The sequence below is a fragment of the Budorcas taxicolor genome, chromosome 6 (assembly GCF_023091745.1).
Source record: "Budorcas taxicolor isolate Tak-1 chromosome 6, Takin1.1, whole genome shotgun sequence".
Lineage (NCBI taxonomy): Eukaryota > Metazoa > Chordata > Mammalia > Artiodactyla > Bovidae > Budorcas > Budorcas taxicolor.
The window spans coordinates 22837508-22981686 of NC_068915.1; the positions used below are offsets into that span (position 1 = coordinate 22837508).

The window sequence follows — 144179 nt, forward strand, 5'->3', positions numbered from 1 at the left end:
GCGGGAGTCCAGGCCGGTGAGCGTGTCACCACGTGCTGCGGGGAGGCGGGGACAGGGCCCTCCTCCTCCGGTTATTTGTAAAGAGCGCGGGGCCGGAGCTCAGAGTTTTTACATCGGACTCGCCAGGGATAGTCTTGAGAGAGGGGGAGGGAGGGTGTGGAGGAAAGAAAGAAGGTGAGAGACAGGGACTGACTTACGTGGACAAAAACAGACGCCGAAATACGCAGGCGAGGTGAGAGGTTAGCAGGTCAGCTCACCTACTTCTCTGCTTGCCAAAGATCTGGGAGATCTGGGAGAGGGAGGGTCCCGTTTAGACGGTCAAACCCCGGGACTCCGAAGGGGCCATTTCCTGCAGCTGCCCGGGGACTGCACGCCTCACCCCTTCTAAGTCTGCAGATGGAATTAATCAGAAAGAAAGGAAGGGGAGGTGGGGTTCTGTAGCCACTGTAGTTTTCTTCCTAAAAAGTGACGGGCTTTAGATCCGGAAGGAGCATGTGGCATCACACTACAAGCTAATCCTGGAATGTCTGCAAACTCCGCTCCGGAGCAGTTGGCCCCAAGCCCGGCGGGGCGTCCGAGGGCTCCGGCCTCGCAGTGCCCCCGAGGCCGACCGGCGGGTAGCCAGGTGGCCTTTATCTCTGTCCCCCTTTGTCCTTTTTATCTCAGGCTCTCCAGGAGGCCCGGGGGCCCGCTCTGTCTATCGCTCCCACCCCCCGGGCTGCACCGCCACTTCAATGCCCGGCAGGTCGCGGGCTGCTGCTATTTCGAAGGCGCCGGAGGACCAGGGGCGCCCCGCGCCACCGCTGACCCGGACCGGCGCCGACGCCTGACCGGCGTCCTTGGGCACCGACGCGGCTGCGCCCGGCACGTCCCTGTGCGCTCCAGTCCGTTTTGGGCCCGTGAGGGGCAACCGCGGCCAGGATGGCCCCGGGTCGAGCGGTGGCTGGGCTCCTGCTGTTGGCGGCCGCTGGCCTCGGAGGGGAGGCGGAGGTGCCCGGGCTCGCCTTCAGCGAGGATGTGCTGAGCGTGTTCGGCGCCAACAGGAGCCTGTCGGCGGCGCAGCTCGGGCGCCTGTTGGAGCGGCTGGGAACCGCCCCCGTGGAGGGCGCCCCCGAGCCGGGACAGCTGCACTTCAACCAGGTAGGGCCGGGCCGCCCTTCCCCAAACGCCGGGGTGTCCGGAGACGTCCATTTGTACTTGAACGTTGATTAAAGGGGACGAGCGCAGGAGAAAGAACTTGGTTTTGTCTCTCAAGTGTGAGGCGGGTCCTGATTTTTTTTTACTGAATCTGACTTTCTAGCCGAGGTCAAAGGGCTGGCGGTGACAAGGCAACCAGAAACTGCAGTTTTATGCCTGATGAGTTGAGCCGTCGGACGCTTGTGGTTATAAGATTTCATGCACAAGTTTATGAAGTAGTTGAGTGCGGGAAGCACCTTGAGAGATGCGTTTGAGATAGGAATGGAGTACTGAAGTCTTCCTGGCAGAGATAGTGGCTTACAGGCAGCCCCGTTAACAGCTGCTTGGTGGGTAACAGCTGCTAGCAAGGTATAATGTAGTTCTGTCTTTCCCCTGTAAGTTACAGGAGGCACTTAGGGCTGAAGGGCTTATTGTATAGAGACCAGGAGGCCGAGGGGGCCCTGAGACCAAGATCACACATCAACTGGTGATGGAACTGGGTTTAAAGCCATAGTTTTTATTCATCTATCAGGTCAAAGGTTTGGTTCTAATATTCATTCATTCATTCAAATAAAAAGAAAAAAAAACCAAAACCTATCTGAGTACAGATACACAGCATTGTTTAGGCGTTTGGTAATTCCTAAGATTTAAGGATCACCCTAAGTTACCTAGGCACAGTTAAGACCATACCTGTCAGTAAACTTCAAAAAGGGTATTAGAGAGTCTTCGATATTTCCATAATAAATAGCTTATGATTATTTCTTAAAATTGTGAAATAAGCAAAGTGTGCTTTTAGCATCCTTCCCAAAAATCCCCTCTCCTTTTTAAAACCCTGTTAACTCAGTGCTTTGATTGTTCCCTACCCCCCCCCCCCCCCCCCCCTTCTGCTGTGGTTCCAGTGATAACTGATGATGAATGGCAGTATTCAGTACTTTCGGTACTGTTTGTCACTTCTGGGTGATGTTAGTTTGAGTTACAAAAAGTTTTGTGGTCCAAAATGTTTGGGAATGTTATACTGTTACTCTACTCTTGATAATCTAGAGTTTCCCAATGTATCTGGCCTTCGATTACGATTAGGGAAGTATTAATCAGATAGTGAAGTGAAAGTCGCTCAGTCGTGTCTTTGTGACCCCATGGACTATACAGTTCATGGAATTCTCCAGGCCAGAATACTGGAGTGGGTGGTGGTGGTGGTTTAGTTGCTAAGTCGTGTCCGAGTCTTGTGACCCTATGGACTGTAGCCCGCCAGGCTTCTCTGTCCATGGGATTCTCCAGGCAAGAATAAATACAGGAGTGGGTAGCCCTTCCCTTCTCCAGGGGATCTTCCCACGCAGGGATCGAACCTAGGTCTCCCACATTGCAGGCAGATTCTTTACCACCAGGGAGGCCCCTTTAACCAGATAAATTTTTTGTTGATAACCTTATAGTTTGGCATTCATTTTGTTAGAAATATCTTACCTCAATTAAAACATGCAGTACCTAAGAAGTATAAGATTCTGATGCCATGAGGTATCAGAGTGCATGTCCTTTGATCTAGAAGGGTTTTATGGTCCTCTTATACAAGTTCTTTAGTAAACTCTCTATCCGATTCTTGCATGGCATTACATGCCAGAATGTAATGGCTAAGAAATGATACATTGGAAAAGCTGAAATGACTTCATATTATATTGGTGTTTTAGAAAATAAGGCTAACAACTAACTTCATAGGTATTTTCCATCTAGTTGCAGCCTCTTCAATCAAGGGAAACAGCTGAGCTGACTAAAGTATTTCTAGATAGGAGCAGGAGTGGTCGGTCATCTGCTTGGAAAGATGCCTGGGGACTTGACTTGCAGCTGCATATCTGTAGCCTACACATTGTTTTGACTTAAATTATCTCCTTATCTTGCAGTGTTTGGAGGTGTTGATGAATTATAAAGGGACAAAAGACCCCTGAGCCACACCTTGGCAAAGACAGTGGAAAATATACCTAAATAATTTAGGAAGTTGCTTAAGTTTGTTAGCAATATGATTCCCAGTTTATGAGTAAGTAGGTACCTCAATAGGTAAATTATAATATAGGTAAATTATACAACAACATGATGTATGTTGACACCTTGTTTTTCATTCTTCTGTTTGCATATTTAACTACACTCATTATGGCCTCTGTGGACATCAAAAAGAGATGAGAAAAAGCCCCTAATTACTTTGGAAACAAAGGGAAGCCAAGGAAAATTTATCACTTGATCAGACCTAGCAAACATCTGTTTGATATTCTAAAAAAGTTCTGCTGATAACAACCATCATCAGTTAATGGTCAGTTAAATGAAATGCCATTCCAGAAGAATCTGTTAATTTGCTGTCATTTACGTCTGCTCCAGCAGGAGACTATCCAGTTTGGAGCAAAATTTAGGGCTGTTAATATCTCCATACCGTAAAGAAGGTAACTTCAGTTTCCTCACCTGCAACAAAGTAGAATAATAATATATGGGAAAAACATGATTTTCTGACTTTGAAGACAGTTGAAAAGATAGAGTTTATTTCTTTGGACCAGGGATTTATTGAATCTTGTATGAGGTCTATTTACAAATGACATTGTTCCTTTGGATGAGAGCTTAAGCCAGTTTTTCTGCAGACTGCTAAAAATTTAAACAGTTCCGGTTTTCTAATATTTTTTCAGTATCCCTAAATACTATTAGGAGAAGAAAATGGCACCCCACTCCAGTACTCTTGCCTGGAAAATCCCATGGATGGAGGAGCGTGGTAGGCTACAGTCTACGGGGTCTCGAAGTCAGACACGACTGAGCGACTTCACTTTCACGTTTCACTTTCATGCATTGGAGAAGGAAATGGTAACCCTACTCCAGTGTTTTTGCCTGGAGAATCCCAGGGACATCGGAGCCTGGCGGGCTGCCGTCTATGGGGTTGCACAGAGTCGGACACAACTAAAGCGACTTAGCAGCAGCAGCAGCAAGTACTATTAAATTAGCTTGTTGCTCTGGGAGATCAAAGTGACCTGAGTTCAAACTGGAGACAATAGAATGATTGAGTTTACTGTTTTGCTTCTCATGGTTTTTGAGGGTACAAAGAGCAGGTAGAAGAAGTAGGCCAAACTATTGAGAGGAAGGAGCTCTTTTATCTAAATGGGTCTCTGGGGCCTAAGACAAAGTGTAGGTCTGCTCTATCTGAGGGAGTTTCCAGAATACAAAGGGATAGCTTCTTGGCCTTTTGGTTAAGAAGTGTAGAATACAAAGGGAAGCCCAAACTGAGTGAATACCCTGGGTGATTAATTGAGGGGATTTAAGAATGGGCTCAGTGCCACCTTTTGTTTGTTCTGATAGTCCTTTCTCATTCTCCAAGTGGTCTTTCTCTTTATTTCTCCTTCAAAACCCCTCATTTCTAAATTATCACACTCAGCTGCAGGAAATGTTTCTGTTTAAATCAGTCTCCTGGGGAGGGTTAGTGGGGGTGATGGGGGTGTGGGTGTGGGTGTGGCAGGTTGGCCTTTGAGGCAGCCTTTGTTTCCCACCATCTCTCTGCCTTTGACTTTTGCTTCTCTCTCCTAACCAGTTTTTCATTTGATACAAATCTTGCAGCATAGCTCCTGCATCTTTTTTTTTTTTCATTCACAGGTTGTTTTAAAACATCTTTCAATTCATAGTCAATCTTCATAAAGCAATACTTGGAGTATGCCTCTCTTCTTTCAGTTCTCCTCCATGATTTCTCTTGGCTGGTGAAGTCTAAATCTGGAGTCTGGCATTTGAGGCTCTGCACAGCAAGGTTAACCCTGAGATATCAACCTAACCTGCCCAGACCTAGCACTTCCTACATTAAACTAGTTACTCTTCTACAACTTCACCATATATTTTTATTCAAGCACTTTTGACCTCATTATCTTCCTTGCACCCTTTCCTGTTCCCAGCTGGGTTGTCCTTCATTTCCTTGAATTACCCTCTCGAAATCTTACACTTTTAAAAACCCAGCTACACTCTTCCATAAAATATTTCTAGGACTGCACAGCCACTGTTGATTTGCCGATTTCTCTTTTTTTGAATTCTTGAAATTTTTTCATGATGCTGATGAGACAGCTATTCATGTGTTGTAGAAATATTTTGAATAACTACTATGCTCTAATTAGAGTGGTCTTTAAAAGTACAAACCTAACCATACTGCTCAGTTAAATACCTTCAAGACAAACTTTGAACACTTAAAAGTGGCTGAAGTCTTTTTATGATCTGGTTCTTGTATATTTCCCAAGTCTTGTCCTTTGCTACTACTCCAGTCTTCATAGACTGCCAGTAGTTCCTGGTTCTGCATACACATTTGCTTATGTTTTAGGTATCAGTTTAGATATTACTTCTTCCAAGAAGCCTTTTGTAGCCTGTTTCAGGGGTTTAGTAGAAGCCCCTATATTAATTGGTACCTCTGCAATCATAACATATATTGAAATTGTAGTATAATATGTAAATAATTTATATATATTTTAATTTTCTGTTCACATGGTTGAATGTCCTCCCCTCCTCTGATATGATTTTGAATAAATTGAAGGGAATGATCTGACTCATCTCTTCAGAGGCTAGTGTAATGCCTGGTACACAACACATATTCATTATATGTGTATATATATATTTTTTTATATATATATATAATATATATGTATATTATATATATATATATATACCTATTTTTTTTTTAGCTGAGCCAGGTGGGGTCTTAGTTCCCTAACCAGGGATTGAACCTGGGCCCTCAGCAGTGAAAGCTCCATGTCCTAAACACTGGACCGCCATGGAATTTCCCATTATATATATTTTTGAATGAATGAGTGAAGATTGCTTAATATGAGTAAGGCAGTTTGAGCCTGCCGGAGAAGGCAATGGCACCCCACTCCAGCACTCTTGCCTAGAAAATCCCATGGACGGAGGAGCCTGGTGGGCTGCAGTGCCTGGGGTCGCTAAGAGTCTGGCACGACTGAACGACTTCACTTTGACTTTTCACTCTCATGCATTGGAGAAGGAAATGGCAACCCACTCCAGTGTTCTTGCCTGGAGAAGCCCAGGGATGGGGGAGCCTAGTGAGCTAGTTTCTAGGTAGATGTATGACATAGTGCACGTATGACTATAATGTATAATAGAATGATATATTTGATTAAAGAATTTTAAACAAAAGTGGAATGGGATCGGACTTGTGTTTTTAGAAAATTCTTCTGCATGAATGTGTGGAATGTGTCAGAGTGGGTCGAGACAGGAGCTAAGGAGGAAACTGCAGTGGTTTGTAGGAGCTGTAATGATCGCTTGAACCTGGAGAGGCCGTCAGGAGGTAGCATAAAGGCTCTGCCTTCTCTTAGGAGAACAGCCATGACTGAGGAGTAGGAAAAAAGTCCCAACGACAGTTATTTTCTACTGCAGCCTTTTGTCTGTACTGGTCATGCAACTATTATTAGACCTTTCCTTTCATTAATTTATGGCCCAAGGATGCCAGAGGAAGAGACAGGGAGGTAACTGTTGGCTTATTTCAGTGGGGACAGGCTGGTGGTTTGTAGCAAACACAGGAGTGTGTGTGTGGTTATTACATGCATGCTGTATGCATAACTTGTTGTCATTTATTGTACTTTTTCCTGGTATGCGAGCGGGTAACAGTGCATTAGATGAAGGACATGCTGGGAAGCACCAATTGTAGATGAATGAGAGAAAGCATCTGTTGTTGCCCTTTTTTTTCTTTCTTTCTTTTATGTTCTGAAAAATGATGGGATCAATGTCCTAGGAATGACTTTCAGGTGAAAAACTGTTTGGAATGGCAGGATGGAAGGGTGTGGTTGTACTTACGTCTTTGGTGTCTTTTCCTTTAAGACAATGGATTTACTCTGATTTATTATATCATTCTATTTAACTTGACTGTGTACCGTGTGATCATTGTTTCCAAAAGGTTTTGAGAAAGTGAGAGACATTCATAGCTCACTTGACCATGATGTCAAGAGCTTTAGTTTGCTCCCTTGCCAGGGATGATGGTAATCCATATGAGGAAATATCCTTCATTCTTTCCATATCTAACTCCCAAATTTGCATGTTTACCCACTACCCTAGGAGTCACACAGACTCTTGTGTACATAACATAAATAATTATATCTAAGGATTTATTGGTTTTTTTTTTCTTTTTCTGTATGACATACTCCTAACCAATTTATTTGTATTAACACATTTCAAGATCACAACAATCCTATGATAACGATACCATTATTAACTTTACACAGGAGAAATATGTGGTTCCGAGAGACTATGTAACTCAACGAAAATCAAACAGTAAGTGGTAGAACCGCAGACAATCCTAAATCCTGTCGACTAAAAAAGATGTACAACTTGAGAGCTGCGAGTTAAGTTTTATTTGGAGCAAAATGAGGACTGCAACCACGGAGAGAGCACCTCAGTTAGTTCTGGGAGACTGCTCCAAAGAGGCAGTGTGGGAAGGTCAATAGATAATATTTTGGTGAAGGAGGAGTTCAATGCAATTATGCGCTCGTTTTACAAAAGGTTTTCTGCTAGTTATTAGGAGCTGATGTCATCATGAAGGGATTTAGTACTTTTTTAGATAGGAGGAGATGCAAAGATTGGCTTATGAAATCAGTTTCTGAAAATATTTGACTATATTCCAGCAGAGTGCCTGGAGCACAGAGTGCCCCACTCCAGCCTGAGCTTCCTCAGGGGGTGCTGAAGGTCAGCAGCTGCAGCAGCGCAGGGTTCAACCTCTGCAGATGCAGGTGGCAAAAGTCCTTGTTGTTCAGCCGCTGGCAATGCCCTTGGCAAGTGTCAGTTTGTAGTTGACAACACATAAAATAGTGGGTTTTTTGAATTTTACTTTAGAAAATCATACTGTCTCTAGCCAGGGCAACTGTTACCTCAGATTTTGGTCTAACCATCAATTACTTATCTAGCTATATTGCTTAGTCACTTTAAGGGCAAAAAAATTATAATGATGATGATGGGTCCTTGTCCTCAGAGAGCTTTTAATCTAAGAAATAGGTGGGAAGTTGTGGGGAATATGTAAGGCAAAACTGCAGTAGTTAAATAATCACTGAAAGAAATATTACCAAGCATATCACAAGACTGTGTGTGATTAATTGCCAAATGAACACTTTTGGTAGCATGCTCTAATTGCTGAAAAGAGTGAGGGAGCCTTTTGGGAAACACCTCGTGAAGGAGTTACTACTCAGTCAGTTCTCTTTTTTTTTGGAGAATTTTGCTTGTTTGGTTTGGCTTTTAAAATACTTATTTGATGAACATCCGCTAGTACAAAATGTCTGTGCTATTAATCACAAGATGGATTTTCCAGTGGGTTCCTAATAGAAGGAAAATTCTCTAATAGAAGGAAAATTTATTTTATTTCTTTCTTATATGTTGAATTTTTCTTGGAGAAAATATTTTGGCAATAATAGTTCTCCTTATTCTGAGTTTCAAAGTTTTCCTGGAGAACAGCATATTAATCAACTTCTTTCTTCTGTGGATAGACTGTGGGTATGGGAGGAATACTCATGTCTAGTGTTAATTTTTTCAGTCTTGTTCTCACTTTTACTCCAGAAGAATTCTACCAATGAATTTACTCTCTCTTCTGGCAGTTTAGAGTATATGTTCTTTTTTAAAAAAAATTGTGCCATATTCTCTCTGGCAGATATTTCTTTTTTATGCTTATTAATTAATCATCTTTTTTCTTTTTTTATTGATGTACAATGCTATATGTTACTGGTGTACAATATAGTGATTCACAGCTTTTAAAAATTATACTTCATTTATAGTTATAAAATATTGGTTATGTTCCATACATTGTACAATACATCCTGATAACATATTATACATTGTAGTTTGCTCCTCTTAATCCTGCAAGTCCTCCTTTTTCATGCTTGTGGAGCAGCTGTGTTGCTGACTGCATAATACTGGAGAAAGAGGATGGTGCGTCCGTGCTAGGGAATGAGTTGAAGCAATGAGGGAAGAGCAGAGTATTTTAACAGAATTCCTAACTCTTGGACTCTCGTTGCCGCTAAGGTGAGAGTTTGAACTCTAACACAGTTATGAAGAGAGGGCTAGTAAACTTTCCCCCTTAATGAGGTAGATCTTCATCTCCCTTTAGAGATGTTCAAAGTGGAGTAGCTGAGTGGGAGATTTTGAGTTTTTGTGCTTTCCATGGTTCACACCATATTTCTGTTTCTTGAGGATGCCCACCTTGGGAAATGTTGAGGGGCAAAGTCTTCATTTCCCCATCATAAAAACCCATGGCTTTTCAACTATGACTGCAGCTTAAGAATTTTTTCTTTACATTCAGTATACATTTGAATCCTCGAGGTTCTATTTCTTTTGCTGGTAGTAGGGGCTTGAGGAAGAAGACTCTTGAAAGAGTCCCTTGGACAGCAAGGATATCAAACCAGTCAATACTAAAGGAAATCAACCTTGAATATTCATTGGAAGGACTGATGCTGAAGCTGAAACTCCAATGCTTTGGCCACCTGATGCAGAAAGCAGACTCACTGGAAAAGACCCTGCTGCCAGAAAAGATTGAAGGCAGGAGAAGGGGACGACAGAGGATGAGATGGTTGGATGGCATCACTGACTCAATGGATATGAGTTTGAGCAAACTCCAGGAGATTGTGAAGAACAGGAAAGGCTGGCGTGCTGCAATCCATGGGGTCGTAAAGAGTCAGACACGAGTAAGCAACTGAACGACAACAATCAATGGGGTTGGGGGAGAAAATAGGAATATAAATAGGCATGGGAAATAGGCCTGAAGTTAAGAAGGATTGACGTTTCTTAGGGAAAAGCAAAGCAACTTGCAGTGAGGGTTAGTCTAATGCGGTTGGTAATAAGAGTTTGCCAGTTACTTGGATTCAGAGTGGCATTTCCTCAAGGGACTGTCCATATTACTAAGTGCGCACAGTTAATATTAGGATCATTTACAATGCAATTTGTTAAAAAAAAAAAGATTGTTACTAAACTCTATAAAACCTAAGAAACTTGTAGGTTTCAGACAGTGTTCCCATCTCCAGTTCCAGGTGATGGTAGATTCTTGTTTGTAATTGAATATTGAAACTAATTTATTCTCCAACTGTTCCCAGTGTCTGTCTCAGGAGCCAAATGGATTTGCCGAGTCTTGAGATTTATTTTATAAAGAAATGAAACTATCACTGAATTACCTTTGTGATGATGGAATTTCGGAACATAGAAAATCTTCAGAATGGAGCCTTGTTTAATTTGGTTTTCATATCCTTCCAAAGATCCTCTGTTGTTTTTCTTGGCCTGAGGTTTAAGGAGAACAAAAACAAAAATCTGTGAATTCTAGATCAAAGGTGTTAACCTGAAAAGTAGTATTATGCCTTCCAAGTCCAAATATTTAGTACCTTACTTTATTTATACTTAACTGAATAGAGTAAAAAACTCAGGCAAACCTTGATAAGGCCTCTAAGGCTTTATTTCTGTGAACCTAGTTCAAAAATAATACACTTGTCATCGATACATTCAGTGGGTTTCTTAGGTCTCTAACTATAGAATAGAGTACAACAAAATGGTTAACAATTTAGTCTTGGTAGTTAAACCAGGCCTGGGCTGAAATTCTAATTCTGTCACTTATTAGCTGGGGAATCACAGCCAAGTGACTTAACCTCGTTAATCTTCAGTTTTCACATCTGTGACCTGAAAGAATGAAAACTTATAATAGGGTAGTTGTGAACTAAGATATACGAACAATAATAATAATTACTGAGCATTCATGATATTTTAGGCACTTCTATATTTAGTGTATTATGTGTAGTAAATCAAATAAAGAAGCTGTATTTTCCTGTATTACTTCAAATAGCAAGTAAAAAGACAATGCATGTGAAATACTTAGCCTGGCTCAAATTATGTGCTCAATGTATAGTTATTTTCATTATAATACTATGTTAGTTGATATACTATGTTACTATGTTAGGCTTTTTAATAGCTTAAAGATGATGCTGTGAAAGTGCTACACTCAATATGCCAGCAAATTTGGAAAACTCAGCAGTGGCTGCAGGACTGGAAAAGGTCAGTTTTCATTCCAACGCCAAAGAAAGGCAATGCCAAAGAATGCTCAAACGACCGCACAATTGCATTCATCTCACACGCTAGTAAAGTAATGCTCAATCTTCTCCAAGCCAGGCTTCAGCAATACGTGAACCGTGAACTTCCAGATGTTCAAGCTGGTTTTCGAAAAGGCAGAGGAACCAGAGATCCAATTGCCAACATCCGCTGGATCATGGAAAAAGCAAGAGAGTTCCAGAAAAACATCTATTTCTGCTTTATTGACTATGCCAAAGCCTTTGACTATGTGGATCACAAGAAACTGTGGAAAATTCTGAAAGAGATGGGAATACCAGACCACCTGACCTGCCTCTTGCGAAACCTATTTGCAGGTCAGGAAGCAACAGTTAGAACTGGACATGGAACAAGACTGGTTGCAAGTAGGAGAAAGAGTATGTCAAGGCTGTATATTGTCACCCTGCTTATTTAACTTATATGCAGAGCACATCATGAGAAACACTGGGCTGGAAGAAGCACAAGCTGGAATCAAGATTACCGGAAGAAATATCAATAACCTCAGATATGCAGATGACACCACCCTTATGGCAGAAAGTGAAGAGGAACTAAAAAGCCTCTTGATGAAAGTGAAAGCGGAGAGTGAAAAAGTTGGCTTAAAGCTCAACATTCAGAAAACGAAGATCATGGCATCTGGTCCCAACACTTCATTAGAAATAGATGGGGAAACAGTGGAAACAGTGTCAGACTTTATTTTTGGGGGCTCCAGAATCACTGCAGATGGTGATTACAGCCATGAAATTAAAAGATGCTTACTCCTTGGAAGGAAAGTTATGACCAACCTAGACAGCATATTCAAAAGCAGAGACATTACTTTGCCAACAAAGGTCCATCTAGTCAGGGCTGTGGTTTTTCTAGGGATCATGTATGGATGTGAGAGTTGGACTGTGAAGAAAGCTGAGCATTGAAGAATTGATGGTTTTGAACTGTGGTGTTGGAGAAGACTCTTGAGAGTCCCTTGGACTGCAAGGAGATCCAACCAGTCCATCCTAAAGGAGATCAGTCCTGGGTGTTCTTTGGAAGGAATGATGCTAAAGCTGAAACTCCAGTACTTTGGCCACCTCATGCGAAGAGTTGACTCATTGGAAACGACTCTGATGCTGGGAGGGATTAGGGGCAGGAGAAGAAGGGGAGGGCAGAGGATGAGATGGCTGGATGGCATCACCAACTCGATGGACGTGAGTTTGAGTGAACTCCGGCTCTGGGAGATGGTGATGGACAGGGAGGCCTGGCATGCTGCAATTCATGGGGTTGCAAAGAGTTGGACACGAGTGAGCGACTGAACTGAACTGAACTATCTTTAACAAAATTGTCTTTCACTGGAGGCCGGGGCACCTTAGGATCAGTCAACTTAGAAGAAAGCACTGCTATAAGAAGAGGGCAGGGATTAATGAAATAAAAAGTTCAGTGAGAACTACATCAGTCCAGTGAATTTGGTGTTAGTTTCCATGGTGATTCTCCTCTTGAGAAAGACTTTACTATTTGCCTCGTCTTCCTTGTCATCAAACAGTGGTAATAAACTCCTGAAACTGTAAACATTAGAGACTAATGACATAATTTGAGTATTTCAATAGACATTGAAATTGTAAACATTCCCTCTTTTCCAGGGGGCTTCAGAGGCTTTATTTAGGGGTTTTATAATTTATTTTTGTAATTTTTGTTTTATAATTTTTGTCCAAAGTTTACATCAGTACTGAAATGTGAATGATTGGAAGTCCACGTTATACTTGTAGAAATGGATGTAATTGTGTTTTTAAGTTCAAGACCTCCATATGGGTTTTGCAAGCCAGAAGTATCCGGGGTTCTCCAGACTCAGTTGACCTTTTCAGTTGGAAAGTAGGTAAGAGAATAGGAGCCATTGTGGTCTCACAGTGATAAGTGCGGGACATTTCTCTTCAGGGACAGGGAAAGAGAAGTTAGGCCAAACTTCAAAGGAGAGGTAAAATTAGGAGTGTGATTCTGATTTGGGTCACACACCCCGCTATAAATGACTATTGAACATATATGCTAGAAAACACATGGACCCTTCTATTAAGGGAGGCATCCTATTGATGATATCAGGTACTTGAGTTTGAGTAGCAAATCATGATGCTCTGCAGTTTTCTTTAGGAAAAAGGATCTCAGAATTCAGGTATATCCTTTGGTTACTTTTCTTACACATATTAGTGAGAAAGTCTAGACACTGGACTAGAAAGTCTCTAATCTTGGGATGAATGCCATTTAAGTAAATGTTCAGTTAGGGCCTTCACTCTAGCAGAGGAAGCAAGTCCTGGTAGTAGAGGTAGTTAACACTTACGGAGTACTTGTCATGTGTCAGGCATTATACCTTCTTATGTACTGTCCCAATAAGCCTCTTAATCTCACCAGGTAAGTACTCTAGGTATTCCATAAAGAAACCCAGTCTCGCTGAGACACCTCCCTCAGCCTCACAGTTCAGAAATGGCAGAGTGAGGATTCCACTCCAGAGTGACTCAACTTCAAAACCCATGCTCTCTCCACTGTTGCTTCTGATACGGAAGAGTATAATCCAGGTTTGTTTTCCAAAATCCTTAGTGCCTCATATATTATCCAAGTACCTAGGTGTCAAGGTAGAACTGATGCCGGTTTTTTGAAGCCACTGGAAACAGTGTGATTTTTTTTTTTTTTTCAGTAAAGCAAGAAAAATATTATTATTATTGTTTTCCCCTGCTGAACTGCTTGCAGTAGTCAGGTCTAGTGCTAAAACGTGATTGTTAATTCCTTCACAAGCTATTTTTCAACCTGACCTTTGAATATTATTTCGTGATCATTGACATTTGATATTCCAAGCAGTATTGTGAAAGAATTAGAACATAGCAGTTTCCCCAGAAACTGAGGCACAAATAAGTCATCTGGTAGACATTGCCACGTGCCCAGATTTGTCTGGGAGAACAGAGGCGCCAATTTTGAATCCTCAGTTCTTCTCCATTGTTCTGGTTTTAGGCAGGTGTTGCTGTAGTGTGGCTCTTATGCTATAAATCCCCTGAATATCCCATGGTCCTCGTGCCTTAGTTTCTATATGTAACTTGGGCAGTGGTAATATAGGGAGCCTACTCCATTTTCTTACCTTCCAGACACTCCTCAGCACATTGTAGGCTGCTTCCCCAACACTTGCTTAAAATTGCTCTAAAGGATGTCACCCAGAATGTCTTATTACTAAATACAATGGGAGGGTCTCAGGCTTTACCTCTGTTAATGTTGATGATGTTGAACACTTCCTCCTTGAAACCCACACTCTCCTTGCCCGCAGCTGTGCCTTCCTTGGTTTGAATGTTTTACCTCTTTGGCTGTTTCTTTTCAGTTTATGTCATCTGCTCATCCTTTAAATATTGATGTACCTCAGGGCTCTGTCGCAAGGCCTCTTCCTTTTGCTTTTGCACACTCCTCTGGGCAACCTCAGTCGCTCCTCTGGCTGCAGTTATCACCTCTCTGTGGATGCTTTTTGCATAGGTTGGCTTGGTCCACATTTCTCTCTTGATGTTCAGCTTGTACATCCTGTTGCCAATTAATATCTAACTCTCTCCCCTCCCCAACTCAGCAGGTCTAAACCTGTCCCAAATGGAACTCATCAACTCCATCCTTTCTCCACCCACACCTTCTGGTAATCCGTCTCAGTGATCAGCACCACCGTCCACTCCACTGACTAAGATGAAAAAACTGGATGTTATTCTTGATGCCTCTCTCTCCCTACTTCCCATGTTAAATGCACATAAGTCCTGTCACAGTAACTTAAACATTGCTTATTTAATATCTCTAAATTCCAGTGTGCTCTTTTGTATAAAGAGAAGAGTTTTACCTGCTTAATGGGATTGTTGTGAGATGAAATTAGATACTGTATCTTGCATTGTGTTTGTGCCCGGCAGGCTGCTGCCCACTGCGTTCCGTGCTGCGCCATGTCCTATCTTTCATATTGCTACCAGATTTATATCTCAAGTATGCAGATTGGATCATTTCACCATCCTTAGATGGCTTATAATTACTGTAAGAATAAATCTAAGCTCCTTGCCTGATATTTAAGGCCCTATAGTACCTACACTTACCTCTTGTATGTCTCCAACCTTATTTCTTTTTTCTTCACATCTCATCTTAGATGTTGTTTTCTCCAGGAAGACTTGGACAGTCCTGTTACTTTAGGGGAGGTTAGTTATTCTGTCTCCTTCTCACAAATAGATCTACCTTAATACTTATCAGGCCATACAGTAATAACTTATTACTATTTTTAAAATCTGAACCTGTACTAGTTTTTGAGATCTATTGTGAGGCTGGGGACTGGGTTTATCTCAGTCATTTTCTTTTTTTAAAAGATTTTGTTGTTGTTGTTGATGTGGACCAATTTTAAAGTCTTTATTGAATTCGTTGCAACACTGCTTCTTCTTTATGTCATTTTTTTTTTTTTTGGCTGCAAGGATGTGGGGTCTTAGCTCCTCCCATCGACTGGCCCTGCACCCCCTGCATTGGAAGGTGAAGTCTTAACCATTTGACTGCCAGGGAAATCCTTCAGTTACTTTCTGTATTCCTGTAATTAGCATCAGTTCAGTTCAGTTCAGTCGCTCATTCATGTCCAACTCTTTGCGACCTCTTTGGACTATAACACGCCAGGCTTCCCTGTCCATCATTGACTCCCAGAGCTTGCTCAAACTCATGTCCATAGAGTCGGTGATGCCATCCAACCATCTCATCCTCTGTCATCCCCTTCTGGGACCCTTCAATCTTTCCCAGCATAGGGGTCTTTTCCAGTGAGTCAGTTCTTTGCATCAGGTGGTCAAAGCATTGGAGCTTCAGCTTCAGCATCAGTCCTTCCAATGAATATTCAGGACTGATTTCCTTTAGGATGGACTGGTTTGATCTTCTTGCAGCCCAAGGGACTCTCAAGAGTCTTCCCCAACACCACAGTTCAAAAGCATCAGTTCTTCAGCACTCAGCTTTCTTGATAGTCCAGCTCTCACATCCATACATGACTACTGGAAAAACCATATCCTTGGCTAGACAGACCTTTGTTGGCAAGTAATGTCTCTGCTTTTTAATATGCTGTCTAGGTTGGCCATAAATTTTCTTCCAATGAGCAAGCGTCTTTTAATTTCATGGCTGCAGTCACCATGTGCAGTGATTTTGGAGCCCAGGAAAATATAATCTATCACTGTTTCCATTGTTTCCCCATCTATTTGCCAAGAAGTGATGGGACCGGATGCCATGATTTTAGTTTTTGAAGGTTGAATTTTAAGCTAGCTTTTTCACTGTCTTTCACTTTCATCAAGAGGCTTTTCGGTTCCTCTTCACTTTCTGCCATATGGGTAGTGTCATCTGTGTATATGAGGTTATTGATATCTAACCTAGTTACTAGCATAACCTAGTAACAACCATAATGTCTAGCATATAGTTGGTATTCAGGTAATATTTATTAAATGAATGGATAACTTCAGCTTTTTACAATAAATTTTCTGCCAATATAGTTTTTAAAATTATTTCAGTCAACCTAGATGTCTCATTTAGTTAAACATAAACCAGCAATCCATTTATTTGATGCAGACAAATTGATAAAAAATAGTAGAAAAGAAACTAGGTTAAAATTCACTCATGTGCCGTATCAGTAGAAGGAAATAATAAAGTCTTTATTCCTTCCAATTTTCAAAATTTCTAGAGTTTTTGGGTCATAATTTAGACTCAGATTTTCTCCATAGCCCATAGCTATAATTTTTAGGACAACCTATAAACTCTGGTGTCAATATTAGTTTACTTGTGGTTATCAAGTCCCTACGGAGATGATGCTGGGAAAGTTTCAAAGAATGAGCAAAGCAACTTATGTCTAGAAAAATCTAAGTCTTCAGAATTCCTGGTAAATGTCTCAGGTTATCACTTTGTATTTCTCAGAATTAATATTCAGACACTATGTATTAGTCTCTGATCTTTCATTCACTTCACTTTCTTAGTCTATCATGTCAGTGATTGTTACAAGCTGAGTGTCTTCTGTGTCTGAAGCTTTGCTAGAAGTTGAGGAAGATAAGAAATAACACATCCGTCCTCTCTAGATGTTCATGATCTTATTAAAGAGATATTCATTTTCATGAACAGATGGTAATACAAGGAAGCACGCAATAAGCACTGAAGGTGTAAATTCTATGAGTGGAGGAGTCTGGAGAGCATAGAGATGTTAAGCAGAGGCAGTGGGGGGGTCGAATGTAGAACAGCTAGAAGCTGGATCCTTTGAGAGCAGGTATCTCAGAATTCTAAGTAGGGATCTTAGGGCAGGCAAAGTCACAGTGAAAGTGAGACGCATGACATTAGAACTGCTTGGTTAAAACAGAGAGTTTAAGTATGCTTTTGGAGGAGGGCAAAGGGAGCAAGGAAGGTTGGAGACAGATAATTCTTCAGTCTTAGCTCTTTAGACTCTTGGCAGAAGGAAAAGTGTTTGTTTGGTTGGTTTTGGTGTGTATGAAGGGGCTTAGTTTGAGCAGAAGAGTGATAATGCCAACATTTCAGTAGAGATAGTCTTGTGTGTGGGAGAGGGGTAAAGATAAACAGGATAAGAGACTGATGGAGTAAGATTGGTTTGAAATTCCCAACTTGTCAGTTAAGTGGCATGTAAAGGCCTGTCTGTTGTTCTTATGCCCAAGACCAAAACGTTTGGTCTCAGGATCCTTTATGGTCTTAAAAATTCATGAAGACGCCAATATACTAAAGTATGTGTAGTTTATAGCTATTGATATTTGCCATCATAGAAGTTAATGTTAAGAAAAATTAAATATTTATTTAATATATCAAGATTGATGGGAGAAATATCAATAACCTCAGATATGCAGATGACACCACCCTTATGGCAGAAAGTGAAGGAGAACTAAAGAGCCTCTTGATGAAAGTCAAAGAAGAGAGTGAAAAAGTTGACTTAAAGCTCAGCATTCAGAAAACTAAGATGATGGCATCTGGTCTCATTACTTTGTGGCAAATAGATGGGGAAACAGTGGAAACAGTGGCTGACTTTATTTTTTGGGGCTCCAAAATCACTGCAAATGGTGACTGCAGCCATGAAATTAAAAGATGCTTGCTCTTTGGAAGAAAAGTTATGACCAACCTAGACAGCATATTAAAAAGCAGAGACATTAATTACTTTGCCAACAAAGCTCCGTCTAGTCAAAGCTGTGGTTTTTCCAGTGGTCATGTATGGATGTGAGAGTTGAGTGCTAAAGAATTGATCCTTTTCAACTGTGGTGTTAGAGAAGACTCTTGAGAGTCCCTTGGGCTGCAAGAAGATCAAACCAGTTCATCCTAAAGGAAATCAGTCCTGAATATTCATTGGAAGGACTGATGCTGAAGCTGAAACTCTAATACTTTGGCCACTTCATGCGAAGAATTGAGTCACTGGAAAAGACCCTGATGCGGGGAAAGATTGAAGGTGGGAGGAGAAGGGGACGACAGAGGATGAGATGGTTGGATGGCATCACTGACTCAGTGGACATGAGTTTGAGTGAACTCTGGGAGTTGGTGATGGACAGGGAGGCCTGGCATGCAATAGTCCAGGGGGTCGCAAAGAGTTGGACATGACTGAGCAACTGAACTGAGCTGAACTGAACTGAAAAGACCTTTTATTCCTAACAACAAACAGGAGGAGGCCTAGGGAACCACCTCCTTACCCCTGGAGGCAGGTCAGGATTAGAAAGTCAAGAATCCAGGTTATTTGTGCTCTGACACTACACTGGGCTTTTAGGTGAGAGAACCTTGAGAAACTCCATGGAGAGTGGGGCATGGCTGAGAAACTTGTAGGTAGCCGTGGTCAAGTCAGAAAATTTTGTAAGCCTCTTTTAAAGAGTGTATCAAAGCTTTTAAAATTTCTTTTGCTTTAGTAAAAATTAAAAGAAAGAAAGGAAAAAATATCAGCATGTCTTAACTGTATTTGGAGGAATCTGGAAAAAGATTAAAAAACCCCAATGATTTGACTTTATTTTCCTCATTGAAATTGGAATACGTGCATGTTGTCTAAAACGTTGGCAAACATAGAGAAGCAGAAAGGAAAAACAAAAAAATCGCCCATAATTTCAGCACCCAGAGATAAAAAATGTTAACATTTTGAGGCATGTATCTCTGGATTTTATTTAACTTGGTTTATAGCAGTGGTATTACTATTATTATTATTTTTTTTGCAGTGGTATCATTTTATACACATTGTTTTGTAGTAATCTGTTTTTTCCCCTTGAAGTGAAAAGTGACAGTGTTAGTCACTCAATCGTGTCTGACTCTTTGCTGATCCATGGACTGTAGCCCACCAGGCTGCTCTGTCCATGGGGTTCTCCAGGCAAGAGTGCTGGAAAGGATTGCCATTTCCTTCTTCAGGGCATCTTCCCCAGGGATTGAACCTGCATTGAACCTTCCCCAGGGTATCCTGCATTGAAGGCGGATTCTTTACTGCCTCTTTCTCCTTTAAATAATACATCCAGGAAAGGGTCTTTTTGTCTTCTCTTAAGGAAGAGCTTTGAGAGTGCCACTGAGCGTGCACACACATGTGTACATCATGGGAGGGGAGTGCTCCAGTACCATCATGGCTTCAGTAGGAAAACCAACAGGGAAAAATAGAAGAACAAATCTTGGGGCAACAGAGCTGGGATCACTTGATTAGCCACTTAACACCTTAGAAGATCACCCTTCCAGAACGTTCTCCTCTCAAAATGTAGACAACTCTTTTATCATGGTGAAATAATCGTGACTCAACTTTAAAGAGGAAATTAAGAGAGGGAAAAAGTTCAAGAGAAGATTGGTAGAGGGTGACTGAGCACATACACACGTTGGGCAATATCACGGCGGCTTGGAAGTGATAGGAGCTCCTTGTAACTGCGGTTGGGCAGATCCACTGTTGCGTCATAAGCAAACCTGGAAGTGACGCCTGCAGTTGCCCCCACTTTAGAGCCTCCACTACCAGCATGGAGCATTTGAATCACCAGTTCCCGGCTCTTGTGCGGGCACCCCTGAAGGGGAAAGTTAATTGAACCGTTCACTGTTTTCAAGGTCAGAAATGGCCTCCCAATTGTTCAACTCAAATCACCTTTTTAAACTTGACATGTTTACATTGTCCGCTTGGGATCTTTGGCCAGTTGCCATAATATTCGAAACATTGTTGTGTGTACTTCATCTTCTATACTTCTTTTGCTTTTTGTATAATTTTGTTTAAGTTACTATGAAAAACCAGTTTGGCAATTGGTTTTAAAAACTGCTGTGAAGACAGGTGAGGGGTTAATTCATTCATTTACTACATTTATTCAACAAGTGTTTGCTGATCCTTGCTGTGTGTCAGTCACACGGTATTAATATTGTTAGTAATAGCAATAGTTAATACAGTACTAAGATAGATATGTGCTCAAGGATTCCAGAGGTTTCTTTCCCATTAAATATTTATTTTAGATCTTCATCTTTTCTTCTTCCTGATACATTCCTAACAATCTGAGACCAGTGTTCCTGGTCTTCCCGTCTTATGTCATACGATGGTAGCTTAGGTGGGTGAATCAATAAGCTGACTTCTCTGCTTGAACTGTAAGAATACTGGGTTTAAAGCAGTGATAGGGAAGCAAAGCAAAGAACATCCACTTCTGGATATTCTAGGTTTGACGATCGTGTCGCAGGGGTGTGTCATGACTGCGTCAGCAGCCGCGGGCAGGTGGTGGAGGGTGCTGTGCCCGGTCAGGGCTGGCTGCCTCTTCAGTGTGGCTGCTGCACCTGCCCAGCCGCACTTGGTGTTTGGGGTGATGAGCTTCTTGGAGGCTGATGGACAATAAGGAAGGCTTATTGGAAGGGCAAAAGTCATGACCCGCTCCCATTTCCCTCTTAATTCTCATCATGGTAAGAAAACTTGACTGATGTTTGAATTTGGCTGATGTTTATTTTTGAGGTCTCTCTTTCCGACTCTGTGACCCCATGGACTGCAGCCCACCAGGCTCCTCCGTCCATGGGATTTTCCAGGCAAGAGTACTGGAGTGGGTTGCCATTTCCTTCTCCAGGGGATCTTCCCGACCCAGGAATCGAACCTGGGTCTCCCACATTGTAGGCAGACGCTTTTACCGTCTGAGCCACCAGGGAAGTCCTTCTTTTGGGATAGGATGCTAAATATGGTCTAAGAGTAATTTAGCTTGATGATTCAAGTCACTGTAAGTCACATTTATACACTATTGATAAGTGTGTAAATACATTCCTTGATGGGTCTAAATAGTTCTTTCTTTCATTGTTTGTGTTCGTTCAGCCCACCTAAACATAGGAGACACAGGAAGGCGTTGGCTTGAATTTTAGGTTGTTTAATCTTGGACAATTTACCTTTCTAAGACATGATTTCTATATCCCAGATTTCTCTTAAAATCTACTTTACTATGATAGTTGATGTGGGGATTAAAATAGATTATACATTTATCTTAAGCATATAGCTTTTATGTACTGGCCAGAATTCCTATAATAACTATTCTTTATGAAATTCGTTTGTCAAGTAATCACATAGTTACTTATATTACTGAGTTCTGCTTTAGGTGAGTTTTTTTGACCCAGGTCTTATCTTCCAGCCATCAGAAGCATTGAGCTAACATTTCAGATACAGCACATGTATCTGCTCCTCCAAGAAGCCTTCCCTGACCTCCTCCCTCACAAGACTTTGCATGTGTCTTTATTATTATATCAATTTAGAGCAATTAATTGTTATAGTTATCTGTGAAAGTGAAAGTGTTAGTCACTCAGTCGTCTCCGACTTTTTGCGATCCCATGGACTGTAGCCTGTCAGGCTCCTCTGTCCATGGAATTCTCCAGGCAAGAATACTGGAGTGGGTTGCCATTCCCTTCTCCAGGGATCTTCCCGACCTAGGGATCGAACACAGCTCTCCTACACTGCAGGCATTTTCTTTACTCTCTGAGCCACCAGGGAAGCCCATAGTTTTGTTTACTGAATGGTGAGCTTATTGAAGATGGAACCATGTCTTATTCTCAGCACCTACCAGAATGCTTGGCCCAGAGGAATTTGATCAACCTGTGACTGATAAATGAATAAATGAAAGTGAGGGAGAAGTGGAAGTGGCTTTTATGAGAGCAGAATAGATTCAGAGTTTGCATGGATTCTTATTCAGCCTCTTACCTGTGGCATCTCTTCAAACAAGAGATCTGTCATTCATCTGGGGAATGGGGAGAGAGATTACACGACTTTCCTCTCAGCTGTATATGTGGCAAATTCCAGAAGGCTAGCTGTAGTTTTTACTGAAAAACGACAGCTGTCACAGAGCAGGGCAGGGTGGAGAAGTTGGTAAGAAAAGAAGGTGGATAGGGCTCTTTCAGACTTGAATTCTAACCCCAGTTCTACCTCTGGGTCCCTTTGGGACTTTGTAATGAAATTTAAAGTTTGTGTGGCTCAGTTACTTGACAGCCTGGAATAACTGACTGAACTTGATGTTGCATTCTAGTTTTGATCATCACTGAGTCTAAATGTGTTAGGAGGCCCTGACTCTCCTTGATTTGAGAGCTCAGCTACGCCCATAGCACAGTCCTTGTTCAGAATGTGAGCTGCTCAGCTTCCACAGAATCACAGTCTGTGCAAAAACAGAATCTGAAACCACCTCTGGGGTGACTCCTGAATGGGATGATGTTTCATTTTTGGTGTAACGTGAAAGCCTAGGCTTAATGTGTGCAGGATCAGATGGTCCTATTGCTTTGTATTATTTAGTGGATGCCGTTTGACTAAACAGCCAAGTAGAGAAGAGAACCCATGTGTTGGGAAAAGGAAGAAGAAAGGAGAAGCTTATTTTTTAATTTTTTTTTGCTTTCAGTCAGGTTCTGATGTACCAGGAGTTTTCCTTTGCTAGCTTTAAAAGTATCTTATGTTTTTGATTTTTTTTGTTTATCATGGATTTTTTTTTTTTTTTTTGGCATTGATTTTTATCTATTTTTTTGGCCACATCCTAAAGTACATGGGATCTTAGTTCCCCAACCAGGGATCAAACCTGTGCCCCCTGCAGTGGAAGTTGAGTGTCTTAACAGCTGGACCACCAGGGAAGTCCCCAAAGTGTCTTTTAAATAATTACTTTGAGTATCAATTAGGAGTCTTTAATTTGTAAGTAAAAGAAACTTAAGTGAAATTAGTTTAAGTCAAAAAAGAAATTCTTTGACTTAGGTAACCAAGAAGTCAAGGGAGGCAGAACCAGCTTTAGGCGCAGATGTATCCAGGAGACTAGTGCTTGTATTGGATACCTACCTTTCTCTGCTTATTAGTTCACCTTCATTCACATGATGGGAAAATGGCCAAAGGGACCCATAGGCAGTCCCTTTGGCCACTTTGCCACCATAGCAATCCTAGTGGAAGAAAATTTCTTCAGTGGCTCCACCAGAGAGTGGACAAGTCTGGGTCCTATGTTTCCTGGTCAGTCACAGCTACATCACGTAGAGGGAGGCTCCCATCCCAGGCAGGTGAGCTGTTCCTTGCTAATGGAGAAGGAATCTCAGACAGGCAAAAGCAATTCACTGGCCTTAATTATTTCTTGTGTTTTGGGCTTATCTTGCTCTGTCTGCCACTTCCATTGTTTCCACTGTGGGAACAGTGGAAAAACAGTGACAGGCTTTACTGTTTGGGGCCCCAAAATCACTATAGATAGTGACTGCAGCCGTGAAATTAAAAGATGCTTGCTCCTTGGAAGAAAAGTTATGACCAACCTAGACAGCATATTAAAAAGCAGAGACATTACTTTGCCAACAAAGGTCCAGCTAGTCAAAGCTATGGTTTTTCCAGTAGTCATGTATGGATGTGAGAATTGGACTATAAAGAAAGATGAGCATCGAAGAATTGATGCTTTTGAACTGTGTTGTTGGAGAAGACTCTTGAGAGTCTCTTGGACTGCAAGGAGATCCAACCAGTCCATCCTAAAGAAATCAGTCCTGAATAATCATTGGAAGGACTGATGCTGAAGCTGAAACTCCAATACTTCGGCCACCTGATGCGAAGAACAGACTCATTTGAAAAGATCCTGATGCTGGGAAAGATTGAAGGCAGGAGGAGAAGGGGACTACAGAGAATGAATGGTTGGATGGCATCACCAATTCAGTGGACAAGAGTTTGAGTAAACTCCAGGAGTTGGTGATGGACAGGGAGGCCTGGTATGCTGCAGTCCATGGGGTTGCAAAGAGTTGGACACGACTGAGGGACTGAACTGAACTGAACTGCTCTATCTTATTCATGGACTTCCTTTCCTGCTTTTGCACAAACCATATATGTATTCTCAAAGCTTTTCTCTCCTTTCTGTACTCTCTCTGTGACGATCTCCTCTAGTCCCACTTAGCTGTTACCTCTTTACAGAAGACAGTCACATCTTGATCTCTGGCCTCTATCTTTCCCAGAGAAAGCTCATTCATCATTTCCATGTGGTGTCCCACAAACAGGCATTGCAACTTTAAATGTCTAAAATGAAACTTGCCACCACCCTTCTGATACCTTTCTGTTCCTAGGTTCTCTAATCCCACAAGTAGCAACATTCTATTTCTACTTCCTGGAGTTCTGACCTCAGGGTTGTTTTTGACTATTTCCTCTGCATATTATTTCTGCTTTGTATGAACTCTCATAGTTCTTTATCATTAATCATTTTCTCTCTGGTTTTAGAGATACTGGTGTATCTGAATTATTGCTGCCGAAATTATTTAAGTTTCCTGATGGAAAGTATGATGACTTATTTTTCTTTGTACCATTTCTTTCTTGTCACCCTCCAGTGTCCCTCCACCTTCAGCTTCTCCCATCACTGTAATACCCAGAATTTATGAAGCAATAAATGCTTGTTGATTGAAGGAAAGAAATTTCTGTGATGTGTAGTACAGTTATTATATATAGTTTGGTATTGTTAAAAAAAAAGTCTGATAGTAAGGTAATAAAAACAGATTTTATTCAAGAACTATTGCAATAGGGGAAAAGTACCTTGGTATAGAACAGTGTTCTTCTCAGTTCTGAATACATCATAGACAAGTGGGGATTTATAGCCAAGAGCAGCATGGGGATCAATGGATGGGAAACTACTGAGAGGAAACAGCAGAGGCAGAGAGGGGTTTTGACTAAACAGACCCAACAGGGTTTCTGCTAAAGCCAGGTTAATCAGATATTAGGGTGAGGAAGGAGGAATTTCACCAGATATTGAGGATATTCGGATAATGTTACATGGTAAGGACAGGGGGTTCTCTGTAAACATATTTAGCAGCATTCTTGCTAAAACTGGGCAGCGCCAGCCATACAAGGATGGATGCAAAGCTGCAGCCTAGAGGACTTAGACTGGGCGGACTGTGTGAGTCGCTCAGTCATGTCCGACTCTCTGCCACCCCACAGATTGTAGCCCACCAGGCTTCTCTGTCCGTGGAATTTTCTAGGCAAGAATACTGGAGTAGATTGCCATTCCCTTCTCCAGAGGAACTTCCCAATGCTGGTCTCCTGCCTCACAGGCAGATTCTTTACCGTTTGAGCTACAGGGAAGTCCAGAGGACTTAGAAGAACCTGACTGAAGTTTAGTCAAGGAGGAGTCTGTTTATTTATCTGAGCTGTGTAATCTCAAGTCTTGCCTAACTCCTTGGCACCTTAGTATAAGCAGATTTCCACTGTGTGAAATGTTGAGAGAGGAACTTGCCCTAATCATTCACCCTTCCCCTGTCCTCTCTTTGGACCGGTCCCCAGAATCCCTACGAAGATAGGTCTAGAAGAGAAACAAAGCAACTTCTCACTAGTCAGCACTGGTGGAAGGTGGAGTGGAGGAAGCAGAAGGAGAAATGTATGGAACTATCTGCTAAAATGATTTTGAATATAATTTGGGGTCTCATTAAGGAGATGCATCTAAGTCCCTTGACCTCTACCAGGTATTTGGTACTTTGTGTGTATAAGACCTCTTTGAGATTGCCTTAACGCAGGTAGGAGTTTAACTCAACATGTAGAAAACGCCTTTAGGAAAAAGTCAGCCCAGCCCACTGTGCCTTAGCACGGCTGCTGGTTGCAGTCTGCAGCTTTTTTTGCACAAAGCTCAAAGGGCCACAGCAGACCTCAGAGTGGCAGTCTTGAGAATAGCAGTGTTGTAAGAGCAAATGGGTGGAAAGAACAGCCAGTACGGAAATGTGAAGGAGCCCGTGAAAGCACACGGAAGCAGATACTCTTCAGGTTAATCACCCTGAGCTGTTTTCTGAGGAGCCCCTGTTGGTCACACCAGTTTTATAGTTCATTGTTTATTTTGGAGGAGAAGGGGTGTGTTTGAGAGGATGTTTGAACTTCCTCAGTGGTTCTGCCGGTTCTGTTGTCACTCTGTTCTGCCCAGGCGCTGGGCGCTCATCCTGTTTATCTCTCCTCTGGAAAGCACTGCCCTTTCTTAGACAACTGCTTTCTTTGTGTCAGGTTCAACTTTGTTATTTCAGAGCACCATAAAAATCCGTATTGTTTAAAACCAAATAAGGTGCAGTATAAAGCGGTTTGCATTCCACTTGCTGGTAGCTATTAGATTGGTGCAAACGTAATTGTGGTTTTGGACTGTGAATTCTAAATCGCTATAACTAATCTCAAACACATCTTTATTAATCAAAGTAAGAATCATTCAATCAACACATTTTTGCCAATGAGAAATAAGTTTGTTTATTCCTGTAGCATAAAAATCCATGCTCTGGGATTTGACTGACTCTGGGAAAACATATTCTGCCTCTTGCTGTTTGTGGAAGCATTTTCTCTGCAAAAAGTTGTAGAGATGCTGGAAGAAGTGGTAGTCAGTTGGCCAGAGGTCAGGTGAATACGGTAGATGAGGCAAAACTTTGTAGCCCAATTCGTTCAACTTTTGAAGTGTTGGTTGCCCAATGTACGGTCAGATGTTGTCATGGAGAAGAATTGGGCCCTTTCTGTTGATCAGTGCTGAATGCATGCGTTACAGTTTTTGGTGCATCTCATTTACTTGCTGAGCATACGTCTCAGATGTAATGGTTTTTTACCAGTGTTCAGAAAGCTGTGGTGGATCAGACGGGTAGCAGACCACCACAGTGACCATGACCTTCTTTTGGTGCAAGTTTGGCTTTGGGAAGTGCTTTGGAGCTGCTTCTTGTCCAACCACTGAGCTGGTGGTCACTGGTTATCACATACAATCCACTTTTCATTGCATGTCACAGTCTGATCGAGAAATGATTTGCTGTTGTTGCATAGAATATGAGAAGATGACACTTCAAAAATGATGATTTTTTTGATTTTCAGACAGCTCGTGAGGCATCCACTTATCGAGCTTTTTCATCTTTCCAGTTTGCTTCAAATGTCAAACGACTATAGAATGGTCAACATTGAGTTCTTTGGCAGCTTCTTGTATAGTTGTGAGAGGATCAGCTTTAATGATTGCTTTCAGTTGGTGGTTGTCAACTTCTGACGGCCAGCTGCTGTGGTCCTCATCTTCCAGGCTCTCATCTCATTTGCAAAACTTCTTGAACCACCACTGCACTGTCTGTTCATTAGCAGTCCTTGGGCCAAAGGCTTTGGTAATGTTGCGAGTTGTCTCTGCTGCTTTATTACCCATTTCTGAACTCGAATAAGAAAATGACCTGAATTTGTTTTTTGTCTAACATCATTTCCATAGTCTAAAATAAATACAAAATGAACAGCAAGCCATAAGTCATTGGCAAAAAAACATAAAGTGAGAAATGTGCATTAAAATGTTATATAACATAACCATATTTATTTAAGAATGTATTCCAGTATCAAATGTCAAATTTCAACAGTGCAAAAATTGCAATTACTTTTGCACCAACCTAATATTTAATTAAACTAAATCAATTAATTTTCACTCATAACTCCTTTATTTTTATTTTTGAAAGTTAAAATATAGTTGACATACAATATTATGTTAGTTTTAGGTGATTATATGATGTTAGATTATATTAGATTATGTTAGTTTTGGTGATAAGAAATTTGCAGGCGTTATGAAGTGATAAGTAGTAACCATCTATCCCCACATAAAATTATGACAATATTATTGATCATGTTCCTTATGCTGTATATTACAACTCTATGGCTTATTTATTTTATAACTGGAGGTTTGTATCTCTTAATCCCCTACACCTACTCCCCCCACCCCGCCCCCCACCTTTTCTGGCAGTCACTGTTTTCTGAAATAGATAGCCACTTTAAATGAAGCAGGCCTGCCATTAATTCAGTTTTGTCACACTGTTAGTAGTCCTCATTCTAAAATCATAAAGCAAAGCTTGAGTTTTGTTGTCTCACTACCTTTTTGTTCTTTCAGCACAGATCAAGACTCTCAGCTGTCTTACAATATTGATTTATATTCTTGACTGCATTTTTTAAAAAACTGTATGTAGGAGAGTGTCTTTAATGATTTACAATGGACAGTCTGGCATCCATAAGGACAGTGACTTTAAAACTCTTGACTGCCATTTATAGTAAGAAATGAACTTTATATTGTGGTCCAGTATCCATGTGTCTGGTATGTAGAAAGTGTAGCTGAAGGGAAAGTTTGACTAAGCAATACTTATTCTTGTTTTATGTGATACACTCCACAGTTTCTATGATATTGTGTTTTCTTACTTACAAAATGCTGACTCTGATATTGTAAGTGGATTTCCTGATCCATGAATGCGTCACAGTTGAGTCTAAAAGGAACTGTTTAGCAGTCATCAAGTTTTAGGAAGTCTTAGACTGTGAATTCTGAGAAGACTTTGCACATTATCTATGCACAACTTCCCCTTTTCCTCCTATTTTGGAGGCATTTCCTTGCAGGGAAACAGTGCAGCTTTGTGTTTCTACTTCTACACCTATTTATTTCTGGAATCATGCAATGGGGCAACTGAGTCACATGGACTCTGTATTTTTTTTTGGGCCACGCCTTGTAGCTTGCCAAATCTTAGTTCCCTAAAGAGGGATTGAAACCAGGCCCTAGACAATTGAAAGTGTGGAATCCTAACCACAGGCCTGCCAGGGAGTTCCCTGGACTCTGTAATGTTTGAGCCTTGCAATTATACTGCTAGATGTCTTCATGGTAATGAATAAACTATACCTGCTTTCTCTCCCCCGGTTGGCCATCAAGCTGTTTTTCTCCCTCCATTAGTTCGTTATTCCCTATTCTTGACCTTAGGAAAGACTATTAACAGAGCATTGAGTGTGTTATCACCTCTTCTAGGGATGGCACACCGTTCTCACTGTTATGAACCAAAGGAGAGTTTGGCTTGAATGAAGAACAACTTTAGGTACATATTTCAGCATTAAAAGTTGTCTGAGTGTGCATTTTTAAGGCAATTGGAGTCTTAGCATTTGGCAACTTCATACATTTTGTAGAGGGTTAGGACTTTAGCAGGACTTCCCCAGCGGCTCAGTGGTAATGAATTCACCTGCAGTGCAGGAGACCCTGAGAGACTGGTTCGATCCTTGGGTCGGGAAGAACCCCACTCCAGTAATTTTGCCTGGAAAATCCCATGGACAGAGGAGCCTGGTGGGTTGCAGGCCATAGGGTTGCAAAGAGTCGACACGACTGAGCGACTAAACAGCAACGAAGGGCTTCAATGTATATATCTGGGGAGGACACAATCCAGTCCAGAGAACGAAGCTAAAGTCTTAGTGGGGCTGAAATATTGGCTGAAGTATGTGAAGAAATGTTCTTTGCACTTATTAGAGATATAATTTTTTTATTTGAGTGAATGGGTATTTTTAATGCTCTGTAATTCTTACAACATTTATTAGCAGTAGTAACACATTTAATTTCTTTTATATTCATCTTAATAATGCAAGTATATAGAAGAAAGTTTAGAGTTAAAACTATACCTGAGTAAACTGATACTTTAAAAAGTTATTTCTGAAGAGAATTTTTTTGTAATGCAGGTTCTATTCCTTATTAATAGTTAAATGAATTTATCAACAGCCTCGCACCATTTTCAAAACTTTCTATGATATAGCAAAGCTACCCACCATCACTGAGAATAATATTTTAGCAAACAATAATTTGTTCTAAAGACATGTTTTAAAACAACTTTTACGTATTAAGATTCTTATTATTTTAGTCTAGGGTGCATGAATTTCTTAATCATGAAATTATAAGGGAACCAGGTGTGTTTGTCTATAAGAAATGCTGTACTGAGCCACTTCAATAGCCTCTATGAAATACCTATTTGAACTAAAGAAAAACAGAGATGGAAGACTGAGGATATAAAGTTGTTTTAGAGCTCTTTGTGTGAATTGGTTCACTGTTAACATTTTTTAAATCCTGGAAATCCCCAAACTTCTTATATTTTGGCTGCTATAGATAGACAGTTGATCACGAAAAAATTTTTTGGCCATTTTTCTAGTTTCTAGCATTAAAGAGGTGTGATTTGCTTCACAATTATAGAAATCTATACATTTTTACAGTAGGCTTGTTTTGAACTGTGGTGTTGGAGAAGACTCTTGAGAGTCCCTTGGACTGCAAGGAGATCCAACCAGTCCATTCTGAAGATCAGCCCTGGGTTTTCTTTGGAAGGAATGATGCTAAAGCTGAAACTCCAGTACTTTGGCCAACTCATGCGAAGAGTTGACTCATTGGAAAAGACTCTGATGCTGGGAGGGATTGGGGGCAGGAGGAGAAGGGAACAACAGAGGATGAGATGGCTGGATGGCACCACCGACTCGATGGACGTGAGTCTGAGTGAACTCCGGGAGTTGGTGATGGACAGGGAGGCCTGGCGAGCTGTGATTCATGGGGTTGCAAAGAGTCGACACGACTGAGCGGCTGAACTGAACCGAACTGAACTGTGTATAGAAAGTAATGTTGAGTGTCTGGAGAAGATAGTTTGTGTCTCTTTATGGTGTTTTTGTTTGCAGACTTGGCTGTGTTGACATGTATATGTGTACTTTGTTTCTTCTGTTTCAGTGTTTATCAGCTGAAGAGATCTTTTCCCTTCATGGGTTTTCAAATGCTACACAGATCACCAGCTCAAACTTCTCTGTCATCTGTCCAGCAGTCTTACAGCAACTGAACTTTCACCCTTGCAAGGAAAGGCTCAAACACAAAACCAAACCAAGTCTTTCAGAGGGTATGTTGGAAGTTTTTTTTTCTCATTTGTTGGAAAATTCTGTGGGCTAGTCTGAAATGAAATCAAGATACTTCTGCTTTATTGCTCTGAATCAATCTGCACAGAATCCCTTGGTTAAAAAAGAAAAACCCAACAAACAAAAACCAATTTATATTCTGGAAATCTTTCAGAGTAAGCATAGCTAGAACTCATTTATGCCTCAAAAGTTATGCTGTTCTATTTATGGAGTCAACATTTTACTTGGTACCAGTTGAAAATTTTATAAAATTTAGTCTAGTTTTAAACAATGTACGTTTTATGCTGTGTACATTGGATGGCACATTACACTATTTGCATTCACTATTTGGGTCGTAACTGATCCTTTTCTATTACCTTGTGCTTATCATATTATTTTAAAACTTGTCAATTTATCTATCACTGTCAGTAAGGGGAAAAGGGAGCTAGTATGATTCTAAATTAAATCTTAAGGTACTGAGTTATTGCTGCTTTGATTTGCAAAAATGAGAGAATATGCCACTGACTATTTTAAGTGCCTATACTAGTGTTGCCATAGATTATTGCAGTAAAAAACAATTGTAAAGAAAATTTAAAATATAAGCGAGTATATTCTTACTATATAGTTCACATACTTAATTAAATGTGTGGAAGAATTCTTTCATGAGTGAGATAAACCAACTGTTGAGGGGCTGTTTGCCAACCCTACAATTTCATGGTATTCTCCGATTGTTACCTGGCCCATGTGAGTATTTTAATTCTCTTTTGTTTTGTTCCTTTATTTTCTGTTTATTAAGGATTACTGAGGGGAGGGAGAGGGCTATGGCTAGATCTTCTCTGGGGGGCAGAATTCTTGGTCCAGGAAATACCAGCATAAGCTTGGGGATGATCTTGGCATGTGCTTATACATCAGTGAGAAAGCATGCGTGTCTGGGTACAGTGAGCAGGAAGCAGAATAGAAGGAGATGGTAGCCAGGGGCCAGATAGGGAGGGCTTGTAGGGTGTGGTAAATTGAATTTTGTTCTGAATGTAGTATGAAGACACTTTAGGGTTCTAAACAAGAGGGTGATATGATTTTATTTGGATTTGTAAAAGATTATTCTACTTGCAGTTTGAAGAATAAGTTGTTATGGGGCAAGAGTAGAAGCAAGGAAATGGATCGGGGGTGGGGGGCTTAGCCTGATGAGGGCTTGGTCTAAGGTGGGAGAGGAGAAGTGAGGAGATATGGTCAGATTCAGGATGGATTTCAGTGAGGCTTCCCCAATGCCTCGATGGCTCAGCAGTAAATAATTGGCCTGCAATGCAGGGATGCAGGAGACGTGGGTTTGATCCCTAGGTCGTCAAGCTCCCCTGGAGGAGGAAATGGCAGCCCACTCCAGTATTCTCACCAGGAAAACATCCCAGTCCATGAGGTCACAAAGAGTCAGATGACTGATCGTCAAAGCATGTGGGCACTCAGGGTGGACTTTGGAGATGGTACTAATGTGGTTTGCCCTCTGCATTGGATGTGTGAGAGGGAAAGATGAATGAAATTTGAGCCAGAGAAACTGTATAAATGGTTGCACCTGTATCCTGGGGTGGACAAGACTGGGGAGCATTTTGTTGTGGAGGAAGCGAGTGGTGAGTGTATTTTTGATGTGATTAGTGTGAGCTGTGGATGTAGACCCACAAGGCATGATGTCCAGTAGACAGTGGATTCACACATCCAGAGACTAGGTTGAGGCTGGAGATGTCATCCTAGTGGTCTTTGGAGCCACTGGTCTGAGTGAGCACATCTAATGTGGATATAGATAGAGGACATAAAGAGATAGGGAACATAGAGTTAAAATGGAGAAGAAAAGGGAAGCCTCAACAAAGGAAGTACCTATTTTTAGCAACTTTTGGATTCCTTTGTGTATATATGAGTAACAGGGATAACAAGGCAAAAATAATGATCATAGCCAACTTTTATGAAGTGCTTACTGTAACAGCTACTTTTCCAAATTCTTTTATGTGTTAACTCAGTTCATCTTTGGGCAACTAAATGATGAAGGAACAGCTATTCCCATTCTACAGCCTAGGAAACTGAGATACAGTTCAGAATCATTTGCTCAAGATTACACAGCCTGTCTCTGTGCTTCATCTGTAAAATGGAGATAGTAATAGTACTTTCCTTATAGAATTGTTAGAAATAGTAAGTGAGTTAACATATGCAAGTACCTAGAACAGTGCCTGGCAGAAAGTAGGAAGAGTGTGCCTTCGCTCTTCTTATACACGTGCTCAGAGGTTGACTCCATTCCTTGGCCTCCATGTAAGACTATTCTTTTCTAACAAAGAAATGATTTTTTAAATAATGAAATGCCCTGGATTCTTTATATAACAGTTTACTTAATGTAGAGACAATTTTAAGCTCATTCAAGGGAATGAAAAACCAAAATAAAAGCAAGCCAAAGAGTCATGACTCATTTGTAAAGACTCTGATGCTGGGAAAGATTGAAGGTGGGAGGAGAAGGGGATGGAAGAGGATGAGATGGTTGGATGGCATCACTGACTCTATGGACATGAGTTTGAGTGAACTCCAGGAGTTGATGATGGACAGGGAAGCCTGATGTGCTGCAGTCCATGGGTTCTCAGAGAGTTGGACACGACTGAGCGACTGAACTGAACTGAACTGAACTGAAAGAGTCATGATACCAGGATTTTATGAGTGTATTTACTCTGATATTTCAGTGAACAGATAAAAGAGTTTCGTGTAATCTGAGACCTCATATTTTGTGATTTTGCAATTGCCTTTCATGTGCTTTATAAACTCATATTGATGAGTGCCATAAACTGATGGTGAATTAAATTCTCTAGGAGATTAATTACATTTTAGCAGTAAGTTAATGGTCCAAAGTTGCCTCATTTTTTTTTTTTTTAGTTACAGAATGCCATTCAATTCAAATAACAGATAAGAATAATAGTATCTTACCCTTAATAGTATCCCTGAAAATCACATTGTCCAACTCTGTAATACAACTGGTGACATAAGTGTGTGCTCCAGTGGGGTTAAATGGCTTCCTTCAGGTACAATACCTAAGGTGGGATGAGAGCCCAGGGCTCCTGACTCCTGTTTTGTTGTAGAACAGTGAGCCAGGTGAACTAAAATTTATATCATGTCTACTTACTAAATTAAAAAAAAAAACTACATTTATTTAAGACGTTAAGGACTGGGTTAAATGGTTTAATTTTATCCTTTTAAAAACTCTATGAAATAAAAGAATTAGATGAGTTTGAAAAGGTGACATTCTTAGAACAGTCTTAACACATCGTGGGCATTTGTAAATGTTAGCTGTTGTTACTAATATTCCTTGAAAATGTATTAATAATCCTTCAGAGTTCACTGAGAAGCAGAGAGAAAGGATTTTCTCTGAAACAGACCATTAAAGGGAGTCCCATGTGTAGACGGAGAGGTTCAAGGAATATTTTGATATTAATTCGTTCTTTGGTGCTCAAGTTGAGTGGATGAACAGATCTCTTTCCGCTTGAGTAATGCCCTAACAACATGAAGGGAAAGCTATGCCGTGTGCCAGGAGTGTAATGGTTCACACTCCCACCGTTCCCCAGGTGGTTCAATAAATGTGCACAGTGATAGTAAGGAAGGTTAGAAACATTGGACCAGCAAATGAACTGGTGTTTTTTGGCAGAGGTCTAGGCTGTGCCTTGAAAATATGGCGTTCATTAATTCATCGAGGTATGTGTGCTATTTGCTGGGCAACATTCTAGGCTCTGAGGATGAATAAAACGTAGCCCCTGTCCTTGAAAATCTTATAATTGGTAGACAAATATGCATACATGTGTGCTAAGTTGCTTCAGTCGTGTCCGACTCTTTGTGACCCCATGGACTGTAGTCCTCCACGCTCCTCTGTCCGCGGGATTCTCCAGGCAAGGATACGGGAGTGGGTTGCCATGTCCTCCTCCAGGGGATCTTCCTGACCCAGGGATCGATCCTGTGTCTCTTAGGTCTCCTGCATTGGCAGGTGGGTTCTTTACCACTAGTGCCACCTGGGAAGCAGACAAATATATAAGTGATAAAATGATAGTGGCACGCAAGAAATGGCAAATGACCCAGATATCTTCAGAGAGCTCTGGGAAACTTGATGAGCAAGAGATTGCTGCCTGGAGGAGCCAGAAAGGCTTCATGGAGGAGAGGAGGTCTTGTCATTGATTTGGAGAGCCGTGTGTGAGTTTGTCAGGCAATGAAGACAGAAAGGTGTTTCTAGGTAAAGAACCACAGTGCAAAGATATTCTGTATATGGAAAACATTGTGTCTGCATGAAAGCCACGTTGATAAAGGGGAAATAAACAAGACTGTCGAGGTTGTGTTGCAGTTTATATGAAGGGCAGTTGCAAATAGGAACACAAGGTGATCGGAATCTGTTTTCAGATCACGAGTTTGGTGGCTGTGTCAAGTAGGGAGAGGAAGACTAGACGGAAGGCTCTCATAAGGCAGCCCATGAAGACTGGGAGATGACAAGAGCCGGAACTCAAGGCACAGGCAATGCGATGGAGAAATGAGTGAAATATCTCAAGCAGAACTGATTGAGTTTGGCTGCTGATTGTGTTTGGAATTGACTGTAGGGAGTGAGAAATTGAAATCGATCCTGATGCTTCTGCTGTTTATAGAAACAGTGGACAAGGGTAGTGAAATAGGATATCTCAGGGGGAAGCTGATGAGTTTAATGCGTGTAGTGGCTTTGCCTCTATTTGATACTCCAAAAATTCTCTACATTTTGATTTTTTGAGTTTAGTTTCAATGTGTATATATCTTGTCTACCTGATTAGATTGTAAATATTTATCGAAAGAATGAACACATGTAGGCGAGTGATGGGATAGAAGGATGTTTGTGCTAAGGGCTACCCACACAGATTATACTCTGGAGGAAGAGGTGGGGTTGAGAACTTTCTCTAAGTGGAAGTGCTGAGGGGCGTGGGTAGTATTGCATTAGGCGATAAGGTAACAAATGGGAACAAGGTGGATCTTTGGAGTCTGGTGAGATAACTCTGCAGGGATGGTCAGGAGTCTGGGACTGATAGGAAAGTATCTGTAGAAGATAAAGGCATGGTGGGTGCTGTGATGATCTTTGTGGTAACATTGTAGCATTTATTATCTGTCCTTTTCATATGGTGCTCAGCACAAGCTACCTTGTTTTGCTTTGTGTATATGTGTTCCTGCTAGCCTCCCCAAGCCAATGGTTCAAGCCCCTTGTTGGCAGAAACCACCTTTTGGTCTACATTCTAGGCTCTGTTTGCTAGGACTGTTTATTTGTAGTTAGAGTCATTAGATTAATGGTGAGCAATCCTGTATGCAGGAAGCACAATATAAAACATTCACTGTTTTGTTGAGTCTCTTGAGCTTTTTAAAAATTAGATCACCTCCAAGGAGTAATAAAGCATATTGCTAAGGAATGTGGGTCCTGGGACTGGGCTGGGTTTGAAATCTCATTCTATTCACATGACTCAGGCAATTTAAATAAATTCAAATAAACTCCACATGCCTTGGTTTTTCCAACTGCATGAAGGAGGTAATAGGACTAACCTCACAGGGATTTGTGAGGATAAAATGAGTTAATACAGGCTAGTCAGTTAGCATGGTACATGGCACATGACAAACACTCGCCAACATGTACCCCAACGATAGTGTCAACAAAAAAAAAACACCCCAACATTTAAAAATGTTTTCTGGACATTTTAAAGAAGTGACAATTCAGAGGCAGCTTTCTAATCTTTCACACTGTCCTTTGCACGCCGGGAGTGAGGCCATGGGCAAAGCCAGTGTCAGACACTTCCAGGGGCTAACTTCTATCTCAGCTTGTCCTCACACAGGCTGTTCCTCACATTCCCATTTTGTCTTCCATCTCCTCTAAGATAACCGAGGAGATATTGAGGCCCAAAGGTCATGCATACCATTGGCTAAAGACCTTAGGATGCCATCCAATCATTTCATTCTAAGTAATATTTATTAAGCATCACTAGGGTGTCTTGCCCTGGGGATGGAGATATGAAGAATGCACCCCCATCTATGTGTATAGCATATTTTCACCTTTGTCTGAGCCCAGTGGGGGGAGTTGTGCAAGGTATCCACTCTCCCCCGCTGCCATATGCTCCCTTCCTGAGTGCTCACTACCCTGGGGCTCCCTGGAGGCCTGGGCAGGGGGCTGAGGTGCCACCTCCCGCAAGGAGGTGCTGTCCACAGGTGCCTGCAGATGAGTGATTATGACCAGCTCAGTGTCAGCAACTATGGTCATCTTGAAGCTAACCACTCCCACCCATCTCCACCCCTATCTTGCACTCATTCCCCCATACCTTCTCCTTGAAAAGCCTTTAAAGAAGAAATACATTTCAGGCTTAATGTACAGTAAGATGTCGTTTGCTCCTTTGCGCTGATTATTTTCCACTCTTTCCCTCTCACCCACAGTTTGGGGATACGGATTCCTGTCAGTGACAATTATTAATCTGGCTTCTCTCCTCGGATTGGTTTTGACTCCATTGATAAAGAAATCTTATTTCCCTAAGATTCTGACCTATTTTGTGGGGCTGGCCATCGGGACTCTATTTTCAAATGCAATTTTCCAACTTATACCAGAGGTAAGGAGGTTGGGCTGTTTCTTTCTGTGAATAATTGTTGCTTTTAAATGTTTCAGCACTTTGTACATTTTAAGCCTCCATAATTCTTGCAGCAGTTTATGGTCTGGTTTATAGTGTTTTGGATAAGAAAAAGCTGAATCACAGCAAATGGAAAAGCTTGTCCCAAACTCTGGGGAAGTCAGTGTCAGGGAGAAAATTGATCTTCTGAGTGGCTAGCCACCAGGACGTGCTCAGACAGGCCTGGGACACCTTGGAGGGCCTTAACAACTCCATTCTGTCGCACATTCAGCAAATTTGATTTTCTGTACTTATTATTTATTTATTTCTGGAGAGCACACAGTATCTGATTTACTAAACATATACAACAAAATTCCTTCATATGTTTATGACCGCTGTAGATCAGAGGACATATTAGAAAAAGGTTGACAAACCTTTTCATTTCTTTTTTTTTTTTTGACTGTGGATAAAAATCAATTGAGGGCCGATAAATAAATAGCAGCTTATTTTTCCCTTTAATGAAAATGTGTTACAGATGCCATTGCCCAGAGATGACCAGCACATGATATATGCATTTTACTTCAAATCTATAATGTGGTCATATAGGGAAGCGAGGCAGAGGGAGGAGAATGAATCGAGGAAGAGAGATGGGAAGGAGAGAAAGACATGAATAGGAAGGAGCCACAGAGGAGAACTAGAGAATCCATACCCACGTGGATGATATTACTCCAGCCCATGTACACACAAAGGTGGAGCTCCAAACAGAGAGAAAATGGCACCACCTTCAGCTCATAACTTTTAGAAAATTACAACTCTATGAAAGTGGGGATGTAACTTCTTAAAGTCGTAGTATTATTATTATATCTAGAAGGGACCTAGGAGAACAGGTACCTCAAACCCTCAATTGCAAAAATTAAAGTCCAAGGAGATTAAATCACTTACAATCAGTAACAAAGCAAGGATTAGAGTTCAGACTTTCTGAATAAAAACATTACATGTAATATTATTCATGGGCCATATTTAATATAGCATATATATTAACTCATCTGATTTGTGGGTCAAATTAAATTAAACTGATATTGTTTGTGAACTGAGGATTGTACCTTTATGATTTTGAAGTTTTCTCTTTTATTGAAAATGTAATAATACATAAAAATGTCTACTGGGAAAATAAGACACTTCTTCAGTAGCACTTAAAGATTTTTTTTTTGCCTTTCTGTGATAATTAGGGAATTATGGATGGATGTGCTCAGATAATTATGTAAACACTAAAGAATCTATCTGTTTAATAATAACCCCAATTTACATAATTATTCCTTTTGTGGCAAAATTACTTCCCCTTTGTTATTTTAGTTTCATACCCTCTGTGTTAGGTATATGGAGCAGGTATTTTATGTCATTTTTGCACTGTATAAATAGGTCCAGAGAAGCTACTGAAATGAAAATGTGACATGAGGTCTCCCCCGCAGAGACAAATGTAGAACAAGAACCCAGGTGTCTTCGAAGTTTGTAATTCTTATCTGCTTAGAACTTCTTGGCTCTATAATTTCAAACTCTAGCTCTTGCTCTATGTTCTTTAAATGATGCATTATTTCATTATCATTGTGTGTGTGTATGTGTGTCTGTGTGTCTGTGTGCCTGGTATCTTAAATTTTTTCTTCTTTATTCTGGAGCTCAGTTGTTAATTTATCTCTGTAGGACTTACTAGGATCCTCTACATTCAAGAAGATCTCTTGTGAAAACAGTAATCCAAATGAGCTGCCATATTTGCTTTAAAAATTCGACTCTGGATATGAGGGAAAAATATATCACTTTTAGGAAAAGTGGGTAATCAATGTCTCATGTGTCTTTATGACCTATAGCTAATGTTATCTTATAAATATAGGAATCAGTACTGCTTTTTCACTATGAAAAGTTTACTTTTGGGGGGCAAATATTGCTGAAGATTTTATAGCTAGGAAACTATAAGGTACTCTGGGGGCTTTATAGAGATTCCTCTGGTTATAAGACTTCGATGCCATCTTTTATAGCTTGATTATCCAAATTTCAGATTTTTGGCAGGTAAATTTTCCAGTATTACTTGGATGTGAAGGATGGACTTAGAACTGTGGTGAAAATTATACACTGAATTAAATTAAATTATTTGATCTTAACCGTAAGCCTTTTTTTCTCCCGTAGGCATTTGGATTCAATCCTAAAGTTAACAACTATGTTGAGAAGGCAGTTGCTGTGTTTGGCGGATTTTACATACTTTTCTTTTTTGAAAGAACACTAAAGATGTTATTGAAGACGTATGGTCAGGTAAATGGACTTTATTTTAAATGTTTGATGTTTTACCCTCTAAAGTTACTTTATATAGGCATGTAAAGGCAGGAATTTTATTCTTACAATTATGTGAACAGTTCAGTTATTAGACTTGTGAATATGAGTAGAAAGAAAAGAATCAATATATTGATAAGTATAAGAGGAACACTTAATTCTTATTGTAGAATTTGGAGTAAATACTAACCATTTAATGTCTAATGACAGCTGCACATAATTTGTTTCCTCTCATATTCATGAACATGAGAAGGTATATGTACTCTAAAACATGAAAAAAAAAAAAAAAAACAACCCACAACAGAATCTAATAAATGAGGATACATTTAAAGGGAGAGAAATTTTTTTTAATCTGAAAAGATTATACTACATTTTTCTCTTATAGATAAAAACCATTTAATTCTCTTGCCTGCATGAACAATCTTTGTTTCTTCTTATAACATTTTCCTCTCTTGTTTTTCCATGTAGAATGATCACACCCACTTTGGAAATAATGACTTTGGCCCTCCTCAAGAAAAAACTCATCAACCTAAAACATTACCTGCCATCAATGGTGTGACATGTTATGCAAATCCAGCTGTCACAGAGCCCAATGGACACATCCATTTTGATAATGTCAGTGTGGTATCTCTGCAGGTATTGCCATTCTCTCTACGGCGTCACTTACACTCTGAGAAGCCTGCAGTGCATTAGTATTTTGCCCATTTAAATGTGTCAGGCTTTTTCCTGTATGTGTGGGAAACGTAGAGTGCAAGTCTGTTACTTTTCCTACTTTCCCTCCATGTATTTACTACAAACACATGAATTAAGCATGAAATTGTGAGTTTCTGGGTCAGAGGCTTTCCTATTCTCTAAGACTGTTTAACTGTGTAAGAACTACTTAGATGTACACAATAATGTGTAGCAAAATTAATTTAGAGCATTTCTCTTATTTTGCAATTCTTTCAAGATCCCAAACCAAAGAATCCTTCAGAGTGATTTTGAAATTGAAAGAAGACTTGCAAGCTAAGAAAATTGTGTTTAGGGACTTCCTTTGTGGCCCAGTGGCTAAGACTCTGCCCTTCCAATGCAGGGGCCATGGGTTCAATCCCTGATCAGAGACCTCAGGTCTCACATGCCACATGGTGCGGCCAAAAAATTAAAAAAAAATTTCTGTGTTTATTAATTGACTTAGAATTTGTATTTCAATTTTCTAAATAATGTTAATAAGTTTCATTTCTTGAGCAAGAATTATATGCCGGGTAATAGGCCAGGTGGAGCTAGTGGTAAAGATTTCTCCTGCCAGTGCAAGAGACACAAGAGATGTAGGTTCGATCCCTGGGTTGGGAAGATCCCCTGGAGTAGGCAGTGGCAACCCTTTCCAGTATTCTTGCCTGGAAAATTGCATGGACAGAGGATCTTGGTAGGCTACGGTCCATAGGGTCTCAAAGAGTCATGCTCTACCGAGGACACACACATACACAATAGACCAGGCACTTACTATATCTCATTCATTTTCCTTAATACCTATTAAAAGTAGGATTATTTTCTATGTATTAGGACTGCATGTTGTAACTATTAGAACTAAAAGGAGAGTTTATTTTCTCTGTGTTAGAACTATTTGGACCTCATACCCAAATGATGTGTGCAAAAAGGAGAATTTATTGGGAAGATAGTGGGACAGCCAAGCTACATCCCTGGAACCATTAGAATCATTAGGACTCCCTCTCCTTCTCCTCTCTCCTGAGAGTCATTCTTCTTTTTCATGGTGGACCAGCTCCTTCATAAATGGGAAACATAGCCACTAGCAACTCCTGAGATTTATGTTTTATAATTTCAGCTACTGGATGGAATTGACCTGCCTCTTTCAGTCCTGAATACGAAATCTCTGGCAGGTGTCTCCTTGGTCCATCTTGAATTAATGTTCGCTTTTAGACTCATCTCCGTGCTTAGAGGATTGGGCCCTTTGTATGACCCCAAGGGAGTATGAATGCAGCAGACGAGAGGTTATTATAAAAGGAGACTGGGATGCTGGTGTCGTCGGTGTCTATTTCATTTGACAAATTAAGAAAGTAGAGCATTAGAGGCTAAATAACCTCTCCAGGGTCTCTCAGTTCATAAATGGCAGATCCACAAGCTACAAAGTTAAACACAATATTAAAAGAGACAATTAAAAACAAAATCAAAAGGAAGTCAGCTGAGAAAAATAAGCAGGAAAAAAGATATTTGGAAGAGGTTTTATTAGTGCAGATGACCTGAATTTCCTTCCGGAAAGAAAGCATGATTGGTCTTATACTTCTTCCCACCTGATTAAGGAAAATCTCAAGTGTGTTTCAAGAGGCAGTTTTGTGTGAACACTAAGCTAAGAGAGGAAATTATTTCATGCAACTTAATGAATGATGCTTTCAGGCAAGACTTTGCAAAGAATATGTAAATGTTCAAATAGATAATTTCTTATAATAATTTAAGCTAACATTTACTAAATGTTCAAGGACTATGCCTAGAACTTTAGATAAATGATCTTATTTGATCCTCATAACAGCCCAGGAGACAAGCACTCTTATAATTAGGAGACTGTGGCTCAGAGAGGTTAAATAAACCCAAGGACACATAGCTCCTGAGGATGAAGCTTCTATCAGAACTGAGGCCGTCTGATGCTGAAGCTTGCTCTCTTATATGCCTTGCTGGATTACCTTCATCTTGTCCCTGCTCTGCTAGAATCAAGACGATAACATTAATTCTTAATAAATATTAATTTTTGTAGGGGGAAGAAGGTAATTTGGCCCAAGGTCACTGCTTTCTGAGGGCAAATAAAATTGAACTGCTCAAAGTTTTACTTTAGTTTTAAAGTCCTAGGGCTCCTAATTTATAATTCACAATGGTCAGAAGACACGTTTGCGGTCAGCACAAGCATTGTGACAGGTGTGGTCCTAGACATGATCCTGTTTTACATAACTTAGAAATACCAATCAAAAGTCCATACTTTCTCTACTTCTGGTGCCAGTGCTAATATATAGGCTTTCATTCATTTATCCAGTAAATGCTGATTAAGTACCTGTTCACTATCCTAGGCACTGGGGATTTAGAAGCAGACAAATTCTTGTGAAACTTATATTCAGCAGAAATAGACAATATAGAAAAGAATAAACAAGAAAATATGAGGGGGACTTCCCTGGTGGTTAAGAATCTGCCTGCCAATGCAGGAGACTTGCGTTTGATCCCTGGTAGCGAAGATCCCACGTGCTGGGGAGCAACTAAGCCCCTGAGCCACAACTACTGAGCCCATGGTCTAAAAGCTCATGAGCCTTGATTACTGAAGCTCACGCACTCCAGAGCCAATGCTCTGCAACAAGAGACGCCACCTCAGTGAACAGCCCGACCACAGCAACTGAGAGCAGCCGCTGCTTGCTGCAACTGGAGGAAGCCCACGCCCAGCGACAAACATCCAGCACTGCCATAAATAAATAGAAGAGAGTATCAGGTGGCACTAACTATTTTGATGAAAATGAAATAGTTTTCATCAAATTTGCATGGATTTGATGAAAATCGTGGGTGATGTGGGCGTGGCATGTGGAGGCTTCTTTGATCAGGAACAGTCCCTTAAGAGGTCAGCAGAGAATTGGATGAGAAAGAAGAAACAGCCATGCAAATATCTGGGAAAAGAATGTTCCAAAAGCTTTGATAAGAACCAAATCGGTCCCATACAAGGGAGCTGGAAGCTGAATGGCGCCGAGTTTCCCAACATCAATTCTGGAGACCAGTGGCACAGTTCTTTGAGTACTCTGAACAGAAACAACTGTGGACTTGTCAGCCTGGGTAAGCTACGTCTTGTGAGAGAGCAGAATAAATTTGGGTGTCTGGAAATCTACTTCTAGAAATGAAAAGTGCACGTCAAGCAGAGAAGGAACATGCCAGATGACTGCCATGAACCAGGCCTCGACGTGAGCCCATAAAAAGTCCCGAAGCTCGTTTCCTCTGGGGACTACTTTCTGGCCATTTTGGTTGTAGGTATAAACTCTAGTGAAGAGAGATTCAAACAAATTGAGCTGCATACTGTTATTTTCAGTTTTCCCTTCACATTGCATTAAAAAATGGAAAGAAGCAAAATTTAAAAATACTATCAGGGTCCAGATATTGCTTTAAGAGACAACAGATAAAGATATGTGAGTCATACTTATTTTGATAATAAAGTTAGGCTATTTTCTAATCTTTTATATGATAAGAATATATTCAATGTAGGTGACCCCCACCTCAGTGATTGAACATGGCGTGTAAAATTCATCGTTTATTTCGATGTCCAAGTATTGTCCCAAGAATTTTGTTGATGATTCCTGTTTTTACTGTTTTGATGGAGTGAAGTTATTCCAAATTGAAGATAATAAGCACGAGTTAAGAAAAGTAGTTTAATTTGACATTATTATCCAAAGAACACAGGTTATGTAACAATCTGGATTATAACGACATGATTCATGTTTTTTATGGAATATAGGAAGAGCAAATGAAATGTTAAAGAATAATTAAAATGCATGACTTAGGGATATCTTTATCAATACTCATCTGGACAATTTTGATTCATCACAGAATACTCAGAAATACTATCATGTTTAAGTTTGGTTGCCTTTGCTATTTTTTCTATCTTCACTCATATGAAAACTATAGCTTTACATGTATTTTTAAAAAATTTTGTTGCCATGGAGACTATTTATCACAGTTGGAGGGTACAAGATATTTAACAGTTTGTTAGCTTGATAATAACTTTTGAATATGTAGACAAATGGTGTGAAACTTCCTTAGTACCCTTGCTTCAGTCTCGGTAAATGTTAGCTCTGTAGCGTGTGTGGTGTGTGTGTGTGCTGCTGTGGGTGTGTAGGAGCGTTTGTGTTCTGGGGGAACTATAGAGACATAATAAGGGGGCAGTTACGAGGGAAGAAGAGGAGAGCAGGAGGCCATTTCTCGTTGTTGAGTTACTGCCCCTAAGTACCATTTCCCATTTCACTCCCTGACACTTGCTCTGTTCCTCTCTCTGACTACTGCACAAAGGTGGGGAGAAGTCACTGCTGTATGTTTGCAGCCAGGTGGGTCTTTTCCCCCTGACTCTACAGCTTTGGAAGGACTGTGTTTACCAGATTGCTCAAGCATGTCAGGCACTTTGGGGAGTGTTAGCGCTTCAAGCCACTAGGGGGCGCACCTAGTCCATTCCTACAGTGGTCTGTCATCACTCTTTTCTAAATGAAACCTCCTGTGCTTTCGTTTAAGAAGAGATGCTATTAAATAGGAGATGCTATTAAATATAAATGCTAGAAGCCATTTATTCTTCCCGCAGAAGAAAAATTAATATCAGCCATTTAAAAAAGTTGACTATTGTGAGTTTTATGTTGAAAATTGAAGTGTAATGATGTAGAATTTAGCTGCAAAGTGTGGTGATAATTAGGGACTTTGTCAGTGATGGATAGGACATGATACTCTACAAATACAACATTTTTGAGGTGCTTGGGTCTCCATGAAAATCCAACAGATTTTAAATATAGTTCATTCATTCAAGTATTTATTAATGTATACTTGGCCTTATTCTGAGTACTGAGATACATCAATGGGACAGAACAGACACACTTTCTGCCCTTCCATCAGTTCAGTCGCTCAGTCGTGTCCGACTCCTTGCGACCCCATGAATCGCAGCACGCCAGGCCTCCCTGTCCATCACCAACTCCCGGAGTTCACTCAGACTCACGTCCATCGAGTCCGTGATGCCATCCAGCCATCTCATCCTCTGTCGTCCCCTTCTCCTCCTGCCCCCAATCCCTCCCAGCATCAGAGTCTTTTCCAATGAGTCAACTCTTTGCATGAGGTAGCCAAAGTACTGCTTTAGCATCAGCTTTAGCATCAGTCCTTCCAAAGAAATCCCAGGGCTGATCTCCTTTAGGATGGACTGGTTGGATCTCCTTGCAGTCCAAGGGACTCTCAAGAGTCTTCTCCAACACCACAGTTCAAAAGTATCAATTCTTCGGTGCTCAGCCTTCTTCACAGTCCAACTCTAACATAACTGAAATATTCTGTAGTATACAGAAATATTTTACACAAAAGTGGAACGCATCCTTTTTTAAGTACAAAAATCAGAAGCTCTGTATGTATGTGTGGGGCTTGCTTCCTGCTCTTTTTCCTCTAGTATGGGGGGTGTTTCTTTGTTCTTACCTGGAGATAGGAGGATGGTGTCTATTCCTGGCTGACCAGGAATATTGGGAAGGAGGGTGGGTGAGGAAAGGGGGCTGAGACCCTGTGAATATCTGACCTGATACCCTTGATTCAGTCCCATACTTCACTCCAGCCTTCAGTTTGCTTTGTGTCCTAGAACTGAGGGCTTTTCTGGTTCAGTTTTCCCAGAGGGTAAATCTCTAGTCTTCATTTGAAGTGGTTTCCTTGCTGAATTGACTTGGGAGCAGTCATCTGATGCTTTAAGTGCTCCCTAAATTAACAACAAATTTCTTTTTTTAAAACTGATTTTTATTGGAGTATAGTTGCCTTACAATGTTGTGTTTCTGCTGTGCAGCAAAGTGAATTTATACGTTTACTTATATACCCTCTTTTTTTTTTGGATTTCCTTCCCGTTTAGGTCACCACAGAGCTTTGAGTAGAGTTTCATGTGCTATAAAGTCAGTTCTTATCAGTTATCTATTTTATGCATAGTAGCAATAGTGTATATATGTCAGTCCCAGTCTCCCAGTGCACCCCATCTTTCCCCCTTGTTTTTACTTCCATCCTTCCTCTGCCGCCTTCAGAGGTGCTTGCTTGGTGCCTCAGTTCCCCAATGCTTCTGAGGTTTGGGGCCCTGTCTCAATTTGTTTCTTTCGACTTTTCTCCTCTGTAGAGTCAGATCTTGTCCTCCTCTTTTTCATCCTCCAAAATAAATATCTCTGTGCTCTCATCTTCCATTCTTTCATTCCTTGTGACTTTATGTCTTTTTTTAGTCTTTAATTTTAGGAAATCTTAAGAGGGACTATTGGAGAAGGCAATAGCAACCCACTCCAGTACTCTTGCCTGGCAAATCCCATGGACGGAGGAGCCTGATGGGCTGCAGTCCATGAGGTTGCTAGGAGTCGGACACAACTGAGCGACTTCATTTTCACTTTTCACTTTCATGCATTGGAGAAGGAAATGGCAACCCACTCCAGTGTTCTTGCCTGGAGAATCCCAGGGGTGGCAGAGCCTGGTGGGCTGCCCTCTCTGGGGTCGCACAGAGTCGGACACGACTGAAGCGACTTAGCAGCAGCAGAGAAAAATATGTGTCTAGTTTGTCATACTGCACCGGAGACCTGTTTACTATATTATATCATATATTTTTGAGCATCATTAAAAACAGAAATCAGTTATTTTCTTTTATGGGGTTATACTAGCAGTTAGTTAGAATGGAAAATGATAAGTGTATGAAATTATGTAAGAACTGGTTCTCGTTGGTCTTGGTTGACAGATTCTTACAAAAGAGTTGGTTGAATTAGACACAAATGATGTCCTTACACAACCGTGAGGAGGAATTCTGAGTGCACCTTGGTTGTTCGTGGCTTTAGTTTCCTCATTGGATCCATCTCCATGCTTCCTTGCTCCTTGCAGACTTTTATCAGGCGGTAGCTAGACAGTGTCTTTTCAAAGTCATGAAAATTTGTACCTGAATCCACTCTGAGTGTAGCCCATGTTTGACTAATACTAACTTGCTTTCATTCATCTTTAGGGAACGCTTTCTCACATTTTCAGAAATAACTGTTGCAAAAAAGTTTTCATTACTTCACAGAATTCTCAACCCAAACTTTTCTTCCTTTAGTGATCAGACTGTGAAAATTATTTGGAAACTCTGTGAACTTTGCTGTCTCACTTCATCTGTTACTTCCTGGCTCTGTGTCCTCGTCCATATCCTCATACACTCTCCACCTTCCTTTTTGTGTCAGAACTTGTATCCTTTCTCTTTTTTAAGCCTGTGTACATGCTAAGTTGCTCAGTCATGTCTGACTCTTTGTGACTCCATGGACTGTAGCCGCCAGGCTCCTCTGTCCATGGAATTCTCCAGGCAAGAATACTGCAGTGGGTTTCCATTCCTTTCTCCAAGGGATCTTCCCAACCTGAGGATCGAACCCACATCTCCTGCTTGGCAGGTGGATTCTTTACCGCTGAGCCACCTGGGAAGCCCCCTCAAATATTTGTGTACAGTTTACTCCATAATCTCTGAAATTTCTCTCTGGAATGATACAAGTGATTTTTCTAGGCAACAGACTATATTCTTCACATTCCTTCATGTCTTTTCTGAAGCATTCCTGTAGTTCAGCATGCATTTGAGTACCCTTTATTGGCTAAATGTTAGGAACAGAAAGGCAGATTTTTCACAGGATTTCCTTCCTCTTGGAATTACTCATTAAATGGTTTCTGTGACATGATACTTTTCTTCTTGTCCCATTTTAGCTACTACTTTCTTGATGTTTTCTCAGAATCTCCTTTTCTCTGCAGGACAACTTGGGGGAGGAAGCAAGGGCTTTGGAGTTGCACGAGGCCAGTCTTGTGTGATTTGGGGAAAGTTAGTTAACATCTTGGAAGAAGGCAATGGCAACGCACTCCAGTACTCTTGCCTGGAAAATCCCATGGGCGGAGGAGCCTGGTGGGCTGTAGTCTATGGGGTCGCTAAGAGTTGGACACGACTGAGCGACTTCCCTTTCACTTTTCACTTTCATGCACTGGAGAAGGAAATGGCAACCCACTCCAGTGTTCTTGCCTGGAGAATCCCAGGGACAGGGGAGCCTGATGGGCTGCCGTCTATGGGGTCACACAGAGTCGGACACGACTGAAGCGACTTAGCAGCAGCAGCAGCAGCAGCAGCAGCAGTTAACATCTCTGAGTCTGTGTTAACTCATCTGTTAAATGAGGAGCAAAATTCTTCATAATTTTTTGTGAAAATTATTTATTATGGGCCAACTATGTAACAATGTGTCTGATGTTACACACACATAATCAGTATATATTTCTCTCTCTCTTTCATTCACCAAGTTTTTTTTCTTTTCTTTCCTTACTTTTTAATCATAGTGATCTTATTAAATCTTTTCACTTCAATTTACATTCCTCTGGGATTAACTTTTGAAGCTATGTGCATAATTATTAATATTTACAGATCATAGTTTAGAAGAGGGCTTCGTATATTAAGCTATGAAGGCTTTTGAATCTGTCTGTAGTTTTTTAGTGGGACAGAGAAGGTAAAAACATATAAAACTCCATGCTTTGTCATCTTGATTATTTACTGTTTTAAAAATTTGAGTGACTTTCCTGGAAATTAAATTTTGACTTTTAAAACTTGAAGGCTTTTTGTTAAGAATGACAGCTTTCTGAATATATGCTGTTGACTTCTGTCTGATAGACTAAGAAAACTTGAAACATTCAAGTTTATTTATTCATTCACTGGAATAAAACTTTAAAGTCCAACATACCATGCCCCTTGAATCATATTACCAGTTTTTGCACTGCATATTCTTTCAGAGTTGTTCAGCTACACACTTATTTGTCCAGTTATATCTGTCATACTCTGACACATTCAGTTCATTTGAAAGGACATTAAAATGACACCTTAATTATGTAGGGAAGACATTTGGTTGTCATGTTATTGAAATAGTTGTGGTGCATAAAATCTTTAAAGATTGAATTGAGTTGAAGTTAAGTGCTGTTAACTTTTAAAATCTGATACAGACATTTTATACAGATAAATTCTAAAGATGAAAAATTTAGTGATATAAAATGTAAAATTTGTCATTCAAAAGATAAGATAGAGTGCCAGTGAATAAGGTCACAAGATTAGAGGTAGTACATAGAATCTAAGCTAAATCAGAGCTAAAATAGAGAGGTTTGAAATGTCAACTGAAGCGACTTTCCAGAAAGGCAAACTATCCATGAAGGACCATTCTTGCTCTTTAGATAAAACAATATCTCAGATACAAAAATTTGGCAGAAGCATTTTAGTTGATGTCCAGTGTGGGGAGGGCCGTAGGGTTATCTGTTGTTCCTTAAATTAGCCAGTCATTTGGCCAGCTAAGACATCCCTGTTCTTACACAGGGAGAGATAGTATCACCATTGACACAGAACATTCATAAAGAATGAGTTGGTCCTGCCAACTCTGAGGCCAGCTGGGAGAATCAAATAATAATGTATATGAAAGTGTCTTGTAATGTGCCCACAGTGAAAGTATTAGTCGCTCAGTTGTATCGGACTCTGCGACCCCACGGACTGTAGCCTGCCAGGCTCCTCTGTCCGTGGGATTCTCCAGGCAGGAATACTAGAGGGGGTGCTATTCCCTTCTCCATAGGACCTTCCTAACCCAGGGATAGCACCTGCGTCTCCCACATTGCAGGCAGATTTTTTACTATCTGAGCAACCAGGGAAACTCCAATGTACCCAAATCCACACTGTGTAATCTGTTTGAAGGACAAGCAGTTGCTCAAGGGTCTCAGTCAGGGACTGCTATTATAGTCAAATAAAAAGGTAATGTTTTAGTTAATCATGTGATAAACATTTATATATTAATGGTTAATATTTTTGTAGAGTTTTTAATTTTAATCCATTTGTGTGTACTTTCAGGTCCATGCAAACATGATTAAAATGTTTTGATTTCTGGGTATAATTTACAGACCTTTAGGCTTTCTTTTGCCTTTGTAAATAGATACACACAATTTAATTTCTGTTGAATAATTCATATTATAAAATATTTAACATTTTTTTAATCTAAAAAAGGAAAAGACAGAAAAGATATTAAAAAATAAGACATTCCCAGAGAAGACTTCTCAACTGCCCTAGAAATTGTCAGAGAAATCCTGACTAATTTCTATCCCATATACTTTTTGCCAAAGAATCTTTAAAAATTCACTGAAATGAGTGAGTACTCCTCATAGTGGACAGAAACCTTTTGTGAGTTATCAGGATAAGATGCCAAAAATTGCTTGGTTTCCAGTTCGATTTATAAAGTGCAGAGCAAAAGAGAAAACAGAAGATCTGTTTGATGTTGGTGGGAAGGAGGGAAAGACATTTGATAAGAGTTCTGGTTAGCGTTGTTCTGTCTTCGCAAGAGTTGGTCTCCTGGGGCTGAAAGATCAAAAGTGAGTACATAAGCCTGTGCTTCAGGGAAAAATTATAGTGTGATTAACAGAAATGAAACAGTCAGAAAGAATGATGGAGGAAGGAGGGGAGGAGGAAAGATGATTCAATTTTCTCTAAATGAAAACATTTTTACTGAGGCAAAACATCAGTTCAGTCGCTCAGTCGTGTCCGACTGTTTGCGACCCCATGAATCGCAGCACGCCAGGCCTCCCTGTCCATCACCATCTCCTGGAGTTCACTCAGACTCACGTCCATCGAGTTGGTGATGCCATCCAGCCATCTCATCCTCTGTCGTCCACTTCTCCTCCTGTCCTCAATCCCTCCCAGCATCAGAGTCTTTTCCAATGAGTCAACCCTTCACATGAGGTGGCCAAAGTACTGGAGTTTCAGCTTTAGCATCATTCCTTCCAAAGAACACCCAGGGCTGATTTCCTTTAGAATGTACTGGTTGGATCTCCTTGCAGTCCAAGGGACTCTCAAGAGTCTTCTCCAACACCACAGTTCAAAAGCATCAATTCTTTGGTGCTCAGCCTTCTTCACAGTCCAACTCTCAACATCCGTACATGACCACAGGAAAAACCATAGCCTTGACTAGGTGGACCTTAGTCAGCAAAGTAATGTCTCTGCTTTTGAATATGCTATCTAGGTTGGTCATAACTTTTCTTCCAAGGAGTAAGCGTCTTTTAATTTCATGGCTGCAGTCACCAACTGCAGTGATTTTGGAGCCCCCCCAAAATAAAGTCTGACACTGTTTCCACTGTTTCCCCATCTATTTCCCATGAAGTGATGGGACCAGATGCCATGATCTTCATTTTCTGAATGTTGAGCTTTAAGCCAATGTTTTCACTCTCCTCTTTCACTTTCATCAAGAGGCAAAACATATATATATATATATATATATATATATATATATATATGGAAAAGTGTACAGCAAACAAAATAATTTACTTATATACTATGGATGCCTTAAGGTACTAGGGCTTGTCTCATAGAACTTCTGTGAGAAAGGTTGGGGTATATAGCTGGACTTGTAAGAAATGGGTCATCGGGTATGTCCATATGTAATTTTACTGAATAACAACAAATCACTCTCCAGACTGTTATACTTATTTACACTCTCATCAGCATCAGAGGAGAATTCACATTTTCTCCACAATTGGAGAATTGCTTTCTTTAGTGATTGTTGGACATTTCAGACTTTAAAAAAATACCTATTGCTTATTTAATGACTTTGTAATGGTGTCTTTCTGTGATTAGCCTCTGTTTATTTCTGATCACTAGCGAAGTTGAGCATCTCTTTATATGCTTATTGGTCATAAGTTTCCTTTTGTGTTTCTTGTTCATCTGTCTCACATTTTTAGTTGAGTTGCTTATCATCTTTTCTTATTGATTTGTCTTGCAGAAATATTATTCTCAGACTTGTTAAAATGGCAAGGAATGCTTTAAGATTATAGAAGTAGGGGTCAACTCTTGCTATAGAGTAGAGAGGTGGGGCTCAACTTGGAATATAACAGAGACAGCTGAGGATTTATGTCTAACAAGCAGAGTGAGGCAGTCAGTGGATAGAGAATTACTAAGTGGAGACATTCAGAGTAGGAGGGATCCTTTTTCTTTTTTTTGGCTGCACTGAGCTGCAGGAAGAACTTCCCTGACCAGAGATGGAACCCATGTGCCCTATAGTGGAAGTACAGAGTTTTAATCATTGGACCACTGGAGAGTTCCAAGAAGGATCCTTGTTAAACCAATTTGACAGAATCTTGCTAAAGGCAGACCAAGATGATCAGATATCAAGAATACAGAGATTCTTACTAAACTGACTTAGCATGATCCCTGCTACAACTGGACTCTGTACACTGGGGCAAAGAAGCCTGAGAGTGAGGTCTAGTTGAGAACTGGGCTCAGAGGATCCTGGCTAAAGCTTAGTCAAGGATAGTCTTTGTCATTTGGAGGAGTTTTGTATATATTTTGGATGCTAATCTTCATTGATTAAATGGATTACAAATATATTCTCAAAGTCTATGACTTCTTTTTTCATGTCATTTAAATTGAATTTTTTCAAGTTTTAACTTAAATGTAGTAAAATATATCAAGACTTTCATTCAAGATTTTTACTTTCTGTATTTTGTTTAAAACAGGTTCCCTTTGCCAAAGTAAAGAAGATAGTCTTCTGTATTTTTTTTTCAAAAAGTTTTAAGTTTAATATTCCATGTGGAATTTATTTTTGTGTATAAGTAAAGGACCCAGTTTTTTTCTTTCTGGATAGATAAGCAGTTAATCTAGCTTCTGTTATTGAAGAGCACATCTTATTGCTGCCATATGTCAAGTTTCTGTATATCAATGTGCTTATATCTAGACTTTGATTTGTCTTTCATCTGTCTATTAACAAACTTCAACCTTATTATCTCAATGCATTATTATAATTCATAGTGAACATTGAATGTCCTAAGACAAGGCTCTTTACCTTCTTGTTTTCAGTGAAAATTATTTTTGTTCTTTCATGTCAATATCATTTTGGGGATTTTCATTGACATTGCATTGGACTTAGAGATAAGTTGAAGGACAGCTAACATTTTTGTGAGATTTCAGATTTTCTTTGTGTTGTAATATTCTGTAGAAATGTCTTTAAAGTGTTCTGTTAGATTTATCCCTAATTACTTTGTAGCTCTGTGAGCATTATAAATGGTATCGTTTCCTACTCTATTTTCTAATTATTATGTAGAAGTAAATTGAATTCAGTGTATTGATTTTAATCCTGCAGTATTGCTGAAGTCTTCTATAATTCTTTGTGTTTTATTTGTTTGCTCTTTTGGATTTCCTATGTAGATGTCAGTGAGTAAATAAGCAAGTTTTTTTCTTTATAATTGTTATAACTCTTTTTCTTGTTACATTGGCAAGGATTCACAGGATACTATTGAGTAGAAGTAGTGATAGCTGGTGTTTTGTCTTGTTTCTGACTTTGATGGGCACACTTTTAAGTTTGGAAGGTGGCTGGCTCTGTTTTTTTTCTTTTAATAGATACCATTAATTCGATCAAGAAAGTTCTCTCATATTCAGAATTTACTAAGTATTTTTCTCAATGTTGAATTTTATTGGAATTTTTTTTCTTTTTCTGTACTATAAACAAGTATGGATAATCTATACTTAATTTTTTTTCTTCTAAAATTGAGACGTCTTAAAGTGCAGTGGGTAGATAATATTTTCTGGCAAAAATGGCGTCATTTACGAACTCTACAGTATTATTCTCTAGGTATCATTGATTAGTAACATGAAAATTAGAGCAACTTTGCTTTGTCAAAAGAACTTGAGCCAAAATAATGCCATGTGCAGCAGCGTGGATGAACCTGGAGATTATCATTCTAAGGGAAGTAAGTCAGAGAGAGAAAGACAAATAGCGTTCAATATCACTTATATGTGAAATCTAAAAAAGTGATGTAAATGAACTTATTTACAAAGCAGAAATAGACTCAGAGACGTAGAAAACAAATTTATGGTTGCCAAAGGAGAGGGATAAATTGGGAATTTGGGGTTGACAGGTATACACTACTATATATAAAATAGATAAACAGCAAGGACCTACTGTATATAGCATGGAGGACCATATTCAATATCTTGTAATAACCTATAGTGGAAAAGATTCTGAAAAAGAATATCTATATGTATATAATATGTAGCTGAATTACTTTGCTATATACCTAAAATGAATACATCACTGTAAATCAACTATATTTTCATAAAAACGTTTTTTAAAAAAGAACTTGAGCCAGATAGATCGGAGTTGAAATTTTGACTCACAACTAGTTGGGTTACTGTACTTTCCTAAAACTAATTTTCTTTTCATCTTTAAATTGGCCAGTGTCTCTCCCAATAAGGATTATGGTGAGAACTAAATCAAATATTTAAAAAGTAATGAAGAAGCGTAGCTGTGAAGTAACATTTTATTACTAGCACTACCATGCTACCATCTTGCTGAGAAGGTGTGGGGATGGAGAGCAACAGCAGCCAGCCTTGTGTGTGGCCTCAAAGCCACAAAGTTCTCTATTTCAATCGCAGAATAATTAGGCAACTTTTGATTTCGAGTAGGAGCGTTGGTATAAAGTTTGTGGGCTCTGGTCAGGTTTATAAGCACAAATCAGCGGGAAGGAGGAAAGCATTTTATGCCGTGGGTTTTCTGTGAAGTTATGGTGGGGTACATTGTGAAGGTTCAGAATTGATGGATTGCTTTAGTATAGGAACAATTTACAGTCAAGAGTTACGTTTATGAAGTTTTCCAGAATAGTTGAGAACAAGGTTTTCATGGATGTTTGCAGAAAACAAAACCAAATAGCAGGTCTGAATAAAGGATATGAAGGCAGTTGAACTCAGAGGTTATTTGTTTTCCCTTTAGACCAAACTTCTCAGTGTCCAGGTACATTAGAAGAGACTTTGGTGCACAAAGTCCCACTTAGTAGGCAATTCTGTCCTCAGCGGCACTGCAGAGGAATACAGAAGGAAACAGCCGGGGGCTGGGGTGAGATGGAGCTAGGTTTCCAGGTGTAAATAGAAGACGTCTCATAGGTCTTCAGGATATCGTACTCTCCTTGATAAAGTCTTTGTTTGCACTGCCCTAGCACAGAGTAATGATTGAGAATACTTGATAAAGAAAATAAATGCCCAGGGGTGAAAGTAGAGAGTGCTGTAGTAGGTACCTTAACAGCTATTATGTTTAATCCCTACAACAATCCTGTGAAATAGGTGTTAAGTCTGTTTACAGATTTAATTAAGACTCAGTTAAATAAGTCACACAGACAATAAATGGCAAAGTTATGATGAGATCCCCTCCTGGAGTCTTGATCTGTAACCTCCTGTTCCTTCTGTATATATGCATGACATGACCTTCCTAATGGGAACATTGCTCTAGTCCATTCTGATTTCTAACAATGAACTTACAAGGGAACTTCTGCAGTACAACTTGAGGATTGCCGGCAGAGTGAAACCTCATTAATTTCGATTCTACTTATATATCATAACTAATAACGTATGATTTGTTGTATTTTCCTTTTAGACTGGGTTGGAGAGTACTTGAAGGTGAAAGTGAAAGTCCCTCAGTTGTGTCCGACTCTTTGCGACCCAATGGACTGACATACAGTCCATGGAATTCTCCACTCCAGAATACTGGAGTGGGTAGTCATTCCCTTCCCCATAGAGTACTTTGGGTATCCTCTATCAAAATTGCTTTTGAAATAATTTGTTAGGAAGATGCACCTAAAGTTTTCAAGTTCTTTAAAGAAACACCAAGTTGTTATTATGGAATTGAGATGCCCTGTTAATCTTACCCATACAACATGGTGGGTTTTCTGAAGGCCTTCTGCCACACCTCATGCTGGCTGTGGATTTTGTTTGTTAGTGTGAATTCTTGGAAGCAATAGAAGTGTACTTATCTAAACATGTCCTATACTAAATTGCTTTCACTAATCAAGCAGGACTTGTCCTTATTGAGAAGAATTAGTGACATTTTACTCAATTAGGCTTGATGTCAAGTTAATGTTTCCCCCATTAGTATAATGAAGAATTGCCGTGTTGCTTTGTCGTGCACCCTGATTGATTAAAAAATTGAGAATGAATGCCAATACATTTTTCTTTTGAAAAATGAGAAAAAAATAAGAGGTTCAAGTAAATTATTCTGGGCATCAGAAAGAGTTGCTTAGTTTTATTGTGTCCTTGCTTAATTTTATTATGCAAGGCAGCATAAGCAATGGAAAAAATGTAAATATATATTCTGTTGCCAGTGTGTCTTTAATATCAGCTTTTTCAAATTTTTTTAAGGTTGAGTTATAAAAGATATCCATATCATAAACACTGAACTTGCCAAAATAGGCCTCTTTATATCTCCTGTTTGCTCATTTAAAAATATTTATGTGGTGCTGTGTTCTTTACATGCTACATCTTGCAGTTTGGGAATACTGGATCAAGACCTGGTGAGTAAGTTTTACTCAGTGGATTGCATGATGGAAAATTTGCCAAAGTATGGGATGTTTTAGTGTAATGAGTAAAAGTCATGTCCTGAGTAGAAGCTCTTGGGGAGGTAAAATTTATTCTATATTCTATTATTCCGTGTTATATTTATTCTGTATATTTCAAAAACAAGAATTCTAAATTAGAAAGATCACAAGGCTGAAGTATCTTGCAAATGAACTGTGGTCTTGCGAAGATGTTTTTTGAGTTTGATACTGCTACAGTCCGCAGCAGAACATCAGCAGATTGTTACACACGCGCACGCGCGCGCACACACACACACATACACACACACATCCCTTTAGGTATTTATCTGCTTATCTTTTCCTATCCAGTTTTATGTCTGAGGCAAATGTCCTGATCACACATAGCACTTTTATAGCTATCAATACTTCACTGGTTATCTTAGTGAATAAAAATAATTGAAGGTATTTAAGACCAAATTAAGTATTTGCTGTTAGTAAATGTACCATCAGGTTACAGTCAGACCGTTGATGGGAGGTTAGATTTGATTTTCCGGTGTACTTGCTTTTTAGATAGGGGATTTTAGTCCCTTTTTGAGCATTTCAGTGCAATTAGGTTAATAACTCATTTCTGTTAGTTAAGTTGTGACTTTCTCCTATCTAACTTTGCTTGCTATGTTGATCAGTGGCCCAACATATCCAGATCTGTTATAAGTTTGAGTTTTTATCAATCAAAAGGAGAGATCTTAATGTGTAAGCCTCCATTTCTTTCTTTTTTTAATATTAAAACTTGATTATTCCATTGGTATTTTTTTTCAAGCCTTAAACTTTTTATTTTGTGTTGGGGTATCACTGATTAACAATGTTGTGGTCAGGGGGACAGTGAAGAGACTCAGCCATACATATACATGTATCCATTCTCCCCCAAACCTCACTCCCATCCAGACTGCCTCACAACACTGAGTAGAGTTTCATGTGCTATACAGTAGGTCCTTGTTGATTCTCCATTTTAATATAGCAGAGTGTACATGACCCCATTTCTTTTTAAAATTATTCTGTTTGCTTTTTATTTCTGACATCAAGTATCAGAGCATTAAAAGTAAAAAAAAAAAAAAAGAACAAACTTTACTGACACTTTTACTTAAGATTATCAAATTGCTAATGAGCATGACTTTATTAAACCTTTACAGCAACTCAGTGAAGTCAGATTAAAAAAAAGAATTCAATAGCTCAGAAGGCACCAGGAAAGATTACTTTTGAAGTGTTAGTAAGCCATGCGTCTGGCTTGATGCTTTCTAGTTCATCTCTTATTATTAGGTTGTAAAATACATATCAGAAAAACTGAAGTGAGGGATCATCAGTAGTTTTCTAGGTTGTAAAAAAAGCAAATCGAGAGACCGTTTTACATTTGGAAAGTAAAACTGCAAAAATTCTTTACTGGGAGGGTGTCATTTTTGCAGAAAATTTCTCTTGATTCTTTGTAGTTTTTGTGACTTTGACCAAACTTTCAGTCACTTAACTTATATCTTAAAATAATAAAGGCAGTCTTAAAATGAGCCTTCTTTTGGGGTAACGTTTCATGTTCTGAATGATATCCTGGTCTATAGGCCAAATCAGTGAGGCTGTGTTAATGGGCAGGAGGATGGGATTCAGTTTTTCGTTCTGTCATTCACTCATGTATCCTGTGATCACACGCCCAGTGCCGCTCTCTGTTCCATACCCTGGAGATATTGTGGCAAATTAGAAAATGTGTCTGATCTCTGGCACTCTGTGTGCACACAGCCTAACCTTATAGGATTATAGATGCTGTGCAGGGAATTAAAATGTGGTGATGTGATGATGTCTGCATGCAGTTTGAGTGGTCAGGGACATATTTAAGCTAAAATACAGACTATAGGAAGCAGCTATGCATGCAAAGATCAGGGAGAAGAAGCTCAGGGCTGTGGAAACAGAAAGTGCAAAATCTCCAGGGTGGGAAAGAGTTTGGTTGGTTTTAGGAATTGGAAGAAGGTCAGAAGTGTTACTGTGTTCTATTTAAATAAGTATTGACCATCTCAAATAAGCACCTAGATCTAAAATTACATTTTACTAAATGTAACAAATTCAGGAAGGGGCAGTCAGAAAACTGTATCTTTCTCCCCGTATCTTTCTCCCCTCTGTACTTCAGTCTGTAAACAAAAGATTATATGGAGTAGATTTGAAAGCTGGAGGATGGTGTTTTATCCCCTCAATGATTGGAGGTATTATTTTTAAGTGTTCTGAAGTGTTAGCAAGCCTCAGCACATCAGCTTAGTGTATTCTACTCAGAACCAGAGGTACTTGAATCTGGTACCTTTCAGGATGGAAACTGGCAATAGCAATAAAATAACCCATTATTGTAGCAATAAATTACTGAACTCAAAGTTTCTTATCTGGAAAAACTCAGTCCTTCTGAGCAGCCTTTTCTGCCTTCTATTGCGTGGGCTTAAGAGTCAGATCATCTTGGTTCAGTGGCTTTTCCATCTCCAGTGAGGTGGATCTTGGTCCTGGCCTTACCTCTGCCGCCCACATGATTTCATCTGTGATTGGATGTTAGAGGGACTCTTCTCAAGGCATTTAGAAGAGTACCTTTCAAATGGTAAGCACTCGGTGGTGTTGGTTGCTTTTGTTGCTACTATGATTTCCAGGCTCCTTTCCTCCAACATTCTGACCACTCAGGGTACTCAGGGGCCAGCTTGCCTGCCAATGGACCAGACCCAGCAGCCGCAACTGGGACCCTTTTGTCCCTGGTCTCCTGACGCAGACAACTGGCCAGAGTGCCCCGATCTGTAAGGAACAAAAGACTTTATTGACCTCTCTCCCCTTCCCTCTCTCTTTCCTCTCCTTAACCCTTCCTATCCTTCCCTGTTTTTCTAGTCCCCCAGTAGGAATCTGGTCGAAGGGCCCTCAGCCTGAGCTGAGGATTGGAGACTGATCACCTCCTCTTGGCAGAGAACTCAAATTCTGGTTCTGGTCTGGTCTGATTTCTGGTAGGGCCGAGTTCCAGGCCTCCCTTCTCTGGAGGCCCAGGGAAAAGTCCCATAACGCCTGGGCATCTGTAGGTGGCAGGAGACGTCTGTAAGGCCACCCCTTTCGCCCCCCTCTCCCACCTCCTCCCCCTTCTTTCAACCTGGCTTCCTTTCCTCCCTTGAAATCTTTGATATTAGTACTTGGATCTGAAGTTCTGTGTCTCTATAGGAGGTTTTCTGAGAGACTGTATTCTTGTATTTAAGGGCTTCCCTGGTGGTGCAGAGGTTAAAGCGTCTGCCTGCAATGTGGGAGACCTGAGTTCGATCCCTGGGTCGAGAAGATCCCCTGGAGAAGGAAATGGCAACTCACTCCAGTATTCTTGCCTGGAGAATCCCATGGACGGAGGAGCTTGGTGGGCTACAGTCCACGGGTCGCAAAGAGTCGGACACGACTGAGCGACTTCACTTTCACTTTCCTCCAACAATCTTCTTAAAACCGTGTAACTATCCTTGAATTAGATGCAAAATAGCTGCTAATTAAAGCCTTCAGTCCTCTGGTGGCCACTGGAATGGCTATAGAGGTGCTGACATCTGCTGACTAAAGTGTGATTTTGGCATTCTGTCAGTCCATTCAGTTGAGCAAAACAAGTCCCCTCTCCCCCTGATTTATTTTTAAAAATTTATTGAACACCTCCATATATATATTCAATTAATTTTTGGATGCACAGTGCAACAGGCATGTGGGATCTTATCTTAGTTCCCTGACCAGGGATCAAATCCGGGCCCCCTACAGTGGAAGTGCAGATTCCTAACCGTTGGACCACCAGGGAAGTCTCAGCTGTGTTACATTTGGGGCTGAAATGCAGACAACATCCTTGTCTGCCAGGAGCTTTTGATCTGGCTCCATGACATTAAAGAATTGGTAAGAAAACAAAGAACAACAAAAACACTTCTGCACTTTCTGAGTTTTTTTTTCTTTTTAATGTAGATGAACCAGTTCGGAATTGATTAAGGAGCATTTTGCTATGCAAACCTTTCCCACATTGTATAAATGCCCATTATGTTTGCTCTTTGGAGAGACTGGAATAGATGCTGCATATGGCAATGGTCTGTGAATTTGTCGTGAGAAGAAATGTACTTTTACTATTACTTCACCTTCATCTATTCAGACACTAAGTGTTCAGAATGCTTGTAGTGCTGCCTACTGGATGAACAGGCATGACTAAGAGGAAGTAAAACCCCACCTTTCCTGGAGATCATAGGCATAGCTTGTTTGGCATAGAAGTTTAAATACTGTCTCTGCTCTTTTCTAGAGGTATGACTCTGAGCATTACTTAATCTCTTTATGCTTCACTTTCCTCATTTATAAAGTGGGACCAATAACCTCTTAAGGTTATTGTGATGATTAAATGACTTGTACTACTACTACTGGGCTTCCCTGAGAGCTCAGTTGGTAAAGAATGTGCCTGCAATGCAGGAGACCCCAGTTTGATACCCGGGTCAGGAAGATCCGCTGGAGAAAGGATAGGCTGCCCACTCCCGTGTTCTTGGGCTTCCCTGGTGGCTCAGCTGGTAAAGAATCTGCCTACAGTGCAGGAGGCCTGGGTTCGATCCCTGAGTTGAGAAGATGCCCTGGAGAAGGAAAAGGCTACCCACTCCAGCATTCTGGCCTGGAGAATCCCATGGACCGTTCAGTCAATGAGGTCGCAGAGAGTTGGACATGACTGAGTGACTTTCACTTCCACTACTGCTATATCGTTATTACTCTTCTGTGCTCCCTGAGTACACCCTATGTCTTTCATGCTCAGTTCCTCAGTAGGAAATTTCTTTTCTTGACTATAAAGAAATATTGTATATGGGACTTCCCTAGTGGTCCAGTGGTTAAGATTCTGAGCTTTTAATGGAGTGGGTGTGGGTTTCATCCCACATGACAAGTGGCACAGCCAGAAAATAAAAAATAAAAACAATGAAACCCAACAACAAAAAGCAAACAAACAACGAGTGGAAACAAAGCCAATAAAATTACATCTTTGTTTTTAAAAAAAGACTATACATGTATATATGACAGAGTCACTTTCCCATACAGCGGAAATTAACACAACATTGTAAATCAACTGTATGTCAATAAAATTCTTCTTTTCTTTAACTGGTAAGCGAATCCTCAGAGAATCATATTTATATCTTTAAGAGGAAAGGAGGTCCTGGTACCCCATCCCCTGTGTACTGTGTAATTCTCACCCCTCACTCTCCACATACTAAGTGACGATGCTCCGTTTTACTAGAGACCAGGGACTGGTTGCTGTCTCAGAGGACAGGGTTGACCCTTTGTTGCTCACTGGCTTCACTACTGGCAGGCTGCCTGTCTCTTAACACCTCCACTATGCTCATCACCGCTCCTTCTGTTGCAGTGACTGCAGCTGGCGCTTGCTCTTGTCCTCGTCGTCAGCTGTCATCCCTGGCCTCTTACCACTGTCCTGAGCTTCTTGCCCTAAGGAACTTGCGCTTCTAGTTCTCTGCAGATCAGACAGCCCACCCTCATCTTTTGCAGGCCTGGGCAGTCAGTCACTTGCAGTGCACTGGGTGGGATCTTCTGTATTTCAGTTCATTTCACATAGTTCATGTCAGATGGTAATTACACCACAGGCAGCTGCTGCGTGGTGGTGGTTCCCCTACCACATCCCACCCCTCCCATGTCTCCTCATCTGAACTATTCTGTAGGACTTCATACTGAGCAATGTCGGTATCCCTGCCTTTGGGGAACTTCATTTTTCAAGAGCGCAGCAACAAATTTCTCCAGCTTACATGAAAACTTAACCAATTTCCTAGTGCCTTCTGAGTCCCTTTAAGACTTCTCAGTAATAATGAGGGTTGTGTGGGATGGGGAGTACATTATGCCGGCTTTTTATAAGAAATGGTGTTCTGCTTCCCGAATGTATCAGAGTATTAATGCCCTCCTGGTCTGTAGAAACAGTAGGCTTCCTTTCAGAGTGGCGTAAGTGGTCCATTAGGAAACTGTAAATACTTAATTACTATATACTTTAAGTTTCATTGGCAAAATAGGAGCATAATTTCTTGAAAACCCCTCAGATTTCTCTTAAATTATTTTTGTAGGATAGTAAAGTGATATATGGTCCCCAGCTGAAAATGAGAAACTATTATTTCAACTCCTAAGGAGCTAAACAACTTCAGTCTAATTTCACAGAAGAGGCAGAGGGAAAGGAAACCATTTTCAAGGTTTCTGGAAATTGTTATTTTCTTGTTAATGGTTATTTTCATTGCAAGGAGAGTTTTGAAAATGGTTATGGAGGTTTTTCCTGAAACCAAAGGACTAGAGACTAAGTACATTTGAATTATATTTGGTTATAGGCATTAAAGAATAAAAATAATTTCTCCTTTCTTCTGTGAAGTTTGATTTTGGTTTTTGTGAGCCGAGACTGACTTTTTAGGGCTAGAGGAAGGATAAAGGAACCATCAGCTATAAAGTCCATTGAAATCACTTGAAAATATAGTTATAAAGACAAAATCTATTGAAATTTTTTATTGTATATTGCCTTTAGGGCTTCACTGGTGCCTCAGTGGTAAAGAATCTGTCTGCAATGCAGGGGACCCAAGTTCGATCCCTGGGTGGGGAAGATCCCCTGAAGGAGGGCATGGTAACCCTCCCCAGTATTCTTGCCTGGAGAATCCCATGGACAGAGGAGCCTGGTGGGCTACAGTCCATAGGGCCACACAGAGTCTGACATGACTGATGTGACTAAGCAGCAGCAGCAGAATAGTGCCTTTAACTCTTTATATCTTTGTGTCTATTTAATCCTTTTTGCAAGTTTTTCTGTTGAAATATATTTAATAGTATATACAGAGTCAGGGATTGCTGTATGGGGAATGAGCAGATGAGTTTGAATCAATCATCCTTTCCAGAAGAGATGGTATTTTCAAGGAAAGATACAAAATAGAAAATGGGCAATTTAAAAATTCGGGGCAAGGTGTGGGTTAACCACAGGGGAAAGTGCAATAAACTTGGAACTTGAAATGGTGGAACTGTTAGCAATCTTATGTCCAAAGGGAAGGGGGAGGAAGAAGTTTACTAGAACTTGGAGGGAACTAGTGTTGTACAGAAAGCCACTGTTCAGTGGACCAGGGATCTTTCATTAGGGTCATAGCCAGCCTAAGTTACCCCCCCAAGGAGGGAGCCCAGGGAATAAATACCCTGGTCCCCCTCTCCTCTTTCTCTCCAAATTTGTGTTAGAGCATTTTGAAATCCCCCATGAATGGTCTCCATCCCCACTAATCTGACTTTTTTGTGTATAGGCCATAAAGCAGACACTGGGATGGCTGATGAAAGATGCCCAAAATGATATTTACAGTCTTCTTTTGTGCTTATTATTGAGACCATCCTCAGTGGTAGCCTCTTATGAGATTCAACAGAAAAGAATGGTCTTCACATTCTGTAACTTTTACAAGTGGTCCGTCTATATGTTTTTCCCCAGATCTCTGCCACCAGTTTCCAGTTTTGTCTTTTGAAAGTCTCTGTTCACCTGGCCCACTCTTTGAGCTCTCCCTCATGAGTTAGTGTAGACCTATATCTCAGGCCATTACTTCTACGTGAAGTTCAACATCACACTTAAAAGTTCTGCCCACTTGGAGGATTTATCTTTATCTATATTTTAAGTTCATTGTGAGTAAGATTCTATAGCTGGTTGGTGCTGGAACACTATTCACAGTTAACTGGCCATAGGAAACGCCCCATGTAGCCTTACTGTTGTTGAGGAAAAAGAGATGCAGTATTAGGCTTAGGTTATGAAGGTCTGAATCAACTGCCATTGTAATTTGCTTGTATCTTCAAGGCTGGTATGGGCTTGTTTTTGTTTATAAATTTGATAATGGAATGCTGGTGTGGGCAACTGAATTTATGGCTTGTTGGATCAGATAACTTCTGGTTCATGTTGCGTATGACCTCTCACTCACTTGATGTCCCATGGGTACGAGGTAAGTGTCTCCAAGGACGTAGGAGCAAGCAAGTCACAGCTTTTGCGATAAAAATTGTGTGTGTGCATGCTCAGTTGCTTCAGTTGTGTCCGACTCTTTGTGACTCTGTGAACTGTAGCCCGCCAGGCTCCTCTGTCCATGAGGATTCTCCAGACAAGAATACTGAAATGGGTTGCCACGCCCTCCTCCAGGGGATCTTCCCAACCGAAGGATAGAACCTGCATCTCTTATGTCTCCTGCACTGACAGGTGGTTTCCTTACCACTAGTGCCACCTGGGAAGCCTTGAGATAAAGAATGGAAAGGAAGTGAAAGTGAAGTCGCTCAGTCATGTCCGACTCTTTGCGACTCCATCGACTGTAGCCTACCAGACTCCTCCATCCATGGGATTTTCCAGGCAAGAGTACTGGAGTGGGTTGCCATTTCCTTCTCCAGGGGATCTTCCCAAACCAGGGATCGAACCCAGGGCTCCCGCATTGTAGGCAGACGCTTTACCATCTGAGCCACCAGGGATAGATAAAGAATAGTTAATGGCAAAAGAGGGCATGGCTTTACCCTAACATCTTAGGGACCTGTGCTGTGAATTCTCTGACCAGGGCTTGCCAGAAGGCTCCTTTCAGCATCTCTCTCTGCCACAGACTTTTCTAATAACACTTAGTCTGCTGGGTCGTAAGAACCAAATGGCAGGAAAACTTAGAGCACAGCCCAGATCTTGCAGAGCCCTTTCATGTCCTGGGTTTCAGCGAAAAATGCAGCCTACCCGTGGGTGACCACTGTTCCATTTCCCATACTTTGAATATATGAAAACCCCAATTATATTCCATTTTGAGGCCTGTTTTTTTATGGCCATTTCCAGCACCAGTGATTCTATCAGGATCCAATAGGAAACAGACCACTCAAAGTAGAATAATTTCAGGAAGATTGATTTATAAGGTGCGAGTTGGGTAGTAGAGTAGTGCCTGAACCAGGGACCAGTAATGGCTAAATTATTACCACCCCTGGACCCAAAGGAGGGAGAGGAAGGAGCTTCTAGGAATAGAGTTGTCTTGAGACGAGCTGTGTTCTCCATTTGACGGTCATTGATGGCTTGAGTCGACCGCACAAAGGGGTATCAAAGGAATAAAGATCTTGATTTCTCCTTTCTTTCTCCCCCTGAATTCCCTGTAAGGCTTCCTAGTTGTCCATCTTAAATGGAAACCAGAGGACAGGAAGCCTGTAGCAATGGCCCAAAAGCCAAAAGCAACAGCTTCAGGACAGAGAGCAGGGTGAGAGGGTGGGAAGTCATTCTGAAAGGGCTAATGGCAATTAATCATCACAGCCCTGAAGTTTGAATCTTGGATGTTCCTTTGGGGACTATGAATTCCAACAACATGCAGGTTCTTTTTATTTATGTTTCAGTTCTCGGTTCCTTGCAGGGTTCCTGCCTGCTCTAAAATAGGTGTTCGGTAAATAATTAAGGAACTTAATCCCAACACCTTCTGTGTGATGTTGAGCAAGTAATTTATATTCTTGGATTGTCATTCTCCTTGTCTCTAAAATTAGGATGCTATATTTGTTCTGTTTTACTCATGAGGATGTGGTAAAGGTCAAAAGAAAACAAAGACACTAATATATGAAAGCGCTTTGTAAACTGAAACGCTAACTATGCAAGATACTGCTTTACATCTTAGAGATGCCTTTCTTCCTATTGGCAGTCAGTTGTCTGATTTAGATAAACTTGTTAACTCAGACTGCAGACTTTTTACAGTGGATTTTACCTTCTGGCTAATTAACCTCCTGACTCTTAGTAGTTGAAAGTTCAGTAGAGTATATTTATGTCCAAGCTCACACTTCCTTGTTAATTTTTCTTTTTTCCTTTTTTGTTTTTTAGTATTTATTTGTTTGTCTGTGTTGGGTCTTAGTTGCCATAAGTGGATCTTTTGTGCACAGGCTCAGTAGCTCCGAGGCGTGTGAGATCTTGGTTCCCTGACCAGAGATTAAACCTGAGTCCCCTGCATTGCAAGGCAGACTCTTAACCACTGGAGCCCTGGGGGAGTCGCTCCTTGTTTCTTTTTAATATGTCGCTGCACCCGCTCACTTTTCCAAAGCTCCTTTTTTGCATAGATTTACTTTTTCTCCCATTTTCTCCAATCATCTTGATCAGTATGCAGGAGAATTTATTTAAGGATCATATGTGAGCAGTTTTTTGTCATGCACACTTTTCTCAGGCAGTTTTTGTTTCTCTTCCTTTTAGTAATGCTTAATTCCTCTGTACTTTGTTAGATAAAATGATCTATGTGGCAATAATACCCATTTGTGGCATACTTAGTTTACAGACATGTCATTTAATCATCATTTAATCCTATGGAGTGGGTAGTATTATTTTCTCTATTCTACAGATAAGGAATCTAAAATCAATTCCAAGTTTTTTGTTTTTTTTTTTTAAGAGCAGTTTTAGGTTCATAGCAAAGTTGAGAGGAAAGTACAGAGATTTCCCATATATTCCCTGTCTCCACACTTGTGTAACCTCCCCCATTATCAACATCCCCCACCAGATCAGTACATTTGTTACAACTGGTGAACATCCATGGACATGATCATAATCACCAAAGTCCATTGTTTCCATTTCACTCTTGGTTTTCCACATTCCTTGGGTTTGAACAAATGTGTAATGTATCCATCATTGTAGCATCATATAAAGCATGTCCACTGCCCTAAAGTTCTCTGTGCTTCACATATCCATCTCTTTTTTCCCCCAACTGGCAACCACTAATCTTTTTATTGTCTCCATATATAGTTTTGCCTTTTTCAGAAAGTCATATAGTTACAATCATACACTATGTAGCCTTTTCAGATTTGGCTTCTTGTATTTAGTAATGTACATTTAAGAGTCATCCATGTCTTTTCATGGCTTGAGAGCTCATTTGGAGGCTGGGGGACTTTAATAAGATTCTGTTGTCTGGATGTTTCATAGTTTATTTATCCATTCACTTAATTAAGGATATCTTAGTTGCTTCCAAGTTTTCGCAATTAGGAAAAAAAATACTGTAAACATCTGTGTACAGGTCTTTATGTGGACATAAGTTTCCAGCTTCTCTGGGTGAATATCAAGGAGCATCATTGCTGAATTGTATGGGAAGAATATGTTTAGTTTTGTAAGAAATTGCCAAACTGTCTTCCAAAGTGTCTGTACCATTTTACATTCCCACTGGCAATGAATGAGTGTTCCTGCTGCTCCAAATCCTTGCCTGTATTTGGTGGTGTCAGTGTTAATGAGTTTGGCCATTCTAATAGGTGTGTAGTGTTATCTTGTTTCAATTTGCTTTTCCCTGATGACATATGATATGGAGCATCTTTTCATACCCTTATTTGCCATCTGTAAGTCTTCTTTGATGAAGTGTCTGTAAAGGTCTTTAGCTCATTTTTTAATTGATTGTTTTCTTATTGTATATTTTGCTTAAGTCTTTATCAGATACCAGATATTTGTCTTTGGCAAATGTTTTCTCACATTCTGTGGCTTGTCTTTTCATTCTATTGGCATTGTCTTTTGCAAGAAGGTTTAAATTTTAATAAAGTCCAGGCTACCAATTCTTTCTTTCATGGATTATGCTTTTGGTGTTGTATCTAAAAAGCCATGGCCGTACTCAGGGTCATCTAGGTTTTCTCCCATCTTATCATCTAGGAGTTTTAGAGTTTGGCATTTATAGTTAGGTCTATGATCCCTTTTGAGTTCATTTTTTTGTGAAGGGTGTCAAGTCTGTGTCTAGACTCTTTTTTTTTTTTTTTAATATGGATATCCACTTATTTCAGTACCATTTAAACCTTCTTGCAAAACACAATGCCAACAGAATGAGAAGACAAGCCAAAGAATATAAGAAAAGACTTCCTCCATTGTATTGCTTTTGCTTCTTGGTCCAAGATAAGTAGACCATGTTTATATGTTTCTATTTCTAGGCTCTCTATTCTGTTCCATTGATCTATTTATGTATTATTTCATCAATACTGCACCATCTTGATTACTGTAGCTTCATAGTAAGTCTTGAAGTCAGATAGTGTCAGTTATCTAACTTCTTTCTTTCCTTCAATGTTGTGTTAGCTATTCTAGGAATTTTTCATTTTCATATAGATTTAGAATAAAAAAAATGTCGACAAAATAACATTCTGAGATTTTGATTGGGATTGCACTGAGTCTGTTGTTCAACTTGGAAAGGACTAACATTTTGACAACTATTCATTGTCTTCTAATGCATGAATGGAATAATTCTTCTTTGATTTCTTTCATCATAGTTTTGTGCCTTTCCTCATATAGGTCTTCCACCTATTTTGTTAGATTTATATCTGAGTAGTTAATTTTAGGGGGTACTAATATACATGCTATTATGATTTTAATTTCAAATTCTACTTGTTCATTGCTGGCATATTGGAAAGCAACTGATTTTTATATGTTAACCCGCATCCTGTAACCTTGCCAGACTTGCTTATTATGTTTTAGGAGCTTTTTTGTTGATCCTTTAGCATTTTCTACATAGACAGTCATGTCCATTTGCCAACAAAGACAGTTTTATTTATTTCTTCCCAATATGTATATACCTTTTATTTACTTTTCTTGCCTTACTGCATTAGCTAAGATCCAAGTAACTTTCCAAAGGACATGGATCTATTAAGTAGCAGAGCCATTACTTAAACTCACACCCATTTTGTGCCAAAGCCCATTCCCTTGAATCATTAAGCTAGCTTGCATTCAGTGCCTCTTCTTTAACTCTCACCTCTCTTTATTTGTGGCCTCTTAAAATAATATTTTATAGTTTTTATGTTATGTCAGTTTCTCTTTTATGGGTATAGATTTTATGTTTAGCTTTGCATATAATTTTCAGCTTTTGTTTATTTGTACTTCCTTTTGCCATCTTAATTATGGTGTTTGGAGCGTTTCTACTTTCCTTTTTGACTTGGTGCTTTTTTTTTAATAACCAGAATTCTTGCTCTGTAAAATTCTTTCAGCATGGTATATGGAATTTGAAATTTAACTTTAACTGCAGTGGTTGCTTGCTTTTACCTTCTTATCAGTAAAATAGAAGATAACAAACCATAAAAAACATTTTTATTAATCATGGCTCACATTGCCTCCCCCAATGCAGAGTGAATTCTGATAGTGTTCATGCTGATCTTTGCAGCCATTAATTTAACAAAAAAGGATTTCACTCAGTGGGACCATACACCCTCTTAAATGCAGACTAAACCTGGAAGGCAGCCTGCTTCTCCAGCTTTACCTTGTTTGCTGGTGATAACTCCTGAGTCATTACAGGTTCACTTTTGCCTCTTGCTGGTTCTCATCCCATGGCTTTAATGTTTTGTTTTCTGAGTATTGTAATAACATAATGCAAAAAATCCAGAACACCCATAAAAGACAAAAGAAGAAACCCAAGGATTACCTATAGTACTGTCCTCAAGGAAGAACCATGATTAGCATTTTTATATGTATCTTTTCAAGTTGCACTCAAACCATCATGAGATTATAATACTAATTTTTTACAAAAGGTGCCTACTAGGCATGTTGTTATGTGTAAATATAAATATACTTTACCTCAATGCTATGTTTTGGAAAAATACAGATATTCATCATCTCTGCTACTCTGCATAGTGTTTCATTGCAGGTATAAGCCATATTTATATGATCCATGTCCTATGCAGGATAACCAAGTTCTTTCTTTTTTTGCCTAATCTTCCTCCTCCTCTCTGCCCTCCTTCTTGTTCTTCTCCACCCTCTCCTTTTTCTTCTCCTTTTCCTCATCCTACTTATCTTCCTCTTTTGAAAGCTCTTCCTGCTCCTCCCATGGAGAAGGCGATGGCACCCCACTCCAGTACTCTTGCCTGGAAAATCCCATGGACGGAGGAGCCTGGTGGGCTGCAGTCCATGGGGTTGCTAGGAGTCGGACACGACTGAGTGACTTCACTTTCACTGTTCACTTTCCTGCATTGGAGAAGGAAATGGCAACCCACTCCAGTGTTCTTGCCTGGAGAATCCCAGGGACGGGGGAGCCTGGTGCGCTGCCGTCTGTGGGGTCGCACAGAGTCGGACACGACTGAAGCGACTTAGCAGCAGCAGCAGCAGCTCCTCCCAACATATGCCACTCCTTCTTCTTCCTGTCTTTCTCTTCCTCCTCCTCTCACACCCGCCTCTTTGTCTCTTTTTTTGGTCTTCATTAACTTTCTTTAACTGCCTTATTTAACTTCAAACTGTTCTGCAATAAGCCCAGTTGCTTTCTTCATTATGATTTCTTAGTGCTTTTTTATTTTACTTTTTCTTCTTCCCCTCCATACTTAAGTTGGGATTGTACTCAGTCTCCCTTCCCCCTCATAACTTTGTTCATGCTATTATTTCTCCCCTCCTTCTGATTAGTCTGTGCTTTGCTTTGACTTCATTTTCATTAACAATTTAGGTGAGCAATTTTATGCACCTTGCTGGTGATGACACTATAATTCTTGTCAGAGCCAAGCAAGACCTTAGTTCTCTTGGATTTCAGACCAGTGGTCTTTTCACTAGATTGCATTGCCTTATCATGACTGAGGTTAGAAATAACCTCGTATTTAGTGTACAAGTCAAACAAGGAAGAAAGCAAACAAGCAACAAGACCAAAGAAAGACAAAAAAATAACGGGAAAGAGAATATTCCTAATTTAACAAAGACTTGACTCTAGTGTTCTCTCTGCTCAGTGACTTTGTTCAGGTGAATTAAAAAAGAACTGTTTGCGAATGTTTGCCTGCTTTCATTTCTTCTAAGACTTTTAAAAACGTATAAGAGTTAATCTAGCCAACAGTGTTATTTGAGACCTAAGATTATAAGATTAAAGGAAGTATAATAAACATAGCAATATCTGTATTCAGAGGTAAAAGAACTATGCCTGATATATTAATTTGTTTTTCAGAATTAAAGGAATTTGTATACAGGCTGTGTACAAAATGTCAGGTAGTCAAGACTTGGTCTAGCTAGCTTTTCCCTAAGTCATCACAAGTAAATAAGGAAATTATAAATATGTGATTAGGTAAACCAAGTTGGAAAAGAAAAACAACTAGTCTTTTGAAGTGTATCTTGGTAGTAAGTTTTTGCAAAGCCAAGGTCACTTTTTCTATGGCTTTTCTCGTGATTGCCTTTGTTTCTCTTTGTCAGTAATTGTTTCCTAATCTGGGACTTTTCACCCAAGCCACCCATTTGACATGTACTAAGTCATTGTCAGAACTCTCCACAATGACCTGTCCGTCTTGGGTGGCCCTACATGGCATGGCTCATAGCTTCATTGAGTTAGACAAGGGTGTGGTCCATGTGATCAGATTGGTTAGTTTTCTGTGATTGTGGTTTTCATTCTGTCTGCCCTCTGATGGAGAAGGATAAGAGGCCTATGGAAACTTCCTGATGGGAGAGACTGACTGAGGGGGAAACTGGGTCTTGTTCTGATGGGCGGGGCCATGCTCAGTTCAATTCAGTTCAGTCGCTCAGTCATGTCTGACTCTTTGCGATCCCATGGATTGCGGCATGCCAGCCCTCCCTGTCCATCACCAACTCCCGGAGTTTACTCAAACTCATGTCTATCGAGTCAATGATACCATCCAACCATCTCATCCTCTGTTGTCCCCTGCTCCTCCCTCCTTCAGTCTTTCCCAGCATCAAGGTCTTTTCCAATGAGTCAATTCTTCACATCAGGTGGCCAAAGTATTGGAGTTTCAGCTTCAACATCAGTCCTTCCAATGAATATTCAGGACTGATTTCCTTTGGGATGGACTGGTTGGATCTCCTTGTAGTCCAAGGGACTCTCAAGAGTCTTCTCAAACACCACAGTTCAAAAGCATCAATTCTTCTGCCCTCAGTTTTCTTTATAGTCCAACTCTCACATCCATACATGATTACAGGAAAAACCATAGCCTTGACTAGAGAGACCTTTGTTGGCAAAGTAATGTCTCTGCTTTTTAATATGCTGTCTAGGTTGGTCATAACTTTTCTTCCAAGAAGTAAGCGTCTTTTAATTTCATGGCTACAGTCACCATCTGCAGTGATTTTGAATCCCCCCAAAATAATTTGCTATGAAATGATGGGACCAGATGCTATGATCTTAGTTTTCTCAACATTGAGTTTTAAGCCAACTTTTTCACTCTCTTCTTTCACTTTCATCAAGAGGCTCTTCAAGTTCTTCTTCACTTTCTGCCATAAGGGTGGTGTCATCTGCATATCTGAGGTTATTGACATTTCTCCCTGCTATCTTGATTCCAGCTTGTGCTTCATCTAGCCCAGTGTTTCTCATGATATAAGTTAAATAAGCAGGGAGACAGTATACAGCCTTGACACATGCCTTTCTCTGTTGTAATTAATACAATACAATAGAATGGGGCCATGCTCAGTAAATCTTTAATCCAATTTTCTGTTGATGGGTAGAGCTGTTGTTCCCTCCCTGCTATTTACCTGGGGTCAAACTATGTTGAAGGTAATGAAGATAATGGTGACCTCCTTCAAAAGATCCCATGCATGCACTGCTACAGTCAGTGCCTCCAACCCTGCAGCAAACCACCACTTATCCACGCCTCCACTGGAGACTCCTGGACATTCACGGGCAAGTCTGGGTCAGTCTCTTCTGGGGTCATTGCCCCTTTCTCCTGGGTCCTGGTGCACACAAGATTCTGTTTGTGCCCTCCAAGATTCTATTTCCCAGTCCTGTGTAAGTTCTGGCAGCTCTGTGGTGGGGTAATGACGACCTCCTCCAAGAGGGCTTATGCCATTCCCAGGTCTGCTGCACCCAGAGCCCCTGCCCCTGAAGCACTCCACTGCTGACCCCTGTCTCCTCAGGAGACACTCAAACACAGTTCTGTCTCAGTCTCTGTGGGGTTCCTGGGTCCTGGCACGCACAAGATTTGTTTGTGCCCTCTGAGTGTCTCTGGTGGGAATGGGGTTTGATTCTAAACATGAATTCACCCCTCCTACCATCCTTCTGGAGCTTCTCCTTTGCCCTTGGACATGGGGTATCTCCTCGGCTGCTCCAGTGCTGTGCAGCCGCCAATCCCAAAGAAAGGCAAGGCCAAAGAATGCTCAAACTACTGCACAATTGCACTCATCTCACGCTAGTAAAGTAATGCTCAAAATTCTCCAAGCCAGGCTTCAACAGTACACGAACCATGAACTTCCAGATGTTCAAGCTGGATTTAGAAAAGGCAGAGGAACCAGAGATCAAATTGGTAACATCCATTGGATTATTGAAAAAGTGAGAGAGTTCAAGAAAAACATCTACTACTGCTTTATTGACTAAACCAAAGCCTGTGGCTGTGTGGATCACAATAAACTGTGGAAAATTCTGAAAGAGATGGGAATACCAGAGCACCTGACTTGCCTCCTGAGAAATCTGTATGCAGGTCAGGAAGCAACAGTTAGAACTGGACATGGAACAACAGACTGGTTCCAGATAGGGAAAGGAGTACGTCAAGGCTGTATATTGTCACCCTACTTATTTAACTTATATGCAGAGTACATCATGAGAAATGCTGGGCTGGATGGAGCACAAGCTGGAATGAAGACTACCAGAAGAAATATCAATAACCTCAGATATGCAGATGACACCACCCTTATGGCAGAAAGTGAAGAGGAACTAAAGAGCTTCTTGATGAAAGAAGAGAGTGAAAAAGTTGGCTTAAAACTCAGCGTTCATAAAACTAAGATCATGGCATCTGGTCCCATCATTTCATGTCAAATAGATGGGGAAACAGTGGAAACAATGACAGACTTTATTTGGGGGGATTCAAAATCACTGCAGATGGTGATTGCAGCCATGAAATTAAAAGACGCTTACTCCTTGGAAGAAAGTTATGACCAACCTAGACAGCATATTAAAGAGCAGAGACATTACTTTGCCAACAAAGGTCTCTCTAGTCAAGGCTATGGTTTTTCCTGTGGTCATATATGGATGTGAGAGTTGGACTATAAAGAAAGCTGAGCACCGAAGAATTGATGCTTTTGAATTGTGATGTTTGAGAAAACTCTTGAGAGTCCCTTGGACTGCAAGGGAGATACAACCAGTCCAACCTAAAGGAAATCAGTCCTGAATATTCATTGGAAGGACTGATGTTGAAGCTGAAACTCCAATACTTTGGCCACCTGATGTGAAGAACTGACTCACTGGAAAAGACCCTGAATCTGGAAAAGACTGAAGAAGGGAGGAGAAGGGGACGACAGAGGATGAGATGGTTGGATGGCATCACCAACTCAATGGACATGAGTTTGTGTAAACTCCAGGTGTTGATGATTGACAGGGAGGCCTGGTGGGCTGCAATCCATGGCGTCGCAAAAAGTCAGACATGACTGAGCAACTGGACTGAACTGAACTGAACTGAAGTCATTGTTGTTTATTACATGGTGCATTTAAGATATATCAACTATTGAATTAATTAAATAAGGACACAAGCTGAGGTGGCTCAAATGTCATATGTAAGCAATCCAAAAGCAAAGCCTGTAAATGCCTCAAAGTTATAAAATCAAAACCTAAGGACAGTCAGTTCCTAACATCCAACTAGGCATTGAGCTGTAGTCAACCAATAATTTCCTTGCTTTGCTTCCATCTTTTCTCCATAAATGTGTCTCCCTGAGCTTCCCATCCCCAGAGTGCTCCTAACTACTCCCGGTTTGACACTGCTAGCTTGGAATCCATTCTCGCTTGAATGAACTCTTAAATTATTTAATTTGCTTCAGTTTATGTTTTAACACTGTACAGTGAAAAGACCACATTTTAAAACCAGAAGGAATTCTTTTTATGCTGATAAGAACTGCCTTTTAAAGTAAAAGGAGATTAATGTTGCTTCCTGTGTTTTTGAGAGAAGGGGATGTTCGTTCCCCTTGCACATTGCTGGTAGCTCAGTGGTAAAGAATCCACCTGCAATGCAGGACCCACAGGAGACATGGGTTAGATCCCTGGGCCTGGAAAACCCCCTGGAGGAGGGCATGGCAACCCACTCCAGTGTTCTTGCCTGCAGAATCCCATGGACAGAGGAGCCTGGCGGGCTACAGTCCGTGGGGTCACGAAGAGTCGGACATGACTGAAGCAGCTGAGCAGGCAGGCGTGCACAAACAAAACATCCCTCAAAGATGAAGACTTGCCACTAATGAAACAGTGAAAATTACGGGGCAAGACTGGAAGTCAGCTTTGAAAGAACAGTCCCCAAAGTGTTTTGAGCAGTTAAGTGACATCAGAGAAAAAGCACCACCTCTGAGATGATCGCTCTGAAGGAAGCCCTTTGCAGCTGATATATGTTGCCCAATTTTTAGAGTCAGTCATATACTTTACATCTTGTTTCTCCAAGGTAAATAGGCTTCTTGGAGATACAACCTGTGTTTTCCACTTCTGTGCACTTCCCATTGCATTCAACAGACTGTTATATAAATTGCAGATGTTCAATAAATATGTTGATTAGTTGCTGAGGTAGAGTTGAGGGGAGGAGAATTAGGAATAGAATGGTCTCCAGTTAATTGCAAATTGCTTCCCTACTTAAAAATGAATTTGCATTTTATTATCTTTTCCCACAGTTTCTGGAATAGGCTTCAGTTGGCATCTGTCATTTGATTTTATACAATTTTGTAAATTTTATGGAAATTTAAATTCTGTTTGAAAAAATTTGTTATGGAAATTAAAATTCTTACAAAGAATCTGCTCTAGGATTTTCTGTTGTTTCATGGTGGAAAGAAGTGTTGTGTAAAGACAAGCCTGTTTTAATCATACTTCATGTAATTTGTTAAGAGAATCATTGAAATTTAGAGCTTGTAGGGACCACGTTATTATAGCCTAAACACCCAGAACTCTACCTGGAACACAGTGGAAACTTACTAAGTCATTGAAAAATAAATGAATAACTTAGTGCATTCTCTTCACTTCATGGTCAAAGACACTAAAGCTCAGATTACTTGCTCACAGTTGAAGGGTTGGCACAGGATAGATTAGAATACATACTCCTTGATGTTATCATGCTTTAAATGTGGATTTCACATTCAAATTATAACATGAAAAATAATTTAAATTCAGTCTTTGAAAAACTTCTTTTACTTTAAAGTGTATGAATAAATCAAATTCTTAGGTTAATGTCTATTAATATTACATTTTAGGAAGGGAGTAGGAAGAATTTGTTCATACAAGTCAAAAGGATTGTTCGAAGGGAAACTAGAGTAAAATGTCTTTTAAGTGGTTTGTTCAAGGCCTGTCAGTCTCTTCCTTTCCTTTCTCCAAGTTTTTTGCCTCCATTTTTTATGATTAGTGGTTCCTATCCACTATGAAAGACTTTCTGTTGGAAACATTTGTCTCTCTCTACACATAATACATCTACTTCTCTGTATTGCTTGGACTTTCAAGACGTGTCGGTTATCCTGTGGATTGATTTTCTGTTATTTTACAGGATGGAAAAAAAGAGTCAAGCTCGTGTACTTGTTTGAAGGGGCCGAAGCTCTCAGAAATAGGGACGATCGCCTGGATGATAACGCTCAGTGATGCCCTCCACAATTTCATCGATGGCCTGGCCATCGGGGCCTCCTGCACCTTGTCTCTTCTGCAGGGACTCAGCACCTCCATAGCCATCCTGTGCGAGGAGTTCCCTCATGAGTTAGGTAAGGAGTTCTACTCACGTCCTCCAAGTCTGTTAACTTCTTGGTTTAAGGGGAGGGAGATGTTTCAGATGACACACTCTTAAAATTCCTGCTGATGTCTTGAAGTGAAGGAGCCTTTTTAGACATTGGTTATTATCTTTTATTTCATTCAAAAAGAGAAAAAAGTATTTAAGTAGAAAACAAATCTACTCAAACTATTTAAGTAGAGAATAAATGTGTGAACACCAGTGACGGGGGAAGAGGTGGGGTGGAATGAATTGGGAGATTTATATATATATATAGATACATATATATATATATATTCTATTGATTGTTGTTGTTCAATAGCTGTCATGACTGACTGTTTGCAACCCCATGGACTGCAGCACGCCAGGCCTTCCTGTCCATCACCAACTCCCGGAATTTACCCAAACTCATGTCCATTGAGTCGGTGATGGCATCCAACCATCTCATCGTCCTCTGTCGTCCCCTTCTCCGCTCACCTTCAGTCTTTCCCAGCATCAGGGTATTTTCCAATGAGTCAGTTCTGGTGATGCCATCCAACCATCTCATCTTCTGCCACCCTCTCCACCTTTTGCTTTCACTACTATTGACACTGTGTATAAAACAGATAACTAGTGAGAACCTGCTGTGTAGCTCAGGGAACTCTGCTTGGTGCTCTGTGGTGACCAAAATGGGAAGGAAATCTAAAAGAGAGAATGGCTGTTTGCTGCACAGTAGAAACTAACACAACATTGTAAAGCAGCTATACTCCAGTAAAAAGTAATTTTAAAAAAAGAAAGACTATTGACTTAATGTGTTCTTCTTCTTCTAGGGGACTTTGTGATCCTTCTCAATGCAGGAATGAGCACTCGACAAGCCTTGTTATTCAATTTCCTTTCTGCGTGTTCCTGCTATGTTGGGCTAGCTTTTGGCATCTTGGTGGGCAATAATTTTGCTCCAAATATTATCTTTGCCCTTGCTGGAGGCATGTTCCTCTATATTTCTCTGGCAGACATGGTAAGAAATTTAAAGATTTTGTTGTATTTTAAACTTGGAAATAAACATCTGGGTTATGAATTGACTGCTGCTGCTGCTAAGTCACTTCAGTTGTGTCCGACTCTGCGTGACTCCATAGAGGGCAGCCCTCCAGGCTTCCCCGTCCCTGGGATTCTCCAGGCAAGAACACTGGAGTGGGTTGCCATTTCCTTCTCTAAGGGTGACCTTTTGCTTTCCTCAGTGTGGATGGCCTTTCTGTTGTCATTTAAAATATTCCAGGTCCACTCTTTTTGAGTGGTTTGTACTAATAGTGATTTGACAGTGATTCTCCTCAATTCTTTGATCTAGGTAGGATCTCATTGCTAGAGGACAACCTGACTTATTTTTGCTGAAGTAGAGATATCTTCCCAGTGTTTTTCCTTGTGGGTAAAGCTTGTATACTGCTATGGTATGGCTCCGAAGGACTTTTCACCCCCTTTTCAAGAAGATGTCATATTTGAAAGGAGATGACTTGTTGAATAAAGTAAATAGCTTTCTGTTACTTCGAAGTTCTAAACAGTGAGAATTTTTTGAGTTAAAGTAAATTTGATAAGTTAAAGTTGAACGATAGTTACTTGGGTCAGTATATATTTATATCTGTGTTTATGTTTATGCTGTTTCTGTGTGTGTCTTTGTGTGTGTGTAAGGGAGAGAATATCAGTGGTTCCGTGCATTTTCAAATAAATCATGGATGGCTTTCTAGAAAATGAAAATGTGCTAAATGGATGCAAATCAAGGAATGTTTCCTTTGCATTTGGAACTGAATGTGTTTTTACATATATAATTTACTAATTTAATTTCCTCCATCTGCATTCTTAACTCTGTTCATTGTTCTGTGCAGACCCTTATAAGCACAAGGATTTCATCTCTTAGAACCATCACTGCATTTATGTTTTCCTTCACAGAATTTAGTGCCTCATAATGTATTTAGGTCATCACTTCTTTTCTTTTAAAATATAAGAACAGAATCTATTAGAGTTATTCAGTTTAAAGAAATAATATGAATAAATGATGCTATATATACTTATGGCAGCTTTGCTTTTTTCGGAATGGCTTTACAAATTTCATCCATTGTATCCTTGTAACAGTTTTCTCAAATCAGCAAATGGAGTGACCGCAGACTCTGGAGGTCTCCTGAATGCTTTGGCACATTGTACCACTGTGTACATAGCAAATCACTTGGAAATGTGTTTCGAAAAGATGCCATTTACAGATCTCTTCATGAGCCTTTTCAGTAGAATTTTTGTGTTGAGAAAGAGTGGATTTTAAGTACAGAACTTGGGGTTTTAATTGCTTTCACCGCCATGAGATTGTTATAGTCTTCAATTCAAAGACAGCACCATTTATTTAAAAAACCTTATGATTTTGTGAGGGATAGAACAAGCAAGTGGAAACAAATGGAAGAGAACCAGAATTAACTATATAGTGGTTTCTAAAAGCATATTTAATCAGCTATTATCGATTGATATTTTTATATCAGGCTTGGAAATTGGGAAGGCATTGTAGATGGTGGAGGGAGCAGAAAGGCACGGTTTTTTGTCTACAGAGAGGGGAACCTGTAATTCAACAAACAAAACCACACACATGATTACATAAATACAAATAAAAACTGAAATGAACGGAAAAACAGTATATGTGATGCAAGATGATAATAGGGGTGTCTAAGTTAGGAAGGCCTAAGAGAAGCCTTCCTATGAAAGTAAGAAAGTGGAAACCTCAAAGATTTAGCTCGTTGAAAGACCAGGGAAAAGAGGTTTTGGTAGGCGTGAAGATTTTGAGGATGGAAAGAGGCTGGATACATTTGAGGTCCGAATGATGTGGTTGGAGCAGGGAGAGCAAGGAAGAGAGGGAGAGGAGGCATAAAATGAGGTTAATCTCAAGCCGCTGATTGACTAACCCGGGGAACACAGTTTTCCTACTCTTGTTGATATCTGATTACGCTGCCTTTTGCTGTTATGCTGTCTGTACTAAAACATTTAAACCACGGACAGAAACGCTCACCCCCTCCCACCCCCGCAGGAATCTGTGATAACTGTTTTATGTTTGACCACAAGATGGCAACAGTTATCTAACAATATATCTTTCCTCTAGTTTCCAGAGATGAACGATATGCTGAGAGAAAAGGTAACTGGAAGAAAAACCGATTTCACCTTCTTCATGATTCAGAATGCTGGGATGTTAACTGGATTCACAGCCATCCTGCTCATTACTTTGTATGCAGGAGAAATCGAATTGGAGTAATAAGAAGTGAAAGATGGTGGTGTTAATGAAAGCATTTAATAAATAAAAACAGCTCCAGAGGGATTTTTAAGCTGATCCTATTTAGTTAAAAGATAATTTTGTTTTTAGCTGTATGTCAGGAAAACTGATTATTGGTGTCAGGATCTGTGAAACAGACCATCATTTGTTGTTAAAAATGCTTTAAAAAGCTTTTGGTTCCAGTCTGAAAACCCTGATACATGAGATCTTTGGTAAATGCTGACTTTTTTAAATGTTTCACGCATATTAAAAAACCATCACAAAGCAAGAAACATACATTCTATAATCATTTCGACACCAAAATCCAGAGGAAAATATAAACTAGGCTGTATAAGCCTTTAAATCTCTATGGTCAGATCAAATGTTCAAGTAGTTTCAGAGTGGTTTCTTTCAATTAATTTGTTCTGGTGCTTTCACAAGCAAGTACATAAAAATGTGAAAGAGAATCAAAATGTACAAAACACAGATATAAATGATTCCAAGGCCTTAATGAATCCAGGAGAGAAAGATTGCTCGTAGCTTTGGTTTTGTTTTTATGTTACAGATAGGGACTTGTAGGATGGCTTTGAAACCCATCTTGAAATAATAGGAAATCAGTAAAATTTTGTTAACTCTAATTTCAGACTCAGATTTTTTTTTCCCTCTAAGTGTAATGTAAAGCTGATGACAGCTCATCGGCAGTATCCAGTGTATTTCCTTTGTCAAGGTGAAGAAATGTTGGTTTACAGAAAGAAATTGAATGTAATTTTAAGCAATTTACTTTTAAAAATGAACATAACTATTTAGCAGAGGATGTTTTAAGTAAATGCAAAATAACAGCTGAATGGCTGCATGTCAGAGACTAAGATATATGTTTTTTATGGGTGTCCAAGAGACAGAAAATATTTCTTTTGTATTCAGCCTGTGTTTTTCCTATATGGTATATTTTGCAAAAAAAAAAAAAATCCCACGCAGCATGATTATTTTTCTACCTTTTATAAAAGATAGAGCCTGTTTATTCATTTAGTAGATATAGAAGTTTGGTCTATAATTGAACATCCTAGCCCTAATCTCACTCCCAAATCACTTAAGGGAAGACCATTTAACTGAGAAAAATATTTGACAGAAGCCAACAATGACCTCGGGAATCACACTGTCCCACAGGCTGTAAAATTGTGTCACATAGCGATAGTGCAGGAGTGATGAATGTTTAGCACGTATGTTAATGTACATTTTCCTCTGACAATTTAAAAATATTGTTTGACCAAATAGTAAACACCTTTGAAACCTTGTATTGTGTCATTCATTATTCATTTTAATGGATAGTTTTTGAGTGATTTTCATGTACCTGGTATTACAAGGAGGAGAAATAGGTATGTTTATTTCAAAGCTATTCAGCAAATAAATACTATAAAGATTAATCATTGTTCATTGAAATCAGTATACATAGAGTCTATGTTTATCATTTCACCTGTTTACATTCAATCTTAGGAAATAATCTTTACCTTTTCAAAGCACAGCTGTATGTCTGGGTTGAGACACTGTTTAAGAAGCTACAACATGGTAGTATGTATGTGTCCTCTATGTCTTTGTCTCTATTCCTGCTCTACAAATAGATTTATCAGTATTATTTTTCTAGATTTCCTTATATATGTGTTAATATGCAATATCTGTTTTTCTCTTTCTGACTTACTTCACTCGGTATGACAGACTCTAAGTTCATCCGCATCACCAAAATGACCCAATGTCATTCCTTTTTCTGGCTGAGTAATATTCCATTGTGTGTACATACCACATCTTCTTTACCCATTCATCTGTCAGTGGACATCTAGGTTGCTTCCATGTCTTCCATTGTAAATAATGCTGCAGTGAACCTTGGGGTACATGTGTCTTTTTGAATCATGGTTTTCTCAGGGTATATGCCCACGAGTGGGATTGCTGGGTCACTGGCTTCCCAGGTGTCTCACTGGTAAAGAATCCACTTGCCAAGTGGGAGACATGGATCAGGAAGATCTCCTGGAGAAGAAAATGGCAATCCGCCCCCGTATTCTTGCTTTGGAAATCCTATGGACAGAGGAGCCTGGTGGGCTACGGTCCATGGGGTCACAAAGAATTGGACACAACTCCGCAACTAAACAACAAATAACAAAATGGTATCTATACACTGCATGCGTGCATGCTCAGTTGCTTTAGTTGTGTCCAGCCCTTTGTGACCCCATGGGCTGTAGCCCGTCAGTTTCCTCTGTCCACGGGACTCTCCAGGCAAGAATACTGGAGTGAGTTGCCATATCCTGTTCCAGGGGATCTTCCTGACCCAGGAATTGAACCTCTGTTCTTGCATGTCTGGCAGGTGGGTTCTTTACGACTAGCACTACCTGAGAAGCCCATATATACACTAGCACGTGCGGAGTAGATAGCTAGTGGGAAGGTGCTGTATATATATATAGCCCAGGGAGCTCATCTCAGTGCTGTGATAATGTAGAGAGGTGGGACGGTGAGTGGGGAGGGAGGTCTTAGAGGAGGGGTTTTATGTATACTTATGGCTGATTCACGTTATTGTAGAGCAGAAACTAACAACATTGTAAAGCAATTATACTCCAATTAAAAAAAATTTTTTTAAGCTGCAACATGTTATTAAAACAAGATAGTTTAACAAACTCATCTGGTGTTGATCCAAATGTATGTGGACTGTTTGGGTACTCTGTGTTTGTCTCTCTATGTATTGGTCTTTTGGCCATTTTTCTCAAATATTAGGAGAACAGAGGTGATAGGGTATGACAACCCTCAAAATAGAAATTGCTACTTATTAGAGGCTATGGTTCCAGGTAGAAGGGAGGATAGGGGAAACCATGATTAAATTTAAATTATCCTAGATAACAAAATATAAACCTGTCAGTCAACATACCTTATACTGAGACATTCATTATGCAAATTGAATGTTCTATAATTTCAGGCTTTAAAGATGCTATTATGACAAACCAAAAATGATTTCAATGCATTGTATGGGCGTGTATACTTTTATTTTTATATTATTGAACTTTATAACAATTGATTACTAATTTGGCATTTTTTGAGTCCTGAATCAGCCCCTGTCTTAGTCTGTTTAGACTTGCTATAGCAAATACCACACACTGAATAGGTTATAACCAGCAAAAATCTATTTCTTACAGTTCTGGAGGCTGGAAGTCCAAGATCAATGCTCAGGCATGTGTGGTGTCTGCTTTATAGATGGCACCTGCTTGCTGTGTCCCCAGATGGCGGAGGGCCAAAGTATCTCTCTGGAGCCTCCTTTATGAGTGTGCTATTCCCATCCATGCTCCCCCGACCTTATGATCTAAGTATTTTCCCACACCCTTACTTTCCATATCATCATCATTGGGGATTAGAATGTCAACATGTGTGTTTTGGGGGAAACATAAACATTCAGGCCATATTCAGACCTCTATCACTTCCACTGGTAAGGGAAGGAAAATAACATTCTCATGGAAGGTAGAGAGGAGCCTAACCCTGCCAGGTCCATAGCTACAGCATTGCTCAGCAGAGCCAACGGGAGGCTCCAGCCTAGGTAGCGTTTCATTAAGTCCTCCAGATGCTCAGTGTTTCCAGCCTACCAACCCAACATCTAAAGGGGTTTCTTTACCTAAGAGCTTAAGGTCTTAAAAAATGAATAAATTGGGAAGAATCAAAACCACTCTATGAGTTTACCAGAAAATTAGTGTAGGTGTAGTAACAGAACTAATTATTGATGGTCCGTGCCAGGGGAACATTAACTGCAAATCTGTCCTCCAGGCTCTGATTGGCATTGTCTTCCTTTGGGGCTTATGTTGTCTTTTAGCAATAGGTTGGTTTTTTACCATGATTTCCAGATTCCTTTGTATTTATTTAAGGTCCATCACCCAGAGGAGCCTGGTGGGCTACAGTCCGTGGGGTCACAAGAGTCAGACATGACTTAGCAACTAAACCACTACCACCACGCACAGTACAAGAGGTTCTAACTGTGATAAATTCCTTAATATCGATGTTGCTACAGCTGCTTTCTCACTGACACTCTGCCTTCCCGCAGTTGTGGGCTGCCATACTCATGTAAGATTGCATTGCCCTTAGCTTGCTTTCTGTGCCGAGTGTGCACAAAGCGTTCTCTCACGGTCAGTCTGTGTACCAAAGGCTCCCAACTTCCGTATCTCATAATCAGCATCTTTACTAGTAAAATTTCAGGCGAGCTAAGGCAGCTGGGCTTCCCAGGTGGTGCCAGAGGTGAAGAACCTGCCTGTCAATGCAGGACACATAAGAGACGGGTTTGATCCCTGGGTCAGGAAGATCCCCTGGAGGAGGAAGTGGTAACCCACTCCAGCATTCTTGCCTGGAGAATCCCATGGACAGAGAAGCCTGGCAGGCTACAGTCCACGGGGTTGCAAAGAATCAGACACGACAGAAGCAACTAAGCACGCAAGGCAGTTGGGTAAACTGAAAATTCCTAATACCTATTTCACTAATCCTAAGACAGGCATTGCTTCCTCCCCTCACTCCCCCACCCTCTCCCCCCCGCCCCACCACCTCCCTCGCCTTGTCTGAACACTTCTGAAGGATGTGCTGAAATCACTAGCCACCAGGTGCATTGTTGAGGAACTTACAGCTGCGTGAAAAGGAAACATGGGAATCTGTATAGCACTGGGAACTCAGTTCGGTGCCCTGTGGTGACCTAGATGGGTGGGATGGCTGGGGGGAGGGAGACCCAAGAGGGAGGGGCTATATGTATGCATACAGCCGATTTACGTCCTAGTACAGCAGAGACTAACATCATTGTAAAGCAACTATATCCCCATAGATTAAAAAAATAATCATAAAACAAGGGAAAAAAGAGGAAAATCATCAGTTGGCATCTGGGGTAAGGCCAAGAAAATGCCACCACTGTTGTGTTTAAGATTTGATGGTGTAGAATAATGGCTGTGCTAACATGTTAGCTTGTCTTTTTTTTTTTTTTTTTTTTCTATAAAGACAGAGTGGAAGAAGTGGTGCAGGGCTGGCATGGCTGGTCCATGGTCTTTGGGAACCTGGGCTCCTTTGATTTGTAATCTTTGGCTTCTGACTAAGATTACTTCATGTTTTAAAGTGTTTGCAAGAGAGATCCCACTTTAAAGTCTAAATCCCACATAGCAGAAAGGAGGGAAGGGTAGAAGGCAAAATATCCACAACCAGCTCTTTATCTTCCTTAAAGGTGCTTTCTCAGAAGTAATATACAATCATCGCCACTTACATTCATGTACCGGATTTAGTTGCAGGCTGCGCCAACTTGCCCGGGCAGCTGGGAAAGGGTGCTTTTTCAGCTGGGTATACCAACACAGGCTTCTGTTTCTAAGAAGAAGCAAAGAATGAATATTGGGTAGACCAGTGGTTGTGTCAGGTAAAGACAGGCTTGCATCTGGTTCACTGGGGGAACTTACTCAAGACGGTCCTGACACAGCCAGTTCAGGGAACTGCTTCTTTTAAGAATTCTCGTGACTTCTTTCAGGTTAATTCCTTGACACTGTAACCATTTTAATTATACTGGGCCACCTGACCAATCTTATGTATTCTTTTTTCATATGTTTTTCCATTATGGTTTATTATCGAATATTGAATGTAGGCCCTTGTGCTATACAAACATTCTAATACAGCAGTTAAACATTGATATATTTAGTTTAAGCATGATTTCTACCTCTTAAATTTAGTATAGTTGATAGGTTACTTTTTGGACAGCCATCCCACATCTGCCACCTCCCTTGTCAAGATTTGGAGACAACTTCCTATTTGGGATATGCTCAGTCGTGTCCAGCTCTGAGACCCCACGGACTGTAGCCCACCAGGCTCCTCTATCTATGGAATTTTCCAGGCAAGAATAATGGAATGGGGTGTCATTTCCTGTTCCAGGGGATCTTACTGACCCAGTAAGGGGTCGGTAAGTCGCGGGTCAAACCTGCGACTCCTGCGTCTCTGCATTGGCAGGTGGGTTCTTTTCCACTGCATCATCTGGGAAGCCCTCCTATTTGGGGTAGAGTATAGCAAAATCTCCCGATGTTCCACTAGTAGTGAACACAAGTCCCATAAAACTTGCAGATAAACTCCAACTCGTTTCACTTTGGAATACAAAAACATTGTAGATGTTTAATTTTTGAAGTGATGGTTGGTCCTCAGCGGTGACTTGAGGGTCCCATCTGATGCTACTGAAATGCTTTGAGTTGAAGAGGGCCTCAGTCTGTAACCTAACAACTTGGGGTCCGGAACAGATCATGGTGCTGAAATAATACTCTATGTATAGAACCATGATTTTTAATAGCAGGAGAGCAGAAAGAATAACTTACATGCCTTGACAAGCCATGCAAAATCAGACTTTTTAGATAACTCCAAGGAAGATGTTTTATGTAGGATATGAATCTAGGCCATACTTCATACACCATGTGTTCACAGAACAATACAGTTTCTTAGCAACCATCACCTGGTTGTCAAATTAGTACTTGATTTTTATAGACACCTGGCTTTTTTAGGCACATGCATCACTAATACTTAAGCATAATATCCAGGTTAGTGCTGGAATAATTACATTTCACTTTTTTCCAAATAAAACTTCAAAAATTAAGCATTCAAACTATAACTCCTTTAAAAGGCAGACCACTGCAGGGAACGAGAAAAATTCTGAGCTTGTTCTCCTGTGAATGAATGAACTCATTTATTTGTTTAGTACAACATACATGTGAAGCCCAGAAGTTACAAAGATGAGTCAACTCATGTCTGCTCTCAGAAGGATCATAAGGGAATAGTCATGTAAAAACCAGTGATACCACACTTGTAGGTGTTATGATAGAGGACACAGACAGACAAATATGCAGGCAAATAGTAACTGAGCACAAGTGGGAGAATTCTCTTTAGGTTGGAGTGGGAATCGGTCAGACAAATCTTCACAGAGGAGGTTGTGTTTGACTATTTGACTTTGGTTTTAGTGACTAAATCTAATTCCTTTCTACTTTTAGTGAATAAGTCTAATCCCTTTCTGACTTTACCTTTTCTCCATTCTCATCACTTGAATCACGATCTTCCATCTGTGACTTGAGATGGATCAGTGTTGCAATTAAATTTACTAAATGATGCTTTGGGGATCACCAGGATGATATTCTTGGTATCAATACACTGCTATCATTTACACTGTATCTAGTTAATGGATTTCCCTTGACCCAAGTAAATATGTTTTGGTATCATTTACACCACTGTGGGCTTCACAGGTGGCTCAGTGGTAAAGAATCTGCCTGTCAGTGCAGGAGACATGGGAGATTTGGGTTCGAATCCTAGGTCAGACAGTCTCCTGGAGAAGGAAATGGCCACCCACTCCAGTGTTCTTGCCTGGGAAATCCCTTGGAGAGAGGACCGTGGCAGGGTCCACGGGGTTGCAACGTGTCAGACACAACTTAGCAACTGAGAAGGCATACAGTATACCCCTGCATAGTGTGAGTATATTGGAGGTGGAAGGTTTTTAGATAACATGATAGTTACTGATATAGAGAAAGACCTGCAAACAAGTAAATTAATACTAACTGAAAAAAATCAGGCTACTCAGCAGTATTCCCTCTGTAGTCCCAATTTTTCTTTATGAATGTGTGTATAGCATACACACACATATAGTATATCTATATATGTATACAGGGTTCCCAGCTGGCACTGATGGTAAAGAGCTCGCTTGCCAATGCAGGAGCTGCAAGAGATAAACCTTTGATCCCTGGGTAAAGAAGCTCCCCTGGAGTAGGGACAAAGCAATCCACTCCAGTATTCTTGCCTGGAAAGTTCCATGGGCAGAGGAGCCTGGCGGGCTACCGTCTGCAAAGAGTCGGACACGACTGAGTGACTGAACACAGCATATACAGATGGGAACATGCTTTCCATCGTATTAGTAGCAAGTGCCTCTGTGGGATTATGAGCTGTTTTAAATTGGTTCTTGGTAAAATATTAACATTTTCTCAATTTTCTGTGATAAACATGCATATATATATATATATATATATACTAGTGTTTTAGAAGAAGAAATCTCAGCTGGTGGGATATGAATTATTCAAGACTTATTTTTTTAAAACTTTCTCAGTTTTCTTCAGTGAACATTTATTTTAAAAAAAAACAGCTAATAAATGCGAGTAGAAAAAAAGAAAAGCTCACAATTTAGAGGACAGAAAATTTTAGGAGAGCATAATAACTGAGATGCTTGAGACCTTGTGATGTTTCTTCCCTTGTCTATCAGTCAAGTTAGTGGTTGTATTCTCTGTATTCTCCAAACCCCCATAATTCAAACCCCCCTCACCAGTGATTGGTCAGGCGTATGACACTGTTTCTGATACCTGAGTTAGGATAGCATGTGCTGGGAAGTCATAGAAAGAAGAGATACCCTTTACTTCCCTGAGACATTACAGGTAGATGTGATGTCTGCAGCAGCCGTTTTGGCTAGTTACAAGTCAAATTGTGTCCTTCCTCTCCTCCAGCAAAAAAAGACCCGTTGGAGTCCTAATCCCCAGTACCTCAGAATGTGATCTTATTTTAAAACAGGATCATTGCAAATGAAATTAGTTAAAATGAGGTCATACTGGAGAAGAGTGGGTTCCTAATTTAGTATGACTAGTATTCTTATGAAAAGGGGGAATATGGGCACAGATGTACACGCAGGAAGAATGCCATGAAAAGATGAATGCAGAGATTGTGGTGAAGCTTCCACAAGACAAGGAATGCTAAAGATTGTCATCAAACCACCAGAAGCTAGGAAAGAGACATGAAACAGATTTTCCCCACAGCCCTTAGAAAGAACTAGTGCTGCACACACCTAGATCTTGCGCTTGTAGCCTTGAGAACTGGGAGACCATACATTCTTATTGTTTCAGCCCCCTAGCGGGTGGTACTTTGTTATGACAGCCCCAGCCAAGTGAAAACAGTTACCTTGAGAGGAAATAACATGAAGACCAAGGTGATGTGCTGAGGATACAAGGTAGAAAGTGGAACCATTATATAAGATAACATTCTCAGTAGCTGAACTAGCAAACCTCCTCCTTAGAGTCCCACTTCCTTGGACTTCCTGATATGCATAGTAATCACTTTTTCTAGTTATGCAAACTCTTCGAGTTGCTTTCGATACCAACTCTCCCTGTGTTCCCTTCTGTAATCCAAATACCAGTGTCCAACTCTGCATGAAGGCCACCCTCCTTCACAGTCTCCTGGATGTCTCTCTATATGCCTAAGCTCAAGAGGAATCATGTAGCATTTGTCATCTCTGACAGGATTATTTCACTTAGCAGTGTCCTCCAGAAGCTCATCTAAGATATCACAGATTGCAGAGTTTCCTTCATTTTTCAATGCTGAATAATATTTCATTGTAAAAAATGCAGTGCATTTTCTTTATCCATTCACTCATTGATGGATATTTAGGTTGCTTTCATATCTTGGCTATTATGAACAATGTTACTAAGAACAAGATCTTGATTTCAGTTCTTTTAGATAAATATCTAGAAGTGGGATTGCTAGATCACAGTAGTTCTATTTTTAATTTTTTTGAAGGAATTTCTTGTTTTCCTTACCTTTCCTTCCTTACCGGCACCATTGCATTCCCAAAAATAGTGTACAAAAGCCCAAATTTCTCCAAGCGCTTACTGTTATCTATTTCTGCATGATTTCATTTATCTAAAAGCTTCCCAGTGCAGGAGATGCAAGAAATGCAGTTTCAGTCCCTGGGTCAGGAAGATCCCCTGGAGAAGGAAATGTTGCAAATGGGAACACTCCAGTATTCTTGCCTGGAAAATCCCATGGACAGAGGAGCCTGGTGGGCTGCAGTCCATAGTATTGCAGGGTCAGACATGACTGAGCAACTGAGTGCACACACACACACACACACACACACATGCATTTAATCTAGAAGCATGTAAACAGAGTCAAAATTGTAGAATCAGACTGGAGTGGTGGTTGCCAGGGCCCAGAGGGAGAGAAGATATGTAGCTCATCAGAGGGCATAAAGTTTCAGTTAAGCAAGAGGAATAAGCTTTAAAAATCTGCCATGCAACATTGTATCTACTGTTAACAATATTGTGTTGTACACTTAAACATTTGTTGAGAGGATGGAGCTCATGATATTCATGGTTCTCACCACACATAACACACACAAAAGGTTCAAGAGAAAAAGAAGGCTAAATCATTTTTTTTCTACCAAGATTTCCTGCTTCTGTGAAAACCAGAAGGAAGGGTGTCATCCAACTCTTGTCACCAGTGAGAGCCCAGCCCAGACATGACTCTTGTCATGGAATTTAAATAGCTAAATTTTATGAGAAAAGCCATACAGATCGGTTGGTTAGTTTTTCATTGTTTTATGATTTTGAGGTATGGTGCTTCAGAGGGTGCCTGATTGTTGCAGGGCAGAAGGAGAAGAAGGTGTTTCCGACTGATGCTCTGGACTTGACTCTTGGGGACTGGAACCTCTAAAACTGAGGAAATGTTGCCGTTTGCAGTCTCTGCTTTGGAGGGGGAGAAGCTTCCATGAGGTTGAGAAGACAGGAGTAGTTTCTAAGAGGAAGAGAGGAAAGGAAGATGCTTAATGCCAGTGGGGCTGGAAATGGAAGAGGGTGGGGTTTCCTGGACTTGGAGGTGGGTGGTGGGTGGGAAAGCTGGCCCTCTGGAACTGCTTGTCCTTGGCCAGCCCTGTTTCCCATGCCAGCTGTTTCTGCATTGGCACTGGGTCTCCCTGCCTTCTGCTGACTGGGTTAAGATTCCTGGAACCGCCCCTCCAACTCCACATCCCCCCTCCAACTCCACAACCCCTCATCCCCACCCACGCTGCACCTTCATGGGGCTTCCCTATATCTTTAAGCTGCTCAACTGACACCTCTTCCGGGGAATGGGATATGGACTTGGGGGAGGAGGATAATTCTTAACACTCACAGAAGCTATCCAGTCCTTGATTTCCAGGTGGAAATCCAAATTGGCTGCACCGCTTCCATTTGCACTGTGGGTCATGGGCTTGTATGAGCCCCTGACAACACCTTGGAGTTTCTACTCCAGGATGCTGGTATGGAATCTCATTTACTCATTCATCCAAGAAATGATGGTGGGTGGATATTCAGGGAAAGGTATTTTCGAAGGTGGTATTTCTCTGCTGATGAATAGAGAATGGGAAGTGTCTTCCCTGAATGGGTTATTTATTGAACTGAAATGATCTCTGAGTTATCCTCACAGAACTAGTGAAGGTAAAAACTTTCTTAAAAGGACTCAGAGGGGGCAAAAAAACTAGATCATTCTTCAACCTGGTTTTAAAATATAGAACTTGCCATTGCTATTTCAAGATCAGTATAAAAATAGGTAATGCTGAGCAAGGGGTATTTTATTAAATATAACACGTATTTTTTCAGTGCTGGTCCATTGTCAGTCAATCAATAAATATTAGCCATTAAATGCTTCTGCTATTTTAAATTATAGGTTATATTATTTATTTTACTTACATCGCCACTTACAAAGTGGTACTTCTGTTAAAATGATTTTTCCTTTTGAAGGAAATTTTCCTATGGGTATGGGAATAATTATTAAAAAAACCTTTCTGGGATAACTATAGAAATATTTTGTGATGAAAAATTGCTATGAGCTTATTTCCTACTTAAACTTTTAGATTTGATCTTATATCGCTAAAAACATTTCTCTATAGTTGTTTTTTAGTTTATCAATTTTTAATTATTTAGTTTTTTTAAATTGTAGAAATAGATGTGTTGAAGGAGAACAGATTTTGGAATCAGAGAGACCAGACTTTTAATCCTACCTCTAATATCTATTTGCTCTAAGAGCTTGGTTATACCTCTCTGAACCTCAGTTTCCTTATCTATAAAACAGGTATAATAATTTCTAGCTCACAGGGTTAAAAGCAGCCTGCATGAAATATGTCAGGTAAGTAGCAGATATTCAACTTGTACCTTTTTACCTCTTTCATTCTCTGAATATCTCCTAGGGATAATGAATAGTTTCTATTTCATGGTAACAAGACCATAGAGCTATTATTAATAAATAACAATTATTATTAACAAAAATTTTTTAAAATTAATTGAGGGTATTTCTTAGGTTTCTCTTTTACAATAGATTTGCTTATTTTGAAAATATATGTGTATATCAGGAATACTACTAATATTATTTTGGAAGATAAAGATTTAAGTAATATTTTCAATTAAAATGTTGGTGTTTTGTAACAGGTACTTAAGATCAGTGGAATTCCTGCCTGGATTCAGATGGATTCATGAAATGACTTAATTGTCATCTTGAGCTTGCCTGACAGAGGACTTTGCTTTGATTTTAATTCTTCTTTGATTATTTCCCATTTCTTTGTAATTTGTGCTGGTTTTCAGACACACATTAGTCAAAATGCTACAGATTGTTTCCTTTCCTATACTGTCTCTGATAGAGGAAGTATGACTCAGTGTTAGAATAATAATATAGCACTTTTGCTCATCAAAGTTTGAAACAAAGTGTCTTCTCACTTTATTTAACTTTCTCCATCTCCATGAAATTATGTGAAACAGTTACCTATCCCCGTCTTGAAGGTGTGTCCTTGTGTGGGAACATCCCTGTGCAGTCTGTGTGTGCCAGTGGCTGCGACGGGAGGGCTGGGTGTGAGGGGAGCACAGGTTGTGTCTTCCCATGGGCGTGTGGCAGCTACTGCCTTGGTGGAAGGCACGGCTAGAACTGGAGGGGCTGAGGCCAGAGCCAGGTGCAAGCCAGAGCTTCTCCTCTGCTCAGCTATTGTCACAGCCTGAAGTGGGGCCTAAGGGAGGGAAGCAGGAGCTCCGAGGGAATGGGGTTTCCCCTGGGTGTGATGGCAATTTGTCTTGGTTTGGGGGATCCCCAGAGCCTGAGGTTTGGGGGCTGCACTTCTGTGCCGATTTCAGTTTTCCTGTCAGTTAGAGGCTGGGTTGGAGTCAGAAGGGTTGGCTTCACTCCCTCCCAAATGTGTGCCGTGACGCACTCACTTGGGATGATAAGCTCCTCCCAGGAGCTGATTTTGCTTCTCTCGACTGTGCACAGGTAGGGGCCCGCCAGCAATGGATTCCTCTTCGGTGATCAGAGGCAGAGCTGGGTGTCCCGGCTAGTTCTGCTCTCTCCAAGCATGCAGTCTCATTGGCAGTGGCAGCCTCCGCCTCAGTGGAGCTGGAGGAGTCCTGTGTGGGTGGGGTGGGGGGTGGGGGCATGGGGGGAGCACTGTGGCAGTCCTGGCAAGCTGTCCAGAGCTCCAGGTAGTTCTCACTCTTCTGCCTCTGTGTCGTGACTGGGAGTAAGCAAGTCTGTGTGTGCACACTCCAAGAGCAGAGTCTTGACTTCTTACAACTCTCCAGTGAGCTCCACTGGCTTTCAAGCCAGCTAAGTGGATTCATCTTCCTAGTGTCAGACCCCAGGATGGGGGTGACTGATAAGTGGCTTGAATCCCTTGCTTTGAGAGGGTCCCTGAGCTTGTGGTCTCCCTTTCCTCTCCTGGATTCCTTGGTGGGATGTGGGTCTTGACCAGATTGCTTCTCCTCCATTCCTACCAGACTCCATGCGGATCTTTCTTTACAGACTTGATTACAGAAGAGCTGTTCTGCTGGTCCCCGGGTTGTTTTCAACGATAGTTGTGATATATGCAAACTGTAGTTTCCCCTGTGTTCATGAGAGAAGGTGAGCCCAGTGTCTTCCTGTTGTGCTGTCTTGATCTCCACCCTCCTGGGATTCAGTGTTGATATCACCTTTGTATTTGTAAAGATTCTTCTTATTGTGCAAAGTACAGTTGGTTCTTACATGTTTTTAGATCCTGGAATTCTTTGACTCTCTGATAAATGTGAGGATCCTTCTCTCCATAGACAGCAGAAAGAATACACACACATTGTCTACAGTTAATCTCCGCTTCCCAACTCAGCTAGTTAAAGAAACTCCAGTTTTAATAGTCCTGCATGTGGAACACATTGTAGCACATCCGATAAGGCAGCCTGGTCTTGCTGACTTACTGTTTTACGTGTAAGTGTGTGTGGATGTGAATACCTGGGACACAAAGCACAAGTCCTCCCCCCAGCAATGCGCTCTTGATAATTTCACCACAGAGAAAGAATAAAGGCTGATTAATTCATTCAAACTGTGTTCTATGGAAACAAAGGTAATCTACAAAATGTTAACATCTTTTTCTAAGAAGAAAGAATGCTGTGTTCAAAAGGTTTAAGAAATGCTGCGTACGGTAGTCATCCCATGGAGATTCACTTGTGTATATCAAAGACTCTAGCAGTCCTGCAGTAGAGAAGCCAGCGTAACTCTTCTTGCCCCCGTTTCTCCTCATATTATCAAACCACATAGTATTTTTTCATATTTGATAATTCTTATTTGGGTCGCTTAGAAACACTTTTGACTACTTTCATTCATTTTTTGTGATTCTTACATCTGTCCATTATCCCAGTGCCTACTGACAATGCTGTGGCTGTGTTAGCATTTGGGAGGAACTCTAAGGTCCCTCACTGTTGTCCTTTCTCATGGCCATCTTTTCCACCTAGGCCAGATCTGAGGATCGTTGCCCTCTTCGTCTACTGGTCCAATGTCCAGATATTGATATGGAGCTCAGATTTCTGGGTTTTTTTCTAAAGGCGTTTGAAGATACTAGAGTTCAAATGCACCCTTTGTAGTGGTAACCACCTATTTTTCTTTTTTTGTATTAGTCACCTCCATTTTCAGCAATTTCTATTTTTTAAAAGCCTGTCTTGTTCAGTATGTCCATATAGTCAAAGCTATGGTTTTTCTAGTAGTTCTGTACAGATGTGAGAGCTGAACCATTAAGAAGGCTGAGTGCTGAAGAATCAATGCTTTCAAACTGTGGTGCTGGAGAAGACTCTTTAGAGTCTCTTGGAGTGCAAGGAGATCAACCAGTCAATCTTAAAAGAAATCAACTCTGAATATTCATTGGAAGGACTGATGCTGAAGCTGAAGCTCTAATACTTTGGCCACCTAATGTGAAAAGCCGATTCACTGGAAAAGATCCTGATGCTGGGAAAGATTGAAGGCAGGAGGAGAAGGAGGTGGTAGAGGATAAGATGGTTAAACAGAATCATAGACTCAATGGACATGAATTTAAGCAAACTTCAGGAGATAGTAGAGGACAGAGGAACCTGGTGGGCTGCAGTCCATGGGGTGGCAATGGTAAAAAAATGTTATGGATGAGCACCATCATGGATGGCTCTGGGATAAAGAAGCTCAGGTTCAAATCCAGGTCCACAGTGACTAGTTCCAAGAGCATGTCAATCTGCTAAACTGCACCTATAAAATGGTGAAAATAATGGCCTTATCTCATTGGTGCCATTACCTTGAAGTAGTTAATACAATGGAGTTACAATAAGGCATCTGTTTCTTGTGACCTGTTCATGGCCTGCTACACAGTAAGTACCAAACGCTAGTTATCATTGCCATTATCATGGTTACTCTTTTGGTAATTTTACTGATTATATTCTCATTGTCTAGACTTACCTGATTCCAGAATGAAGATAACTTTGATATAAACTGATCATATACCTTTAAATTCTAGTGGCCAGAGTTCCTGTTATGGTATTGATAACGTTATTTTGTTGTTGAATTTCAATAGCAAGAACCTAGTAAAGAACACACTATTTTCTTTCTTGCTTATTTGAAAGCATTTCTCTGCCAAACTGAACCCAAGGGTAGAAAAGCTATGCGTGTGGGAATGTGTCAGGACGTATCTAACCAAGCTTCAGGAAGAGGCAATTATGTTAAACCTTCTGGAAATGCCCAATCATCAAGAAAGTCACAGTTAATGGAAAAAGAACCCAGTTTTTATTCCTGTGTTTAGTTTTTCACTCCTAACCATTTCATTACATTTTGCCACAGACAGAAGAAACAGCTTCAATGTAAGCTTACTCTCACAACCCACTAATGGCTCAGAAAACTGAAAGACAGTCAGGATTATACTTTCTGTTCTATGTGTATTTGCTCCTTGTATATTCTTTCTTGCCTCCCTTGCTGTGGGAATAGTTGCTTAACAGTTTGTTCCCTAGTATTATTTAACTCTGTGTTTTAATTTTAGATATTACCAGATCCACAGATTAAAAACTGAAGCTCTCCTAGCTCTCACTTCCTTATTTTTGTAAACAAGACTTAAAATAAATATTTCTATCTCTTCTACAAAGAGCTTCACACTTTTTCTTATAGAAATTCTAGGCTTAAGTGGAATCACTGCTAATCACTACTAGAGTCACTTTCTTATAGAAATTCTAGGCTTAAGTGGAATCACTGCTAATCACTGCTAGAGTCACTGCTAATCACTATTGGATCAAGTTTTCTGCCATTTCTAAGTTCTCTACAAGGATGCAGTACATAATTTGTTGTTATTTTATCAATTCTATTTCAATATACAGTTTACAATTGCAATATACCAGTGTTGTATTGTACAACTTCTTTCATACATGAGAAGGCCTGCCTGTCACTTCAATACATAAAGGAATACTTGATTAGATACTGGAATGGGAAAATCTGTGTGGCAGCTTAACACTGTTATCTCAACGAGGAATTCCCTCTTGAACACTTCTAATGTGTTTTTATTCCCATTTCACTACAAGTTTACAAGGCTTGAACTATTCATAATTCAGTATGTAGGTCCTTAATCCCTGATTGCTTAACAGTTTTAAGTGCAAAATAGTTTCCATGATTCAACATTAGTTTCCTCCTGAAAGGAGAAAAGTGAAAGTGAAGTTGCTCAGTCGTGTCCGACTCTTTGCGACCCATGGACTGTAGCCTACCAAGCTCCTCCGTCCATGGGATTCTCCAGGCAAGGATACTGAAGTGAGTTGCCATTTCCTTCTTCAGGGGATATTCCCAACCCAGGGATCGAACCCAGGTTTCCCACATTGCAGGCAGACACTTTAACCTCTGCACCACCAGGGAAGCCCTTAAATACAAGAATCCAAGTACTAACATCAAACATTTCAAGGCAGGAAAGGAAGCCAGGTTGAAAGAAGAAGGGGGAGGAGGTGGGAGGGGAGGGGACGAAAGGGATGACCTACAGATGCCCAGGCATTATGGGACTTTTCCCTGGGCCTCCAGAGAAGGGAGGACTGGAACTCGGCCCTACCAGAAATCACACCAGACCAGAACCAGAAAGGAGAAAATGTTACTAATACTAATTTAGATTGATTGACATTGATCATTAGTTATTTTCATCAGTCAGAAATACAACCTTTTATTTATTTATTTTTTAAAAATTATTTATTTTTTACTTACAATATTGTATTGGTTTTGCCATACATCAACATGAATCTGCCACGGGTGTACACGTGTTCCCAATCCTGACCCCCTCTCCCACTTCCCTCCCTGTACCATCTCTCTGGGTCATCCCAGTGCACCAGCCCCAAGCACCCTGTATCCTGCATGGAGCCTAGACTGGCGATTCATTTCTTATATGATAGTATACATGTTTCAGTGCCATTCTCCCAAATCATCTCACCCTCTCCCTCTTGCACAGAGTCCAAAAGTCTGTTCTATACATCTGTGTCTGTTTTGCTGTCTCGCATACAGGGTTATCGTTACCGTCTTTCTAAATTTCATATATATGTGTTAGTATACTGTATTGGTGTTTTTCTTTCTGGCTTACTTCACTCTGTATAATCAGCTCCAGTTTCATCTACCTCATTAGAACTGATTCAAATGTATTCTTTTTAATGGCTGAGTAATATTCCATTGTGTATATGTACCACAGCTTTCTTATCCGTTCATCTGCTGATGGACCTTTTTAAAAATGGAGCAGTTTGATTTGAAAGCAGGTGGGCTGGGGCCTATGGGGAACTGTCTCCTGTCAACAGGCCCCAGAAGAAAGTACAGAGAAGCTGCCTGTGGCTTAAGTGAAGCCCTGTTCCATACTCAGAAGCAATTTTCAGACATTTTTGCAAAACACTAAGGTTAATTTTTACATGAAATATTATTTGGACCCAGATGTGGGAACAAAGGCAATAGAAACCATTGAAGTGGGGGGGCTTGTCCTCTCTTGCCTTCCCTTTCCTCCCAAAATCACCTCTGGAAAACCTGAAAACTGTAAGTTTGCAAAGCACTGACAGGGAGTAAATGGGGCTTTCCTGGTGGCTCAGTGGTTAATAAGCCGCCTGAAATGCAGGAGCCTCAGGAGACATAGGCTGCAGATGCGAGTTCGGTCCGTGGATCGGGAAGGTCCCCTGGAGGAGGGCATGGCAAGCCACTCCAGTACTCTTGCCTGGAGAATTCCACGGACACAAGAGCCTGGCGGGCTACAGTCCATAGGGTCACGAAGAGTCTGACGTGACTTAGCGTGCATGTACTTGTACTTTTAGTGAGCGCTTTGGATGTGTGTGCGCATAGTCTGTTGTGTCTGACTCTTTGTGACTTCATGAACTGTTAGCGCACCAGGCTCCTCCTGGGATCTCTGAAGTAAGAATACCGGAGTGGGTTGCCATTTCCTCCTCCAGGAGATCTTCCTGACCCAGGGATCAAACCCACACTTACTGTGTTAGCAGGCAGGTTTTTTACCACTGAGCCACCTCAGAAGACCCTGAACAAATGAGAGGTTGACAAATTTTTCTGTAAACAGCCAGATAGTATTTTGCACTTTGTGCCTCAAGGTGCAACACTGAGAATATTACATGCTTAGATAACATGAGAACAAACAAATATTCAAGAAATTTTTTTTTTACAAAATTCAAAATGCAATACTAAAGGTTATTGAGTACATATAACTTTTTGTAATACAAGTTGGCTAATGAGAAAAATTGATTTTTTTCCAATAACATTTTGCTTAATTGGAGTTCAAGGTAGCATTCCTTATCACCAAATTAATTGCAAATATTCATCTGTGAAAACCAGTCTTAGCTTGTGGGATGTACAGAAATAGATGGTGTGTTAGATTAATTGTGTTGGTCATATTTGTTGATTCCTTCTCTAGAAAAAGCTTAATTAAAATAGTAATTAAGAGATTTTAATTAACCTTCAAAGTGCTTTTATTTTATGGTCACAGCAATGAACCACTTTCTCACTCCTATCATATTGGCAATGCCTTTTCTCTTTGAAAATAAAATGACAATATCTAGTGTTGTAGATAGTTTCATAAAAAGTGAATCTTGTGTATCCTCTTGGTAAGAGGATTTTCTGGGAGAGAATTTGTCATACTGTGTCAGAATATCTAAAAAAGGGCATTTACATTTTCACCCAGTGTTTTCACTCCTAGGAATTTAACCCAAGGAGGATTATATCGAAGTATTTATGTGCAACAATAACAGCATTGTTTATCATGGTAAAAATTTGTGCCCATCCTAAATGCTTAGCAATAAAGTGATCAGAGAAAGAAATGATTGTAGAGACACAGAAGGGAATATTGTGAGGTACTGGAAATAGTGTTGTGAAACTTTGTTGACGTGGAAAGATTGTCTTAAGAAAGTAAGCTGCAGGCATTATGTATAATATGATCTCATTATTGAATAAAAATATGGGAAGTACACACATAGAAAATTAAGCTAAAGATCACATGCTAAAGCATTGATAGTACTTATTTGTGAGATGGGAATATAGATGATTATTTGTAGCAGTTTAATAATAAGTACTCGTTCTTGAGTACTTAGCAACTGTGAGCGCTCAGAATGTTTAATATATATAGCATCAGAGTCTTTTCCAGTGAGACAACTCTTTGCATGAGGTGGCCAAAGTACTGGAGTTTCAGCTTTAGCATCAGTCCTTCCAAAGAATACCCAGGACTGATTCTTGTAGACACAACAAAAATGGGGAACCTGGGTTTTGTACTCAGATGGATTTCATTCCTGAATTTGCCCCGCTGTCTCACATGCCATACTGGTTCTCTTATTTTCTTCCTGCTAATTTATATTGCTAAACTTGCTCTAAAGTATTAGCAGGTAGCTTTAAGAAAGTTGAAGATGAGATTATTAGGTATAATTACATTAAAAACACTGAATTGCCATGTAGAAGACTTAACCAATTCTTGTTCCATTACTGCTGATTCTGGGGACCCCCTTTGCCTGTCTTTTTTTCTGGTCCAGTGGGCTTCCAGGAAGATTTATATTTTTTATTTTTTAAACTGTTGTTTATTTAGTTTCACATGTGTTTTTATTGCAGTGAAAGTCATTTAATGTATAACATACTATTTTAATCATATTTAACTGCACAGTTCAGTAGCACTAAGAACATTCACATTGTGCAAATCTCACCATCAGTCATCTCCTGAATTTTTCACCTTCCTAAACTAAAACTCTGTCCCAATTAAACACTAACTCCTCTTCCCCCTCACCACACTCCCACCCCCCCAGCTCCTGACATCTACCAATGTACTCTCCGATTCTATGAATTTGACTATTCTAGACACTTTATATAAATGGAATCAAACAGTATTTGCCTACATCTACTATATATTGGAATGCAATTTTAAGGTTAATATATGACCTACAAAGAGATTGTGCCTTCTTCCTCCCCCCCATGATATACAGTAGGTTCTCATTAGTTATCTATTTTATACTTAGTAGCATAGATATGTTAATCCAAATCTCCCAATTTACCATACCCTTACTCTCCACCCTTGGTGTTCATACAGTTTTTTTTTTTTCTCTATGTCTTTGTCTCTTTCTGCTTTACAAATAAGTTCGTCTGTACTATTTTCTAGGTTACATATATATCCATGGAGCTTTAGAAGGGCAGCAGTCATTAGACTACTGCAAAGAGTGGGCATTCCAGTTGCCTCTAAGTCTATAACCAAGCCAAGAAATACATATTTTTCTCTAAGATGAAGAGTTGTTGTTGTTCAGTTGCTAAGTCGTGCCCAACTCTGCAACCCCATGAACTGCAGCATGCTGGGCTCCTCTGTCCTGCACCATCACCTGGAGTTGGCTCGAGGTGAAAATGACAACCCACTCCAGTATTCTTTCCTGGACAAGACAAGAACACTATGAAAAGATGAAGAATAATCCTCCATACTTTAATGGTAAATTCCTTAACTCCAAGAGACAATCGGGCTCTAAAGCCTGTTTATAATCAGTGCAAAAGGTGGGAGTAGTTATCAGTTGGTGACTGAGAGCCTCTCCCTCCCTTCACCACTATTCCCTGCCCCCATTCCATACCACATGCCTTCAAAAGTGAACAGGGATAGTATTGGTCCAGGAGGGAAGTGTTAATTTATTCAAATTGAAATTAAGAGCTTATTTAATAATGTGTCCACCAGAAATAAATGATCACCTGGATTTAAGCTTCATATTTTTTTTCTCTGTATGCTAGGCTACAGACATGATAAAAATGATGGCTATTAAACTCCGACATTTTCCTCCACTGAACGAGATGAACTGTTCTTCTTTGGTAGATTACTCTTTAAGATAATCAGTCCTGTCACCAGAGGTCTGTGATCATCTTACCACCTGGGTTTGTGTGGCTACTGGGTTACAGAGCACGGTCAATACGATCAATTCTTTTTCTGACCTTTTTGTCACATCTTTTGTTCCCAGCTCCTTGAAAACAGAATGATGGGTAAATTCATCTTTCTTATGAGTTGTAAAGAACCATCATTTTATTTACTGAATGTAGGTAAAATGGCCTATGGTGAAATGATGCCAGATCACATATAGACAGGTAGGGCCATATAAAGTTGTTACAAGAGTCTCAAGAAAATTCTTGAAACACTGGTAAATTTAACGTGATTATAAATCTAGGTACTGAATTGAGAATTTAATGGTCATTATTGACAGAATCATTTTGGAGCGGGCGAAACATCAAGTACAGTGAACGTTAATAAATAGTTAAGTACAGTAATTGGGTATGATGTGAGGCATAAAGGGAACTCGTATCTAATGGTAGCTCTGATTTCTTTTTAGTTCACATTCATTCATCCATTAATTCAGCAGAATATTTATTGAGCACTGCAGGCAATGAAGACACAGAGCTAAGGAGGACAGGAGCCTAGAATTTCCCAGATGGATGCCAAACATCTTGTAGTGCATGTGACTTGGGGTCGTCCACACATCATGAGGATGTATAACTGTCCCACCCCTCACTTACACAGACATAATCATGGTGAATTTGAAAATAAAAGATAGAGGACAGTAGAAAGAGTTGACTTTTCCAGCTGTATAAAATTTAGATTATCCTATTTAAAAAAGACTCCAATGTGACTGATTAAGACTAAAAGGGAATTTCTAGTCTATATTTTCACAATATTTTTAAACTGGAGTTTTAATTCTCAAGTGAAATGGCTCAAAATGATGGCGAGGCGTGGTTGTCAACAGTAAGGTCGTCCTGTCTCTGCTGGTTTTGCAAGACAGCATAGTGACTTATTATTTGAGTTAACCATGTAATTTTTTCAGTTCAGTATGTTTATCTTATTATAAAAATAACATTCAATAAAGGATAATTTTCAAAGATAATGCTTTGAAAAGGAATTAAGAAAAATTTCTCACCTTTCTCACTAACATGAACATTTCCTTTATCAATTCTTCAAGAATCCTGACCTGGAATTATAACATTTTCCCAAGTAATTGGATCTTGACCCTCTTGAAGCCGAGTGTCAAAGTGATCCAGGTTGTCTTTTATCAGTTCTATTCAATTAATTTCTGCATGAAGAACAATTAACCTCTGATTTCAGAAGCTTTGTCCTCTTATTTTTTGCACAGTCTCAGAGGACAAAAAATAAGGAACTTATTCTGGGTCTGGAGAGTTCAGATTCTTCTGTGGCTACGGCTTCTTGAAGAAGGATGGACCCAGTTTAGTTTTTACTGGAGCAAAGGAGAGTGAATGACTGTTGAACAGGCAAGCTATGGTATGTGCCAAAGTTGGTTTTGGCAAGTTGAAGTTATCAACTCTGGTAAAAATTTTTTTTCCTCTTACATCTGTTAAAAATTCTTCTCACTTCACAGTATTCTGATTCTTTGGTTAATTGGTGGATGGATCCTGAAGAGATTTTTTAAAGGCAAATATGGAATAATATTAATTATGAAGCTAGTATATGCTTAGAAATATTTACTTACCATTATAGCTCATAGACCAAGTCTTTTAATCAATCAGTCAGTTGATCAAAGGATCAACAAAAGAGACACAGGCGGTCCCTGAAATGGCATCATATTAATGGAGTAGCAAAATGTTTCCATGGAGACATGCTATAATTAGGGGAACTATGAATACCTATTATCAAATGACTTACACATGTGACTAAAATAGGCCATAAACAAGCCTATTCACTTGAATATAAGCTTGTAAGATATCTTAAAATGTAAAAACAATATGCTTAAGTCTTATAAAATGGGCATTGACATTAACTTTTCTTACCAATTTTACATTTCAAAAAAATTGTAAGAGATACCTGATGTATCACTATGGATAAGATGAGGAAGAATTGGTTGCGTCTGTGATGGCAGGTGGTATACTCGAAATCAGTGTGGCTACGAGTCTTGATTTTTTCTAAATGCCAGCCTATACCTCTCTCAGCTTCCTTGAGCCACTGCCCAGAAACCAATGGGTGAATGGCAAATACAGCAAGATGTGAAGCAGAGTGTTAACAGAAGCCATGAATGAAAACGCATGATTCGTGAAGAAGCAGGACTGACTACAGGCATTCCTATAGTTCATATAATTATATGATTCATATAAAATATCCTGACTGAGCTGTAAAATCCTTTCTTGCTTAATCTGGGTTTGATTTCTTTTGCCATTAGTACATTATATGAAATATGCCATATGGTTTTGAACTAAAATTAATTCAGCTTTGAGAAATTTTGTTATCATCCTTTCTTTGGTATAAATATCAAAGACTTCAAAAGCTCGAGACTGAGAATGATTTATTTTGATTTGCATTTAGCATAGTTTCGGTAGGAGTAAACTTAGAAAGAAAGGAAAGGAAAGGAAAGTGAAGTTGCCCAGTTGTGTCCGACTCTTTGCAACCTCATGGACTATAGCATACCAGGATCCTCCGTCCATGGGATTTTCCAGGCAAGGGTACTGGAGTGGGTTGCTATTTCCTTCTCCAAAGGATCTTCTCAACCCAGGGATTGAACCCGGGTCTCCCACATTGCAGGCAGATGCTTTACCATCTGAGCCACCAAGATGTTAGCCTAAATCACACATCAAAAGATTTTTATACTATAGAATAAAGTATGGAGGCTGGAATGAATGAGGTATTTTAAAAATATACCTCACTGTCTTATAAAGTGAAAGACCAATAGATTTAGCAACAAACCCTTCAAGATTCACATCTAGCAGGCAGGGGTAATAGTCATGACTCAGCACTGCCGAGAAAAAATGAGAAATACTCAAAGTGACTTTTGTCAAGATTAAAAGAGAAATTGCTAAAGTGAATTGGAAATCTTTTTATGATGGCTAGTTCAGATTTTTTTTTTTTATTGGACTCTTAAACTTATACTTTTTCTCAGTATTTAGGCCACAGTGGCTGACTAGCCCCCTTTGCTTTCATCAAGGTGACCCTTATGCCACTAGCAGTCATCATATTTCCCAAGTCCATTTCTTTCTAGGTTCCAGGACCACAGCAAGTTCTCATCCTTCTCCTTCTCCTTCTCCTCAAACTTCCAAAGCCGTTCACCTCCCCCACTTCTTATAGATGAGCTTATTTCCTGTTTCATTGAGAAAAAAAGCTGACAGCAAGGACTTCCATAAGCTGTCACAACCACGTCTACACAGCTATGTGCATCAGCTTTCTCTCCTAATGTTGTATATGAATAATTTTTTACGAAAGAAAAAAACTTCTAATACCTCCATTACTTTCCTACTAGACCTCACCCCATGGCCTCTATTCAAGGACACTGCTCAGCAACTCTTCCCTCCTGTCCTTTGTAATCAAACTGACCCTTTCTACGCAAATGTTTTCTTAGATTGCAAATATTTCTTTAAAGTTTCATATTTTAAAAAAGAAAGGAAGAAAGAGTTGGAAAAAGTCACTTTTCAAGATCTTCCACTAGGTAAAGACTTGAATCTTTTCTCTTGATCCTCTCCAATTCCTCTTTTCCTGTTCTCTCCTGAATTCAATAAAATCAGGGTTTTAATATCACAAGTACATCTAACTGCTCTAGGGCATATCATCATTCATATCAACTCCCAGTCCTCATGGTACTGATCTCTGAGCATTTGACATTGTTGATTATTCCCACCTCTTTGAAATGTGTTCACCACTTGGCTTCAAGGATACTCCTACTACCTCATCAGTCACTCCTTCTCAGTCCCTCTGATGGTTCCTATTCAGTTCTGATCTTTAAATGTTAAAGCGCACCCGTATTTAGACACCAAACTTCCTTTTTCTATTTACATTCACTCCTTAGGGAATATCATCTAGCTTGGTGATTCACACATTTATACCTCCAGCTCAGGTATCTCTTTTGCATTTCAGATTGTTTGATACAACTGTCTACTTGGCATTGCCACCTGGATGTCTAGCAGATGATTTAATACTACCATGTCTCAACACCTGCTTCTCAGTCTTCCACACCTAGTAAGAGGCAGCTCTATCTTTTCAGTTTCCCAGATAGAGAACCATGATTTTTCTCTTTCTTGAGTCCACATCTGATTCTTCCACAAATCTTTTTCGTTCTGCCTTGAAAAGTTTTCCAGAATCTTACTATTTCTTTTGCCATCACAACTGTCATTCTAGTCTTAGTCAGTATCATTTCACTCCTGAAATCCTGGAATGCCTTCTACCTGGTTTCTTTTTTTCTGTCATTGTCTCTTGTACAGCCTGTTTTCAATCAGATGCCAGAATGATCCTTTTAAATCTAAACCAGCTCATGTAATTTTTCTGTGCAAGATCTTCTGATAGGATCTTCCCATTTTATTTGGAATGAAAGTCAAAGGTCGTGATATGTGCCCCCTCTGCCCGAATGATTATGTCTCAGCTCATCTCCCGCTACTCTCTCCATCTTCCACTCCCTTCCAGACACAAGGGACTTGGGGACATTCTTCTGACAGGTTAAGAATGCTTCTGCCTCAGGGCACTTGCACTTGAAATTTCTTCTGCCTTGACTATTTCCATCAGTATGTGTAAGATTTGCTCCCTCATTATGTTCATATTTTACTCAATTGTCATCTTCTGTTTTAAGATCTTCTTATAAATCAGTTATTAAAACCTGCAACCATGTCATTCCTTGGAGAAGGCAATGGCACCCCACTCCAATACTCTTGCCTGGAAAATCTCATGGACGGAGGAGCCTGGTAGGCTGCAGTCCATGGAGTCACTAAGAGTCGGACACGACTGAGTGACTTCACTTTCACTTTTCACTTTCATGTATTGGAGAGGGAAATGGCAACCCACTCCAGCGTTCTTGCCTGGAGAATCCCAGGGAGGGCGGAGCCTGGTGGGCTGCCGTCTATGGGGTCGCACAGAGTCAGACACAACTGAAGCGACTTAGCAGATGTCATTCCCAGCTTTATATTTTTTGGTAGCACTCTTGTCACTATCTGACATGGCAGCTATTTGACTTCACTTTTATTGTCCGTCTTTCTTTCTAGAATGTAAACTCTATGATGGCAGGGATTTTTGACTTCCTTGACTCCAGCACATTGAGCACCACCTTGTACTTAAAAGGTGCTTGGTAAACATTTGAATTTCTGAATGTATGATACAACTGGATGGGCCTCCAAATGTAATTTGCATAGCTTTTCAGAAAGGCTGAATAAATCAATGATTTGAAGCATTAGGGTTCTGTCTTTTAACATAAGAATTCTATCTTATAAAAAGTGAAAGATATTCTTTATGCTAATTAGATGGGCATTACTATAAGGGGTGAGGTGATATAGGGAATGAAATAAAATGAGTGAAACCAAAGGTTACACTTGTTGTGAATTTATAGCCATTTTTTTTCCAAAATAGATATTTGTTTCCTTTCAATTCCCTATGTTTTTTTTTTTTTTTTTTTTCGGTTTCAAAACTGGATTATCTCTGTAGGTCATCTGTAGAAAAGTAGAATCTGTCACATTTATAAATGATCTTTTGAATGCCAACATAAACAGCAGAGTGAAGGAAAGTTAGCTCCTTAGATTTTTGAGTAAATCCCAAGATCTGCATGAGTGGTTTCCAAGTGTAGGGTGCAGAAGTATGTCCTGAGGCTGTCGTTCAAGGCAGCTTCCTTGGCTCCACTCCAGTCTGGCTCTGCTAGAGGGAATCTGTGCTGTGACATTGTCCCCAGGGATCCTGAGGCAGGGTTCCATGGGCTTGGCTTTGAGATGCTACTCTGGTCACTCAAAAGATGTTCAGTATCTTTCCTAGAAATCAAGCAAAGCCTTATGGTAAGAAGAAAAGTCTCATGAATTTCACTCCTAAGAAGACCAATTAATTATCCTGCTATGAATTGTGGCTTGTCTGCCAACTGTCCCTTATCCCCAGGGTGCCATAAGGGCTATGGCATCCTAGGTGGGGGGAATGAGTAATTTAAATTAACCTGTGCTTGATCAATATTAACCTATCACTCTCACTAAAAAAATAATTCTAGGGAAATGTCACATAACTATAGGTGGTTAGAATCACTTCCTGGCCATGCTTGCTGACTTATCATCCATTGCACAAATGGTGACTTTTTTTTTTTTTTTGTCTTAGCACTTTTGTCTCCTTGCTCCTTTCTTTATCCTAAGGGAATTAGGTGATTACAAGGGTCAGAGTATGAAACGCTGTTACCATGGAGACCAGAAGCTACTTAGCTCCTGTTCAGGTTGCTTTTCCCACGTCTCTAACCAGCTGTTATTGCACCAAAGAATTTTTACCAAGTGGAGATATGAACCTTTGAAATCTTTCCCTTTAGCTTTAGTTTGTATGTGAGAGGAATGCCACCGAATGCTTTTCATTAGTTTGAGACAAAGTGCTAAGAAAACGTTGGGTTTGGAGTGGTGAAAATTCCTGTCACCATGGTGTTTGGTTTTTGGATTTATAGTTATTTTGTGTTGAGCATTTGGTTAGCATATTATAATCATGAATGGGAAGACATGGAATGCTTTTAATGTACTCACCTCCTCCTATGAGAGGAGATGGAAATGTTGGCAATTGCAAATTGTTTATAAAATTCTATCTACCCTTTTGAGTACCTGCTTTATCCAGGCCCTCTTCCAAGTGCTTTACATATATTATTTTATGTAACATTATATTAAACAATGAGATGGATTTTGTTATGTCCATTTCACAGGTGAGAAAATTGAAGCCCATTGAGCTTAAATGACTTATACGTGCAGACTTTCTAGTGACGAAACTAGGAGTGGATCCTGGCTCTCAGAGCCCGTGCTTGGACCATGATCACTGCTCCAGAGAAACTACGGCTGAATCAACTGTGCGTGTTGTGACAGTGCTGCTCTTCAACTATAATTAAGGTCTGTTCATGTCAGACGTGAGGGTGTAAGTCACAAGGCTAACCCAATAGTTACTTGAGCAAGTTGTAAAATCTCCTAGATTAAGGGAGCAGCTGACACCTCTGGTGCTGCACCGCCATCTCTGGGTGCTCTGATTTCAGCAGCAGCTGTGGTGGGCAGGTCCCTGGAAGTTCAGTCTCAACTCAATGCAGCCAACCTCCACCTGGAGGCCAGTTTTGGATCGTCCTGTTGTTTCCTCCAGGGTCTTCTCTGACACTCTAGGAGCTTCTTACGTTGTGTGCAAGAGCAGACAGAAATCGTGGGAGAGTTAAATGGCCAGAGGCAACTCTCAGCCAATGAGAGTGGGAGAGGGGGAGTAGAGCATAAATGCTCCAGTCTCGCATTATCAGTTGGATGATTCCAGAAGGCATTCTGTATGCTTCTCAGAGGCCCTGGTAGAATCAAGAATCCTTCTTGGAGGAATCCATGTCTTACTCTTTCCACTTCTGCTCCTGTTTCCTGGGCTCAGCTCCTAAATAAACTACCTTCTCCCAAATCTTTGTTTCAGGTTCTGATTTCTGGGGGAACTCAAACTAAGAAATGTTTATATGCCTTCAAAATTGTGATGATGCAATATTGAGAGTGCAGCCACCAAGGATGTGATCAAATCTGTGTGGTCAAGACACGCTTGCGTGTGTTTGGATCCAGGCTCTGTCACTTACATACCTAGCAACACTGTCAGTTAACTGAATATTCTGAGCCTCAATGTCAAATGGAAAAATGGGGAAAACACTACTACCTCACAGGATTGCTGTGAGCTTGCCCAGAACCCCGGCCTACCAGTCTCGGTGTGGCTCTGATTCTCCCCCCACCTTTAGGTTCCCCACCCTCCAAAACCAGATGTTGGTTGACGCTAAATTGTGTAGAGGGAAGAGTGTGACATGGTCGTGAAGATGCGTGTGTGGCAAATGAGAACTTAGAACATCCATTTCTCTTCTGAGAGAACAAGGTGAACTAAATGTTGACTAGAGATGTCTGTTCATAAAATATGGCAAAGGATGCATGGGGCAATGTTTTCTCAGAATTCTTAAAAGGAATTTTACAAAAAGTGTCTGCTTTCCTCCATTCACCTTTAGAGGAAAGAACTGTGAGTTTACTGTAACATATAAAAAACTCTGGAGACACACACAAAAAAGCCAAAAACTTCTATTTAAATTATGCCTTAGTTAATCAAAATGCTTCTACTTCATAAAACTTTCTGTCTCTTGCTGTTAATGAGATGTTACAGTGAATGGGAACAGGAGGTGGATGAGTGTGGAATGGCTCTAGATTTGTCACGGAAACAGGTGGTCCAGCCAATCAGTGAAATTTGTGTTCATCCAGGAAGTCTTCAAATTGTCCCTAGGATTGTGTAAGTGAACTGCATAAGCATAGCTGGTAAGGTGGTGCTCTGTGTCCAGTATGCAACCCTGAATCTACCTTGGTCAAAGAAAGCTTGTCTTGCACACACGATCTTTACAGCTTCAAAGCTAGTAGCAGGTATGTATTATCTATCAAAAGCTGCTCCCTCCTCTGCTTTTGCAAATAGCAAGAGAGACAGTGGGGATGGCAATCATGACTGACATGTGTATTACTCTTCCCAGATTTCTAAGGAGTTTTATGTTCGCTGACCCATTTGATCCCGTTTGACAGGCATCCTTGGCTTTACTACATCAGTATCACAAAGGAGAACACTGAGGCACAGGAGGATTTGTTCAAGGTCATACAAATGACAAATACTTAAAATGAAACTAGATTTGGGAGCCGTCTGTGTAACTTTTTCCTATCTGCTAAGGCCTGGCCCAGAGATAGACTGGAAGAGGATAAAAGACCTCACTGACCTCACTGTCAGTTGCTCTGGAACTTGGAAGAAGTCCTGCTGGTCCTTTTGGAGGTCAGGTTGAAGTGCTATTTGTGGGTCCCACTCTTCTCCATCCTTACTTCCATTTCTGCCTTTATCAAAACTCTTTTTTTTTTTTTTGCAGTATAGATTTTTCTCCATTAAACCATTCTGAAGTTAATTTATACTCACATATTAACATATGTGTGTGTGTGTACTATATTGTTTTAGTCATGTCCAACTCTTTGTGACTCTGGATGGTAGCCCGCCAGACTCCTCTCCTTGAGATTCTCCAGGCAAGAATACTGGAGTGGTTTGCTGTGCTCTCCTCCAGGGGATCTTCCTGACCCAGAGATTGAACCTGTGCTTCTTAACATCTCCTGCATTGGCAGGTGGGTTCTTTATCACTAGCTCCACCTAGGAAGCTTATATTAATATTTAACTCTCTTCAATGCCCACATTACTGATTCTCAGAGTTAATGAATAAGGTACCATGATGTGATTGCTAAGAAATAATGTAGCTGGTCATCGAGGTGACCAACATGTATTTATGATATATATTTGGCCATGGCATTCAGTTCAGTTCAGTTCAGTTCAGTCATGTCCGACTCTTTGCGACCCCATGAATCGCAGCATGCCAGGCCTCCCTGTCCATCACCAACTCCCGGAGTTCACTCAGACTCACATCCGTCGAGTCAGTGATGCCATCCAGCCATCTCATCCTCTGTCTTCCCCTTCTCCTCCTGCCCCCAACCCCTCCCAGCATCAGAGTCTTTAAGCAATAAACTGAAAGTAAATAGAAGATACAATCAGGATATGAACACAAACAGATAACTCAGTAAACATTGTAATAAAACATGTGTTTGGGGAGGGGAACAAATTTTAATTATAAAGTAGGGATGAGAAGATTGCATGTATTATTGCTTTTATATTTACAACAAGACTACGAAGCAGTCTTTTTTTAATAGACTGGAAAATTGGAACATAAAATGTCTTTAGTCATCTTTCCAAAATCAAATAGCTCATGTTATAGAAAGGATTTGAACTCAGTTTTAATTCTAAATCCTATTGGCTTAAACAATGCACCAAATTACTTCATCCTTAGAAGTTATAATATAAAATACTTTCCATTTGCTCTTATCTACTGCTTTAAAGTATAAAGTAGGAAGTGGGGTTATTTGATCAAAATGAACAAAATGATTATTATCTAAGTAATTTTTTTCAGTTCATATCTGTCTATTGTATGGGCCTAGGTATTAGGAAAAAATTACCTCCTCTAGAATCTTCTGCTGGAAAACACCAACATGTTCTAATCTTAATATTTTCTGTGACCCACGTGTGCCAGATTTGTGTTTTAATTGAACGTCAGGTTCACATTTGGTTGATGAAAATGGCTTATCTTTTAAGTTTCACTTTGCTACTACCACTTTTAAGAAACTTTTATTTCTCCCTTTTTATACCCATAATATTCTATCAACTTTTTATGTATGAAGTAGAATTTTTATACATGACTCTGTTCCCCTCAGACAAGAGTTCATAGAAGACAGTGTCATATTCAGTACATATTTTTACCCTTTATGATGCCTTGCCTGGAGTCTTAGGCATGATAAGTGTACTACAGACAATTATTGAAATGAGAGCAAATACTTTCTCTTAGTTTCAAACCCTTTTTTTAGCTTTGCCTTAAATTGAGAAAATTCTATTCTGAATTTAAGTTTTGCTTTGGCCTTTCTCTAAGGAACTGCAGAAAAGAAACACTCTAAAAGAGAGGTGTAGGAAAAAAAAACAAACAAATCTAGATGGATTAGATGATTTAAGTCTCCCAGACTTTTCCAAAGTTTGTGTAATCATTTCTTTTTTGGCTTTAATAGTAATTTATTACAGTTTTAACTTCTGATGCTTAGGTTTTCTCCTGTAGGAGATGCAGCCTGCTGGGCTGGCACCGTGTCCAGTGTTACTAAGGGCTGTTTGTTATCACCTTGTGAAAGTTGAATTGTATTTTATGAAAAATGGATAGAATATCAGGCCCAAAATAGACTGTGTTAACTCACTGGGTTCATTTATTTTCATCTTTAAAACCATTTTGGAGAGAAGATAATCTAATCTGAAGTGCTTGAGAATGACAGATTTTACATATTGTAAATAATGACAAAAATATCAATTTACATAATACTAGTATGCTAAGAATTAAGAAAAAATTTATTTCCCTTTCACTAAAATTAGGCTGAATATTTCTTTGTTTACTTATTCATTAAAAATTTTTCTTTATTTATTCCCTGCCCTTTCTTTTCAAGGGAGCTTTGAATTTCTTCGGTCGCTTCCCTTTCATATTGGTTAGAATCAATTCAATGCTTTAAAAGCCAGTTGGCCTCAGATCTTTTGGTTGGTCATTTCCCTGAAGTCTTTCTTTTGAAGAGGGAGTTAAAATGGCACTCCTTCTGCTCAGAGAAATACTCACTGGTGTGCAGTTACTCTGGTGAGTAACTGCAATAATTTCATAAGTTGAATGACTGTAAATTTGGACAATTATTATAATAATATAATACTGTTTTATTTTGTAGTTAAAATTGATAGTATTGTGGTATGTTTTCTTAAAAAAGGCTTGTGGGAGAAGGCGATGGCACCCCACTCCAGTACTCTTGCCTGGAAAGTCCCATGGATGGAGGAGCCTGGTGGGCTGCAGTCCATGGGGTCGCGAAGAGTTGGGCACGACTGAGTGATTTCAGTTTCACTTCTCACTTTCATGCATTGGAGAAGGAAATGGCAACCCACTCCAGTGTTCTTGCCTGCAGAATCCCAGGGAGGGCGGAGCCTGGAGGGCTGCGGTCTATGGGGTCGCACAGAGTCGTACACGACTGAAGCGACTTAGCAGCGGCAGCAGCAGCGCATCTTATAGGATACCCGAGTCCTCTATGTTTCCGCCTCTCTTGGCGCTTCTCTTTTTTTTCAGCTTTATTTATTTACTTATGGCAGTGCTAGGTCTTTGTTGTGTGGGCATTTCTCTAGTTGCAGCGAGCAGGTACTGCTCTCCGGCTGCAGCGCCCAGGCTTCTCACTGTGGCAGCTTCTCCTGCTGCAGAGCATAGGCTCGAGAGCACGGGCTCAACAGTTGTGGTGCTGGGGCTTAGTTGCTCCACAGCATGTGGGATCTTCCTGAATCAGGGATACAACTCATGTCTCCTGTATTGGCAGGCAGACTCTCTACCACTGAGTCACCAGGGAAATCCTCCAGGTGCTTCTTGCATCTCAAATACAAGGCTTTGTTTTGTTGACCCATCAACTGATGATCCTTATCACTGGGTGTGCTGTAGAGTCACAGGCATTCTGCTCTGTCAAAAACCATGCATTGTGCGGTGCTTTCTAGCAAGCTCCAAGGAAGGAGGAAGCTAAAGTAGAGCTAAGTAAATTTGAGAGAAACCTCTAGCAGGGCCAATGGAGATGAGAGAGTAAAACAATTTGTAGGTAAGTATGCATGACTTCAGCCGTTCATTGAAAATTAAATATTTATACCTAAGTTCTTATGAGAGAATGTGTAGACTGGTTTCTAACAGTAAGTCAAGGGGAGAAAGAAAAAATTTGGGGGGTTACTGAGAGCACTAAATAGACAGAAAGAAGAAATCAGTTAATTATCATTGAATCCATGCAAAGGTTGAAACCTGAGAACAGCATTCTTTTTAAAACAAAATGTGTCCACATTTACCGTCTAGAATTTTGAAAACATGAATAATTACATTTGTAGAGAATTCACTGATGGGCTTCCTGTCACTCCCCTCCCTTCCCTTCCCTTTGCTGAGGGTGATGGGAAAGGCTGGGAAGAGAGAGCAAGTCCAACAGTGAACTTCATGATTGTTCCCTGTTCAGTCTGATGCTGGGCTTCCTGAGCATCTTGGAGTTCCTTCCAAGGAAACTGGATAGACCAGATGTGATGTTGAGGATGAGGATTGACGTACTTATCAGCCACACTGATTCTGATGAGTCAGTGAGAGAAGCCAGAGGGCCAAAAAGCTCCCTTCCTAGGTGACAGCTTGAGTTGTCACATGTAAGCAGAGTGACTGCATAGACGGCCCATAGAATTTATTGTCCAAACTGGGACATAGATGAGAGTGATAAGAGGAGCTATTAATGATTAAGTCAAGACTACAATTTTAAACTATTCCCAGCAAACCAGGATACATGATCACCTTACATACAAATCACATTCTTTTTTGGTTGTTCTTTTGTCATTCTATGCCTGGGGCATAAATCTCTTCACTGCCTCTCCAAATTTTTCACTAAATAAGGGCTCACTAGGAAACTGGACATACGAAATGGAAAACATTCATGTATACAATTCAACTGGAAATACCTAGTATGAAGAATATGACAGTTTAAATAAAGCATTTGACCTAGGATTGAGTAGCTAAATGGATACAAAGGAAAATAAATGAGAGAGCTGGAAGAGGAGGTTCAGGATCTTACTCAAAAGGCATCAGGAAAAATGGGAATTTGCTGTGTGACTCAGGGAACTCAGCCAAGGGGTCTGCAACAACGCAGAGGGGTGGGAGATGGAAGAGGGGATCAAGAGGGAGGGGAGGTATGGATTAGTCAGTCAGTTTAGTTGCTCAGTCGTGTCTAACATTTGAGACCCCATGGACTGCAGCATGCCAGGCTTCCCTGTCTGTTACCAGCTCTTGGAGCCTATTCAAACTCATGTCCATCCCATCGGTGATGTCATCCAACCATCTCATCCTCTGTCATCCCTTTCTCCTCCCACCTTCAATCTTTCCCAGCATTAGGGTCTTTTCCAAAGAGTTGGTTTTTCCCATCAGGTGGCCAAAGTGTTGGAGTTTCAGTTTTAGCATCAGTCCTTCCAATGAATATTCAGTACTGATTTCCTTTAGGATGGACTGGTTGGATCTCTTTGCAGTCCAAGGGACTCTCAAGAATCTTCTCCAACACCACAGTTCAAAAGCATCAATTCTTTGACACTCAGCTTTCTTAATAATCCAACTCTCACATCCATACGTGACTAATGGAAAAAACATAGCTTTGCCAAGATGGACCTTTGTTGGTAAAGTAATGTCTCTGCTTTTTAATATGCTGTCTAGGTTGGTCATAACTTTCCTTCCAAGGAGCAAGCGTCTTTTAATTTCATGGCTGCAGTCACCATCTGCAGTGATTTTGGAGCCCCCCAAAATAAAGTCTGTCATTGTTTCCACTGTTGCCCCATCTATTTGCCATGAAGTAATGGCACCAGATGCCATGATCTTAGTTTTCTGAATGTTGAGTTTTAAGTGAACATTTCACTCTCTTCTTTCACTTTCATCAAGAAGCTGTTTAGTTCTTCCTTGTTTTCTGCCATAAGGGTGGTTCAGTTCAGTTCAGTTCAGTTGCTCAGTCATATCCGACTCTTTGTGATCCCATGAACTGCAGCATGCCAGCCCTCCCTGTCCATCACCAACTCTGGGAGTTTACCCAAACTCATGTCCATTAGGTCGGTGATGCCATCCAACTATCTCATCCTCTGTCATCCCCTTTTCCTCCTGCCCTCAATATTTCCCAGGATCAAGGTGTTTTCAAAATAGCCAGCTCTTCGCATCAGGTGGCCAAAGTATTGGAGCTGCAACTTCAACATCAGTCCTTCCAATGAATATTTCAGCAGTGATTTCCTTCAGAATGGACTGGATGGATCTCCTTGCAGTCCAAGGGACTCTCAAGAGTCTTCTCCAACACCACAGTTCAAAAGCATCAATTCTTTGGCACTCGGTTTTCTTTATAGTCCAACTCTCACATCTGTACATGACCACTGGAAAAACCATAGCCTCGACTAGACGGACCTTTGTTGGCAAGGTAACGTCTCTGTTTTTTAATAAGCTGTCTAGGTTGGTTGTAACTTTCCTTCCAAGGAGTAAGCATCTTTTAATTTCATGGCTGCAATCACCATCTACAGTGATTTTGAAGCCCCCCAAAATAGTTTCCCCATCTATTTCTCATGAAGTGATGGGATCAGATGCCATGATCTTTGTTTTCTGAATGTTGAGCTTTAAGCCAACTTTTTCACTCTCCTCTTTCACTTTCATCAAGAGGATTTTTAGTTCCTCTTCACTTTCTGCCATAACAGTGGTGTCATCTGCATATCTGAGGTTATTGATATTTCTCCTGGCAATCTTGATTCCAATTTCTGCTTCTTCCAGCCTAGCGTTTCTCATGATGTACTCTGCATATAAGTTAAATAAGCAGGGTGACAATATACAGCCTTGATGTACTCCTTTTCCTATTTGGAACCAGTCTGTTTTCCATGTCCAGTTCGAACTGCTGCTTCCTGACCTGCATATAGGTTTCTCAAGAGGCAGGTCAGGTGGTCTGGTATTCCCATCTTTCAGAATATTCCACAGTTTATTGTGATCCACACATTCAAAGTCTTTGATGTAGTCAATAAAGCAGAAATAGATGTTTTTCTGGAACTCTCTTGCTTTTTCCATGATCCAGCGGATGTTGGCAATTTGAACTCTGGTTCCTCTGCCTTTTCTCAAACCAGCTTGAACATCTGGAAGTTCATGGTTCATGTATTGCTGAAGTCTGGCTTGGAGAATTTTGAGCATTACTTTACTAGTGTGTGAGATGGATGCAATTGTGCGGTAGTTTGAGCATTCTTTGGCATTGCCTTTCTTTGTGATTGAAATGAAAACTGACCTTTTCTAGTCCTGTGGCCACTGCTGAGTTTTCCAAATTTGCTGGCATATTGAGTGCAGCACTTTCACAGCATCATCTTTTAGGATTTGAAATAGCTCAGCTGAAATTTTATCACCTCCACTAGCTTTGTTCATAGTGATGCTTCCTAAGGCCCTCTTGACTTCACATTCCAGGATGTCTGGCTCTAGATGAGTGATCACACCATCGTGGATATCTGGGTTATGAAGATCTTTTTTGTATATTTGTCCTGTGTATTCTTGCTGCCTCTTCTTAATATCTTCTGCTTCTGTTAGGTCCATACCATTTATGTCCTTTATTGTGCTCATCTTTGCATGAAATGTTTCCTTGGTATCTCTAATTTTCTTGAAGAGATCTCTAATCTTTCCCATTCTGTTGTTTGCCTCTATTTCTTTGCATTGATAGCTGAGGAAGGCTTTCTTATCTCTCCTTGCTATTCTTTGGAACTCTGCATTCAGATGGATATATCTTTCCTTTTCTTCTTTTTTCCTTTTCTCCTTTGTTGGAGAGTTCTGACAAAAAATTGTCCACTGGAGAAGGGAACGGCAAACCACTTCATTATTCTTGCCTTGAGAACCCCATGAACAATATGAAAAGACAAAAAGGTATGACACTGAAAGATGAATGGCCCAGGTTGATAGGTGCCCAATATGCTACTGGATAAGAATGGAGAAATAACTCCGGAAAGAATGAAGAGATGGACCCAAAGCAAAAACAACACCCAGTTGTGGGTGTGGCAGGTGACGGAAGTAAAGTCCAAAGCTGTAAAGAGCAATATTGCCTAGGAACCTGGAATGTTAAGTCCATGAATCAAGGAAAATTGGAAGTGGTCAAACAAGAGATGGCAAGAGTGAATATCTACATTTTAGGAAATAGTGACTGGAATGGGTGAATTTAACTCAGATGACCATTATATTTACTACTGTGGGCACGGATCCCTTAGAAGAAATGGAATAGCCATCATAGTCAACAAAAGAGTTTGAAATGCAGTACTTGGATGCAATCTCCAAAACGACAGAATGATCTCTGTTCATTTCCAAGGCAAATCATTCAGTGTCACAGTAATCCAAGTCTATGCCCCAACCATTAATGCTGAAGAAGCTGAAGTTGAATGGTTCTATGAAGACCTACAAGACCTTCTAGAACAAGCACCCCCAAAGATGTCCTTTTCATTAGAGGGGACTGGAATGCGAAAGTAGGTAATCAAGAACTACATGGAGTAACAGGCAAATTTGGCCTTGGAGTAAAAAGTGAAGCAGGTCAAAGACTAACAGAGTTTTGCTAAGAGAATGCACTGGTCATAGCAAACACCCTCTTTAAACAACACAAGAGAAGACTCTATTCATGGACATCGCCAGATGGTCAATACTGAAATCAGATTGATTATAATCTTTGCAGCCAAAGATGGAGAAGCTCTATACAGCCAGCAAAAACAAGACTGGGAGATCTTGGCTCAGATCATGAACTCCTTATTGCCAAATTCAGGCTAAAGTTGAAGAAAGTAGGAAAAACCACTGGGCCGTTCAGGTATGACCTAAATCAAATCTCTTATGATGATACAGTGCAAGTGAGAAATAGGTCCAAGGGATTAGATCTGATAGACAGAGTGCCTGATGAACTACGGATGGAGGTTTGTGACATTGTGTAGGAGGCATTCATCAAGATCATCCCCAAGGAAAAGAAATGCAAAAAGGCAAAATGGTTGTCTAATGAAGGCTTACAAACAGCTGAGAAAAGAAGAGAAGCTAATGGCAAAGGAGAAAAGGAAAGATGTATGTATACCTATGGCTGATTCATGTTGATATTTGGCAGAAACCAGTAAAATTCTGTAAAGCAACTATCTTTCCACTAAAAAAATATATAACACTTTAAAAAAGGCATCAGAAAGAGATAAAGAGGAGGACCTTATAACAAAAAATTAAGAATTAAGGAAAATAGAAGTGACATCAAAATTTGAATAAGAGGTGTTCAGATGGCAAGGCAATCAGTAAAGAGAAGGAAATGATTAAAAAATAATGATTAAGATTTCCTTAAACTAAGGAAAGATATTCATGCTTGAATTGACAGATTTCATGCAGTTGGAAATGGAATAGAAAACTGATAATTTATACCCATGCATATGATGGTAAAATGTAAGAAAAACTAAATCTAAGAAAATATTCTAATAGCTTTTAGAGATTAAAAGAAGATCCTCTCCATCTCACAAGGATTTTGTTGTTATCAAATTGTGCAATATCAATGTTGAATAATAGAAAACTACTTCTAGAGTATTGAATAAAAAGACATTTGAATATAGAATTTTTCCAGCCAGATTATTTAAATGCACAGAAAAAAAAAAACTTGACATATATAATGCTTCAGAAGATTTAACACACAATGAGCCTTTTTGAAAATACTCTAGGAAAAGAATCAGAAAACTCTGGGCCTTGGGTCAAAATTGATTGTAAACTGTATACCACATGTTTTTGTGAATAACGTTTCACTGAATTCAGTGTCATACATTCACTATGCATCATCTATGGCTTTTTTCCTGCTGTGATGGCAGAGCTGAGCAATTACAATAGGTGGCATGGTCTACAAGCCTAAGACATTTGCTATCTGATCCTTTATAGAGAAGTTTGCTAACTCCTGCTCTAGGACAGAGAATTCAAGCAAGAAGAGAAATAAATCTAGAATAGTTTGAGATAAGGGAAGCTAACAGAGTAACTATCTTGGTAAGCTTCACTGTTTAAACAATGAAAGATGAAAACAAACCGAAATATATCCCAGACAATCCAGATCTAGAGCATCTTATATGATGGCTGCATTGCTGTGGAGGGGCCAGAGGTGGTAAGTGTACGCCAAAGCTTCCACATTTTTCGTGCTGTGTGAGTGCTAAGTCGCTTCAGACATGTCCAGCTCTTTGCAACCCTATGGACTGTAGCCAGCCAGGCTCCTCTGTCCATGGGATTCTCTAGGCGAGAATACTCAAGCGGGTTGCCATGCCCTCCTTCAGGGGACCTTCCTGACCCAGGGATAGAACCTGTGTCTCCTGTGTCTCCTGCATTGGCAGGTTGGTTCTTTACCACTAGCACCACCTGTCTTGTTCTGGCAACACTGTGGCATGGAGGGTCACGAGTCTGTGCTGCTTAATGGCATCACACAGGAGAGGCATCATTTACACTACAGAAACATCTCAGAGAGCTAACTAGAGCCTGAGTTCTGGTCCTCACATCACTGACTAGCTAATGGCTGGGATGGAAGTGAGATCTAAGCTGAGTGGGCCCCCTGAGCTACCCAGAGGAGGAGGGGAGCACTAGTGTGTATCCAAGGAGATAGGGCTGCTGCCTGCCAGGGCTCCAGAAACACCCCCAGGCTAATTTAATTTCTTTTTCTCAGGGCAGGTTGCCTTTCTCTAATTCACACAAATTTGCAGTGTGAGCTAGTTCCTGACATTACAAAAGGGAACAATCTAGCTATGGATAGGCTTAAAAATGATAGGAAAAAGTAAACAGATATGTGTCATCAATAAATTAGTGGCAACTACCACAAGTACAGAAATAAATCAGCAAAAGAATAGTTTGTTCATCCAATGGCAAGGAGAAGGTGGGAAGCAAGGAAACATGGTAACTAAGGGTGTAAAATAGTCTGTCAGTAATAAATCCAAATGTATCAGGAATTAAAATAAATGTAAATGCATAAAACTGGTTGATCCAAAGACACAGATGCTCAGATTAGATTTTAAAATGATGATTGTTAGGCAAGAGAATCAAATAATGGTATGTATCTCCATGGAAACATAGACTCAACATGGTAGTTGTCAAATGATAGTTATGACTGTGCTTTTTTTTTGATATTGAATTAATTATTCAGAATCAAAGCAATTTCAAATATCCTGGAATCAGAGGTAGACATCTCAAGGTTTTACCTTCCAATTAATGATTTGTTCCAGCAGTGACTCTGCTTAGCAGTCTTAATATGACTTGCTGATGGAAAAGAAAACTCACAAGATAATTTTCAAGAGAATGTTTCACATGGAAAAACTTCTGCAAAACTTAATGAAACAATACAAAATATCATAATCCAGGAAGTGGAATTTTGATTAACTTGCTCAGAACCAGATCTGTCAGAAAAGAGCTGTCAGCTGTGACAGGATGATGAAAATGTATGTTGAATCACAGAGAAATTATCTCACCTGTTTCGCAGAAAAGTTGACTCATTCCTTACGAAGGACAGAGAAACTATAATTCAATGAGTCTTTTATTACATGACTGCTTGTTCAAAATACTGGTAGATTTTTCCCATAAATTCGATTTTGTTCTGCTTAGTTTTTTGTTTTTAGGTTGCAAACTACTGAATATAATGTACTTTTGTTCCAGACAGCAGGAACAGAAAACTTCCCCTGTTTTACGATTAAAAACCACATAAAAAAGAATGAGAGTACACAATGGGCAATATATGTTTGGAGAATAATTATGAATTTCCAGCAGCAATGAGCACTTATTTCAAAAGTATGTCTTAGTGCTAAAATGTAAAGTCATAGATGGCACATTCTGTTTTTTGGAGCTGGCGAAACAAAAGCTATTCTAAACAGTACTTACTGAGATTGATCACCACTTTGGTCCTTCACAATGTTGTCCAATATCTAAGAATGTTTACACTGCATAATTGCAAAATTTCCACTGCTTTGCTGCATCTGTACTGGTAATGGGAGAGAAAGATTACTGTCAGGGACTAGTCATTATTTCAGTATCCTGTTCATCTGAAAATGTTTTCTACAATAAAATGATTAAACTTCCAAATATCTCAATACCATGAGCATTTATGGCTACAGAAATGGGGGGAAAAAAAAAACCACCTAGTTTTTTTACTTTACAAAGGATACTTAACGAGAAGCCAGATCAAGCTATTCCTATTGGTTAACACAATCAAGATGGTAAAAGACAAGACATATTATTTGTGACAACAGAAGAGTCTGGAAGCCAAATCTGTTAGACTCAAAGGTATAGTCAGCGTCTTGTGTCCACTCATGAGTTAGATTAAGCCTAGAGACATGGTGGAAGCGGAAAGAGGAACTTTTGAGTTAAACCCTCAGCAGAATTGGGAAGAGGGGAGAAATTCTGAAGTTCTCTTACTGATATGACTAGCATTTTAGCCCTATTTACTGAGGACAGCAAGAAATCTTATGATTATTGTTTAATATTGCTGAAGCCCATTTGAAAAAGGTAAGTTCTGTGCACTTGACATTCTGCTGGAGATAATTAACTACAAAGTTTCTAACAGTGTTGGCTTGTTAGGCTAAATTTTGGTTGCTTCATCCTAGCAAACAATATCAACATTTAATCAGAGATCTTTCCAAATATATGTTACATATTTTTTACTTCTCATTTGAAAACTATTTATCAAAAGTGAACTATATGTCAGGAATTTTTCTTGGTGCAATAATTAACTTTAATTAGAATGAAGTCTGTCTATTCAAGGAATTAACATTCTAGTGTGGACATAGGAAAATGAAAAAGCAATTACAATATGATATATAGTTTTGGATATTTGCTGAGTCCATAGGAGGGTCATTCAACTTGATATCTAAGATCTGGGAAGGCTGCCTGGAAAAAATGCTGTTGTTCACTGAGATATGAAGGATGCATGTGACTAGCCAGGTAAATGCCATTGAGGGAAGTTGGAACATAAAGAAGTGTATTCCAAGCAGAGAAAACTATGCGAGGATTAGTGGCTAGAAAAATTATGGTGGATCCCAGCAATCATATGGAATTCATTATAATTCAGGAAAAGGGCAGTAGGTTGGAGGAAGAAGAGAGAAAAGAGAATATTATTAGAACTACTTGATAATCCACGGTGAGAATTTGACGGTTATTTTGAGGCGCTAACCTGCCATCTTCTTGGCCTGCCAGCTCCCCAATTAAACTCTCTTCCTTGCCTCGACACCTCGTCTCTTGGATTCATTGGCTTATCATGCAGCGAGCAGAGAGAGCTTGGACTTGGTAACAGTCTGGCTTAGCCAGCCAGGAGCCTTGCTACTCGTGGCTAGCCGGCCTGTCAGGGAAAACTGGGGCAAGACACTAGTAGCTGCCGGGAACATTTGTTGTCATGAGGTTCTTTCCTTCAAGATTCCCGGAAGTGGCACTACTGCCCCCAGTGCTTGGCAGTTGAGACAAAAGAACCGGCAAACTTCTACAGTTGACGGACTCCGATTTTGTTTGTTGGAGAGGGTAAAGCTACTGGAGTGGCAAGCGGTGGCTGCGTGGTCCTGGAGAGGTGAGAGGCGGAGAAGAGATACCCGGCGTCCAAGGTAAGGAGCAGTGGCTGAGCTTTGTTGGAGCAGCCGTGAAAAGATACCACACGTCCAAGGTAAGAGAAACCCCAGTAAGATGGTAGGCGCTGAGAGAGGGCATCAGATGAGGACAGACTGAAACCACAATCACAGAAAACTAACCAATCTAATCATATGGACCACAGCCTTGTCTAATTCAATGACACTAAGCCATGCTGCGTAGGGCCACCCAAGACGGGCAGGTCATGGTGGAGAGGTCTGACAAAATGTGGTCCAGTGGAGAAGGGAATGGCAAACCACTTCAGTATTCTTGCCTTCAGAACCCCATGAACAGTATGAAAAGGCAAAAAAAAAAAAAAAAAAAGGACACTGAAAGATGAACTCCCCATGTTGGTAGGTGCCCAATATGCTACTGGAGATCAGTGGAGAAATAACTCCAGAAAGATTGAAGAGACAGAGCCAAAGCAAAAAAACAAACAAACAAACAAAAAACACCCAGTTGTGGATGTGACTGGTGATGGAAGCAAAGGTCTGATGCTGTAAAGAGCAATATTGCATAGGAACCTGGAATGTTAGGTCCATGAATTGGAAGTGGTCAAGCAGGAGATGGCAAGAGAGAACATTGACATTCTAGGAATCAGTGAACTAAAATGGACTGGAATGGGTGAATTTAACTCAGATGACCATTATGTCTACTACTGCAGGCACAAATCACTTGGAAGAAATCGAGTAGCCATCATAGTCAATGAAAGAATCCAAAAAGCAGTACTTGTATGCAAACTCTAAAATGACAGAATTATCTCTGTTCGTTTCCAAGGCAAACCATTCAATATCAGAGTAATCCAAGTCCATGCCCTGACCAGTAACGCTGAAGAAGCTGAAGTTGAACGGTTTTATGAAGACTTACAAGACCTTTTAGAACCAACAACCCCAAAAGATGTCCTTTTCATTACAAGGGCCTGGAACGCAAATAGGAAGTCAGGAAACACCTGGAGTAACAGGAAAATTTGGAGTACGGAATGAAGCAGGGCAAAGGCTAACAGAGTTTTGCCAAGAGAATGCACTGGTCATAGCAAACACCCTCTTCCAACAACTCAAGAGAAGACTCTACACATGGACATCACCAGATGGCCAATACTGAAATCAGATTGATTATATTCTTTGCAGTCAAAGATGGAGAAGCTCTATATAGTCAGCAAAAACAAGACCAGGAGCTGACTGTGGCTCAGATCATGAACTCCTTAAGGCAAATTCAGACTTAAATTGAGTAAAGAAGGGAAAACCACTAGACCATTCAGTTCAGTTCAGTTCAGTCGCTCAGTCGTGTCCGACTCTCCGCGACCCCATGAATCGCAGCATGCCAGGCTTCCCTGTCCAACATCACCTCCCGGGGTTCACCCAGACTCACGTCCATCGAGTCCGTGATGCCATCCAGCCATCTCATCCTCTGTCATCCCCTTCTCCTCCTGCCCCCAATCCCTCCCAACATCAGAGTCTTTTCCAATGAGTCAGCTCTTCGCATGAGGTGGCCAAAGTACTGGAGTTTCAGCTTTAGCATCATTCCTTCCAAAGAAATCCCAGGGCTGATCTCCTTCAGAATGGACTGGTTGGATCTCCTTGCAGTCCAAGGGACCCTCAAGAGTCTTCCCCAACACCACAGTTCAAATGCATCAATTCTTTAGCGCTCAGCCTTCTTCACAGTCCAACTCTCACATCCATACATGACCACAGGAAAAACCATAGCCTTGACTAGACGGACTTTACTCGGCAAAGTAATGTCTCTGCTTTTGAATGTGCTATCTAGGTTGGTCATAACTTTCCTTCCAAGGAGTAAATGTCTTTTAATTTCATGGCTGCAGGTACCATCTGCAGTGATTTTGGAGCCCCAAAAAATAAAGTCTGACACTGTTTCTACTGTTTCCCCATCTATTTCCCATGAAGTGATAGGACCAGATGCCATGATCTTCATTTCTGAATGTTGAGCTTTAAGCCAACTTTTTCATTCTCCTCTTTCACTTTCATCAAGAGGCTTTTTAGTTCCTCTTCACTTTCTGCCATAAGGGTGGTGTCATCTGCATATCTGAGGTGACTGATATTTCTCCCAACAATCTTGATTCCAGCTTGTGTTTCTTCCAGTCCAGCATTTCTCATGATGTACTCTGCATATAAATTAAATAAGCAGGGTGACAATATACAGCCTTGACGTACTCTTTCTCCTACTTGCAACCAGTCTGTTGTTCCATATCCAGTTCTAACTGTTGCTTCCTGACCTGCATACAGATTTCTCAAGAAGCAGGCCTAGGTGGTCTGGTATTCCCATCTCTTTCAGATTTTTCCACAGTTTATTGTGATCCACACAGTCAAAGACTTTGGCATAGTCAATAAGGCAGAAATAGATGTTTTTCTGGAACTCTCTTGCTTTTTTGATGATCCAGCGGATGTTGGCAATTTGACCTCTGGTTCCTCTGCCTTTTCTAAAAGCAGCTTGAACATCAGGGAGTTAACAGTTCACGTATTGCTGAAGCCTGGCTTGGAGAATTTTGAGCATTAATTTACTAGCATGTGCGATGAGTGCAATTGTGTGGTAGTTTGAGCATTCTTTGACATTGCCTTTCTTTGGGATTGGAATGAAAACTGACCTTTTCCAGTCCTGTGGCTACTGCTGAGTTTTCCAAATTTGCTGGCATATTGAGTGCAGCACTTTCACAGCATCATCTGACCTAAATCAAATCCCTTATGATTATAGAGTAAAAATGAGAAATAGATCTAAGGGATTAGATCTGATAGACAGAGTGCCTGATGAACTATGGATGGAGGTTCATGACATTGTATAGGAGACAAGGATCAAGACCATCCCTTAGAAAAAGAAATGCAAAAAAGTAAAATGGCTGTCTGGGGAGGCCTTACAAAAGCAGAGAAGAGAAGCAAAAGCAAAGGGGAAAAGGAAAGATATACACATTTGAACGCAGAGTTCCAAAGAATAGCAAGGAGAGATAAGAAAGTCTTCCTCAGTGACCAGTGAAAAGAAGTAGAGAAAAACAATAGAATGGGAAAGATTAGAATTCTCTTCAAGAAAATAAGAGATACCAAGGGAACATTTCATGCAAAGATGGGCACAATAAAGGACAGAAATAGTATGGACCTACAGAAGCAGAAGATATTAAGAAGAGGCAGCAAGAATACACAGAACAAATATATAAAAAAGATCTTCATGACCCAGACATCCACGATGGTATGATCACTCACCTAGAGCCACACATCCTAGAATGTGAAGTCAAGTGGGCCTTAGAAAGCATCACTATGATCAAAGCTACTGGAGGTGATAAAATTCCAGTTGAGCTATTTCAAATCCTGAAAGATAATGCTGTGAAAGTGCTGCACTCAATATGCCAGCAAATTTGGAAAACTCAGCAGTGGCTGCAGGACTGGAAAAGGTCAGTTTTCATTCCAATCCCAAAGAAAGGCAATGTCAAAGAATGCTCAAACTACCACACAATTGCACTCACATGCTAGTAAAGTAATGCTCAAAATTCTCCAAGCCAGGCTTCAGCAATATGTGAACCACGAAATTCCTGATGTTCAAGGTGGTTTTAGAAAAGGCAGAGGAACCAGAGATCAAATTGCCAACATCCGCTGGATCGTGGAAAAAGCAAGAGAGTTCCAGAAAAAATATCTATTTCTTCTTTATGACTATGCCAAAGCCTTTGACTGTGTGGATCACAGTGAACTGTGGAAAAATCTGAAAGAGATGGGAATACCAGACTACCTGACCTGCGTCTTGAGAAATCTGTATGCAGGTCAGGAAGCAATGGATAGAACCGTATATGAAACAAGACTGGTTCCAAAAGGAAAAGGAGTACGTCAAGGCTGTATATTGTCACCTTGCTTGTTCAACTTATGTGCAGAGTACATCATGAGAAATGCTGGACTGGATGAAGGAGAAGCTGAAATCAAGACTGCCGGGAGAAATATCAATAACCTCAGATATGCAGATGACACCACTGTTATGGCAGAAAGTGAAAAGGAGCTAAAAAGCCTCTTGATGAAAGTGAAAGTGGAGAGTGAAAAGTTTGGCTTAAAGCTCAACATTCCGAAAATGAAGATCATGGCATCTGGTCCCATCACTTCATGGGAAATAGATGGGGAAACAGTGGAAACGGTGGCTATTTTTTTGGGCTCCAGAATCACTGCAGATGGTGACTGTAGCCATGAAATTAAAAGATGCCTACTCCTTGGAAGAAAAGTTATGACCAACCTATACAGCATATTAAAAAGCAGAGATATTCCTTTGCCAGCAAGGGTACAGCTAGTCAAGACTATTATTTTCCCACTAATCATGTATGGATGTGAGAGTTGGGGACTATAAAGAAAGCTGAGTGCTGAAGAATTGATGCTTTGTAACTGTGGTGTTGGAGAAGACTATTGAGAGTCCCTTGGACTGCAAGGAGATCCAACCAGTCCATCCTAAAGGAGATCAGCCCTGGGTGTTCATTGGAAGGACTGATGTTGAAGCTGAAACTCCAATACTTTGGCCACCTGATGCGAATGCTGACTCATCTGAAAAGCCCTGATGCTGGGAAAGATTGAGGGCAGGAGGAGAAGGGGACAACAGAGGATGAGATGGTTGGATGGCATCACTGACTCAATGGACATGAGTTTGAGTGAACTCCAGGAGTTGGTGATGGACAGGGAGGCCTGGTGTGCTGCGGTTCGTGGAGTTGCAAAGAGTCGGACATGACTGAGTAACTGTACTGAACTGAACTGAACTACTGGAGTTTGAATTGCATGAAGAAGGCCTGGAAGCCCCTGGAGGACTTAACTAGGGGATATGTGGTTCTATCTGAGCTTTAAGAAAGTCATTTTGGGAGAAGTTTGAAGAGTGACCTGGAAAGGAGAAGACTAGGGGCCAGGACAGAAGTCAGGAAGCTTTGCAGTAAAGCAGGTAAGAGATGGAGATGGTCCAGTCCAGATGAATACCTGAGAGACTGGGGAGAGATGAGGGTGTCAGGGTGACAGGAGGTGATGCTTGATCAGATGCTCTAAGAGGAGAAGGTGAAGCTGATGCCAGAGTTGATGATTTGGGCAACTGGCAGGTGATAATCTGATTCTTTGGTACAGGGGAAATTGTATTCTCTGTATTTTCTATATTGTCTGATACAGAAAAAGGAGACTGAACTCTCCTGAGAAGACTTACATGGAATTTGATGCTTGCCTTATGCCTGTATTGCCTTCTGTTTCAAGGATTCTCTGTTGCTCCTTCACCTTGTCCAGTTTGGTTATTTCAAGGCTTCTGCCATTATTTGCACATTTTTCCTTTCTTGCATTGCGACACGTTTCGCTTGTACTCCAGTGAGATATATCGCTGTGACAGCCATGAGACTTTAAATCCTGTGACTCAGTGGCTTAACACAGCCCAAGTTTATTATTTTACAGTTCTGTAGGTCAGAAGTCTGACAAGAGCCTTGACTGGGCTAAAATCAAGCTGTTGGCAGGGCTGTGATCTTTTTTTCAAGGGCTCTAAGAGAAAATCCATTTGTTTTTGCATTTTCCAGCTTCTGGAAGTCATTGACATTTCTTGACTTGTGGCCCTCTTCCTCAAAGCTATCAATGGTGGGGAGAGACCATTGCATCACTCCGACCTCCTCTTCTGCCTCCCTGCCCCACTTTTGAGAACCCTTGTTTCCACTGGGCCCATTGAATAGTCCATGATAGCCACCCTATTCTTTAAGTAAGCTTATTTGTAAATTTAATTCCATTTGCAACTTTAATTCCCATTTGCCATGGGAATTAAACATACTGATAGATTCCAGGGATTAGTGATTCCCTTACATGTTGGATTCCTGATCTCAGAAGAAGATTTAGGTTTTGCATCAGACACCAGGCTTGGCCATTCAGGGTTCTTACGTGGCAGAAGTTTTGTTACAGTGAAAAGGGGCAGAGAAAGCTTCTGATATAGACATCAGAAGGGGTCAGAGAGTGCCCTGCTTGCTGGTTTTAGCAAGGGAGCTATATATTTTTTAAATTAGTTACTACAGTAAATCAAAAGAATGTCTCAAGGTTGTAAAGATCTTACCAGACCCACTCCCATAGTTTACATTTTAAGATAACAGGATTAGAACTTTACAATAGAAAGATCTTACCAGACCCACCCCCATAAGTCACATTTTAACATACCAGGGTTAGTCAGAAGGTTTTCAGGAAGGAGAAACTGTCCTCAAGCTGGATATATTGTTATTATATAATCATTAGTACAGAGTTTAAACTGAATTTTTGTGTAATTATCAGTGCCAGGCTTAAAGAAAAAAAAATGTTTTATGTGACTAAGACTAAGGAAGGTAGAGAAAAAAAAAAAAAGACAATTGTCCTTTCCTTCTCCTTGAGAATTCTGGACCCCTATCTCCTCCTCAAGAGCCCCAGACCCCTTTCTCCTCCTTAGGGACCCTGGACTTCTTATCAACCTACCTAGGAATTGAGTCTCTTATTAGGACAGGACATCTTTGGGGGCAGGGGGGTCATTATTCTGCCTATTGCTCTTGTGAAATCCAACAGCGTTTTAATTGTTAAGGTTTTTCTTCTGTTTTTCAAATTGATTTCATCATTGGTAATTTCCACGTTGCAAAATACGATGGAGAGTTCCCAGTTCTTAACTCGACCTAAGAGCAACTTTGGTTCATGGATGGGCTACTTCTCCTTTATGACCAAGTTTCCACCTGGCTTCTAGGACTTCACATCCTCATGATTTCCTTCTGTTTCATGGGCTACTTCTTCTCAATTTCCCTTGCTATATGCCCATTTATCCTGAACAGGCAATATTAGAATGCCCTTGAAATTTCTTTGACCTTTTCTCTTTGGCATCTATACTCCTTGACAACGTCATTGACTCTTAAGGTTTTAAGTATCACTCATGCGCTGACAATTTTCATACTTTTATCTCCAGGCCTAGACCTCTCAAATTTCAGACTTGTATATTCAGCTGCCTCCGCTACATCTTTACTTGAAAGTCTAACAAGCATTTCAATGTCAACATATTAAAAACTGAATTCCTGCTCTTCTCACCCAAACCTGTTCCATTTGTGGTTTTTCTTCTCTTCAGTTCAGTTCAGTTCAGTTCAGTCACTCAGTCGTGTCTGACTCTTTGAGAATCACAGCACACCAGGCCTCCCTGTCCATCACCAACTCCCGGAGTTTACCTAAACCCATGTCCATCGAGTCAGTGATGCCATCCAGTCATCTTATCCTCTGTCGTCCCCTTCTCCTCCTGCCCCCAATCCTTCCCAGCATTAGGGTTTTTTCAATAAGTCAACTCTTCACATGAGATGGCCAAAGTATTGGATTTTCAGCTTTAGCATCAGTCCTTCCAATGAACACCCAGGGCTGATCTCCTTTAGGATGGACTGGTTGGATCTCCTTGCAGTCCAAGGGACTCTCAAGAGTCTTCTCCAACACCACAGTTCAAAAGCATCAATTCTTTGGCACTCAGTTTTCTTTATAGTCCAATTCTCACATCCATATATGACCACAGGAAAAACCATAGCCTTTACTAGACGGACTTTTGTTGGCAAGGTAATATCTCTGCTTTTGAATATGCTATCTAGGTTGGTCATAACTTTTCTTCCAAGGAGTAAGCGTCTTTTAATTTCATGGCTGCAGTCACCATCTGCAGTGGTTTTGGAGCCCAAAAAAATAAAGTCTGACACGGTTTCCACTGTTTCCCCATCTATTTCCCACGAAGTGATGGGACCAGATACCATGATCTTCGTTTTCTGAATGTTGAGCTTTAAGCCAACTTTTTCGCCCTCCTCCTTCACTTTCATCAAGAGGCTTTTTAGTTCCTCTTCACTTTCTGCCATAAGGGTGGTGTCATCTGCATATCTGAGGTGATTGATATTTCTCCTGGCAATCTTGATTTCAGCTTGTGCTTCTTCCAGCCCAGCGTTTCTCATGATGTACTCTGCATATAAGTTAAATAAGCAGGGTGACAATATACAGCCTTGATGTACTCCTTTTCCTATTTGGAACCAGTCTGTCGTTCCATGTTTCTTATCTTGGTTGATGTCAACTCCATAATTTCACGTTCTTCTGACAAAAAGTCTTGGAGTTGCCCTTGAATTCTTTTTTCATCCTTACATCTCATGGTCCCTCTGTCGCAGGAGCTTCTGTGACTCTGCCTTTAAAATATATCCAGTATTCATCACGTCTCAATACCTTAACAGCTATCACCTTGGTTTAGAAACTGTTTTCAGGACCTCATGATCTAGATGGTATTGGTGAAAGTTGTTTTGCAACAAGTAGCACCATACTCAGAAGCATGATGTACAAAAATTGAGGAACTTGCTGTTCTTTGTTTTTAATTTTTATTGAAGTATAGTTGATTTATGGTGTTGTATTAATTTCTGCTGTAAACTGATTCAGTAATATATGTACATATATATATATTCTTTTCCATTATGATTTATTACAGGATATTGAATATTGTTCCTGTGCTGTACAGTAGGATCTTGTTGTTTACCCAGCCTATATATAATAGTCTGCATCTGCTAACCCCAAACTCCTATTCCATCCCGTCTCCACCCCTCCTCCTCCTTCTTGGCTACCACAAGTCTGAAGAACTTGCTGATCTTCATGTAGGCAAATCTCAATACATTTATCATACCCTTTATATACCTTACAGATTCCTGGATAAATGCACTTTAATGTAAAAATCTTTCTTCAGTTACATTTTCGAAGGTGTTTCATTTCTTAAGAAGAAAAGAAAGTCACCTGACTTTGAAATTTATAGCAGAATTTTATTATTTTCCATGGCTGGCTAAATCCAGAAAAAAGTCTTGGATCTGTTTCTGGTCAAGGTAGATGCTGATCTGCGTGGATTTAGGTTGCATTTACTTCAGCCTTTATCAGACTATATCAATACTTATCTCTAGTGGTTTGAATAAGAAGCTTAAGTGTTAGACCCTGATTCTATAAGCAGTCAATTGACAACCTACAATATTTATTCACTCCTTTATATACCTCCCAAATATCTAGATAATTCCAGACCACAGTGATATCATTAGGTTAAATTTGATACTCTGAAATTATTTTTAATCATAGAGAAGACTGCTTTTGATTTCATTGTCAACTTGATTTCCCATGAATATGGGGAAAGTGAAATGTGCAGCCCAGGTAGAGATTGTGGCAAAGTTCCTGCTTCCATTGATATGATGAACTGTATCTCCAGGGTTTCTTTTCTGCTACAAAGTTTTGTATTTTTAGCTGCTAGTTCTGATTAAGTTTTTCCTTCCTATGGCATCCTCCTGGGGATTTCTGTTTAAGATATTCTAAAAAAAATTTTCTTTGCTATTCTTTAGCTATCTTTCACAAAGCTTTCTTCAGGGAGTTGTTTTTTTTTTTTTTTTAAACAAAAGTATTTAAAATTAATCGCTAGGGCTTGCACACTGGACCTCCCATACCAACCCTAATGTTCTCAGAATATTGATGAGAAGGCATAGCTTGTCCTCAGTGATGGTGTTAACTATGTTTTGGCTCTTTTCCAGAAAGATCCATCAAAAGAGAGGAAGAAAATCCCTTGAGCTTTCTGAAACAAAACACCACTAAAAATTTCTTTTATGAATAGAAACAGCAACAAATAAAAAGTAAATAAAACTGAAGTACAGAAGGTCTTAATATTCAGAATGATACCTTTGAAAGAGCAATTAGAAGGGAGAGAGAAAAATGACTCTTTTAAGGCACTAGGCATGGTGGCTGCGACTGGCGCACTAGGCGCAGCCAAGAGAAGCTACCCCACGTCCGAGGTCAGGGGCAGAAGCTGGGAGGACCCCATGCCCGAGGGCGACGGCCAAGAGGAGTTACACCACGTCTGCGGTCAGGGGCAGCAGCCAAGAGGAGTTACCCCACGTCCTCGGTCAGGGGTGGCTGGGAGGAGCCACCTGGAGTCCGAGGCCAGGTGCAGCGGCCAGGAGGAGCCACCCCGTGCCTGAGGCTGGGGCACCAACTGGGAGGAGCAACCCCACGCCTGAGGCCAGGGGTGGTGGCCAGGAGGAGCAACCCCACATCCAAGGAGCCGTGGCTGCACAGGCACAGAAGGGCCTAGAGGAGCTATCAAATGTTGAAGGTCAGGAAGGGCGGCAGTGAGGAGATACCCTTTGTCCAAGGTAAGGAGCAGCGGCTGTGCTTTGCTGGAGCAGAAGTGAAGAGATACCCCATGCTCAAGTAAGAGAAACCCAAGTAAGATGGTAGGTGTTGCAAGAGGGCATCAGAGGGCAGACACACTGAGGGCATACTCACAGAAAACTAGTCTACCTAATCACACTAAGACCACAGCCTTGTCTAACTCAATGAAACCAAGCCATGCCTGCGGGGCAACCCAAGACAGGTGGGTCATGGTGGAGAGGTCTGACAAAATGTGGTTCACTAGAGAAGGGAATGGCAAACCACTTCAGTATTCTTGCCTTGAGAACCCCATAAACAGTATGAAAAGGCAAAATGATAGGATACTGAAAGAGGAACTCCCCAGGTCAGTAGATGCCCAACACGCTACTGGAGAAGAGTGGAGAAATAACTCCAGAAAGAATGAAGGGATGGGGCCAAAGCAAAAACAATACCCAGTTGTGAATGTGACTGATGATAGAAGCAAGGTCTGATGTTGTAAAGAGCAATATTGCATAGGAACCTGGACCATCAGGTCCATGTATCAAGGCAAATTGGAAGTGGTCAAACAAGAGACGGCAAGAGTGAACGTTGACATTATAGGAATCAGAGAACTAAAATGGACTGGGATGGGTGAATTTAACTCAGATGACCATTATATCTACTACTGTGGGCAGGAATCCCTCAGAAGAAATGGAGTAGCCATCATGGTCAACAAAAGAGTCCAAAATGCAGTACTTGGATGCAATCTCAAAAATGACAGAATGATCTCTGTTCGTTTCCAAGACAAGCCATTCGATATCACAGTAACCCAAGTCTATGCCCCAACCAGTAATGCTGAAGAAGCTGAAGTTGAATGGTTCTATGAAGACCTACAAGACCTTTTAGAACTAACACCCAAAAAAGATGTCCTTTTCATTATAGGGGACTGGAATACAAAGTAGGAAGTCAAGAAACACCTGGAGTAACAGGCAAATTTGGCCTTGGAATGCAGAATGAAGCAGGGCAAAGACAAATAGAGTTTTGTCAAGAAAATGCACTGGTCATAGCAAACACCCTCTTCCAACAACACAAGAGAAGACTCTACACATGGACATCACCAGATGGTCAACACCGAAATCAGATTGATTATATACTCTGCAGCCAAAGATGGAGAAGCTCTATACAGTCAACAAAAACAAGACCGGGAGCTGACTGTGGCTCAGATCATGAACTCCTTATTACCAAATTCAGATTTAATTTGAAGAAAGTAGGGAAAACCACTAGACCATTCAGGTATGACCTAACTCAAATCCCTTATGATTATACAGTGGAAGTGAGAAATAGATTTAAGGGCCTAGATCTGATAGATAGAGTACCTGATGAACTATGGAATGAGGTTCATGACACTGTACACGAGACAGAGATCAAGATCATCCCCATGGAAAAGAAATGCAAAAAAGCAAAATGGCTGTCTGGGGAGGCCTTACAAATTAGCTGTGAAAAGAAGAGAGGTGAAAAGCAAAGGAGAAAAGGAAAGATATAAGCATCTGAATGCAGAGTTCCAAAGAATAGCAAGAAGAGATAAGAAAGCCTTCTTTAGCAATCAATGCAAAGAAATAGAGTAAAAGAACAGAATGGCAAAGACTATATATCTCTTCAAGAAAATCAGAGATGCCAAGGGAACATTTCATGCAAATGTGGGCTCGATAAAGGACAGAAATGGTATGGACCTAACAGAAGCAGAAGATATTAAGAAGAGGTGGCAAGAATACACAGAAAAACTGTACAAAAAAGATCTTTACTACCCAGATAATCATGATGGTGTGATCATCACTCATCTAGAGCCAGACATCCTGGAATGTGAAGTCAAGTGGGCCTTAGAAAGCATCACTACGAGCAAAGCTAGAGGAGGTGATGGAATTCCTATTGAGCTATTTCAAATCCTGAAAGATGATGCTGTCAAAGTGCTGCACTCAATATGCCAGCAAATTTGGAAGACTCAGCAGGGCCACAGGACTGGAAAAGGTCAGTTTTCATTCCAATCCCAAAGAAAGGCAATGCCAAAGAATGCTCAAACGACGGCACAATTGCACTCATCGCACATGCTAGTAAATTAATGCTCAAAATTCTCCAGGCCAGGCTTCAGCAATACGTGAACCGTGAACTTCCTGATGTTCAAGCTGGTTTTAGAAAAGGCAGAGGAACCAGAGAGCAAATTGCCAACATCCGCTGGATCATGGAAAAAGCAAGAGAGTTCCAGAAAAACATCTATGTCTGCTTTATTGACTGTGCCAAAGCCTTTGACTGTGTGGATCACAATAAACTGTGGAAAATTCTGAGAGAGATGGGAATACCAGACCACCTGACCTGCCTCTTGCAAAACCTATATGCAGGTCAGGAAGCAACAGTTAGAACTGGACATGGAACAACAGACTGGTTCCAAATAGGAAAAGGAGTACATCAAGGCTGTATATTGTCACCCTGCTTATTTAATTTATATGCAGAATACATCATGAGAAATGCTGGACTGGAAGAAACACAAGCTGGAATCAAGATTGCCGAGAGAAATATCAATAACCTCAGATATGCAGATGACACCACCCTTATGGCAGAAAGTGAAGAGGAACTAAAAAGCCTCTTGATGAAAGTGAAGGAAGAGAGTGATAAGTTTGGCTTAAAGCTCAACATTCAGAAAACGAAGATCATGGCATCTAGTCCCATCACTTCATGGGAAATAGATGGGGAAACAGTGGAAACAGTGCCAGACTTTATTTTTTGGGGGCTCCAGAATCACTGCAGATGGTGACTGCAGCCATGAAATTAAAAGACGCTTACTCCTTGGAAGAAAAGCTATGACCAACCTAGATAGCATATTCAAAAGCAGAGATATTGCTTTGCCAACTTAGGTCCGTCTAGTCAAGGGTATGGTTTTTCCAGTGGTCATGTATGGATGTGATAGTTGGACTGTGAGGAAGGCTGAGCGCCAAAGAAATTATGCTTTTGAACTGTGGTGTTGGAGAAGACTCTTGAGAGTCCCTTGGACTGCAAGGAGATCCAACCAGTCCATTCTGAAGGAGATCAGCCCTGGGATTTCTTTGAAAGGTATGATGCTAAAGCTGAAACTCTAGTACTTTTGCCACCTCATGCGAAGTGTTGAGTCATAGGGAAAGACTCTGATGCTAGGAGGGATTGGGGTAGGAGGAGAAGGGGACAACAGAGTATGAGATGGCTGGATGGCATCACTGACTCTATGGACGTGAGTCTGAGTGAACTCCAGAAGGAAGTTAATGCGGCCACAATAGGGAAAGTGGAGATGTGCCTGCAAACGGGACTCTCTGCTTGGGCTGAGCGTGCTTGCAAACAAGATGTTCTGCCAAGGAGACTGGACACAGCCTTGAGTTTAATGGTCCCTCGCAAACGAGGGAACATTCCCTTCCTGTGATAAGGAGGAAGAAAGGGCTCTGGACAGACTCTGCAGAAAGCAGGAATTTCACTCCCTTTTGCTGTATGATAACATTTATGCACATGCGCTATACTGAGAAGGCTTAGTCATACAGTCTGGAATTCTGCCCAGGGGGCTATATAAAAGTAAACCGCAAGCTTACTTGCTCAGTTCTTTTTCCTCCGGCCGGAGTTGTGTCTTTGTCCGTCTCTTGTGTGTGTGTCTTTGTGTTATTTCACTCCCAATCTCCAACAAACTCCAGGAGTTGGTGATGGACAGGGAGGCCTGGCGTGCTGCGATTCATGGGGTCTCAAAGAGTCGGACACAACTGAGCGACTGAACTGAACTGAACTGAAGGCACGTCTGTTGCTCTTCCTTCAGTTTAGGATTTTCTCCGCATTTTTAAGCAAGGTATGTGTGATGAACCCACAGCAAAGGCAGTCATTATGATCTTGGCTCTTGTGTTTATGCATTCCTGTGGCTCTCTTGTTTATTTAGCACAGGCTTCAATATCTACCCTTTTCATTTGGGATCTGACTCTCTAACCCAAATTCATCTTTGGAGTCATACTTGGAATCAGAGAAAGCAACTGCTCAGCCAGATTTAGCATCTCCATAATAGAGATGACAATATTTTTCTAGATACTTGAGTAAAGTGGCAGGTAGCATTTCTAAAAGAGGCTTTCCACAGCTACTGTCATCCTATCTTTTAAAATAGCAAGGGTGCAGGTACCAATTGGCCTTTGGTACACATCCACAGTGGCTCAGATGGTAAAGAATCTGCTTTCAATGTGGGAGACCTGGGATTGATCCCTGGGTTGGAAAGATCCGGTGGAGAAGGGAATGGCAACCCTCTCCAGTATTCTTGCCTGGAATTCTATGGACAGAGGAGCCTGGTGGGCTACTGTCCATGGGTTTGCAAAGAGTCGGACACGACTGAACAGCTAACACCTCATTGTCACTTCACATGTTACAGTGGTGCCCCCTTATTCATAGAGGATATGTTCCAAGACCTGCAGTGGATGCCTGACATCATGGATAGTAATGAACCCTATGTAAATTATGTTTTTTCCTCAACATTCATATTAACAACTTAAGAAATTGACAACTCTAATCAATAATAAAGTAAAACAATGATAATAATATACTGTAATAAAAGTTATGTGAGTGGGATCTTTCTCTCACATATCTCATGGCACAAATATAACGCCTTTTCCAACTTAACTAAGCACTCATCACACTGCTGCTTTAACCTTTGCAGTTTGAGGTGTGAAAGCAAGACTAGCATGAATTTCTTTTTGCTTTGTCACAATTTCACAGACTAAAGATTTATTCATACTGTAGAGCTTAGCAACCTCAGCATACATTCCCCGCCTCCCCCTTTCCTTATTAAGTTGAAAACTTTCGCCTTTTTAGGTTAAAAAGAAAAGCACTTGTGGTTTCTTTGGCAAATCCGAATTGCCCATATCACTCACCTGGGTCTTTGGAGCCATTATTAGGTAAAAGAAAGGTGATTTGACCAAAAGCACTGTGATACCACAACAGATAATCTGATAACCAAGATGGCTGCTAAGTGATTAACCTGCGGGATATTGGTCAGAGGGATGTTCCATGATCTATGCAGGACTGAGCCAGATGTTGCAAGATTTTATCACACTACTTAGCTTGGCATGCAATTTAAAGCTTATGAATAGTTTATTTCTGGAATTTTCCATTTAACATTTTTGGACTGGGGTTGATAGCAGATAACTGAAACTGCAAAAGCAAAAAATGGATAAGGGATGACACAATTGTAATCTTACAGTTGATTCTGGGCTGGGCATAGACATTATATGTATCTTTGGAGCTATCTGGGTTCATCTGCAGGCTCACTATTTACTGGTTGTTTAAACTTGGACACATTAAGATAACTTCTCTTTTTAAATTTCCTTATATACAATATGGGGAGAATTATAGTAATAGTATCTACTTTATATGATTGTTAAGAGGATGAATTTAACTTCTCAAATAAATGTTGGATAATATCATTGGGATAAGTAGTTCAAATTTTCTCAATGAAAATTTTAAATAAAGGTTAAAGTCAGATTATTGTCTTTAAAATAAGAATGAGACATTTTGAGGGAAGTAACCTATTTTAACTTCCAACGTTCTGAAAAATATTAGCTTGAATAATTTTACCAATATTGAAATAAATCAAATGGTCAGAAGGGATACTGATGATCAGAAATAGAGGCTGAGACTTTCATAGAGAAATAAGTATTTTTACCTGGAAGAGTAAGTTCTGAAGCTCCAAACTAACATCAAAGTTAGTTTTGCATAAATCTATTGTGTAATGATCTTTAAGAGCCTGAAAATTTTAATTGCCAGTAAAAATTTTAAAAAAGAAGATAATGTCTTAAACTTGAGTTCCTATTCAATTCAGTTCAGTTCAGTTGCTCAGTCATGTCTGACTCTTTGAGACTCCATGAATCGCAGCATGCCAGACCTCCCTGTCCATCACCAACTCCCAGAGTTCACTCAAATTCACGTCCATTGAGTTGGTGATGCCATCCAGCCATCTCATCCTCTGTCGTCCCCTTCTTCTCCTGCCCCCAATCCCTCCCAGCATCAGAGTCTTTTCCAATGAGTCAACTCTTCGCATGAGGTGGCCAAAGTACTAGAGTTTCTGCTTTAGCATCATTCCTTCCAAAGAACACCCAGGGCTGATCTCCTTCAGAATGGACTGGTTGGATCTCCTTGCAGTCCAAGGGACTCTCAAGAGTCTTCTCCAACACCACAGTTCAAACGCATCAATTTTGGTGCTCAGCCTTCCTCACAGTCCAACTATCACATCCATACATGACTACTGGAAAAACCATAGCCTTGACTAGATGGACCTAAGTTGGCAAAGTAATGTCTCTGCTTTTGAATATGCTATCTAGGTTGGTCATAGCTTTTCTTCCAAGGAGTAAGCGTCTTTTAATTTCATGGCTGCAGTCACCATCTGCAGTGATTCTGGAGCCCCCAAAAAATAAAGTCTGGCACTGTTTCCACTGTTTCCCCATCTATTTCCCATGAAGTGATGGGACCAGATGCCATGATCTTCGTTTTCTGAATGTTGAGCTTTAAGCCAGACTTTCCACTCTCTTCCTTCACTTTCATCAAGAGACTTTTTAGTTCCTCTTCACTTTCTGCCATAAGGGTGGTGTCATCTGCATATCTGAGGTTATTGATATTTCTCTCGGCAATCTTGATTCCAGCTTGTGTTTCTTCCAGTCCAGCATTTCTTCCAGTCCAGCGTTTCTCATGATGTATTCTGCATACACGTTAAATAAGCAGAGTGACGATATACAGCCTTGACATACTCCTTTTCCTATTTGGAACCAGTCTGTTGTTCCATGTCCAGTTCTAACTGTTGCTTCCTGACCTGCATATAGGTTTCGCAAGAGGCAGGCCAGGTGGTCTGGTATTCCCATCTCTCTCAGAATTTTCCACAGTTTATTGTGATCCACACAGTCAAAGGCTTTGGCACAGTCAATAAAGCAGACATAGATGTTTTTCTGGAACTCTCTTGCTTTTTCCATGATCCAGCGGATGTTGGCAATTTGCTCTCTGGTTCCTCTGCCTTTTCTAAAACCAGCTTGAACATCAGGAAGTTCACGGTTCACGTATTGCTGAAGCCTGGCCTGGAGAATTTTGAGCATTAATTTACTAGCATGTGCGATGAGTGCAATTGTGCCGTCGTTTGAGCATTCTTTGGCAATGCCTTTCTTTGGGATTGGAATGAAAACTGACCTTTTCCAGTCCTGTGGCCACTGCTGAGTCTTCCAAATTTGCTGGCATATTGAGTGCAGCACTTTGACAGCATCATCTTTCAGGATTTGAAATAGCTCAATAGGAATTCCATCACCTCCTCTAGCTTTGCTCGTAGTGATGCTTTCTAAGGTCCACTTGACTTCACATTCCAGGATGTCTGGCTCTAGGTGAGTGATCTCATCATCGGGATTATCCAGGTAGTGAAGATCATTTTTGTACAGTTCTTCTTTTTTGTGTTCCTATTAGTAATAGGTAAATAGGATAGGCTTTTGTGTTTGTTCTAGTATATAATGTTGACAGCCACAAAATCAACAAATACACAATTATCTTCTTTTTTTGATAGTTCATGACAGTTAAAACTCTAAGCCTTTGGTTGGATTCCCACAAGTGTCCCTAGAAACTATTTCTAGATTGCTCTCACCTCACTGTCCAGGAGGTACATTCTCAAGGAAAAGAAACTGTAGTTCAGTTTATCCAAAAGATTATTAAACACCTACCCTGTGGACAGTTAGTGCCAAAGACTAATTAGAAATACTGAGAAACAGAAATACAGAGGCAAATACATTCATTAACAAATACTTGTTTAGAGCTGGCTATACTCAGGAAACTTAGAATGAATCTGAGATATTCTATTAAGTTTTAATTTATTATTTTATATTTTAAAAAATCTTTTAAATTTTAATTATTTTAAAATTACTATTTACTGGAGTACAATTGCTTTACAAAGTTGTGTAAGTTTCTGTTATACAGCAAAGTGAATCAGCCATTGATTACATATATCCCCTCTTTTCTGGATTTCCTTCACATTTAGGTCACCACAGAGTACTGAGTCCCCTGCTCTATACTGTAGGTTCTAATTGGTTATCTATTTTTTACATTGTATCAATAGTATACATACATCAGTCCCCATCTCCCAATTCATTCCCCTCCCTTGAAATCAGTATGTTCATTTCTCTCAGTCTATGTCTTAAGTTGCTTTTTAATTGCTACCATATGGAGACTAATTTTCTGTTCCTGATCCTTTCTTCAAACTTAAACTGATTGTTTCCTCCTCTGAAATCCCAAAGAAATTTTTTTCTCACACTCCTGAATACCTCTAATTTTTATAGTTATTTAATTTACAAGATAGAAATAGTTGTTCTTAGGTCAGTGGCTGAAATCAAAATTATTAGGTAAAATTCTCAGCTAAAACCCTTACTGCGAAACCTTGAGCAAATAATCTCATCATTTTGTGTGCCAATTTCCTTGTATTCAAAATAGAAGGTAGTAACAGCACTCATCTCACAGAGTTATGAGAATTGAAGGTGCTAATAACATGTAAATATACTTAGGAAAGTGCTTTCAAAAGTGATTTGATTATCTTTTTTGAATTAGCAAAAATTAAAAATAATCACACTTTTAACTCACATGAACTTACATAAAACACATTACCGAATAGTACAAACAATATGATATTGAAAAACTGGAAATGAAAGGATATTGGAGGAGATTGCAAGGAAGATTCTAATAACATGCAATCATACACATATGATCATTTATTTTATTTTCAATTTTACTTTCATGTGTGACTTGAAAACCTGCCTACAACAAACAACTACAAATTGTGATTCAGATATAGCAAACATCGTTTGGAATGCATAGCTGACTATATAGGAAATAGTGACAACCACATGGCCAAAACAAAGATTGAACTATCATAGAACTAATATTGTGGTGCCAAAGTGACTAGAAGACTTGAATTTAATGGCCATATGAGGTAGGGAATTAGAACTTGGATTTTAACAACACAAAGTAGAAACTGAGGCCTCTTCCAAAGCTGCATCCCTGGTAGAAGTATGTGCAAGAAAAAAAAAAAATCTACCTGCGAAGATGGGAGATAATAAGAAAGCTTATATGTTTCTATTTAGTTCTTTTGTGGAAAAAAATCTGTTTATAATTTGTAGTCAAGTTTCGGCCACATGTGTGTGAAGCTTGAATTTACACTCACTGCATAGTATAAGAGTCACCGAGCTGAAAAGTATAAGATAAACAAGATGCTCAGCTAGTCCAAGAGCGGTTGGCAGAAGCAAATGCAAACTCTTTTGAATGGGTCCACCCTAAACTTAGGTTTGCACAAGACTGTCTCAGATAGAGCCCCTCTCAATCTAAATTATACACGGGAAATCTGCTTAAGGTTAGTGTTAAGAGACACATGAACAGGAGGATTAGATACCTAAGGACTTGTTAAGAATACTGACTGGAACACGAGAGCTAATCAATAAACATTTAAGTCAATCAATGTGGTATATACATCCTTGTTTATTTCTACTATAGAGGCTGAGTTTTCCTGTACTTGACTGCCCTGTTTTCTTCTTAAACTTTCCCTCAACAGTCTGTGTAGACTTACCTTGATGATTATTATGGTTTTGATGCTGTATTATCAATGTAATATATGTAGGCAAAGCAGGGTGTAAGAGGGCTTTGTGGTAGAAGCTGGTGGAAGTTCATTTTCTGATGACTTCTAATTTATTAATAAAGGGAGAGGCAGAGTCATTACTTGAGAGTGAAGAAAATGGAAATGGTATTAGAAGTTTGAAGAGGGTAGAAGTCATCTGGAAA

General features: G+C 40.3%; 1 protein-coding gene across 1 annotated transcript; it reads left to right on the forward strand.

Annotated features, from left to right (window-relative positions):
- The first annotated feature begins 921 nt into the window (after nucleotides 1–921).
- On the forward strand, nucleotides 922–81052 carry SLC39A8 (solute carrier family 39 member 8). The gene is made up of 8 exons (XM_052642187.1): nucleotides 922–1140; nucleotides 31101–31263; nucleotides 37694–37863; nucleotides 40039–40161; nucleotides 40648–40815; nucleotides 77587–77794; nucleotides 78609–78793; nucleotides 80903–81052. The coding sequence occupies exons 1-8, from the start codon at nucleotides 922–924 to the stop codon at nucleotides 81050–81052; spliced, it is 1386 nt and encodes a 461-aa protein (XP_052498147.1).
- The last annotated feature ends 63127 nt before the right edge of the window (nucleotides 81053–144179 follow it).

Coding starts and splice junctions, on each gene's coding strand:
- SLC39A8 (XM_052642187.1), top strand. CDS start 922: ATGGCCCCGGGTCGAGCGGTGGCTGGGCTCCTGCTGTTGGCGGCCGCT. Junction 1,141..31,100: donor GACAGCTGCACTTCAACCAG/GTAGGGCCGGGC, acceptor CTTCTGTTTCAG/TGTTTATCAGCTGAAGAGAT. Junction 31,264..37,693: donor CAAACCAAGTCTTTCAGAGG/GTATGTTGGAAG, acceptor TCTCACCCACAG/TTTGGGGATACGGATTCCTG.